This window comes from Oryctolagus cuniculus, chromosome 7, assembly GCF_051225735.1.
Source record: "Oryctolagus cuniculus isolate XC-2025 breed Fujian yellow rabbit chromosome 7, ASM5122573v1, whole genome shotgun sequence".
Lineage (NCBI taxonomy): Eukaryota > Metazoa > Chordata > Mammalia > Lagomorpha > Leporidae > Oryctolagus > Oryctolagus cuniculus.
In genome coordinates this window covers 163496259-163600423 of record NC_142873.1, presented here as the reverse complement: position 1 = coordinate 163600423, position 104165 = coordinate 163496259, and the positions used below count along the sequence as shown (strand labels likewise).

Sequence of the window (104165 nt, the reverse complement as noted above, 5' to 3'; positions counted from 1 at the left end):
CCTCCCCGTCCACCTCCAAGGACGCTCCCTGGGCGTGGCTCCAGCAGTGGTCATGTCTCGCGCTGGGTGACCAAGCTGCCCAGCAGGTGACAAGGTGGGGACCTCAGCCGAGACGCAGCTCTGGGCACGGGCGGCCAACCCCGTGCCTGGCGCTGTAGCGGCTCCCTTCCTGCGGGTGCTGGCTCCGGGCTCACGCCCGGGCACAGACACATCCCGGTGGGCTCCGGAGCAGGGCTCCCCTTGGCCAGTGGTTTGTGTGGACACAGGTGTGGTCCTCTCCCTTCGCCCTGTGCCTCCCAGGGGACCTCTGAGAACACAGCTGGGTGCCCTCCAGGGTGGCAGTGGCGCTGGGGCCCTCGCAGCTGTCCAGGAAGTACCACTGCTGGCGGGCTGGCTTCGCAGGGGGCTGGTCTTTCAGAGCCTTCCGACTGACTGGGGGGGGGGGCTTTGACTGTCCAGCTTCTGGGGTCCTCAGTGCCCTGAGGAACGTACACCTGCGCTCAGATGGGCTCGGGGCCTGCTGGGAGCTGGGCGTGGCCATTCCACCCTATGCCCTGCCCCCTGCATCCCCCCAGCCCTGCAGCGCGGAGGAGGAAGCTGAGCCCAGACAGGCCAAGTCCCAGGCTTCAGCCACTGCCGGGCTGGGGGTCTGGGCTGGACTGGGCACTTGGTGACGCCGCACACCGCAGCCTCGCGGTCCTGCCCCCAGCCCAGCCCGGGAGACCCGTCACGGCCCCCTGGGTCCAGCCCCAGCTAAGATGCCCCCGAGTCCCAGGGCCTCACTGTTGGCCCTGAGCCTGGGAAGGGCTGGCCCGGGAGGGAGGCTGTCACCAGGACCCGGCAAACGTTGGAGACGGACGTCCGGAGAATGTTCTGGGAGAGCTGCGGCGGTGCCCAGGCAGCACCTGCTCTGACACCCACGCCCCGACACCCGTCTGCTGGGCCCTCGTCTCCTGCCGATGGAGGACGCCTTGGGGGGAGGAAGGCGCGGCGTTGAGTAGAAACTTCTGGAATGAGCAGGGGCAGACTGCTGGGAGCTGCTGATCCGGAAAACACAGCAGTGAGGGCGGAGGGGAGCTGGCCGCTCGGGGGCCCAGGCCCGGAGCCCAGCCTCCCCCCAGGAGCGGCTGCAGGCAGCTCACGGTCGGGGGTGGGGCACGGTGCCACGGGCGGGGCCCCTTCCTGGAGGGCCTCGGCCCCCTGCCCGACGGAGCCCGTGCCCGCGGGCGACGCCAGCAGTGAGAACTCTGGGGGACGTGGTCTTGGGGGAACCCGCCTTTCTTAAGCTGTGTCTCGGTGGGAGTTTGCTTTTGTAACATAATAAACCACACGTCCTGACTTCGGGCTCTGGTGACTGTACCTGGGCCGCCCCCGGGGGGGGGGCACGGGGCCCCCAGCCATGGCCGCCAACGCACACGGGGCCTCCGTCTAGGCAGGGGCCGCACAGCCCGCCCCCACCCGCCCTGGCACCCCGGCCGAGTCTGTGCCGGCAGCGGGTGATGGGGCTGTGGGGTCTCGCCTCGCCCTGCCCCGTGGAGCACTCGTGGGCAAAGCAGGGGGCTGCCCGGACTGCCCGACCCACCCCTGGCCTCCAGAAACACAGGCCCACGACCTTCATCCACGCCCTAAGAGGCCAGCGTTCTCTGATTTTTGTTTAAAGGTTTACTGGGGCCGGTGCTGTGGCGTGGTGGGTAAAGCCGCCACCTGCAGCGCAGGCATCCCATACGGTGCCATTCATGTCCTCGCCCCTCTGCTCCCTGGTGGTGGCCTGGGAGGGGCAGCAGAGGACAGCACAGGTGTCTGGGGCCCTGCTCCTGCCTTCAGCCTGGCTCAGCTCTGGCCATTGTGGCCACGTGGGGAGTGGACCAGCAGATGGAAGACCTCTCTCTCCCGTTCCCCCCACCTCTCTGTTCTAATTATATAATTTGGAGAGAGAGAGAGGGAGAGAAAGAGGGAGGGAGAGAGAGAGAGAGGGAGAGACGGAGGGAGAGAGGGAGGGAGAGGGAGAGAGAGGGAGGGAGGGAGGGAGGGAGAGAGAGGGAGGGAGGGAGGGAGAGGGAGGGAGAGGGAGGGAGAGAGGGAGGGAGGGAGGGAGAGAGATTACATCGGCTCGTCTGTTCCCCAAATGCCTGCAGCAGCTGTGCTTCCCCAGGCCGAGGTGCAGAGCCGGGAACTCCAGCTGGGTCTCCCATGTGCGTGCAGGGGCCAAGTGCTCGGGCCTCATCGGCTGCCTCCCCGGGGCATTAGCAGGGAGCCAGCTCGCACCGCGCCGTGGGATTCCAGTGTGCAAGCACCGGCCCCGACACCATGCGAGCCTGACCCCAAGCCGCTCTGTCCCCGTGCGCCCTTGGCGGGAGCCCTGCTACCACCCGGATGCCCACGAAGACTGAAAGTGACTTTCTGTGTCTGAACTGTTCTGCCGAGGGCTAGGAAAGGGCGCCCCCTGTCGCAGGGCCCTGGGTCTGAGCGCCAGCTCCAGCTATGCTCCCTCGTGCCGGTCCTGCTGGTGCACCCTGGGAGGCACCGGGATGGCTCAGGTATTTGGGTCCCTGCCCCTCCAGGGGATCCAGGTGAGTTCTTGGCTCCAGACAGAGCTGGGCGGCATTTGGGGAGCCGGGGGTGGGAGCTCTCTGTCTCTCAAATACAAAAAATATTTAAAAAGAGAAAAGAACTCCATGTTCAGGACCGGGCCGGGCGATACCCCCAGGGGCTTCACCAGCAAGGAGGTGCCTCTTCCCATGAGGCCACGGTGCAGGGGGCTCCCCAGCCTTGCAGAGAACAAGAAACGCGTGGCTTAGTCGAAAACAGAGTGGCAGCTCCAATCCGACCACGTCAATGATTATGCTGAGTGTTAGCTGACTGAACGCCCCCACTCAGAGAGGACCGGAGTGGATCATCCTTGGAAAGCCAGACCCAGCCCGGCTCACACGAGGCACGTCGGACTTGAGTGCCAACACAGGGCAGGCGCCGAGGCGCCCTGGGACGCCTGCTCCCTACCGGTGCCTGACGAGTCCCAGCCACTCCACTTCCCATCCGGGTTCCTGCTGAGGCGCCCGACCACAGACCAAGAGCTTGGGCCCCTGCAGCCGCGTGGGAGACCCTGACGGAGCTCCAGGCTCCTGGCTTCCGTCTGGCCTAACCTGGCGGTTGCAGGCAATTAGGGAGAAAACCAGCAGATGGAAGATCTCAACTTCTCTCTCTCTCCCTCACTTTACCCTCCAAGTAGATGAAAATAAATAAACATTTAACAAAAAACAAGTAGAAAGACAAGCAGGTTGGAAAAGAACAGACAGGGAAAACAGCATGAAGTTGGAAGACCGCTCTCTCTCCCTCTCTCTCTGTCCCTCTCTCTCCTTCTCTCTCCCTCTCTCTCCCTCTCTTTCCCTCTCTCTCCCTCTCTTCCTCTCTCTCTCTCCCTCTCTTTCCCTCTCTCCCTCTCTCTCCCTCTCTGCCTCTCCCTCCCTCTCTCTCTCTGCCTCTCTCTTTGTGCCTCTCTCTCTCTCCCTCTCTCTCCCTCCCTCTTTCTCCCTCTCTCTCCCTCTCTGCCTCTCTCTCTCTCCCTCCCTCTCTCTCCCTCTCTTTCCCTCTCTCTCTCTCCCTCCCTCTCTCTCTCCCTCTCTCTCTCTGCCTCTCTCTCTCTCTCTGTGCCTCTCTCTCTCTCCCTCCCTCTCTCTCCCTCTCTCTCCCTCCCTCTCTCTCCCTCTCTCCCTCTCTCTCTCCCTCTCTCTCAGCAGCTGAGAGGAAAGAACCGTGGCTGGGCATCGGGCACAGTGGCCAGGAGACCACGTGGACGCCCGTGTCCACATCAGGGGGAGGGCTCACGCCCTGGCTCTGCTCCTGACTCCAGCTCCCTGCTGACCGCCCCCCCCCCGAGGCCAGGGATGGCTCAGGTACCTGGGTCCCTGCCTCCCACTTGGGAGACCCAAGATTGTGTTCTGGGCTCCTGGCTTTGGCCTGGCCCAGCCCTGGCTCTCGTGGGCACTTGGGGAGTGGACAGAGATGTCTGTCTGGCCCTCTGACCCTCAGCCTTCAAACACAGGTAAATAGAAAGGAGGAGGGGGCAGGTGGTGATGAAGATGATGATGATGATGAAGACTTCAAGCAGAAAACCGGCAGTCATGAGGAACGGGGCCGCGCGCCCGAGCGCCTTCACCGTGGTTATTACGAGACACTGAACCCAGCAGCTGGGGCAGGCGGGGCCTGGGGCAGGCCGGGCCTGGGGCTGCTGCCCCCTGGGCAGGAGTCACTGCACAGGGGACGGGGCAGCGGGGGTGGGGTCGGCGCAGCAGCCACCCAGAGCCGACGCGAAGGAGGTTGCGGCAGAACGGAACCGACGGCCCGGAAGCCCTCAGTCTGCGTCGGGGCTCGAGTTCTGTCCGTTTGCATTCCACGGTGCGCTTAGGCTGCCAACCCTGTGTTGCTTCCTTTCTGTACACACGGCCGGGCCACGGCCGCTCTGCGGGGGCGAACGGTGCCGGGAAAACCGCATCTTCCCACGCAGAGAGGAGCTCGGAGTGTGGGTGCGAAACCTGCGCCTCTCGGAAGAAAACGGAAAAGCTTCAGGGGAACGGGGCAGCGTGGTTTCTCGGATCTGACGCCAGGCAGAGGCGGCAACACCAGCGCCCTTTATTTCATCAAGAGTGTAACATGTGCTTCAAAGGGCACCATCATCAGTAAAAAGCAACCCACAAAAGGGGCAATATTTGCGAATCACGTGTCTGATGAGGGATTAATACCCAGAGCACACACAGGCTTCTAACGGGGCCGGCGCTGTGGCGTAGCAGGTAAAGCTGCTGCCTGTGATGTGGCCACTCCATGGGGCGCCGGTTCGAGACCCGGCTGCTCCACTTGGATCCACTTCCGATCCAGCTCTCTGCTGTGCCCTGGGAAAGCAGTAGAAGATGACCCAAGTCCTTGGGCCCCTGCACCCGCATGGGAGACCGGAAGAAGCTCCTGGCTCCTGGCTTTGGATCGGCTCAGCTCCTGCCGTTGCGGCCAACTGGGGAGTGAACCAGCGGATGGAAGACCTCTCTCTGCCTCTGCCTCTGTCTGTACTTCTGCCTCTCAAATAAATTTATTGTTTGAGAGAGAAAAAGAGGCAGAGGCAGAGGTCTTCCATCCGCTGGTTCACTCCCCAAATGACCTCAATAGCTGGGGCTGGGCCAGGCCAAACCAGGAACCTCGAACTCCGACCATGAGTGCAGGGGCACAGGGACTTGGCCATCTTCCACTGCTTTCCAAGGCCTAGCAGGGAACTGGATCGGAAGAGGAGCAGCTGGGACACAGGCCGTGTCTTAACCCACTGCCCCACAACACCAGCCCCCAGTCAGAGAAAGGGACGCTTCTGAGTGTGAGTTTCAATCAAGGACACTAAGATGTTTGTAGCAAAGCCGCCGACGCAGGTCAGATGGCGAGTAATGAGGAGTGTGGATGACAAAGGCGGGGGAAGAAGGGGACAGGAGGACGGGCAGGTGGCCTTGGCCGCTCCCCGCCCTGTGGCAGCTGCCGTTTTGGGGGACAGTCTCCTCGTCTTGCTCGCAGAAAGCGGAGAGGGGTGTGACCTGCCCGTTTCTGTGGCAACGTCTGTGATGCCACACCGACTCCCAGGATGCCCTGGAACGAGGGGCCTCTGCGGTCCGTGCAGTGTGCCACGCCGAGGAGAGGGCCCCAGGAGCGGCTGGAGCGTCTTGGTTCCGGCTGCCATTCCGCTCTTTGTCCCGCCTTCCTGATGTTACCTAGAAAAACCAGCTCGTCCAAGAGGCAGAGCTGGGAGTCCAAGCCGATGGTCAAGGGCCTGATGGCTCTCCAGACCATGGCCGGCCGGGACAGCCGGAACCTGGAGGAGAGACTGTGCCGAGCCCAGCGCCACCTCAGGCTGCCCGAGGTCGTCCCCAGCCACCCCTGGAAGATGGTGTGTGGGGGGTGCGGGCTGGCAGGGGCTCATAGGAGGGCGTGGTCAGTGACTGGCCCCTCCTGCTTGCAGGGCCCACGTGCACCTGTCACAGGCAGGTGTTTCCCAGGGTTCAGGCGGCCAAGGGTCTGCGTGCTGATGGGGGCCGTTCCCTGCCAGCCCTGGCTTCCTCCTCTTTCCCTGGGAGGCAGTTGCCTTGGACTGCTTCCCCCTGCACACTGAGGCTCCCTTGCCCTGGATGGCCAAGGCCGGGGTGCGTGCTCAGGCCCACGGTGCCCAGGAGGGCAGCGGAGGGGAGAGGGGAAAGAACCCAGAAGGGCCTGCGGGAGGGTTCACTGTCCCTGCCTGAGCCTAGGAGCCGAGCCGGCCGCCTGGGCTCCGTAGCATCTGAGATGGACTTTGGCTGACAGCAGCGGTGCCCGCCGGGCTGCCCGGGGGAGGGAGCGGGGAGGGCGGCTGTGCACCACGGCGGGGCCCTTGCAGCTGGGGCAGGCGGCGGCACCTGGGGCTCGTCTCTCCAGGACGGTCTCACGGCGCCCACTCTGCAGAGTAAACTGGACCTGGAGAGCCCCACCAGCCTCACGCCCGCCCCTGAGGAGCAGGGGATGGAGCTGAGCCTGCGGCCTGGCTGCCCGCAGTTCCACACCAGAGCCACGTCCACGTCCCAGCTCGGTGAGAGCCACGGCCCAGGGCCAGCGGTGCAAGCCGCCTGCCTCCTGGCTCGTGCCAGCCTGCGCGGGCCTCAGCCGCTGCCCCCAACACCTGCTCGGAGTGCGAGCTCAGGGGAGGGGACGCCAGCAAGACCACCTGGTGCGGGGGTGGTCACCGTCACCGCCGCCTCTTCTAGTCGGTGATTACTGGGGGAGGGGGGACGGGGCCTGCCCCGGGGCTGGGCTGGAGCCTCTGCAGGACTTCCGAGGGTGCGTGTACTGAGGAGAGCCCCACCCTGCAGGGGCTCAGGCACTCCAGGGGCTGCTCTGGGACCCCTGAGGCCTTGCTCTGATGCACCCGTTGTTCAAGTCCACGTGTGGTGGAGAAATCTGCCGTGGCTCCCGCCTGGTGTTTACAAACGATACGGCTGACAGCCTCGGGCCTGGAGACCTCGGGATGGGAGAGCCTGGCCGTCACCGCTTGTGCCTCTGCGCCTGCAGATTCTGCCACCATGCTGGCCCTCCCCAGGGAGGAGTGCATCGGCCCGGAGGCCCGGAGGACGGAGGACCCGCTCCTGGGAGGACGCGTCCTGGACATGAGTGTGGACGGTGAGGGAGGACCAGGGCCCATGGGGTCCTGGGCACCAGGCCTGCTCCCCTGGGGGCGCGTCTGCGGGGCGGGCCCTGCCTTCACTGAGTGGCTGCTGAGTTCCTCTCTCTGGCGAAAGCGCGGCGAGGATTTTGTCGCCCGCTCGGCCGCTGTGCCCCTCACAGTGGGGCCGGGGACGCCTCCCTGCAGACACAGGCAGCCACTGCACCCCCACTTCCACGAAGATGGACACACAGCTGGATGCCCCTCCTTTGCAAGGGGACCCAGAGCCTGGAGCCACCGGCTCCCCTGGGGCTCCGGAAGGTGGGGATTCGGCCTCAGTGGGGGGAGGGGGTGCTGAGGCCCGGGGGGGGGGGCGGGGCCCGGGTGCCGGGGGCAGCAGAGGACGGACCTGGGGCCGGCTTCCAGCCAGGTGCCTCCCTCCTGGGATTCGCCACACATGGCAGGACGCTGCCTCCACTTCTCTCTCTCTCCCTCTCTCTTTCTCTCTGAATTGTTTATTTATTTGAAAGGCAGAGTTACAGAGAGAGAGAGACAGAGATCTTCTATCCGATGGTTCACTCCCCAGATGGCCGCAATGGCCAGGGCTGGGCCAGGCTGAAGCCAGGAGCTGGGACGTGAAGGGGGTCCGTGCTGCCGGCGTCCTGTGGGGGAGCCTGGGGGAGTGAGCCTGGTCCAGGGCGACCAGGGCTGGGGGAACGTCCCGGCCAGGAGGAAGCTGGCCGCCCTGGTCCCCCGGGGCTTTGCAGGGTGCGTTAGGTGCCAGCACAGCTTGTAGCCGACACGCCCTTGGAGGGAAGACCCCCAGGGTGGGCTCGGCCCAGGTCGCTGGTCGTGACTTCCGTCCAACCCGCAGAGTGCGCCTTCGCCACTGGGGCTGGACGTTCGGGCGATAGTGAGGGTGGCGAGAATCGGGAGACAGACAGACACGAGTCGGGTGGGCAGACGGGGCTGCTGGGCAGTCCTGGGGGGGGGCGTCGCCGTGGGCACCCAGGGCGGATCCTGGCCGCAGCCCCCGTCTGCTTCCCCCCCAGGCCGCCCCCTGCCGTCCAGCAAGAGCCTCTGTGAGCTGAGTTACTTGTGGAGGTGCAAGGAATCCCAGACCCGGAGTCCCAGCAGCAGCAGCCTGCAGGCAGCCCAGAGCCCCCAGCCCAGGAGGGTGCCCTGGTACATCTCGGTCATCCTGGAGAAGGTGCCCGCCCCGCGCGCCCTCACTCCACGCCCCGCCCTGGAGGCTCTGGTTCAGTGTCGGATCAGCCGTGGCCCCAGACGCCCCACCCGCACAGCAGAGGCCCTCTGGACCCTCACACGTGGCCCACATGGCCCCCGTGGCGGCTGAAGCTGGCCGGAACACGCCGGCACGTGTGACCTCCCCTGACCCAGAAGCTCCCCCTGTGTTTGATCGGGGAGACCATCGGCTCCGAGCCCCGGGCCACACACGGGTCGATCCCCGGGCGCTCTTGCCAGGGAGTCTGGGCCGTGTTTCCCCTCTCGCATCCCTCGTCCGATTCTGGTGCTTGCGCCGCTCAGAAGGGCCGGCGTAACAGGAGGGCGCTCTTCTCCCTGGAACGCTGTTCCACTTCCTGTCCAGCTCCCTGCTAATGTGCCTGGGAAAGCAGAGGAGGACGGCTCAAGTGCCCGGGCCCCTGCACCCATGTGGGAGACCCGGAGGAAGCGCCTGGCTCCTGGCCTCAGTTTGGCTCAGCCCTGGCCATTGAGGCCATTTGGGGAGTGAATCAGTGGGTACAAGATTCTCTCTCTGCCTCTGCCTCTCTCTCTCTCCTTATTTTTTTTTAAGACATGTATTTTTATATGAGAAGCAGAGAGAGAGAGAGAGAGAGAGAGGGAATCTCCCACCTGCTGGTGCACTTCCCAAATGGCTGCTGCAGCGGTGGCTGGGCCAAGGCCAAAGCCAGCAGCCAGGAACCCCATCTGGTTCTCTCCTGTGGGTGCAGGGACCCAACTCCTGGGCCAACTTCTGCTCCCTCCCAGCTGCATTTGCAGAGAGCTGGACTGGAAGCAGAGCAGCCGGGACCCGAGCCGGTGCTCCGGTCTGGGACGCCAGCACGGCGTGTCAGTGTGGACCCCACAGTTGCCTCCCGCCACGTGACGCCACCTCTGAGGGTGACTTGAGACACAGTGGTCTGCAGGTGCCCGGGCGCTTCAGAGAGGCCGTGGAGAATGGAGTGAGCACACGCGTTCATGTCGGTGCTATTTTTAAAAATCCACGTGCAGCTTCTTCGTAGTATGTGTTCTCCATGAGCATTTTGAAGACCCCTTCTATGCATGGATTCCACATCGTTTTGCCCCCAAATCAACTTACCTTTTCATGCCATTTTCTGCAAACTTTTAGAAGCAGCCCCGCGTGTGTTAAAAGGATCGCAAGGTTGTCAGTAAGCCAAACAGCGGGGGAGGGGAGCCGCAGGGGGAGGGGCTGCCGGCGCGGCCGCCACCAGGAGCTCCGGGCGTCACTGGGGTCTCCGTTCTCTCCTCCGAGCCCCTGGGGATGCAGGCCGCTCTGGGCAGCTCGGCAGGAGACCCGCGGCTCCTTCCCGCCTCGCGGCCAGGCACTGAGATGTGATTCCTGTCACGGCTTCTCCCTGCGCCGCTGAGCCTCAGAGGTCGAGGACAGTGGTAGGAATGGCACACGCAGGGCCGCCGTGTGACGCAGGCGGTTACGCCACTGCCTGGGCTGGGAGCGCCCAGCCCAAGCCCTGCCACTCTGCTCTGACCAGCTCCCTCTAACACGCGTGGGAGGCCGCAGGTGACGGCCCAAGTGCTTGGGTCGCGGCCCCCAGGGGAGACCCCGGTGGAGCTCTGGCTGTGGCTTCAGCCTGGGCGGGGAGGGGGGGGGAGAGCCAGTGGCGGAGGCTGTCTCTCCCTTTCCCTGCGGCCGCTCGCTCCCCCCTTCGGGTTTCACCTGCTGTTCTTTCCCTGAATCCCTGCGATGGCCGAGGCCCGTGTCCCCCTCGTCATGGCAGTGGAGACTCCGCCTCTGTGTCGGGCTCCATTCTAACCTGCTCTCCGGGGCTGCACCGACGTGCCTGAGGCTGGGGCTAGGTAAAGAGGAAAGGTTCGGGGGCCGGCCCTGTGGCGTAGCGGGCAAAGCCGCCGCCTGCAGTGCCAGCATACCCTATGGGCACTGGTTCGAGTCCCGGCTGCTCCTCTTCTGATCCAGCTCTCTGCTGTGGCCTGGGAAAGCAGTAGAAAATGGCCCAAGTCCTTGGGCCCCTGCACCCACGTGGGAGACCTGGAGGAAGCTCCCAGCTCCCGGCTTCAGATCAGCCCAGCTCTGGCTGTTGTGGCCAATTGGGGAGTGAACCAGCGGATGGAAGACCTCTCTCTCTCTCTCTCTCTCTCTGCCTCTCCTTCTCCCTCTGTGTAACTCTTTCAAATAAATAAATAAATCTTTAAAAAAGAAGAAGAGGAGGAGAGGTTCATCAGGCTCCCGGCTTTGGAGCTGAGAGTCCACCCTGGGCAGCCCCTTCGATCGGTTTGGCCTCTGGCGGGGCCCTGGCTGTGTCACACAGCAGCCGGCCTGGGATGAGCAGGTGCCAGGGGGTGACGGCCAGGTCACGGGGTCACGACGGGAAGCCAGAGAGTGCAGGACATTGTTCCCGTGAGAAAAAAACCTCAGGGAACCCCATCAATCCCCGGAGACTGCACCACCTCTCACTAGCCCCTCCCCTTAAAGGGCCACACCGGGGACCACACTTGCAGCACATGGACCCCCCCCCGGGGAGGGGGACACACTGAGACCACACACACCCCCATGCAGGGCCCAGGGCAGCAGACCCGCCCCCCTGCTCTGGGGCGTGTCTGGAGGTGGTGTGGCCGTCCAGCCCACGGCTGCTCCGTTTCCTGCCAGGACCGCCGCCTGCGCCGGCTGGAAGCCGAGATCCAGCGCCTCTCCAGGCTGGAGACCCAGGTCCGGAAGAAGGAGGAGGAGCTCCTGGCGCTGCAGGAGGAGAAGGAGGCCCTGAGGAGGCAGCTGAAGGGGCTGCTCCGGAGCAGGGGCCCCGAGGCGGCCCCGTCCCCTCCCAGGAGGGTGAGCCGGCCCGGGCGGGCAGGGCTGCGGGCACCACTTCCACCGCGCCCCGGGCACGGCCCCAGGGCCACCCCACCCCGGGGCCTCGGGGTTTGGGTGACAGAGGTGGGCGGGAGCGTGAGGGGGGGCGGAGCCACGAGCTGGACGCCTGGGCATTTGCCGTCCCCCCTCCCCCGCTGCCCCACCAGGCAAGGCACGCGCTTCCCACCTTCGGCTCCTCCCTGGGACCTGGGGCCCTGCTCCCCTCAAAGTGTGGAGGACGGGAGGCTGGCGTGGGCCTCCTGGGCAGCGGGGCTCGGGTCACCCTGACCGGGCGGCCAGTCCCTCCCCCGACTCCCAGGCTTGGCCTCGGCATCCTGGTGGGGACACGGTCTGCCCCTGCCCTCTCCTGGTTCCTGGCCTGGGCTGCTCACCTGGTCTTCCCAGCATTCCCATCCTTGATTGGACACGGCCAAGCTCATGCCGGGGGCAGGTGGGGGAGGGTCAGAGCCAGGCTCGGGCTGTGCCGAACGCCTTGAGGGCGCCGGGGCGCGTGCTGGGCCAGGGCCGGCAACGACGCACAACGCGTGCCAGCCTGAACCCGGCCCTCGTCCTTCTGGATGGGCGTGCTCAGCCCGCAAGGCCCCTCCCCCACAGAGCTGCTCCACGACGCGGCACCCACTTCCGGTCACCCGCTTGGGCGTGGGGACGCCGCCTGCCCCCTTCCGGGGCGGGCGCTGTGTTCACGCCAGGGCCTTTGCAGGGGCGGCCCTCGGAAGCCACGCTGAAGCTGGGCAGGCTGAGCATCCTCAAGGCCCTGGACAGGGACGAGGAGGAGCCGCAGCCGCGCACTGAGGTCTGGCCCTGCCGGGGGCCCCCCAGGCCGCTGGCCGCGGATCCCCCAGGGCTGTCCCGGTTGGTGCGGATGCTACACGCAGCCCTGGCCGGGGCGGGCCCTCCGCCACACTCCAGGGCAGCAGCGGGGGGGGGGGGGTGCGGTGGAGGTGGGCTGGGAGGCCCCAGGTCCGTTCTAGTCTCCTCACCCAGGAGGCACAAGGCTGGGAGCCCCTGAAGCCTGGACCAGGCTGCCGGCAGGTGCACCCCTCTCCCTGTGCACCCATAGCAGCCCTGAACGAGGTCCCCACGCCCCCGTGCAAGAGCCCCACCGCCTGGGGCGCTCACCTCCCCCCCACCCCTTCTCCCAGACGCAGGAGGAGAGCTCAGCGCCGCCGGCCGCCCAGGAGCCGGGACTGGAGGGCGTCAAGGAGGAGGAAGTCCCGGAGCCGGGGCCTGAGCCGGCGGAGCTCAGGAGACACAGGGACCAGGCGGGCCAGCAGGGGGCTGCGCAGGAGAAGGCCCGCGAGGGAGAGGAGGAGGAGGAGGAGGAAGAGGGGGAGGAGGAGGAGGAGGTGGAGGAGGAGGAGAGGGAGCTGACGGAGGAGGAGGAGGACGTCTTCAGGTACCAGGCGTACTCCCTGACCGACACCTTCGAGGAGGAGCTCATGGCCCAGCTGGAGGAGTACGAGCTGGCTATCCTGGAGTTCCAGCGCGAGCTGGAGCTCACCAGGAGCAAGCACTCCCTGGCCACAGGTAGCGCCGTGCACGCGGCGGGCGGGCGGGCGGGCGGGGCTCTGCCCGCTCCGCGCGGCCCACGCCCCACCCCTCTGCGCACCAGGAGCCATCACGTGTCTGCAGCGCCAGATGGATTTCCAGGAGTCCCGGATGCGAAAGACGCACATGGAGAACGAGGCGCTGCAGAAGGAGCTCCGGGAACGACGCCAGCAGCTGCAAGCCATGTCCGCCAAGGTGGCTGCGCGCACACGAACCACCGGCCGCCGCGGCTCGGGGAGGCACCGCCCGAGGGACGCTCTGAGCTCGGGGTGCGAGGCGGCTGGCCCAGGGGCCCACCCGGCTGCCGGGAGGCTGAGCCCCACGAGCCCGGCCACAGCTCTGCACCGCCTCCTGCCAGAACGTTTGTCCCTGGGCGGCCCCTGGCCCCCTGCGTGCTCGGGGGGGGGGGGGCTGCTGACCCACGGCGCTGCTGACCCACGGCACTGCTAACCCACGGCGCCGCTGACCCACGGTGCTGCTGACCCACGGCGCCGCTAACCCACGGCGCCGCTGACCCACGGTGCTGCTGACCCACGGTGCCGCTGACCCACGGCGCTGCTGACCCACGGTGCTGCTGACCCACGGTGCTGCTGACCCACGGTGCTGCTAACTCACGGCGCTGCTGACCCACGGTGCTGCTAACCCACGGCGCCTGCTTGCTTTGTTCTGCTAAGCATCTGTAGTTGTTTCAAAGTCGCTTTCCTAATCGTCTGAAGAGTCGGATCCCCCCCAATGCCTGTCTATCGTGACCCCTCCCTTCCGCTGCTCCTCCCCCACGGCCACTGCTCTCAGTTCTTCTAGAAGGTTCTTCAGGGCTCTCTCTCCATATCCGGAAGTGGCGTGCTCAGAACACCATTCTAGATTTTTCCGCATCTTCCCTCTTCCCTCCCCTCCACGCCCCTCCCAGCGTTGCTGCATCGCATCCGCGGGATCGGTGCGCGTCTCGCTAGGACACGGAGCCACACGCCTGTAACTGAAGCCAACGCTCTGAGAAGCGACACTAACATTCGTTACACAGAGTTGTGGCTTTCCAAGATTTATTTATTTATTCTGAAGGCCAGAGTTACAGAGAGAGGGAGAGAGACAGAGCGAGATCTTGCATCTGCTGGCTCACTCCCCAGATGGCTGCAATGGCCAGGGCTGGGCCAGGCGGAAGCCAGGAGCCCCATCCAGGACCGGGCGGAACCAGCAGAGCACCCCAGTGCCGGCCCCTCTAGAGCCATAAGTTGAGGGCTTTCCTCTTGGTTTGATTGGATTCCCCGAAATCCAGGACACCGGCAGGATTTCCTGCCTGGGAGGTGACAGACACAGCGCTGGTATTGCAGGGGACAGATGCGGGCAGCAGGCCCGCTCTCCACGCTCAGCAGCCACATGTGGCCTCCTGGGCCTGGGGCCTCTGCAGGGTCTGCCAGGGTGGAGAGCGGGCAGGGACCCAGCGGCTCGAGGTCGGGCCGCCTCCCTCCCTCCTCAGCCTCCCCGTAGATGGGCTCCGGACAGCGTCTTCCGGGGGCCCACCCAGGTCCTGGTCCTGCAGCTCTGCCACGTCAGAGGCCACACGACCGTCTGCTCCCCCGCGCCGTGGGGAGGGCGGGGCGGGGCGGAGTCAGACGCCGCCCCATCTGTGCTGCGTCCAGGGCGGCCCGGGAGCTGACCGCTCGCTCCTGTCTCACAGTTCTCCAGCCTCCGCGAGGACAAGAAACACCTGGAGCTGATGGGGCTCACCGAGAGGGACAACCTCCTGCTCCGACAGGTGACCTCCGGGACAGTCCCGCCCTTGCCGCCAGCCCCGATGCCTCCATGGTGTGGGGCTGTGGGGGCGGCCGGGCCGCAGGAAGCCAGCGGGAGCTGCCTGGAGGTGGGCGGGACGAGATGGGCTCGCTCTGCCCTCCCTGGCACCCCCAGCAAGTGTCGGAGCTGGACAGCGAGCTCGCCCGGCGGGGCCTCCTCATCGCAGAGCTGGAGGCCAAGGTCGGCGAGCTGCAGGCGCAGGTGGACCTGGGCCAGAACCACCTGCACAGGCAGAAGCAGCTGTGGGAGGACCTGCAGGGCAGGAACGAGGTGACCCGGCAGGCGGAGCAGCAGGCCCGCGTGGCCCTCGAGAGCACCCAGGCCAGGGTAGGCCGAGCCCCCGCCCGCGGCCCCCGCATGGCGCCGGCCCAGGCAGCTGTGCGCACAGGGCACTGAGGCAGGAGGGCTCAGCAGGCCCCGGGACCCCAGACCGGCTCTGGGCCCCGCCGGCTCAACTCAGGCCCTGCTCAGCGCCACGGTGGACGGTGGACGTGAGGGCAGGCACGGGGCGGGGAGGAGCCACGCATCTGCCTCTGAGGGCCCTGGGCGCCCAAAGGGAAGGCGGCAGCGAGCTGGCCTGGACCTGGAACCCAAGCAGAAGCAGAGGCGGGGTGGGGTGGGGGGGAATCCCAGCACTGCCCCCGCCCGGGAGAGCCCGGGGTCGCCGCCCTCGGGCTGGCTCAGATGTCACCGCGACCCGGTTGTTCCTGCAGAGCTGGGCTTCAGTCGGGCACCCGTGCCAGCGACAGTGCCCGGCTGGCGGAGGCACAGCCTCAGCTTGTTCCCGGCTGAGGGTTCTGTGGTCCCAACGGCGGCGGTGGCTGTTTCTGCTCACCTCCGGGGGTGGCCTGGGCCCTGGCACCAAAACCCCCAAGACCCTAAAGGCCAGCTGCCTATGTCCCCAGCACACCGTGGTCCCTGGGAAGTGGAGGAAGGACCTGTGAACCCCCCGGGGGTGGGGGTGGGGCACGGGAGCTGCAGGGACCTCCCCCGGGGCCTGATCTGAGTGGGGAGGGGGCGGCCAGGGGTCACGAGGGGCTTTTGGACTGTGCGGGTTTTACTTCTCCAAAGTGCTAGGGGAGAGATTTGGGGTTCGGCGAAGGCCGCCTGGGTGTGGGTTCTGACCTGGTGCCCCCAGCTCAGCCCACCCCAGGTTCCTGCCCCTGAAGCCGGGCGCGGTGTGGCTGGTGCGGCTGGGCCTTTGGTGCCTGGTGCGGCGCAGCCGGCTCGCCAGGCCCTGCCCCTAAGCCGGGCGCTCTGTTCCCTCCGCTCGCAGCTCGAGAGGCTGAGGAATAAGATCCTCCAGGCCACCTTCAGCGTCACCGGGTTCAAGTCCCTGTCCACCGAGATCACCGACGGTGACATCCTGGAAGCCCTGCAGGTCCGTCTGGGGCTTCTGGGCCAGGGCCGGGACCTGCCGCGGGGGCAGAGGGAAGCCTGCTCAGCCTGGCTGTGCCGCCCACCCGCGCACAGCGACCCCAGGGACTGGGCCGGCAGACCCTCCCTCCCAGCCTCAGCCACCAGGCGCCCCAGGCACAGGCCGGGAGCAGCAGGGCCCCGGGGCAGAAAGTATGCACGGTTGGGGTTCTCGCAGGCACAGTCGGCACCCGGGGGGCTCCGCACTCCCCCAAGCCGCAGGTGTAACGGGGAGGGCAGGGGACCCAGCTTCTCGCAGGCCTGGCCTCCTGCAACAGGGCTGCCCTTTGACCCCAGCAGGTGCCTGGGACTTTGCAGCCTGGGGGCGGGGCAGAGATACTCAGGGGGCGGGGCCTGTGGCTTTGTTCCTGCTTTTTGGAGGAAGGGGGGCATGTAGGGGAGAAAAGAGGAGGGGAGTAGGGCGTGCTGTGGGGCGCGTGCTGTGCCGCCTGGGGAGAAGCTGGGGGGGGGCATGAGGGGCTGATCACGTGCCCCCCAGGGGCCCAGGCTGAGGGAGACACAGGGTCTCCTCTACATGCCTCCCTGTTGGCCTGGGCTTTGCTGGCAGAGCCTGAGTGCCACAGAGCCGGCTGCACGTGCCACCAGCACCCCACCCTTCCGCAGGCCTCTCCGGGGAGCGCGGGGAGGCAGCTGGGGCCCCCTCCACTGGGCCCCCTCCAGGCCGGGCTCCCTCCACTGGGCCCCCTCCAGGCTGGGGACCCCCTCCAGGCCAGGCCCCCTCCACTGGGCCCCCTCCAGGCCGGGCCCCCTCCAGGCTGGGGACCCCCCCTCCAGGCTGGGGACCCCCTCAGGCCGGGCCCCTCCAGGCTGGGGACCCCCTCAGGCTGGCCCCCTCCAGGCCGGACCCCTCCAGGCTGGGGACCCCCCCTCCAGGCCGGGGACCCCCTCCCGGCCGGGCCCCTCCAGGCTGCGTCTCGTCTAGAGGATCATCACGGAGAGGAGCGACTTCCACACGCAGCTCAAGCAGAAGGGCGTCAAGGTGCCGCCGCTGCAGCAGTCGGAGGCCGCGCTGCCCATCAAGTCCAGGAAGACCACGGCCAAGTAGAGGCCGCGCCCAGGCGGCCCCGGCCGGAGCCCCGCGCGCCGGAATTAAACCTGCTCTTGGCCGCAGCCTCCTGCTTCCTTCCTGGGACCCTCGGCTCCAGAACTCACTCCGCCGGCGGCCCCAGCTCCTTCCCCGGGAGACCCCACACTGAGCAGAGGCCCCCCCCCCACCGCCCCGGCCCCAGGAGGCCTCGGCCCAGCCCCACGCCGCCGCCTGCTCCCGGTGGCCGCGCCCCTTCAAGTCTGGGACCCCTCGACGGGACCCCGAGGCCGGCAGCGGGTGGGCAGGGGCCGTGGGCGGGTCATCGCTCCTCCGAGCGGACCGGACAGCCCGGGAGGGCAGAGACCACCGCGTCTCCTCCACCTCGCGCCGGCGCGGCGACGTGCGACCCTCGCGCAGACCCGGGCCGCCCGCCCCGGCCGCGTCGCGACCGCGGGCCTCTCCCCAGCGGTGCCCGCCCGGCTGCGGCGGCCCCGGGGACACGATGGGGAGGGCGGGCACGCCCGGCCGGCCGGAAGGGGACGGCGCCAAGGGCCTCCGGCAACCCCCTGTGAGTTTGGGCGGTCCCGCGGCGCTTTCAAGACTCGGGGACCCCGGCTCTTTGCAGACCCGAGCCCCAGCGCTTCCGACCCCGGCCTGCCCCGCCCCCGCGAGGCCCCGCCCCCAAGTCCCCGCCCCTGCCCCCGACTCGGTTCTGGCTCCGCCTCGCCCACCCCAGCTCCGTTCCCGCCTGCCTTAGGCCACGCCCTCCTCATTCCCGCTGCCACCCCTGCTCCAGGCCCCGCCCACCCGGACTCCCGCCCCGGCCCCGCCCCGCCCCCAGACCTGGAGACGCGTCTGCTCCGCGCGCAGCGGCCGGGCTCCGGGGCACAGGTGAGGAGTGGGACGGGGCCGCAGCTTCCCTGTGCGGCTGCAGGCAGAGGTGGGCAGAGCTGCTGGGCGTCCCCGGGGCCGTGGGGTGGTTGCCAGCCCGGATATGCCCGCTCAGCCCCCAGCGGCCGCCCGAGGACGCCCCTTGGGCCCTGCTCTTCCCGGCCCGGGCTGGGCCGTTCCTCTCCGTTTTCGTTCCGTTTCTCAAGGCTGGAAGCATCTGCCGCGCCTGAGACCCCGCTGGCCAGGCCCTGAGACCCCGCTGGCCAGGCCCTGACCTGCTCCGGAGGCGTCAGCGCCACCGGGACCCTCCCTGTAAGTGCGGGGTCCTCCAGGAGCTTTGGGGGGGGCGGAGCCGCTTGTGCCAGCACACCCAGGAGGCCAGGGCACCGGACAGGCCACTGCTGTGTCCAGCCAGGATGACCCGCGGGCCACTCGTTCCAGCCCAGTTAGCAGATCCCAGAATCCCGCTCTCCCAGGCCTGAGTGCCCCGCGGCCCCAGGCGTGGGCGGAAGTCGCCGTGGACATGGAGGCTCAGCCCTGTGGGGGCCGGGGTCCCACCAGCTCCAGTGGAGTCGAGGCAGTGAATGTCCTGCGAGAGCAGGAACCCTGGGACCGGGAGATGGAGGACCCCGAGTTCTCAGCGTGCCCCCGCCCCCCCGGCCCCCTGCCCCTGCCCCTGCCCCCCGCTGTCCCCCCCCCGCCCCCCAGCGTGACGGTGCCCTGGGGTGACGGCTGCACCTGTGCTCCTTCAGGAGTGGCCCTTGTGCCCGGGGAGGCGGTCAGTGGCCCTGTCGCTGTGCTTTGCTGCTGGGGCGCCCCCAGCGCCCCCCCCACCGTGCACCCCAGCCCGCTGCCTGCCACTGGGTGACATGAGAAAGCGGGATGTCCCCTGGGGCCAGTCTAGAGCAAGGCTGGGCTCCTGCCCACCGTGGGGAGGGGCGGGCCTTGGGCAGCCCCCTCCAGGGGTCTGGGGGAGCAGAAACGGCCCTCCAGGAGCGCCTGCCCCCTCCCCATCTGGCGTGGCTCTTGGGTCCTGCGCACAGGACCACCGGGAAGCCGGTCAGCATTTCCTGCTGCTGGGGGCCTGAGGCTGCCTGCCCAAGGACCCCCACAGCTGGGCAGGGGCATGGGGGGCCCACCTCGTCCCGTTCTACAGCCTGGGAGAGCTCTGGGAGTCTGGTGCCCCTGCCTTCTGTCAGCTCAGGAGGGTGGAGGGCTAAGGAGGTGCCGAGGTCCAGTGTCCAGCATGGACTGGGGGCAGCCGGCAGTGGCAAGGGCTGTCCCAAGCCACGCCCTGCCTGCAGTCAGGGTGCCAGGCACCACGCGGTCAGTGCTAGGAGAGATGGCCGGGACCCTCCTGCTCCTGGCACCCATCTGTCCCCCACCTCCTCACCTCTGCGCGGCCTGGACCTCCCAGCGCACTCAGAGGCGGTGTAGGGGCGGGGCTGCATGGGGGGCAGGCCAGGGCACAGCTGCTGCGGCTGCCCAGGACTGAGCAGCCCCCCCCCCCCCGGCCGTGCCAGCCACCGCCCTGCCCCATCCCTTCTCTCGCCAGCCTCTCGGGCCAGCAGCCGCCTGTCTGGCCGGGCTGTGGAGGAAGACGGTTATCAGGTGCACCCGTCCTCTCCCAGAGTGGCACGGGCTGTGCTGGCCGCCCCTGATAACCGTGTGTCTGGGGGCCCCGGGGGGCCGTTCTGAGGCTCGCACATTCCTGAGGTTGGGGCGCGGGCCTCTGGGCCCCCGGGGTTGGAATTCCCCTCCCAGTGTCACCCTTGCAAGCTCCTTAACCGCTCTGCGGCCCGGTCACCTGTCCAGTCCGGTGAGATGGTGCCGGGAGGGGAGCCGGCCCACTGAGTGTCCCGTCCCCTACGCCCAACCCAGACGGTGCCTCGGCCAGCACCCCGCATGGGGCAGTGCTGGACGGAGAAGTGAGCCTGGTCGCCTGCCCCGGCCCCGCAGCATGCAGCCCCAGGAGAGTGGCGTCCACTACAGCAGGTGGGAGGACAGCAGCCGGGACGAAGTCAGCATGGCGGCCACGTCCGGCACGGAGGAGGCCTCGTGTTGTGACAGGTGAGGGGCCCGGGCCCCCCTGACCGACTGGCCGTCTGCCCCGGGGGCCACCTGCTCCTTTCCCTTCCAGCGCCAGTCCCAGGCCCCACACGTCGGGGGGCCCTCCTGTGCTCCTGGCCTGGGGCTCACCGCCCGCTGCTTCTCGCCCTAGGACCTCCCGGAAGCTGTGCACGGGCAAGCTGGGGGTGGCCGTGAAGGTGCTGGGCGGAGTGGCCCTCTTCTGGGTCGTCTTCATCCTGGGCTACGTCACTGGCTACTACGTGCACAAGTGCAAATAAACACCGCCTGTCACCCACACTCAGGGCTGGCTGGGAGGTGGGCGCGGGGCGGAGCCCCCCGCTGCCCTCCACACACGACCGCCCACGCACAGAGCCCCGGGGCACAGGAGGACACCGCGTGAGACCCCCGTGAGGCCTGACGCACCCGTGCACTCCCACACAGCCTCTAGCACCTGTGGCGGAGCACCGGGCCTGCCCTGGCCCGAGCCCCAGCCACGCCGGGCGCTGGCCTCCAGCTGGGGCTACTCCAGATGGGGGGCTCCTAGGCAGACTCCCTGAGCGCCGCCCCCACCCCAGCCCCCAGGAGGGGTCCTCCCCACGGGCCCTCTGCAGAGCTGTGTGGCCCCCTCCCTGCCCCGGACTCGAAGATGCTTCCTGTGCAGGACGTGGAAGGGACCCCGACCCTCCTCCCAGCCTCCCTCCCACCCCCACCCTTCCCGGGCTGCCCTCCTCACGGGCGGGCCCAGCACTGGGCACCAGCAGGACCCCAGGGAGGAGCTGGCTCGTCCCTGCGTTCCCTGTGGGGGAGGGCCTGCACACGGAGCAATCATTAACCAAGTGCTGAGTGGACAGCGGGTGACGGCCTCCCGCTGCTCGGCCGGCCGCCCGTGGCGAGGGGACGGCTCCTCCCTGGCAGCCCCGCAGGACCCCCTGGTGGAGACACGGGCAGGCCTGAGATCTGGCCAGATGTGGCTGGACCTGCTCTGCCCTGGGGCCACGCCAGGCACCCGGGGCCGCTGTCCCACCTCCCTGGCCACCCACAGGACCCCTCTGCTGACTCAGTCTGCAGGGCCATGTGGCGAACACCCTCAGGAAAGAGGCCCCGCCCCAGGGCGGAGGGCAGGTGACACGGGGGCAGCGCTGCCCCAGGCGGGGAGCCCCGGTGCCCTGGACTGCAGCACGCACCGGGTCCAGCAGTCCAGTCAGCGCAGGGGCTCAGCCAGGCCAGGCAGGGAGCACAGGAAGCTGTAGTCTGCCTCCCAGAGGGCAGCGGGCCCACCCCGTCTGTCTGCTCACTCCTGGGCCCACCCCGTCTGCTCACTCCCAGGCCCACCCCTCTGTCTGCTCACTTCTGGGCCTAGGGCCTGCCCCATCTGCTCCCGGCCTGTCCTGGGGTGGTCTCCAGGCGGAGGTCCTGCTGCTGTCACCGCAGGAGGCCTGGGCCTCGGCACTGTCTGGCAGCCGGCTGGAGCCCCCGCCAGAGCCCGGGCACTGCAAAAGGGGGACTGTGGGGAGGGGCCGAGGCCACTGGGCCCGGCCCCCCACAGCCCCGCCTCAGCTCTGGCCAGCAGTCAGGCGAAGCCACAGGACACAGGGGGAAGTGGTGAAAGGAATGGACAGAGCCTGGCGCTGGCCCAGCGCACCTGGCCAAAGCCTTGCGTCCTCACCTCAGCCGCGGGGGGCAGGGGCGGCCTCTGGGGTCAGCATCGGTCTGACCCGGCCCTGTGTGCCTTAGATGGAGCCACAGTCCGCCCGGCCCGCCCCCTGCAGGAAAGGCTGCGGCAGAGCCGCGAGGGGCCCTTGAGCCACCTCCGTGAGTGACCCCCAGGCCTCAGGCCCGGAGCCAGGCTGCCCAGCGCCAGCACAGCAGGGAGGGCGGGTCCTCTGGGCCTGCGGCTTCCCCCAGGGCCCTGCCTGTGACGGCTGGCGGTGGCTGCGGGCCCAGAACGCACTGTCTTTTTCTAGTAGGAGTTCAAACTATTCAGATTTCTTAAGAAATCTCTTTTAAAGATTTATTGGAACAGCCGAGCGATAGAGATCTTCCACTTGCTGGCTCACCTGCCAAATGGCCACAAGGGCCAGCGCTGAGCCAGGCTGAGCCAGGAGCCCGGAGCGCGGCAGGGGCAGCTGCGCCAACACCCGCACGCGCGGGGAGGACAAACAGGGCCGGAGCTCGAGTTTTCGTCAGCGTTCCGCGGCAGCGCGGACGGCGGCACAGGCCTCGCCGAGCTGAGCCACACAATAACCTGGCACGGCTTCCAGAGGCCGGGCTCGGCGAGTCCCGGGAGGAAGCTCTGGCTGCACGGCAGGGCAGACCTCCGGCCAGCACCTGGGGTGCGGGGGGGGGCCGGGAACCCCACCCCAGGGAGAAACCAAACAGAAGGCAAAGCTGCCACACTGGGCCTCGGCCCCCCGTTCCCTGGGGCTGGGAAGGCCCAGTGGGGACGACTGGACCGGGTCCTGCGGCCCAGCCACGCCCCAAGCTCTAGAAAGCCCCTGCTTGGTTCTGGCGTCACCAGCAGAACCCTGGGCCTCTGGTTCTGAAGGTCGAGCCCTGGAGCCGCTCCGGGAATCTGCCATCTAGACAGCCGGTGTCGCCGCGTCATCGTGATGGAAGCTGCGGGCAGGCTCCTGCACTGGGCAGCGACGGCCCCTCCGGCTGGCCAGGTCTCCCGCCCCACGACTCCGGGGTTGGGGACGGGGGTGCTTGGCAGGCGCGCACACACACAGGCCGTGACCCGAGATCGGGAACCACACAGAGGTGGTGCGGGTGCCGGGGACCACGCACGAGGCCTTCTCCTGTCCCCGCCCGGCTGCTCAGAGCCGGGGCCACCGCGTGCTCCTGCAGCCACATGAGGACGCGCCGTGGCCACCAGCCAAGCCGCAGCCTCAGCACAGCTGCCCTGAGGCAGGGCCTCGGGCTGCTGGCCTGCGGCCCCAGTGGCTCCTGGCCCCAATCCCAGTACCAAGAGAAACCACCTCTAACTCCAAGGTCCCGTCAGAAACCTTCGCTGGACACAAACGGGCTCCACTGCTGCAGCCGGAAAGCGAGATGTCCCAGCCGTGGCACGGGAAACCGGTCACCCCTAGTGTCGCGTCAGCTTCCCGGGAACCGGGCACTCAGCCCAGCCAAGGCCCGGTCCCCTGTGAGCGCTCAGCCCCCGCGTGACCCAGAGCACCCGGGACGGCTCATGCGGGCAAAACGCGAAGGCCGTGTGGTGGAGGGCCACCGGCGTCGCCGTGGACGGCCACCGGACACCTGACCAGCGAATGCAACGTCCCAGAAGATGCAGAGGTTAAAAAGCACAAATAATTTAATAGCGCCACACAGGACCTCCACCAAACCGGCGGCACAGGGGACCCCGGCCCGCGGAGCCTCAGCGGATGACGGTGACGTGGGGCGGAGCGGCGGCCAGGTCGGTGGAGGCCGGGTACACGACCCTCAGGTTCCCCTCCAGGTCCACCACCCGCACCTGCTCCAGCACCAGCGGGGCCTGGCCGTCCCTGGCCGCGCTCGCGTCGGTCTTGGGGTCCGAGCGCTGGCCCGGGCTGCCGTCGGCCTCGGCGTCCGACAGCGAGCCTTCCTCCTCGGTCTCCAGTGTGTACTTGTTCAACTCCGCCATTTTCTGCAAGCGGAACGGGACTTCTCAGTCTGGGGCAGCGGCCCGGGGGCCGGGCGGCAGGCGCAGGCGCAGGCCCTCACTCACCAGGACCAGGGCGTCCATGACGTCTTTACAGATCTGCAGGCTGGTGGCACTGGTGACTTCCAGAAACAAATCAGACGTCGTCTTCTTAATCTGTGGAAACCCAAGGAACGTTTCTGAGGGGAGTGACGTCATCGCACGCGGACAGCAGCAGCTCCGCGCTGACTCAGAGGTAACCTGGAAAGCCATCTCCTCCCCAGGCAGGCTCGGCTGCTCCCGGCTCGGCCGTGGCCCCCGCACCTCGCGCGGACAGGACACGTGCGGGCTGTTCTCCAGGGAGAGGCGCAGGGGACGGGTGGGCCGACCCTACCTTTGTCTTCTCGCTGTTGGTGATCGGGGGGAAGGAGATGGTGTCCCCCGCGGCGTCCACCAGGCAGGGGTAGCTGTCTTTCCCATCCAGCAGGTGCAGGTACCTGTGCGGGGGCAGCGCCTGCCTGAGGGTCGGAGCGGACAAACCGCAACCTGCCTCGGACGGCGGGCCAGGGGCACGCGCTCCTCACGCTCCCGAGGCCTGCACCCAGCCCGCGTGTGTCCCTGAGCGGTGCCCGATCGGAGCAGGTCCGGGATCCGCACTGGCTGACGGCGCCCAGCGGCGCGGGGCCTGGATAAAGTGCGTGGGTTTGGCTGGCATCTTGTGCTCGGCTGCTATTGGCTGGAACAGCCCTGCCCCGTCCAGGGGCCACCCCGAAGAGGGCTGCACGCCCCCACACGTGCGGGGCCACCTAGGGCAGACGGGACCCCCGCCCCGCCCCGCCCCGCCGGGAGCCGCGGCTTTGCTCAGGGCACCTGTGCAGGCCGGAGACACCCTGCCGCTTGCGCTGCTTCCGCTGCTCGTCCGCCTCCAGCTGCAGCTGCCGCACCAGCTCCTTGGCCTTGGCCTCCCTCCGCCCCAAGGGGACGATCTGTCAGGTGGAAACGCGGGACGGCCGTCGTGGTCACAACCACACACGCCAGGGCTCGCTCCCCTCCCCTCCCTCACCGGCAGAGGGGGGACGGGGCGGTCCAGCCCAACGAGGGGCTCGGCCCCCGAGGGCCTCACCACAGGGCGCTGCCCAGGCACGGCACCAGGAGCTCACACCAGTCAACCCCAAACGACCTAGGTGCTGGCTAAGGGTAGCGAAGGCAGCGTCCGAGTCACGCGGCCTCCGCCGAGCACTGTGCCGGCTGCGCGGCCTCCTCGGAGGCAGCCCTGGGCGTGGTACCGGATCCCACCGCCCGGGCTCGGCCTCGCCGTCAGCACGGGGGCCTCTGGGAGCGACACTGGGGAAGCCCCGGGTGCGGGCAAAGCGAGCAAGGGTGGCGGACCTTGAAGTCCTCCGGCGGCCGGGCCGCGTAGAGCAGGGGCCCGCGGACGGCGTGGAGGTCGTGGGTGGCGATGGTGGCCGCCGTCCTCTTCTCGCACAGGTCTTCATGGAGCTTGGTCTGCGACAGGAGCACAGAGTAGCCGCTCGTGTCTGCCCAGGGCACGGCAACGGCTTCGCCCGCCCCCTCAGCCAGCTGCTCCCCGAGAGCCCCCTCTGCCGCCTTCCTCTCCTACGAGCCTTCTGCACACTGGGGGGCCATCAGCGGGGGCCCTGTCCTGCCTGTCTGCACGCTGGGGAGTCGTCAGCGGGGGCCCTGTCCTGCCTGCGCGCTGGGGGGCCTTCAGCGGGGGCCCTGTCCTGCCTGTGGGGGCCCTGTCCTGTCTGCACACTAGGGAGTTGTCAGCGGGGGCCCTATCCTGCCTGTGGGGGCTCTGTCCTGCCTGTCTGCACGCTGGGGACTCGTCAGCGGGGGCCCTGTCCTGCCTGCGCGCTGGGGGGCCTTAAGCGGGGGCCCTGTCCTGCCTATCTTTGCTGGGGGGCTGTCAGTGGGGGCCCTGTCCTGCCTGTGGGGGCCCTGTCCTGCCTGTCTGCACACTGGGGAGTCGTCAGCGGGGGCCCTGTCCTGCCTCTGGGGGCCCTGTCCTGCCTGTGGGGGCCCTGTCCTGCCTGTCTGTGCTGGGGGGTCGTCAGCAGGGGCCCTGTCCTGTCTGTGCTGGGGGGCTGTCAGCGGGGGCCCTGTCCTGTCTGCACGCTGGGGAGTCATCAGCGGGGGCCCTGTCCTGCCTGTGGGGGCCTGTCCTGCCTGTGGGGGCCCTGTCCTGCCTGTGGGGGCCCTGTCGTGCCGGGCAGGTGCCCTGTCCTGCCTGTGGGGACCCTGTCGTGCCGGGCAGGTGCCCTGCAGCTGGCCCCGGAAACACGCCCTTCTCCGAGCTCCGGCAGTGCCTCGGGGGAGTGACGGGGACCCCAGGCTCAGGGGCGCCAGTGGGTGCGTGTGGGAGGGCGAGGGGCCTCTGTGAGCGCCCACAGGGTCCTTCAGGGGTCAGCGTGACCGACAACCACACTCTGCATTGCGCATCAGCTCGGCCTCCTCCCCCAACTCTAGGACTCAGTACTGAGACCCCAGGAAACCCCCCTGCTGAATGCAAACGTCTGCTTCCCCCAGACAGGAGGGGGGCCTGCCTCACGGGGCACGCGTGGGGCCTCTCCCACACGCACAAAGGCACCTCGTATTGCCAAAGCTGGCCAGTCTTCAGAACACCCAGGGCAGCCGGTCCACCAAGCCCGTGCCGGGAGCAGCTGAGCGCCACGCAGGGCGCTGTGGACAGCCCGCCCACCAGATCCTGGGCACTCAGTGTTCCGTGGCAAACCGAGCAGAACACAGCGTGGCAGCCGCCCGTGGCAGAGCCAGGAGTGGCGAGGGGCCGGGCCGGCTGCAGCGGCTGGAGGGGGCGCTCTGGCGCGAGTAACACTCCCACCCCTCAGCGAGAGGCTGGACGCGGCCTCCCACCCCCAGGCGGGCCAGGATCGGCTCTGCCCCCACCCCACCCCACACCACCCCCCCCCCAGGCGGGCCAGGACAGGCTCTGCTCCCACCCCACCCCACCCCCAGGCGGGCCAGGACCGGCTCTGCCCCCACCCCACCCCACCCCCAGGCCGGCCAGGACCGGCTCTGCCCCCCAGGGGCCCGGGCACCCACCTGGGAGGTGAGAAAGCGCTTGAGCGCGTTTCCGGGCCGCAGATTCATGCCCCGCACGACGGCGCCCACGATGTAGGGCCGCACGTCCCTGACCTCCGGGCTCACCCTGACCGTCAGGGGCGCCGGGCTCTCGGACACGTGCAGGACGCGGAGCAGCAGCCTGCCCGCCTCGTCCACCTCGGCCTGGCCCTCGCCGCTCTCCGGCCTCGGCTTCCTCTCCCGCCTCTTCCTCCGGCCGTCCTCTCGCTCGCCGTCCGCCTTGGCCCGGCCCTTGCCGCGGCCGCCGGCGCGCAGGTACTCCAGGACGGACCTGGTCTGGCAGCCGCTGACCATCTTCTCCAGCCGCTTGTCCCGCAGCTTGTTCCCGCGCAGGTTGAGCTCCTTGAGCCGGGGGCAGTCGGCCAGCTCGGCGGGGATCTCGCTGAGCTGGTTGTTGGAGAGGTCCAGGGTCTGCGGAGAGAGGCCGAGGCCCTGCTGGGTGCCCGGGTCTGCAGGAGACCCCAGGGTCCTGCTTCACCTCTGCCACTACCCGTGACGCCCCTCGGGGACACCCTCCCCCAGCTCTGTCCCCTGAGGCCGCTGCTGGCCCAGGCGCCGTGGGGACAACGGCCATCTCTGCAGAACGGCTTCCTACGGAGGCCTCAGCTCGGCTTGGGTGCACCTGCGGCGACTACAGCACGGTCCCGGGCCACCCGACAGGCAGGGGACAGAGAGGCAGGGAGGCTGCCCCACCGGGGGGGGGGCTGCTAGCCTCGGAGCTCAGCAGGGCTTCTCAGGAGAACCACGCGCCCCAGAGCTGCCGCGTGCCCCCCCCCCCCCCGAAGCAGCGGAAGAGTGCGGGAGCTCCCACTCGCTGGTTCACTCCTCAAATGCTTGCCCCGGCCTGGGCTGAGCCAGGAACCCAATCTGGGTCTCCCGAGGGCAGCAGGCGGCCGACGACCTGGGGTGGACGCGGCAGGAGCTGGGACTCGACCCCGTGCCAGCGGGCCCTCTGGGAGAAACTTCTCTCCTCCTCCTCCAGGGCCACGGGCATGCCGGGGGCCCTGCTCCTTGCTCGGTGATGGGGGACTGCCCCTCGGAGGTGCCCCAGGGAGCGACACCGCTGCGCTGACCCACGCAGGCCCCTCAAGGCGCGCGTGTGAGCTCTGGAAGCAGAGATGGGGGGGGGGTCTCCCCTGAAGACGAGGAGGGGTGGCCTCACGCATCTGGCTGGGGCAGAGACAGTACAGGGGCTTTCTCAAGCCTCAAGCTGGGGAGGAAACTTCCGGAGCCCTCCGGCTTTCGGGGGAGGGGCCCTCGGGCTGAGCCTCCTGAGGAAGGCAGGAGCTGGGAGACGGAGGGCACGACCCCCCCCCCCCCCCCCCCCGGGAAGAGCGAGGTCAGGACAACGTGTGCCTGCCTGGGAGGTCCCGCCCATCCCAGCCCAGCCCCCAGCCTCTTCCCACTCTGACAGTCCCTCCCACCACGAGGAGGCGCCTGCGCCCCCTCCCCACCATGGGGCGGCCTCCTGGCAGCAACGGGAGCTGTGGGTTCTGAGCCCGGGTCTAGCGTCACACCCTCCCTCTGCAGAGCTGGGCCCCAGCCCTGGGACCAGCCTGGACCAGCCTGCAGCCTGGGCTAGCCTGGGAGCCCCCCGGCAGGGCGGGACTGAAGGTCGGGTGCAGGGGTCAGGCTGCTGCCCCCATCTGCCCACACGCAGGGGCCGGCCCGCAGCTAGGGTGCTCCCATGTACAGGGTACCCTGGGGCCCTGCGCGCCACATGCATTTTGGGTAAAAGCTCCCCGGGGGTGAACCCTTAATCCCCCCCCCCACACACACAAGCACTCTGAGGGCAGGACAGGACCTGCCGGAGGGAGAGAAGAGAGGCCGAGGGCGAGGCCGGCCGGTCCCGGGCGCAGTGCCAGACGCCAGCACCCTCCGCCTGGCCTCGGGCCTTCTGGGACGCCAGGGCTGCCGGGCCGGGCTGCCTGGGAGGCGTCCCAAACGCCTGCTCTGAGTGGCTGACCGCCGAGCCTCAAGGGCGATGTGGGCGGAGAGCATTTCCCAGTGGACCCCTGCGGCCGAGACTGGACACGAGGGGCCAGGCCAGGGGGCCCCCGGCCTCGGGCAGCCGCCGAGAAGACGGGGTCGGATCCCTTCTGCTGCAAACGGTTTCACGTTCAAGGCTGAATTTCCCGGGAGTTCAGCCGGGAGAAACCCCCACGGGGGTCTTGAGGAACCAGGGTGCTGTCTGACCCCTCCCTCCATCCAGCGGGCCCGAGGCGGGGACTGAAGCGCCCGCCGTCTCTGTCTCTCCCGGTGAGCCCGGGCCCTCTGCGTGCTCTTGCACGGATCAGCAGGCCGGCGCTGGGGCAGCTGAGGGCCACTGCTGGGCTTCCCTGGGCTCCTGCCACACGGCCGCCGTCGGCTGCAGCGCCGTGGAGCGCACCGGTGAGCCCCCCCACCCCGGTCCTCTCCTCTGGGAAGCGCCCCAGACATCGGTGTCCAAGGGCTCCGAGAACCAGGCCTCCGGGCAGCAAGAGGCCTGGGGGAAGCCAGCACCGACTGCCCAGGCTGTGCGGGAGGGGCGCCCCTCGGACTGGAAGGAGGCCTGGGGCTCACTACGGACCAGGCGTTCACCGTGGGAGCTGGACAGAGGCCCAGGAGGTGACAAAAAATCCCACAAAGCCCAGTACTGGCGAGGCACCTGCCAGGGCCCACAGACACCTGACGGAGCGCGCTCCTACATCAGCCTTCGGGAGGCAGAAGCCACGCTGGACAGTGCGGTCCACCCCATGGCACGCCCTGGCCGTCCAGGGACGCCAGCACGCACGGGTGGCCCTCCTGACCACACAGACACTCGCGTGCACACACACACGTGCACACACACACCTACACACAGGACACACACACAACCATCGCAGCATGTGGGCAACTCCCGGCCCCGCCCACAGCCTCTGCGCGGCCGGGGAGCCCACGCCGGAGCCGGCTCGGGAGGGCGCGCGCGGGACGCGGCCCCGGGCACGGGCCAGGCACTGGCACCCCAGATGGGCGAGGAAACCGGCCCTGGACCAGTCTGGGCTGCCCGCTCCGGCCCCGGCCACGCTGCCCGCTGCAGCCCCCGCCCCCGCCCCGGGCAGCCCCGCCCCCTCCAGGGCCCGCCCCGCCCCCGCAGCCCCGCCCCCTCCAGGGCCCCGCCCCGCCCGACAGCCACGCCCCTGTGCCACGCCCCCTCCAGGCCCCCGCCCCCATAGCCCCGCCTCTCCCGGCAGCCCCGCCTCCTCCAGGGTCCCGCCCCCGCCGAGCAGCCCCGCCCCTCCAGGGCCCCGCCCGCAGCCCCGCCCACCTTGAGCGAGGCCAGGTGCGCCACGTCCGGGCTGAGCTCCAGCAGGCGGTTGTCGGCGGCCGCCAGCTCGCTGAGCAGCGGCAGCGCGCCGGGGACGAAGAGCGCGGCGGGGAGGCGGTGCAGGAGGTTGCCGGCGAGGTTGAGGACCTGCAGGCGCGGCGCGCAGCGCGCCAGGTCGGCGGGCAGCTCGCGCAGCCGGTTCCCGCTGAGGTTGAGGCTCTGCAGCTGCGGGAGGCCCGGCGGCTCGGCGGGGCCCAGGCCCTGGCCCGGCGGCAGCGCCTCCAGCGCGTTGCCCGACAGGTCGAGCACCCGCAGGGCGGGCAGCGGCCCCAGCTCGGGGCTCAGGCCGGGCCCCAGCGCGTTGCGCCGCAGCACGAGGCTCTGCAGCCGCGGCAGGCCCTGCGCCAGGCCCGGGCCCGGCTCGCGCAGGCTCCCGCAGCCGCTCACCTCCAGGTAGTGCAGCAGCGGCAGCGTGAAGAGCCGCGGCGGCAGCCGCCCGCCCGCCGCGCGCACGCGCGCCTCCAGCCCGGGCCCCGTCAGCAGCAGCTCCCGCCGCCGCTCCCGCTCCGCCAGCTCCAGCTCGGGCCAGGCCTCGGGGACGGCCGCCGCCGCCGCCGCCATCGCGCCGCCGCCCGCCGCTTCCGGGCGGGAGCGTCACTTCCGGTCCGCGCCGGAAGTGGCCCTGGGGCGCCGGAAGTGGCCCTGGGCGCCGGCGCCTTCGGGGCGGGCTCCGGGGAGCGCGGCGCTGTCCGGTGGGTGTCCGGCGGGTGTCCGGCTAGAGGCTGACCCGCGTGTGCGGGCGCGGGCGGGTCCTGCTGCCCGCTGGGCTCTGCCCTGGGCCCGGCCCCGGTGCTGGCGCGAACGCAGAGGGGCGTCCCGTGCGGGCGCCGGTTCGAGTCCCCGCTGCTCCACTTCCCGTCCAGCCCCCTGCTGATGGCCTGGGCGGGCAGTGGAGGAGGGGAGACCCCGCCCGGCCCAGCCCCGGTGGTCGCGGCCATCTGGGGAGTGAAACACTGGAGGGAGGACCTTTGTCTCTCCCTCTGAAACTCTCTCAAGTCTTTTAAAAAAAGGAAAATCGGCAAGAGGCAACCGTGCAGCCCAGATGGAGGCTTGGGCGGGGGCGGCGGTTGTGCCGGAACCCGCTGGCCGCTGGCCGCCTGGTGGCCGGGTTGCCCCTGCACACGGCCCTTGTCTGCACCCCTCTCTCATGTTTTAAAGATTTGAGAGGGAGAGACAGACTTCCGTCTGCTGGTTCACTCCACAGATGGCTGCGGGTCAGAGCTGGGCCGGTGAACCTCGCCCGGGAGCGGAATCCCAATAAAAGCTTGTGAATGAACTCATTCATCTGGCTGGGAAGATTTTGTTAGGCGCCAGACACCTTGCAGGGCCCATCAGGAGCCAGGTGCTTCCTCCGTGTCTCCCACGTGGGTGCAGGACCCACGTGCTTGGGCCATCCTCCACTGCCCTCCCGGGCCACAGCAGAGAGCTGGATCGCAAGTGGAGCAGCCGGGACTCGGAACAGATGCCCTTATGGGATGCCGGCTTTACCTGCTACGCCGCAGCGCCGCCCGACTGGCACATTTTTAGAACTGAATTACGGGCAGGCGCCGCGGCTCACTAGGCTAATCCTCCGCCTTGCGGCGCCGGCACACCAGGTTCTAGTCCCGGTCGGGGCGCCGGATTCTGTCCCGGTTGCCCCTCTTCCAGGCCAGCTCTCTGCTGTGGCCCGGGAGGGCAGTGGAGGATGGCCCAGGTGCTTGGGCCCTGCACCCCATGGGAGACCAGGAGAAGCACCTGGCTCCTGCCATCGGATCAGCGCAGTGCGCCATTGGAGGGTGAACCAATGGAAGGAAGACCTTTCTCTCTGTCTCTCTCACTGTCCACTCTGCCTGTCAAAAAAAGAAAAAAGAAAAAAACTGAATTACGGCTGGTGGTCGGCAGATGGCCCCCAGGGTCGCCGAGCCAACCGCAAAACCGTCCCGGTGGAGGCGCGAGAGCTGCTCAGGGAGCTTGCGGTGAGCTCACAGACTGCTGCGCCGGCCGTCACCGGAGCCAGCCGTGGTCCCCGGAGACTGACCGAGCGGGCAGTGGGCTGGGCCCCGGACGTGACCAGCAGCTCTGCAGTGGGGCTCCAGACGGCATCCCGGCTCTGCTGATCCAGCCCCCTGCCAGGACGCGTGGGAGGGAGCAGACGGCCCAAGCCCTCGGTCTCTGCCACTCACGGGGGCCTGGACGGAGGTCCTGGCTCCGGGCTTTGGCCCGGCGCAGCTCCGGCTGCTGTGCCATTTGGGGAGAGAACCAGTAGGTAGAAGACCTCTCCCTCTCCCTCTCCCTCTGTAACTCTACCTCTCAAATAAAATGAAAATCTTCTTTAAAAATGTACTTGTTTGAGAGAGAGGAGACGGCTTCCTTCCCCTGGTTCATTCCCCAAGCCTGAACAGTCAGGACTGAGCCAGGCCAGGGCTGAAGCCGCGGGCCAGGAGCCCAGGGACCCCGTTACTTGAGCCTCCCGCTGCTGTCTCCCAGGGGGTGCACCAGCGGGAAGCAGGGTCAGGAGCTGGAGCCAGTTCTCAGGCCAAGGGCCCTGATGCGGGACGGGGCCGTTAGCCGGCGTCTGCCACACGCGCTGTGCGGATGTGGTTTATCTCTACCATTCACACTGCAGTGTTGGCTACACTTGATTTCTTTTTTAAAGCTTTATTTATTTATCTGAGAGAGAGAGAGTGAGCGAGCTGACAGCGGAGTCCGGGCCGGCCCACGTTCCCTCGCAGCAGGAGTGTCCAGGGAGGGAAGGAGCTGCCTGGGAGGGAGACCTGCACACACCCCTCCATCCCTGCGTGGCCTTAGGAACCAGCGTGGATGTCGGGGTCCGCATTCGCCTTTGGGGCGGGGTCCCCTGCTCTGGGAGGTGTCGGGGGCGCAGGCTGCAGCCGGGGCCTGGGAATCCGGGGCTTTAGGACGGGACTCTCGCCCCCGGCAGCCGTCGGGGCCTGGTGGGCAGCGTTCCCTTCAGAGCCAGCACGGAGGCCATGCTGCATCCACACCCAGGTCCCGCAGATGTGGGGAGGAGGTCAGGGTCAGGGCTGCAGGGGCGGGGCCAGGTGGGGTGCAGGCCGTTCCCGCCCGTCCTCCCACCCCCGCCCACCCTCTCCCGCCCACACCCCAACGCCCCAAACAGTGGTCCCTTGGGGCTCCTTGCCCCTGGTGGGGACAGTCCTGGACCCTGAGCTGGGGAGGGTGCCCACAGGCAGGACACCTGCTGGAGTCCCTGCAGCTGGCAGAGGGATGGCAGGAAGCTCTGCTGCGGGTCACGCAGCCATGAGGGTGGGTGTTCAGGTCCCTGGAACCAGGCGTCCTTCCCTGTGCGTGGACACTGCCAGAGGCTGACCTCATGCCCTTCTGCTTCAGGGGGACACGCGCTCCGCTCTCCTCTCCCCTCCCCGGCCTGCAAGGCTCCCGGGAGCCCGGGGTCCTGGTCCCTCCTGTGGCCCAGGCACAGGGGAGCCCAAGGGGGGAGTTCTGGGGCTGCCTGTCCCCTGCCCACTGCTGGCTCTGCGGGGCTCGCCCCGCCCTGGAGAAGGCGAGGGGCCCCTCCCCGGAGCACGCGAGGAAGCCGGGCAGGGCCCCGCTGCTGTCACATGGTCCCTGACAGAGCCTTTGGGACCAGAACCCCCTCCATGGGGCCCCGCGGTGCCCCAGGTCCCTCTGCACCACGGCCTTTCATCCAGGGGCCCTGCTGGGCACTGCCACCTGCTAGCGGTGTGGACGTGGGTGCCCGAGCCCAACCCTGGTCGCAGGCTCGCTGGGGGCTCCTGGTGAGCAGGCTCGCAGGGCTGTGTGGGCTGACTCGCTCCTGCCCCCGGACACGGCCCTGCGCCCTCAGCCGGGGCCTCGCCCGCGTTCCAGCTCGCTCTGCCCCCCTTCCAGGGGGCACACAGGCCAGCTCCCTCCTCTCTGCACACGCCAGCCTCCCTCCTCTGCACACACCAGTCTCTTACAGCAACCGTGTAACTCTGTGTCGTTTTAAGGTTGATGTTTGTATAAAGGAAGACAGAACTTCAAACTAGAAACAGTTACGAAATCACCATCAAAGTGGATACAAGCTGAAAAACCTCCCCCGGCTGCATTTGTACTTACTTTTTTTTTTTTTTTTGACAGGCAGAGTTAGTGAGAGAGACAGAGAGAAAGATCTTCCTTCCGTTGGTTCACCCTCCAATGGCCGCCGCGGCCGGCGCACCGCGCTCATCCGAAGCCAGGAGCCAGGTGCTTCTCCTGGTCTCCCATGGGGTGCAGGGCCCAAGCACCTGGGCCATCCTCCACTGCACTCCCTGGCCACAGCAGAGGGCTGGCCTGGAAGAGGGGCAACCGGGACAGAATCCGGCGCCCCGACCGGGACTAGAGCAGAACAGCTTTGGTGCCCAGGACAGATGCCCACTCTCGACGTGGGCAGACCCCAAGGCCGCTGGACGCAGCCGGCTCTGACCTCACCGCACAGGGTGCAACTGGTCAGTGTTGGACCCCAAAGGCAGCTCCGGCCGTCTGGCCCCTCCGGCAGTGACCCCAGGACAGTAGCTCCCCCGGGGGAGCCGGCCAGCTTCACCCGTCTGTGCCGAGCAACCTCCAAGGAGCCCAGGGCTGAGCCACACACACGCGCGTCGCCCGAAGTGGTGGCCTCAGGACAGCCGTGAAAGGAACCTGAGCGAACGGCGACCCTTTTGTCACATTAGGAAGTGCCAGGCGCTGCGTCCTGCCCTCGCACACACACTCGACTCGCACCCTGACAGTTCTGGCACCTGAAATGTGCGACACAGGAAACTATGTCAAACGGCAAGAAGCTGCAGATCTTCATTAAAAGTACTTACGTGGGTGTTCTAATGCCAAATGTATAGAAACAATTTTCTTCAGTTATTTAATAGCATATCTCAGAACGTGAAACAGAACTCAGTATAAATACCCGCAACACGTCCGTGAGTGCACTCAGTGCTTACGGGGGGGTTCCAGCCTCGGCACCGGCTCCCCCGAGCGCCTGCGCGGTTTCTGCCCGGCTACTCCTGAAGCTCGGTGCCGCCGCCGCTGGCCGCCCCTCGAGGAGGCGCGCGTCACGGGGCCGTCTGGCTCCCGCTCCCTGGAACGCACGCAGCCTCCTGGACATCCTCCCCACCACGGACGCACGACGTCACGACGTCACGCAGCGTTTCTAGCTTTGACCGGAGAGAAGGAGCCAGGCCCAGCTGGGTTTCTCGGTGCTGTTTTATTTGGTCAGCGTTCCGGGAGCCGCGGCCAGGGCAGCGAGGGGAGCGGGCGCCCGCCCGGGGGTCTCGCCAGTTTGCTGGGCGGCACTTGTCAAGGTTACTCTCTTGTTGGTGTTAGTAGCTGAGACGCCCACGCTGGAAGGTATGAGCTCACCCCGCCGGGGTCGCCGGCAGGTCCGGGACCCACACTGCTGCTGGTTCCTGCGCTTCGTGGGTTTCACCCGGTGGGGATCGAGACACAAGGGCCACCAAGCCCACACACCCCCGCGGGACGCTTGGGAAGGAAGTGTGAGTCCCAGCCAGGGGTGCAGCTGGCTGGGGGGACACGGCCAGTCCCTGTAGGCTGCACACAGGCCCTGCCCCGTCCCAGGGGACCAGGCGTCTGCCTGAAGTTCCCGGAAGTAGGACGACTGGTTGAGGCGGCTTCCTGAGGTTTGCTTTCAGCAGCGTCGGTCACGTGGAGTGAGCGCTGGGGGCTGTGGAAGGCACCAGGCGACCCCGGGCCCGGCGGGGCGCTGTCCGCTGAGGGTCGAGCAGATGTGGGCGCTCGCGTGCGGTCACTCCACGGCTGGCTCTTGGGAATCCACTAGGGCAGAGTTTGCAGCATCCTGAGCAGGGGCAGAACCTGGACCACCTGGCAGTGGACTCTGCTGGGCGGGGCAGGGCGTGTGGAGGCGGGGCTTGTGGAGGCGGGGCCAGCTCGCAGTAACCCTTGCTGCTTTTTTTTTTTTTTTTTTTAACAATTTCCTTTTTACCTTAATTTATGTTACAGGGGAAACCCAAGTTCCGTGGAGCTGAGCGAGCCCTGCTCCCCGTCGGCAGACAGACCTGCCGGGGAGAAGGCGGCGGGCGTCTGTCCTGGGCCGGCAGCCTGCTGAGCCAGGTCCCGCGCAGTCTGCAGCCTGTGTGGAGGCCGGCTGCGCGAGGCTTGCGGTGACTTTTTATGGAAACCACGCCACGTGGTCAGACAAGAGGACCCGGGCTGAGCCCGTCCTGTGCAGTGGTCCCTGGCTGGCCCCACGCAGAACGGCGCCTCCCTCTTGTCGTGGCGGCTGGCACGGCGGGGCCCTGAGGCTGCGCGGGGTTCTTTGGTCGGATCCACACACGTCACTGACGTGCAGCTGACGCTGTGCACGTGGGGCCCGGGCGGGGCTGAAGGCCAGGGGCAGTGCGGACAGAGCCTGGTTGCCAGGTCCATGGGAGTTTTTGGAGGACAGGGTTAGAATCAGGAAGCGACGGGACAGAGCGTGAGTTGGGTCACCGCTTTGCACGGGTCCTGGTGGAGCCCTTACTCAGGCCTCCCCTGGGGGTGGGGATCTTGCTTCCGGCCTTCAGTCCTGGGGCCCCGGCCTTGGCCACGGCTGGGCCTTTACCTGCAGTGGGGACACAGAAGACACAGGGGCTGCCTCAGGAGACGGCTCTCACGCATGGGCTGGAGCGAACCCCGGGGAGGGCAGCGTGACTGGCCGGGGGCAGCCAGACACAGGGCGAGCCTGAGCAGTCAGCACGGTGCACAGTGGTCCCTCGGCCCAGAGCTGGCCAGGCGGACCGTGGCCAATGTGAGCTGTGTTGGCTATGGGTGAAGGTGACAGGTGGTGCCCAGGGAGAGGACCCCGACACAGCACAGAGGCCCCAGGGGGGAGTTGTCCACCCTGGCACTGGCTGCACCCTCAGGCCCCACAGGTGCACGGGCCGGCTGCACGACCGTTCCCTCCTTCACGATGGAGGTGGGGGCAGACGACACCCTGTCCCCTCGTGCAGCACAGCCTGAGCCCCCAACACAGCATGTGGGCACTGCTGCTGACGCGGAGCTGTGCATGGGGCCGGCAGGGCGGGAACAACTGGCCGAGAGATGCTGGGCCTCCTCACTGGGCATCCTGCCTCCACCACGGAACGGCTGGAGCGGTGACCGCTAGGGCAGGGCTGGCAGGACCTCAGCTGCCCACTAGCGTCACGTGTCAGCGCTCCGAGAAAGCACCGAGGACCGGTCTGCATCCCGCGATGGCCCCGCGGGTCTGGCCGGTTACCCTGAGTTGACAGCACCGGGAACAGCAGCCATGGCGTGGCAACGTGGGGAGTCGTGGTCACACCACAGCTCATCCCAGGGAGCAGAGGAAGCCACACAGAGGGCCGGAGACCCTGGGAGCCGGCGCGGGCCCTCACCTGGCTGCAGCGCCTGGGCCTTGTGCAGGATGTGCGTCTTGCGCAGGTTCATGGTGCAGCCAGAAGGGCCCATGAGGTGAGCTTTCCACGCCTGCAACAGAACGGGGGCACGCGGCGTTAGGCGGCTGAGAGGGCCGGGGACCTGGGCTTACTGCCCACGATGACCACGGGAGGCGGCCACACCGCAGAGGTGCTGCGGAGCAGCCTGGGGGCCCGCGTGTGCCCCTTGGGTTGTTCGGGCCGTCAGACACCCTTGGGAGGCACCTGGCGGTCACCTCGCAAGCCCACAGCTCAGTCCCAACACACAGACTGGGCTGTGCTCGTGCGGCGTGGGGTCCTCGCCCAGGTGCCCGTGGACAGGCCGTTAAGGTGCACAGCTGGGGGCCGGCATGTGGCACGGGGGTTAAGCCGCCACCTGCCCTGCCAGTATGCCACAGACACCAGTTCCAGTCCTGGCTGCTCCACCTCTGACCAGGCTCCCTGTTAGATGGCCTGCGTGCTTTGGCCCCTGCCATCCTGTGGGAGAACCAGAGGGAGGTCCGGGCTCCTGGTTTCAGCCTGGCCCACTTGGGGAGTGACCCAGCGGGTGGAAGATCTGTCTCTCCCTCTCTCTAATCCCGTCTTTCAAACAAGTAAGTGCACATTGAAAGAAAAGGTGCATAGCGGGCCGCCTCGGGGGACGCCGCAGGCCCCGTGGGCTCCTCCTCCAGCACATTCCCCTCAGCTGCCCAGGGGTGCGCCCAGCCACACGGCCCTGGAGCCCACGCCGCCCACACAGGCCCGACTTTGACGCTGACACAGAGGAACGGGGGTGTCGATGTCCCTGTGCTGCCCTCCAGGGGATGGTCAGGGGACGGTTGGGGAGACAGCTGGAGGAGGGGGACGGTTGGGGGACAGTCAGGGGGACGGTCAGGGGGACGGCAGGGGAGACAGTCTGGGGACAGTGGGGGATGGCTGGGGAGACAGTCGGGGGACGGACACGGTCGGGGGACAGCTGGGCGATGGTCGGGGAGACGGTCGGGGGACGGGGACGATGGGGGATGGTCGGGGGCTGGTTGGGGAGACGGCTGCACTGGAGCGTGGCGCTCACCACCCTCCTGCTGTGCGTGCAGCCGCTCCTCCCAGCCCGCAGAGGCACTGGCACCGGCACCCTCTCTACTGGACCCGCCTCTCACGACCACTGTGCTGCCGCTTCCGGCTGTCCAGCCTGGTCCCCTCAAGCCTGCACTTGAGCAGGCTCCGTCAGGCCTGGCCCTGGGCTCTCCAGGTCTCGCCGGACAGCTTCAGGCTGCTGAAGCGAGCGGCCCTCTCGTGGCCCCGGGGCACCTGCTCACCCCTGCTGGTCACCATCTGCTGGCGCCGGGTGACGCTGGTGCTCTGGCCTGTGGGCGGCAGTGACGCCCTGCGAGAGGCAGGCGGAGAGGCACTCACACACCGGGTCTGTCTGCCACGACCACGGGATGCTGCACCCTGCTAGCCTGCTGGGGTCAGGGGTCAGGGGTCGGGCCAGGGGCGTGGGGAGCTGGCTGAGGGGCCTCAGCGGCCTCCAAGGCCATCCCAGACCCGTGGACACGTATGAGCCCACCAAGGCCAGCAGAGCCACCGGCCAGCTGGGCAGCCAGGGGTCCCGTGGGCGCTGTGCTCGCGTGGGTGCCGGCTGGGCACGCGGCACGGAGAACTCCACATGGGGAGAGCAGACGCGCGATGCTGTGAGCGTGCCGACCGCCTCGGAGCTGCCTGTTTGTCTCAGAGTGACACAGGAGGAGACGCAGACAGACAGAGACCGCCCGTCCAGAGCCAGGTGGATTCTGGGCAGAGAGGAAGGGCTGAGGGGCAGAACGGCCGCCTTCCCTGTTCTGACTGCTGGTGAGGACGCTGCAGAGGCCTGCCGGGCTGGGCACCTGCTGTGGCACAGCCCACGGGGCTGGGCCAAGGACAGTGGAGCCGCAGGACACAGCAGTGGACTGTGGAGGGCAGCAGCCAGGGAAGCGGCTGGGCCAGACAAAGGCCTCCACAGCTGGGCCCTGGGGCTTGGCATTTGCTGCCTGGCACAGAGGGCAGCACCAGCCATGTCAGAGCCGTGGACGTCCCCGCCCCCCCTGCCTGCAGCGCCCCAAGGGCAGAGCACGTGGGCACGGAGAGGCGGGCAGGGAGAGCTGAGCTCACGTGTGGCCGCGGGGCAGCAGTGGCCACGCAGGAGGCAGAGATGTTGGACCGGGCTGGGCCCAGACGTCCCGGAGCGCCTCACCGGGAAGTGGGAGCAGCGGCCAGGCAAGGTGGAGCTCAGATTCAGGCGCCTCCACCCCGACCACGGCCCGCGGACCTGCGGCTGGCTGACGGCGGCGGCGCTGCCAGCCCGAGGTGTGTCGGCTACGTCCTCGGGGCTCCCTGTCCCGACAGCCCCTCACCTCCTCTCCAGGCGTGAAATTCTCATGGCACAGAGGACACCGGTTTGCCAGCTTCTCTGACTTGGCGGCTGAAATGAGTCCAGCAGAACACGAGTTAGGGGCCCCGTGGACCTGGCCGGGGGCGAGGACCCCCCCAGGGGACGGGCGGGGAGCGGGCACTCACGGTTGCAGTCCTTTGCCTCGATGTGTCTGGGCAGCTCCTCCTTAGAGACGGCCTCGCGGCAGCGGCAGCACTTGCCAAAATCGTCCTTCCTGTCACACTCGGTCAGCAGGTGCTCCGTCAGGCTGCACACCTCCACCACCTTGACTCCCAACACAGAACAAAGCCCACCGCTCAGGACGCCCGTGCAGGGGTCAGGATGGCCATGGAGAGTGATCTGTGCCCTGTTCCCTGTCCTGCAGGGGTCAGCACGCCATGGAGAGTGATCTGTGCCCTGCTCCCTGTCCTGCAGGGGTCAGCACGGCCACGGAGAGTGATCTGTGCCCTGCTCCCTGTCCTGCAGGGGTCAGCACGCCATGGAGAGTGATCTGTGCCCTGCTCCCTGTCCTGCAGGGGTCAGCACGCCATGGAGAGTGATCTGTGCCCTGCTCCCTGTCCTGCAGGGGTCAGCACGGCCACGGAGAGAGATCTGTGCCCTGCTCCCTGTCCTGCAGGGGTCAGCACGGCCACGGAGAGAGATCTGTGCCCCTGCTCCCTGTCCTGCAGGGGTCAGGATGGCCATGGAGAGAGATCTGTGCCCTGCTCCCTGTCCTGCAGGGGTCAGCACGGCCACGGAGAGTGATCTGTGCCCTGCTCCCTGTCCTGCAGGGGTCGGCACGGCCACAGAGAGAGATCTGTGCCCTGCTCCCTGTCCTGCAGGGGTCGGCACGGCCACGGAGAGTGATCTGTGCCCTGCTCCCTGTCCTGCAGGGGTCGGCACGGCCACGGAGAGTGATCCGTGCCCTGCTCCCTGTCCTGCAGGGGTCGGCACGGCCACGGAGAGTGATCCGTGCCCTGCTCCCTGTCCTGCAGGGGTCGGCACGGCCACGGAGAGTGATCTGTGCCCTGCTCCCTGTCCTGCAGGGGTCGGCACGGCCACGGAGAGTGATCCGTGCCCTGCTCCCTGTCCTGCAGGGGTCAGCACGGCCACGGAGAGTGATCTGTGCCCTGCTCCCTGTCCTGCAGGGGTCGGCACGGCCACAGAGAGAGATCTGTGCCCTGCTCCCTGTCCTGCAGGGGTCAGCACGGCCACAGAGAGTGATCCGTGCCCTGCTCCCTGTCCTGCAGGGGTCAGCACGGCCACAGAGAGTGATCCGTGCCCTGCTCCCTGTCCTGCAGGGGTCAGCACGCCATGGAGAGTGATCTGTGCCCTGCTCCCTGTCCTGCAGGGGTCAGCACGGCCTCTCTGGGCCACGGGCACCGGGGTGAGGAACATCCCGGGTGCGCGCCCGCAGACAAGGCGCTGACCCTGCTTTCTTCTCCGCGTGTTACTCTAGCATCACACAGAGGTCACTGCCACGGTGGGGCAGGGGGCTGCAGCCGACTCCGGTGTGATACCTGCATCGGCAGAGTAGCTCAGTGGTGCAGTGCATGGCCCTGGGTTCAAGTCCCTGCCCACTCCTACTGCTGAGGATGCGTGCTGAGATTCTCTTCCCGCGCTGTCTGCCCTGACACCGAGTGCCTGAGGCCTCGCCCCTGGGGCTCCGTCGTCCTGCTCAGAGGGAGGGCGTGAGAGAGGCCCCGGTGAGGCACACAGGTCCACGCTCCTTCCTGCTGCTTCTCAAGGAAGGCCACTGCCCGGGGCAGGAGACTAAGTTCTCAAACCAGACGCAAAAAGCTGGAGCCACAGGCGAGACGGGCGGGGTGGAAGCCCGAAGACCCCTGAGGGCAAGGGCCCAGCAAGACACAGCATGGCAGGGGCCCGTCCGAGGGAGAAAGGGCACCCCACAAGTCAGCACAAGAGGGGGACAGCGCCACACAGGCGGGCAAGAGACCCGAAGGGGTCTTCCCGAGGGGGCGGGGTGGACACGCCCTAGTCAGGAGGGGCTGGGATGAAGGCAGCTCCCACCGCCCTGAACCAGCGTCCATGCCACAGCCAGACGTGCCCCGTGGGTGCCCGGAACTGAGCAGCAGTGAGACTGCACCAGGGCCCCGAGCAGATGGCGGAGCGATGCTGGCCTGAGGGGCATGGTGATTCCGCGCCGCGTGAGCCCATCTGTACACGGCCCCAAAGCAGGGCACGTGGACGGGCGGCGTGGGAAGTCAGGGAGTGGGCACTTCCTGCAGGCAGCGGCGGCGCGGCATGGCTGTCCCTGCGCGGGCGGCCCCCCCGGCTGTCCCTGCGTGGGCGGCCCCCCCTGGCTGTCCCTGCGCGGGCGCCCCCCCAGCCCCCAGCGGCGGCCCCCCGGCTGTCCCTGCGTGGGTGGCCACCCCCCCCCGGCTGTCCCTGTGTGGGTGGCTCCCCCTGGCTGTCCCTGTGTGGGCGGCCCCCCCGGCTGTCCCTGCGCGGGCACCCCCCCCCAGCCCCCAGCGGCGGCCCCCTGGCTGTCCCTGCGTGGGTGGCCACCCCCCCCGGCTGTCCCTGTGTGGGTGGCTCCCCCTGGCTGTCCCTGCGCGGGCGCCCCCCCCCAGCCCCCAGTGGTGGCCCCCCCGGCTGTCCCTGCGCGGGCGCCCCCCCCAGCCCAGCGGCGGCCGACCTGTCTGCAGTGGTCACATCGCGTGAGCATCAGGCAGTGTTTCCAGTAGTGCAGGTCCAGGCCCTCCTCCGTGAACGCGTCGCTGCGCTCCCCACAGAAGATGCACAGGCTGGAAGGACAGGCTCGCGTCCGCTCTCGGTCACGAGGAAGTCCTCGGCTTCCCCGCCTCCCAGCCGCCTCGGCAGGGTCGGTCACCCCAGGAGAGCGGCCGCCAGCTGACGACCCCTCGGGACACGTGGCGTCAGGAGAGGCGAGAGCAGGACGTCTCCCTGTCCTTGCCTCTGCACCGGGACGCGCGGGGCACTCTGCCCTAACGGCGGTGCCACCAGGCAGGCGGGGGGCGGCGGGGGGGGGGCGGCTATCCTGACTCCGAGGCAATTCTCCCAGCTTTGAAAATTCCAGAGAAGAGCCAGGTAGCTTACACGCCCCTAGCGAACCCGGGAGGACCAGGTTCTCTCCAGTGTTCCCGTGTGGCCAGTCCCTCGGAGCAGCGCCCCGCGCACGGGTTCCTTGTCTGAGCCGTGGTCCCCTGGGCACCACACCTACAACTCACTTGTCCAAGTAGTGTCCCTCTGCAGCTTCCGGAGCAGCCGGCGGAGCCGCCCTCCTCTCCTGGGTGTCTGAAGGGAAGAGAGAAACAGGCTGGGGCCGGCGCTGCGGGTTACGATGCTGCCTGCGACGCCAGCACCCTGGCTGCTCCACTCTCTGTCCAGCTCCCTGCGAATGTGCCTGGGGAAGCCGCGGAAGATGCCCCAAGTGCCTGGGGCCCTGCCACCCCAGGTGGAAGACCCGCTGGAGCTCCGGGCTCGGGGCTCCGGCGTGGCCGGCTTGGCCCTGTCCCAGCCGTGCAGGCATTTGGGGAGTGAACTAGCGACGGAAGAGCCGTCACCCTGCTTTTCAAATAAACACTCTTTAAAAGCAGGAGTGAGCACCCCTTGCAGAAGCAGCTATGAGGCTGGGCAGCCGCCTGACGTGACCCACGCTTTAACTGCCGCGCGGCTGGAGGGACTGGTGAAGGCGGGCGGGCGGTGCCGTCTGGGCTTTCGGGACAGGCACTTACGCACCCTGTGGCCGTGGCTTCTCCGTGACGGCAGCGGTGCCCTCTTTCTCCTAAGACACAGAAACAGAGAGGGTCAGGGACAGCAGGCTGCAGCATGAGCCGGGGCCTCCAGGACACGCGGGCCTCTGAGGTGTGCTCCAGAGTGTTTTAGGGTTTCTGTTATCCACACTGAGGCTCCGCGGCTGTGGCGCCTGTCCAAGCTGCTGACCTCCACAGGTGACCGGCCTGCAGCACAGGCATCCACAGGACGCAGCCCGCGCTGGCCCAGGGCCAGGGTCGCGTCAGGAGTCGCGACAGCGTGCTCCGCGCCACGGCGGGAGGGCGGCCGGCACTCGGGGTCAGGGCTTCACGGAGAACGAGCTCAGGCCCCTGAGCGAGACCCTTCATCTGCCCCGTCAGTGTCTCCGTTCGTGTACTACTGGGAGCCACACAGGGCTCAAAGGCTGTGGCGGAACCGCCGCACGCGAGGGTGACCAGCTGGGGTCCGCTGCACGGGAGGGTGACAGCCAGGGTCCACAGCACGTGAAGGTGACAAGCCGGGGTCCACAGCACGTGAGGGTGACAGCCAGGGTCCACAGCACGTGAGGGTGACAGGGTCTGCTGCACGGGAGGGTGACAAGCCAGGGTCCACCGCACGTGAGGGTGACAGGCTGGGGTCCACTGCACGTGAGGGTGACAGGCTGGGGTCCACTGCACGTGAGGGTGACAGCCAGGGTCCGGTGCACGTGAGGGTGACAGCCAGGGTCTGCTGTGCGCCCGGCCGCTCCTCCGCCCGCCCGGCCGTTCCTCCGCCCGCCTGGCCGCTGCTCTCTGCCCTCCCGCGTGGTCGGTGCGCCCGCAGCAGAGGAAACGTCCCCGTGACGTCTGCCTCGGGAAGTTCTCATCCATTCGGCTTTCTCCTCATTCTTACCCATTTCTTGTTTTAAAAACTGGCACTGAGAAGGCTTCCCACGAGCTCCGCCTCCCCGGGGCTCTGTGCACCGCGGGCCCTGGGGGCCCAGCACCGCAAGGTGCACACCGCAGACTCAACGGCAACGTCTTTCCCTGCTTTTCCTTCTTTTGACCACTTTTTGTCAACGTAAGGAACTTAACCACGAAGCTGGTGCTGCGAAACCCTCTCAGTCCCAGAAGCAGGGCCCTAGAAGGGGCATGTCCTGTTCTGGCACGCACCTGCACCGCGGGGACCTCCCACAGGCCTCGGCGGTGGGGCGGGGCGGGGCGGGCCGCTTCCAGTATTCGCCCAAGGCCCTCGTAAGGCGTGGAACCAGGCCCGCACTCCAGGCCCAGGGCCACTGGGGCGCTCCGGAGGGAACTCTGCCCCTCTCCCCCCCCCCCCCCGCCCCACCAGCCCCCAGGCCTCCTGGCTCAGCTCAGCCTGCAGAGGAGAGCGCAGGGTCACTCAGCACCTAGGGCCAACCATCCCGGGGGCGCTCTTTCAGTTCCGCAAACTGATGAAGACCACAGGATGAATGAGGCCACCCCGTCGGGCGATCCCAGGAGGGAACCACAGCCCGGGCAGCCCTGGGCCGGCGTGAGCGCCAGCCAGCACCGCGTGAGCAGCTGCTCCCACCTGCACTTCTGCCTGGATTCCCTTCAGGGCCGCCAGCTGCCCTTGCAGAGCCTTGATCTCCTCTTGCTTCCGTCTTTCTGCGGCTTCTGTAGCTGCCTTTCTCTGTGCCTGGTAGGACAACCATTTTCCTGTGAGGACAGCCTGTTAGGGAAGCCTTAGAGGTCATGACAAAGCCTGGCCTGGCCACTGCTTCTTGAATGGGACAACGTCCGCCGGCACTGGAGGCTGGCTGGGGCTGACTCATCTAAGGCACGTCTGGTGGGGACGCTGCAAGGTGCCCGTGGCTGTTACTACTCCTCTTCCCAGAGGGGCAAGTCCACGTCTCACAGGCAAGCGAGGAGGAGCAGGGACTGACCCCAGGGAGCCAGCGCTCCTGCCGTGCACCCGTGCTGCCTGCACACGCGGCTCCCAGGAAGCCCGCCGCTCGCGCACCGAGCACCCTGCGGACAGCAGCTCACCTGCACTTCAGCCCCCGTGGGCCTGCCGTCGATTCTGGCGAAGCCCTCAAACAGGGTCCTGTACAGGACGTTCCTGCGCGCGCTGCTGTCCTCGGCGGGGAGGTGCTCCAGGACAGAGGCCGGGTGCTGCCGGTACAGGTCCAGGACGACCCTCACCGCCGCCTCACGGACCTCGTACACCCTGTGCTGCAGGGCGCTCACGGAGAACTGGGCAGAGAGGGCAGGGCCTCGTGTCACAGCGGCAGCGCCCATGCTCCTCCAGCGCGAGAGCAGCGCGGGTCCACAGCGGAGGTCGAAAGAAAGAAGGAGTCGGCGCGGGGCCTGGGTCACTCAGAACTTCCCTGAGCTGGCCGGCGCCATGGCTCACTAGGCTAATCCTCCACCTGCGGCGCCGGCACACCGGGTTCTAGTCCCGGTCGGGGCGCCGGATTCTGTCCCGGTTGCCCCTCTTCCAGTCCAGCTCTCTGCTGTGGCCAGGGAGTGCAGTGGAGGATGGCCCAGGTGCTTGGGCCCTGCACCCCATGGGAGACCAGGAGAAGCACCTGGCTCCTGGCTTCGGATCGGCACAGCATGCCAGCCATAGTGACCATTTGGGAGGTGAACCAACGGCAAAGGAAGACCTTTCTCTCTCTGTCTCTCTCTCTCACTGTCTACTCTGCCTGTCAAAAAAATTAAAAAAAAAACACACACACAAAAACAACCAAACTTCCCTGAGCTGACCTGACCTCAAACGCATGTTGGCGATGTAAATGAAAACTATCAACTTCATTTCCCAACATAAGTTCGGTCAACAAGGCATTCGGGGCGGGTGTCGTGTGCAGAGCCACCTCCCAAATCCGAGTGCCTGGCCCGAGGCCCTGCTGCTGCCCACTTCCAGTGCAGCTTCAGGCCAGTGGGCCCCTGGGAGGGGATGATCACCCCGTGGGTTCTCCACCCACACGGAGACCCAGATGGAACTCCTGGCTCCTGAGCTCGGCCTGGCCCAGCCCTGGCTGCTGCAGGCGTCTGGGGAATTAACCAGCAGGTGGACATCCCTCTCTCTGTCACTTGGCTTTCAAGGAAATGAATAAATCTCTAAAAAATTAAGATAATTTGCTAAGTGACGGGACCTGCTCTGACCCAGGGCCAGCCCTTCTGGGCACACTGAGCCCAACGCCTGAGCTGTTCAAAGACTCAGAGCCTATTCCTCCCCACCCTCGTCTCCTGGTCATCGACTCCCCACCCTCGTCTCCTGGTCATCGACTCCCCCACCCTCGTCTCCTGGTCATCGACTCCCCCACCCTCGTCTCCTGGTCATCGACTCCCCCACCCTCATCTCCTGGTCATCGACTCCGCACCCTCGTCTCCTGGTCATCGACTCCCCACCCTCATCTCCTGGTCATCGACTCCGCACCCTCGTCTCCTGGCCATCGACTCCCCCACCCTCGTCTCCTGGTCTTTGACTCCCCCACCCTCGTCTCCTGGTCATCGACTCCCCCACCCTCGTCTCCTGGTCATCGACTCCCCACCCTCGTCTCCTGGTCATCGACTCCCCACCCTCGTCTCCTGGTCATCGACTCCCCCACCCTCGTCTCCTGGTCTTTGACTCCCCCACCCTCGTCTCCTGGTCATCGACTCCCCCACCCTCGTCTCCTGGTCATCGACTCCCCCACCCTCGTCTCCTGGTCATCGACTCCGCACCCTCGTCTCCTGGTCATCGACTCCCCACCCTCGTCTCCTGGTCATCGACTCCGCACCCTCGTCTCCTGGCCATCGACTCCCCCACCCTCGTCTCCTGGTCTTTGACTCCCCCACCCTCGTCTCCTGGTCATCGACTCCCCCACCCTCGTCTCCTGGTCATCGACTCCCCACCCTCGTCTCCTGGTCATCGACTCCACACCCTCGTCTCCTGGCCATCGACTCCCCCACCCTCGTCTCCTGGTCTTTGACTCCCCCACCCTCGTCTCCTGGTCATCGACTCCACACCCTCGTCTCCTGGTCATCGACTCCCCACCCTTTTGCTTTCCCCTCTGCCTGCCTCATTCCTCCCAGCACTCAGATGCACAGAACACGGCCAGGCAGTCTCCACACCGTGGGCACCACTGTGGCAGTGCGGGGCCGCGGCAGTGTGTCCCGGGCCTGCTCACCTTCATCACGCCATCCACCGTGAAGCCCGAGCCCTCGGTGCCCAGGTCTCGCAGCAGCCGGCCCAGCAGGTCCATCTGACTCATGGCCAGGTGAGTCGAGGAGTTGGCTTTCAGCGGTTGCACCAAGTAAGACGGAATAATTTGGAGAGATTTAACCTCCTTGAACAAGGCCATTTCCTATAAAGAATCAACATAACCTGTTAATTTTTATGGGAAGTGCTAGAGGCAATTTAGCAAAACCTTCAAACTAAGGCATCGAAGGGAAACAAGGGGAATAAAGCCACGCGAGGAGCAGGGCCGGGGTGCCGGCGGTTCAGCTGCCCTTGCAACACCACAGCCCGTGCCCGAGCGCCCGGCTGAATCCTGGCTGCTCTGCGCCCCGCTCCTGCTCCCTGGCTGCTCTGCGCCCCGCTCCTGCTCCCTGGCTGCTGTGCGCCCCACTCCTGCTCCCTGGCTGCTGTGCGCCCCACTCCTGCTCCCTGGCTGCTGTGCGCCCCACTCCTGCTCCCTGCTCCTGTGCCCCGCTCCTGCTCCCTGGCTGCTGTGCGCCCCGCTCCTGCTCCCTGGCTGCTGTGCGCCCCATTCCTGCTCCCTGGCTGCTGTGCGCCCTGCTCCTGCTCCCTGGCTGCTCTGCGCCCCGCTCCTGCTCCCTGGCTGCTCTGCGCCCCGCTCCTGCTCCCTGGCTGCTCTGCGCCCCGCTCCTGCTCCCTGGCTGCTCTGCGCCCCGCTCCTGCTCCCTGGCTGCTCTGCACCCCATTCCTGCTCCCTGGCTGCTGTGCGCCCCGCTCCTGCTCCCTGGCTGCTGTGCGCCCCATTCCTGCTCCCTGGCTGCTCTGCGCCCCACTCCTGCTCCCTGGCTGCTCTGCGCCCCGCTCCTGCTCCCTGGCTGCTCTGCACCCCATTCCTGCTCCCTGGCTGCTGTGCGCCCCGCTCCTGCTCCCTGCTCCTGTGCCTGGGAGGCAGCAGATCACGGCCACAGTGCTCGGGCCCCAGTACCCACATCGGGACCAGACAACTCCCGGCTCCTGGCTTTGTCTGGCCCAGCCCTGGTTAGTGGGGGTATTTGGGGAGCGAACCAGTGGGTGGAAGATCTCTCTCTGTCCCTCCCTCTCTCTGCACTCTGCCTTTTAAATAAATATCTTTTTAAGAAAACAATAGGAACAAACTGCAGTAAAATCATCAATCTTTAAACTCCTATATCTTTCTCTTTTAAAAAACGAAGCCTTTCTTTTATCTTTCTGTTTCTCTGAAAGGCAGAGAGATACATGCAGAAGGACTGCTGACTCACGCCCCACGAGTTACAGCTCAGCCAGGAGCCAGGAGCTCCCCGTGGGCCTCCCACGTGGGCAGCGGGGACGCGTCCTGCGCCATCACTGCTGCCCCCCAGGTGCACGGCAGCAGGACGCTGGGTCAGGGGTGAACCTGGGCATTCCCTCCTGTTCAGGACGGGGAGGATTCGGGCGGCAACTTAACCGCGGCACCAACGCACGCCTGGAGCTCAGGCCGCTGGGAGCTCAGTGAGACACTGGCCACACCACCTGAAGCACGGGGGCCCAACCACCGCCACCGAGAGCCGCGGAAGCCTCAGAGTGCCGGCAGGCGCGTGCACGCGTCCGCTCTCTGCAGGCCTCAGCAAGCTCAGGCCTCCTAGTGCCTGAAATTCTAAATGAAATGACAGTGCCACGGCTCGGATCATCATTTCAGTATTTACTCAATGCCGGCAAGTGTGTGCCAATGTGTTCTCAATAGGGCTACCAGCGGGCTAAGACGAAAACCGTAGACACCATGACCTCAGTGTGTCTGCACCACCAGGTCTGTCTCTAGTTGAGGGAGACACCGTTAATCAGCCAGATGCAGAGCAAGAGGGAAACCTGAGCAACGAAACACTGGAGCTTTCCCGTCACAATCGAGCAAGGAATGTCCTTGCCAAGTCCTCGGTCCTGGCACAGGGCCGGGTTACATCTGGCCTGCGAGTGGTCTGTGCAGACACGAAAGCTAAGGGGGGACGAGAGACTTTTCTGAGAAGAGGACAGTGAACCCTTAACCGGCTCCAGACGTGGCAAATGCACGCGTTCTCACAGTCAGCCGACAGGCGCTCTGGGGTAAAACACGGACACGGTGCTAAGGTCACACACGGCCACGCCACTCAGAGATTCACTCGGTCTAAAAGTAACTCCAGGAGGGAATGCTCCCGGCTCCTGGGAGACGGCATCTACCCAAAACTCACTTCCACCAGCGAGCACGTTGCAGCGCTTCACTTAGCTTCATTTCTCGACTTCCTGATGAGTATCATTAACTTTCCCTAGTCACTTTCCCTGAAAATTAGTTTATTAAATGAAGCCAGATCTGCCGTTTGTCACATCTTAGAGGAATGATTCCTGTGAAGACGCACGCAGCTTTGGGTTCCTTCCCAAGGAGGGGACTGGCAGCCAGCCGGCCCAGACTTCCAGGACCTCACAGGCTGTCCGGGCCAGTACTGCGGCACAGCAGGCCAAGCCACCACCTGCGATGCCTGCGTCCCAGAGCCGCTGCTCCACTTCCGATGCAGCTCCCTGCTGTGGCCTGGGAAAGCAGCAGAAGATGGCCCGAGTCCTTGGGCCCCTGCACCCACGTGGGAGACCCGGAAGCAGCTCTGGGGAGGGAGAGGGAGGGAGGAGAGGGAGTGGGAGAAGGCGAGAGGGAGAGGGAGGGAGGGAGGGAGAGGGAGGAGAGGGAGAGGGAGACGTGAGCCCTCTTCTACTTTTCCAGGTGCATTAGCAGGGAGCTGGATTGAAAGTGGAGCAGTGCTCACCTGGGACGCTGGTATCATCGGCAGTGGCTTAACCGGCTGTGCCACAAAGCTGGCCCCTGTACTTTTATTTATTTACAAAACAGCTTATGTGGGACAAGAGGAATAATGGAAAGACCAAACTGTACACTTTCATCAAGTTTATGTCGAAGCCCAAATTCATCTTGCAGGGCCTAAGCGAAGCGCAGCAGCGGGTCCCCAGGCCCTCGGGCAACGCTGCTGCCCCGACGGCCGCGGGCGCTCAGAGGGGCAGCTCCGCAGGGGTCTTCGTGCTGCTGCGGTCCCTGATCCCACCGAGGAGTGCAGACCTGAATGAAGTTGGCAGCGAGGATTCGGAGGCGGGCAGAGGAATCGCCGGTTCTGGCAAGCAGGACAGGGACCGTCCTCTCGACGCAGTGCGTGGTCTCCGGTTTGCCCAGCCTGTGTTTAGGAACGTAGTGCGTGATGATCATCTTCAGCAGCTTCAGGGAAGCCTGAAAGACCTAAGGAAGAGGCGACGGCACAGGTGAGCCACTCCGAAACCCCCCAGACTGAACAGGAAGCGAGCCGTGAGCAACCACAGGGTGCCTGAAGGGCGGCGGCAGACTGAAGGCCTGCGCTTACGTCACCGGGTCGCCAAGGGCTGCCTTGCCGAGCGGACAAACTCCTGTGTTAGCGCGGACACCGGTGACGAGGGGACGCGCAGGGCCCACGGGAATGACCATTCGCAGTAATTCCCAGGCGCCTCAGGTTTCACGAAACCCAAGACCTAAGCTGGACATCTGTTGGGGTGTGCAGGGCCTCTGCCACCAGCTGTCTGAGGGCCGTGGAGAAGCTGATGCCGCGTAACCCGGGCTGGCCAGAGCTCAGAGGCCGCCATTCGCCATCGCCCGCACGATGCACTTTGCACGAGTGCACCGCGGGGCTCTGCTGACGGCTGTGTCAGCGGCCGGGCTCTCTCTCCTGCTGCCCTGGCCTCTCGTGGTGGGTCACGGGACCTCAGCCCTGGACGCCAGAGCCAGGGGCAGCCGAGGGACTCACGGAGGTCACGATGTCCTTTATGGCTCTTCGGATGAGAAAGACGGCCGCCCTCAGCGTGCTCTTCACGTCTTCCTTTGGGGTCCCGGCCGGCATCTCCGTCATCTTTCTGTAGAGAGCAAGCAGTGCGTCTTCTCGGTAGGACCACGTCTTGGAGTAGGCCCCGGCCACCTGCCGCAGAGCGGGGGTCTCGCTTCAGCTGAGTCAGCATCAGCGTGACAGCACCCAGACTTAGAGAGCGAGAGGGAGGGAGGGAGGGAGGGAGGGGGCTTCCATGCTCTGGTCACTCCCCAAATGGCCACAACAGCCAGAGCTGGGCCAGGCTGAAGTCGGAGCCAGGAGCTTCTTCCAGGTCTCCCGTGGGCCCCAAGCACTGGGCCGTCTTCCTCCGCTGCCTTTCCAAGAGCATTAGCAGGGAGCGGGATCAGAAGTGGAGCAGCCGGGACTCGAACCGGTGCCCACATGGGATGCTGGCCCTGCAGGTCGTGGCTTAAACCACTGCGCCCCCGAAGGCTGTCTTTAAACTAAGATGAATCCTAGAGTAATGAGATCTCTCTAGAGAATAAACGTGTATCAGAAGTAACTTCTCTGATGTGGAAAGTGTTACACATCTCACTAAGAGAAACATTTTCAAGTTGAGAACCCGGAGAGTCACTGTTTTGTTTTGTTTTTTCCCTGAGAGGAGGAGAGAGAGGGAAGAGGACAGAGGGCACTCACCTGCTTGTTCAGTCCCCAGGCGCCCACAACGCTGGGCTGGGCTGGGCTGGGCAGGCACTGAGGCCGAGAACAGCCCAGTCTCGTGGGCGGGGGGCGGGTGGCGGGAACGCCGTCCCTGGAGCAGCGACTGCTGCCTCCCGCTGTGGAGCTGGAGCTGGGAGCCGAGCCCGGGCCCTGCTCTGTGGGACGGGGGCCTGAGCTCCAGGCTAGTGGCCGGCTCCCAGGCGGGGCTCGTGTCTGTAACGGGTGCTGCCCTCTTCTGCCCGCCACGGCTAACAGGGGTGAGCCAGTGTTCAGAGGGGCTCATGAATCCCGGGGACATTTTATCTTAACAACTCATCCATAAAATCTGAAATCTTGGCTCATGCTTTTGCTGCTTCATGTAACTCCTAGTCACCCAGAACCCCCAGACAAGCGAGAAGCACCCAGGCCATCAGTAGCATCCCAGACACACCCCGGCGCTTCCTTCACAGCTGACGGCGCTCGTGCTCACCAAGGTGTCTCCCAGCACGTCGATGGCAGCGCCGGCTTCCCGCAAGGCCTTCTCCGTCAAGGGCTCCGGCTCCCCGGGAACGCCCGCCCTCCGAGCGTCTTCGCTGCCGTCGGCGTCACTCGTCTCTGGCTGCACCAGTGCGTCCCCCTGCTGCCTGCGCGCGGCGGGCAGCGGCCGCTCATCGTAGGGCAGGGCCTCCGCCTGCAGGTGAGGAGGGGGAGAGAGGAGGGCCCTGGGGCTGCTGGCGCGGATCTCCCTCCTCCCCTCCCTTCCTAGCTGTCCAGTGGCCTGACAGATGCCACTTTGCTAAGCCCCGGCACCCTAAGATTAGAATAATTCATGGAACAGGTGTCGTTGGAAAGTGAGAAAGGGGTTTTCTGTGCCTTCCTGAACTGGTCGCAGACAGAACAGAAAAGCAACGTGGCCCCGCCTCAGCTCAGTCAGCTCTGGCTGAAGGGAATGGAGATCAGGAAGGCAAAGGTTATTTTTTTATTTATTTATTTTTTATTTTTTTTTCTGGCGAGATTCCCGCCAGCGTTCTGTTTAGGAATAAGCCCCTCCCCAGGCTCATCATCAGGCGGACCCTCCCCCCAGGCCTTCCCGGCCTGAGGGCTGCAGCCTGCCAGGCCCTGCCCCACCATCCCCCGCCTGCGGTGAGCTGTGCCCAGCAGAGAAGGGGGCGGGGGGGGGGGTGCTTCAGTCCTCCCGGGGCTTGCAGCGTCCTGGGGGACAACGGCCCATGGCCACCCAGTTACGTGAGGGCAGGGGAGCTCCCAGGCGGGGTCACTGTGACACTGCACACAGGAGGGCAGCTTCCCTCCTCCGCTGACAGACGCATTAGCCGAGTGTGGGCCAGGCATGGGAACACGTTCCTCACATTCTACACGTCACTCGCGGCTGTGAAATACTTTCAGGTGACAAAGGACATTACAGAGGCTACGAAGCTGACGCAGTCAGTCCAGAGGAGCTACGTAGGCGGCTGCTACAGTGACAACCTGGGGACGGACACGTGAGCGGAGGGAGCCCCAGCAGACTCGGGTCAGGGCAGCTGGCCTTCGGCCTCCGCCCCCGTGTGCTCCCCTGGCCACTCCCCCACAGCTAGCGGAAGCTCTGGGCGGGCCCTGGCAGCTGCTCAGCACGTGCCCCCCGTAGGCTCGTGGCTGCAGAGGCCAGCGTGTGACCAAGGCTGAGCTACCAGGGTAAACCTGAGGACCCCTGCCCCCAGTGAAGCTGACCCCAAAAGCCACTTAACCCTGTAGCTCCCCAGTTCCAGCAGCCAATAAAACCCCCAGTTTGAGTCTGGCTTTCTGTTGCCTATGCCCACATGGGATGTTCTCACGGGTGTAGTAACGGCACACTACACAGATGTTCTCACGGGTGTAGTAACGGCACGTTATATGGATGTTCTCATGGGAATAGTAACGCCACGTTACACGGATGTTCTCAGTGTGTAGTGCCCACTGCTGACACTCATGGCCTTGCCTCTCTCCTGCAAGGCAGGCAGGAGAGGTTTGGCTGTGTGAAGCACTCGTGTATCCCGTGCACCTGACCCGTACCTGGCCCACACAGCCCCTCAGCAGGCACCTGCTGCCGGAAGTGCAGGCCCGCGTGAAGCGGGTCACTTACAACGCTCTTGGCAGGAGGCCCCGTGGCTGGCAGGAACTGGCCCATGGCAGAACGCCGTGGAGAAACGGATGGAGAGTACGCGGGCTTCTCCTGGAGGATAGGCTCTGCAGACTGGTTTTCCGTCACCCCCTCCTCTGGCTGGGGCAGCGAGGGCACCGGCTTTTGGTGGCGTGGACTCCCAGAACGAATGAGGGGCTGGACAGGCAAATCCAAAGGTCTTCGCATCTAGAGCAAAAAGAGGGACGTTTGGTTTCAAACTCCACAGCCACATGGGACCTGCCTGCCTCACGCCCCAGACGACAGATGACGCGCATCAGGAAGGCTGTGCCGGGGGGGGGGGGGGGGTGGACACCAGCGCAAGGAAAGGTTCAAAACAAAAGGAAAAGCTGCACGGAGCAGGACGTCGAGTCCCGTGTGGTCACACTGCCGCCCTCAGCCATCTCGCCAGGGCCTGTGTGCCCTAATACCAGTGTAAGCGTGAGCCTTCGGGTGGGGCTCACCACTGGGCGTGCCAACATGCTCACTCCCAAGTGCCCATGGACGGGCAGGGCAGTGGTGGATGCGAACAGCCTCGTGGGTAAAACCTGGCACCGCGAGTCACTGTCTGCAGGACCAAGTGACCTGTGGAACCTCGACGGCAATCGTGATGAGCCGGCCTGGCACCGACGCCCGTACCCCACGCTGCCCTCCATGCTCACCGCTTTGTCTAGTGGGAGAATGGAGGCACAGGGCTGATAAGAGCCGCCTGAGCTGACGCCGCGACGGCGGGTGTGGCCTGGGCAGCCCAGCTCCAGGCCTCTGCCTTCCACCGCTGTCCTGTGGCCCAGGGCCTCAGCTTCCCCATCTGTTGAGTGGGTGGCTGCCAGCTGCCTGCAGGGGTTCTGAAGATCGGGGCTGAGCCCCTCGTCTCCGCAGCACGACCGGGGCGGGTGGGGCAGTGACTACACTCGGCAGAGCTGGGCCGGCGGTGGGCTAGGGACTCACGGCAGAGGTGCTGGAGCCTCTGCCTTCCTCCCCCTTCCCTACTGCACGTCCCCTGAGGGAGACCCCCCCCAGACACGGGGACACAAGACACAAGAGCCGGGCTACCCCTGCGACTGCCACCCGCGCATCGCATTTGCAGGACACAGGGAAGCACTCCTCCCCACCGCGGGACCCGCCCGGGCCTGCCCCAGGCCGCGTGCGCACCTGCTCGGCGTCCAGCAGGCTGTGGACACGGGGAAGCGCTCCTCCCCACCGCGGGACCCGCCCGGGCCTGCCCCAGGCCGCGTGCGCACCTGCTCGGCGTCCAGCAGGCTGTGGACACGGGGAAGCGCTCCTCCCCACCGCGGGACCCGCCCGGGCCTGCCCCAGGCCGCGTGCGCACCTGCTCGGCGTCCAGCAGGCTGTGCAGCTGCAGCTGCTGGTACACCTCGGCGCGGTACTGCTGCATCTGGCGCTTCTTCTCCTTGGCCAGGTCGTAGTCCTCCTTCTCCACGGCGCAGCGTTTCTCCACCTCGTACCTCCCGAGACGCTCGCCAACCTGAAGCACAAGACGCCTGCTTTAGGCTTCCCATCTGGGGCAGCTGACGCCAAGTGCAGTGATGTTCAGAGTGACGCTCCAAGGACAGCGGCTGTGGCGGAGCGCAGTCCCGAGAAGGGAACAGGCGCAGGGCAGCGGGAGGAACGGCCCGGCCCACGCGCCGTGCGAAGGCCCCCGAAGGCCGTGCTGCGTGTGGCTGCACCAGCATCTAACGAGCCTTTGAGGTCGCTCATCCCGACCATTCCCCGCTGCAGTCGGGGTTCACGGCTGAGGCCGCCGCCGCCGGACACTGCGTCTGGGCCGAGCTCGCTCGCCGCCCGCACTTGAAGCTGCTGGGGCCTCGGAGCTCACACTGACGCCACGGCCCCCAGGAAGCCGTGCTCAGCTTCCACACGCGGTTGTGAAAATCGTCCTGAAACCCCGCCGCAGGCACCACGCAGGGCGGCTTTCCCGGCGCGGTACCTTCTGCAGGTCGGCGATGGCCTGCTTCAGCTTCTTGGCGCAGTCATAGCGCTCCTTCCGGACGGCCTCCCGTTTCCTCTCATCTAACTTGCGGATAATCTGCGCGACTTCTGGGTCCTGGTACATGTCGAAGGCCAGGTCATCCAGTGGAGAAATGTAGTCCGATCTCCTGAGGGAAAGAGTGCACGTTTCAGAGCTAACGTGACCCAAGGGACGACAGCAGGGAGCCCGGGACAGAGCCGCGACAGCTCCAGGTTCTTCCGACCCGTCTGACCTGCACCTGGCGCCTGTGACCAGTGTGCACATCTCGGGATAGGGCAGTGAGCGCCAACCAGGCACAGGTAGGGCGGTGAGCGCCAACCAGGCACAGGTAGGGCGGTGAGCGCCAACCAGGCACAGGTAGGGCGGTGAGCGCCAACCAGGCACAGAATCGCGCGGGGAGGGGCACAAGGGTGACCGGCTCTGCTCCACGCCACACCCCCACGCTGTTTCTGATGAGCAGCAAAGGCTAGGAGCTGCCGCCGCGCTGGGTTTTCCCTCCAAGGGCTAAGCTGTGGGCTAGTAAAGATTGCGCCCTCAGAAAAATTCTTTTAGGGAAAAATACTTTTCAAAGACCTATATAACTTATTTCTTTAAGAAAAGCTTAAATTTATTTTCATTTATTTGAAAGGCAGAGTGAGCAAGAGAGGGCTGTATCTCTCAGCTGCTGGTTCATTCCCCAAACGCCGGCAACAGCTGGGACTAGGACAGGCCGAAGCTAGGAACCTGGAGCTCCATTTGCGTCTCTCGCCCTGGGCCATCCACCACCTGCGGCCTCGCAGGGTGTGCGTCAGCAGGAAGCCGGATTGGAAGCCGACGCAGGACCCAACCCCAGCACTCCAATGAGGGTGAGGGTGTCCGGGGGCAGCTGAACTTGGCCACCACGCCCCTCTGACCAGCTCTGTGCTGACGGAGCGTCACTTCTGTTCTACCGTTCCAGTTGCAGAATGGGGCAACAGGCGGCTTCCTGCTACCAGCTGGAACAGCACGGTTGGTCTAACCACTCACGGAAGCTCTGAGAGGACAAGTTTCAAATTGCCAAGTGCACACAGTGGGACTTGTTAGCTGGGACTTCGATTTCCCTACAGATGGGTCAATTTTAACTAAAACGTCATCATACAAATCTACTTGGCCCATCTGTATAAATTCAAATGGGGCATGGACTTTCTACAGACACCCAGCTCTGGGCTCCAACGCCCCTGCCCCACGCTCACGCCACCTCGCTCACAGCCACAGCGCCAGGCAAGGTGACGCGGGGTTCCGGCAGCTTCCGCAGCGCCGTGCTTCGCCCAGAGCACGTGGGCCGCCTGTGAGCTCACACGCACCTCTGAAGCCGCAGAGGCGAGCTCTGGCAGCCGGTCGTCCGGGCAAGCCACACCTTTGGTTCTGCCCTGGGCTGCTCTGAGGTGCGCCTCTGGAGGCGTCAGGAGTGGCGGAGCCCACAGAAATGAGGGGCGCAGGGAAGGGGTCCTCCTGGGCAGCTAAGCCCTCGGCACTCGTCCCCTCCACGCCGCTCGGCACTCGCCCCCTCCACGCCGCTCGGCACTCGTCCCTCCACGCCGCTCGGCACTTGTCCCTCCACGCCGCTCGGCACTCGTCCCTCCACGCCGCTCGGCACTCGTCCCCTCCACGCCCCTCGGCACTCGTCCCTCCATGCCCCTCGGCACTCGTCCCCTCCACGCCGCTCGGCACTCGTCCCTCCACGCCGCTCGGCACTCGTCCCCTCCACGCTGCGTACAAGGCCCTCAAGGCCAGAACCCCCTGGAACTGCCCGCCCCGGTGATGCCGGGAGCAGGACTCTTACCCGGCGTAGGTTCCTTCGAGGGCTGGGTCCTCTGTGTTGTGCCCGAGATAATGGTCGATGAGCTTCTCCCTAGAGGTCTTGGAGAGCAAGCGCCGGCTTAGTGTCTCAGAAAACCAGGAACAACCCCCGCACTAAGGAGCCACAGTCTTGGAGGGGCAGCTGCCACTCTCACGGCTGCTGCGAGTGGCCCGGCGCTTTTCCACTGCTCAGCTCGATACAGATTTCTTTTTTTTCTTTTCTTTTTTTTTTTTTTTTTTTTTTAACAGGCAGAGTGGACAGTGAGAGAGAGAGAGAGACAGAGAGAAAGGTCTTCCTTTTGCCGTTGGTTCACCCTCCAATGGCCGCTGCGGCCAGCGCGCTGCGGCCGGCGCACCGCGCTGATCCGATGGCAGGAGCCAGGAGCCAGGTGCTTTTCCTGGTTTCCCATGGGGTGCAGGGCCCAAGCACCTGGGCCATCCTCCACTGCACTCCCTGGCCACAGCAGAGGGCTGGCCTGGAAGAGGGGCAACCGGGACAGAATCCAGCGCCCCGACTGGGACTAGAACCCGGTGTGCCGGCGCCGCTAGGCGGAGGATTAGCCTAGTGAGCCGCGGTGCCGGCCAGATACAGATTTCTAAAACGACCCTGTTTGTCATGAAAATAGCCAGTGCCCTCTTGCTAGACACACTCCTCCCTCAGGAATCACACTTGCCACACTCACAACGTTCCTCTCGTCGCCGAAGTCCGCAGGGTCCCCAATGATGTTCACTGCGACCAAAGCCACCTGAGGGAGGGAAAGCGGCAGAGGATGAGACGCTGCGAGAACCTGGCTCCTCTGCACCGGCTCGGGTCTGCGCTGTCGGAAGCGGGCTGACCCTGGCGAGGAATTGTTACTGACTTCCCCAGCTGAGGTGGGGCATCCTTCCTCACAAGGAAACCTTGCCGCTGGTGAGCCCACAGAGGGCGGCGCGGAGCCGGGAAGGCGCGGGCCTCACCTGGTTGTACACATTGTATTTGTTGACGTGGTTCTGGTGGAAAATCAGCTTGAGAAATCGCCCCACCGCGTCCACGTGCACGGACTTCAGCTCCCGGGCTTTGCACCCCGTCTTCTCGTTGTCGCAGAGGGAGACGTAGCTGGAAGCCAGACAGGATGTACGGTGTGGAAATGCATCCGCCCTGCGCCCCCTGGACCGCACCCGCCCTGCGCCCCCTGGACCGCACCCGCCCTGCGCCCCCTGGACTGCACCCGCCCTGGACCGCACCCGCCCTGCGCCCCCTGGACCGCACCCGCCCTGCGCCCCCTGGACTGCACCCACCCTGGACCGCACCCGCCCTGCGCCCCCTGGACCGCACCCGCCCTGCACCCCCTGGACCGCACCCGCCCTGCGCTCCCTGGACCACCCTGGTGGGGTTTCAGTAAAAGCCAAGTCCAGGAGGACCCCCCTGAGCCGCAGCCTGGCTCCCAGAGCCCAGGGGCACAGGGCCCCGGCTCCGTCAGGGCATTCGGCACCAGGGGTAAGAAACGGCGTCCGCTTCAACCAGGAGAGGTATCACAGGGACCAGAGCAAGGCCAGCTCAGTAATTCTAGTTCTGAGGCAGAGTTAAGCTAACAGTTGGTCATGAATTTAGATTTCACTCTCACCCAAGTCTCCGAAAGCGCTCGGCTGGATACGGCACGAGATACTCCGGCAGGCTTTCACTGATGTAGAACTCGATCTTGCTGGAGATCATGTACTGGTGAGCCAGCAGCTGCAGCTTCCGTATGCGACACCTCTCCACCATCTGAAGAACGATCTCTTGTGGAAACTGGCAGAACCTGAAAGCACACAGCGCTGTGCACCTGCGGTTCCCGGGGGGCGCCGGTGCCCGCAGCCAGGCCGCCGGGCCCCACGCGTCAGGCGACAGCTGCGGGGAGCTGGCTGGGGTGCAGCTCCGCACACACACGGGGCACGGCCACACTTCCCGGTCTCCCCGCTCGCCACGTTACTGGGATTTGAGTGACTCTCCTGGGGCGTGTGACGGCTTTCGGTGCTGGCAAGTGGCTGGTAGTGGAACTGAAACTTAGCGTGAGAGAAACCAGCCCGACAGCAGCAGGCGGAGGGCCGGCGTGAGGCGAGGAGTCAGGTGCTGCTCGTGACGCCGGCACCCAGCTTTTAGCTAACGCGACCAAGGAGGCAGTGGACAATGACCCAAGTGCTTCGGCCCCTGACACCGTGTGAGGGACCAGGACTGAGGGCCTCGTTCCTGGCTCCCGCCTGGCTCAGACCCGGCTGCGGCAGCCATCGGGGAGTGAACCGGTAGAGGTAGGGTCTCTCTGTCTCCCTCTTCCTGTCGCTCTGCCTTCCAAATACATAAATCTCTTTTTTAAAAAAGTTTGTATAACAGGCAAGAGAGGCAAAGAATCTTCTATAGCAACGAAAACGCTCCAGGAAAACCAGGATTCCAGGCCCTTCAGCTAAGCTCTCGAGGTGTCCCCCAGGGTGCTCGGGACGGGGGGGGCAGCACTGGGGCTCGCAGGGGAGCTCCTCGTTTTCTGACTTAGCAAATAAAACACGAAGCAGTCAGGAGTCAGCAAAGGCCTCACCCCGCAACACAGGACCAGACCGAGGTGGCAGCACGGCTTCTGCGTAACGGGGCGGGGGAGGGGCTCGGGAAAGGCTCCTCACTGCCTGGGCCTGGCGGGCGCGTGCGGTCCCGCCTGCTGGCCACGCCTGCTGGCCACGCCCACCTGCCTCCCCCTCCGCCGAGCCTCAGCGCTGCCCACACTTCCCGGAGGACACAGACCCGAGACAGGCCTGGTGCCACTGGAGCGGGACGCACCCGAGGCGGGCTGGACCCATGGCCTCCTGGGGGTGGCCCCCGTCACTCCCTCCTCACACAAACTCCAGAAAGCCCCACTGTCACAGCACCACGCCGCGACCCTGCCTCTCCCTCCAGGTGCCTGGTGCTCCTCAGAAAACGCCACGAATCCCTTGTCTGTGTCCACAGCACCATTTCCTGGGCCCCTTCTCCCCACACGACTCCCACAGGGCTCTGTTCCAGCTGCCCCGGGTCACCCTTGTGACCACCTCGGATCTCCAAGACACCAAGTGCACGCTCCCTTCCTGGTCCCAACCTTGTCCAGGTCACAGAACTGTCCATGCTCCTCCAGACACAATAGTGACTCGCACGTGGACTTGGACACATCACAGAGGCAGGCAGTGGGCAGGGCAGGCGCCGCGCAGGGAGCAGAGCACCCCGGCAGGACTCCCGCGTTTCAGAGAGAACACAGCTCTCAGAAGCGAGCGGTTTTATAAGGGGTACGGGCATTTGGGGGATCTGGGAGGGATTTTTTGGTTACAGCTGGTGTCACATGTGAGCAGCCAGGCACAGAACCTTCTGCCACTGTGGCCCAACCACACAACCAAACCCTCTGGGACACAATTTCTTATGTCAGTGTGCGTTCACGTTACAAGGAAAAAAAGGTCAACAAATTTCCTTAAGAACACAAAGAAAACCCACCACTGTATCAGAACGAGCGCCACGGCGCCGAAGCCCAGCCGCGGCCTCGTGGTTCTGCTGCCCGAGCCGCGGTGAAACCAGGACTTGGCACGGAGGAGCCTGCGCACTGCTCAGGACTCTGCCTGCCTCCCGGCCCGTGCCCGCCCTGCCCAGCCGTACCTGGGGGACCGCCACCCGCTGACAGTGGGTGCGTGGATCATGAGCTCCCGGGCACTGAAGCCGTCTTCATGTCCAGACGAGCTGACGACCACAAATCCGATCTTGTGGGGCATTCTGCAGGCGCCGCGGTTCATGGAGCGCAGGCCAGGTCCCTTCAAGTGAAGGAGTCGTGGAAAGAGCAGCTGGAACGCAGCTCGCACCGGGCCGCCGTGCGGGGCACTCGCGCCGAGCCGGCTCCCTCCGCACTGTGGCAGACGCCTCAGACCGCACTTCGACAGAGCTGCCCTGCTCTCACCAGATGTTTGCCCAAAGCTTAACCAGCGTTGTGGATCCAACCGTGTCCCCACAACACAGGCTGGAGTCCCACCTGCGAAGCTGCTGTGATTTGCAAACAGAGCCTTTGCAGGTGGAATCCAGCTAAAACGAGATCCTTGGGGGGGGGGGGTTCAACGCAAGGCTGAGTGCGGGAGAGGCGTCCTGCGTCCTGCACTGGAGGGCCTGTGCGAGTCCCGGCTCCGCTTCAACGCCAGCCCCTGCTAATGCGCACCTGGCAGGTGACAGGTGACGGCTCCAGAGCTGGGTCCCTGCCACCCAGTGGGAGACCCCGATTGAGTTTCAGACTCTGGGCTTTGGCCTGGCTCCGCCTTGGCTGCTGGAAGATTTTGGGGGGTGAACCAGCAGGCGGAAGATGTGTCTGTCTCTCTCTGACTCTCAAATAAGCAAATACATGGCTGAAAAAATGCAGTAAATTGTTATTAAACATTCTGGTCACTTCTTTTCACGAAGTTCACCGTGCGATGTCACAGTTTATTAGAGGAAGACAAAACTGTGCTAACCCAGTAAACAAAGGCAGCTCAAAAACCTGGCAGAGTGATCCAGCCACCGTCCACCCAGCTCCACCTGCATTCCAGACACGCATGGCCTGCAGCTCCTCCCACTTCCTGGGGACTGTCCACTTCTGGGTCACCCAGGCCAAGGGGTACTGTTCCCCTGGCCACCGCTCCGCCCTTACCAGTCGCTGGGCAGAGGGGCGGCGTCTCCCAAGGGGGCACGCGCCTGCGTGAGTCCTGCCTCCCCGCGCCCTCTTTTCCAGACGGCGACAGCGTCTGCTCTCCCACCTGCGGCACCCGGTTGGTGTCCGTGTGCCCAGCGCTCCTGCCGAACGCTGCTCAGCCCTGCTCCGCTCCACCCCACCCCACTCTTGAGAACCCTGGGACGAGCTCCCTCTCGAGGGCTTACAGGGCTGTCTCGGCCCCGCCTGCCTTTCCAACCCCCATTTCTTCTTTTATTTCTTCTTTTTAAAATGTATTTATTTTTATTTTCTTCGGAAGGCAGAGAGAGACAGAGCTTCCCTCTGCTGCTTCACTCACAAACGCTGGCAGCAGCCGGTGCTGGGCCAGGCCGAAGCCGGGAGCCCAGACCTGATCCAGGGCTCCCACGTGGGGGCTGAGGCTTCCTCTGCTGCCTCCCAGGGTACACGTTAGCAGGACGCTGGACTGGAAGTGGAGCAGCTGGGACTCAAACCCAGGCTCTCGACATGGGTTGAGGGCGGCCCTTGTAGTGTCCCAACTGCTGTGCCAAGTGCTTGCCCCATCCTCTCTCCTGGTCTGGGGAAGCCCAGCCCAACTCGGCCAGACCCACAGCTACCACCCCTTCATGCCGAGCGCCCCCAGCCCCCCGACCATCTCTAAGGGCGGGGCCTTCCCCCCCTTGGCCACCGCAGCTGGGCTCCGGTCTCTGACCTCAGCCAGCGCTGCTGCAGTGTTGGGCCTGAAACACAGGCCTTCACATTCAAGCAGCAGGTGTTTGCTCTAAACCACGGGGCCAAGTCCAGAGCAAAGTACAGCTGGGCTTCCAGACGCAGGCTCCACCCCATTTCACACTGAACACGTTTGGAAAAAATCGCACTGGCACCGACCTGCAGGCTGTAACTTTGTCGTTATTCCTGGAACAGCCCAACCACTGACACAGCACCTACATTGTGCTAGGGATGCTACGCACTCCGGAAATGATTTAACCTGCAGGACAGCACCCCAAAAGGCACACAGGAAACAGAATTGAGATGTTGACTTTGGTGCAGAAATTTTGAAATCCATGCATTTTTTTCATAACATGCATTTTACATGAAATTTAAAAAAATCATGTTGTGCATGATTTAATTTTTAAAAAGACTTATTTATTTATTTGAAAGTCAGAATTACAGAGAGACAGAGAGAGTCCTCCACCTGCTTGCCCATTCCCCAGGTGGCCACACGACCAGGGCTGGGCCAGGCTGAAGCCAGGAGCCAGGAGCTTCTTCCAGGTCTCTCACGCAGGTGCAGCGGCCCAAGGACTTGGGCCATCTTCTTCTGCTTTCCCAGGCCATAGCAGAGAGCTGGATGGGAAGTGGAGCAGCCTAGGCCAGGGCCGTGGCTCACTAGGCTAATCCTCCACCTGCGGCGCTGGCACACCGGGTTCTAGTCACAGTTGGGGCGCCGGATTCTGTCCCGGTTGCTCCTCTTCCAGGCCAGCTCTCTGCTGTGGCCCGGGAGTGCAGTGGAGAATGGCCCAGGTCCTTGGGCCCTGCACCTGCATGGGAGACCAGGAGGAAGCACCTGGCTCCTGGCTTCGGATCGGCACAGCACCAGCCGTGGCAGCCATTTGGGGAGTGAAGACCTTTCTCTCTGTCTCTCTCTCACTGTCCACTCTGTCAAAAAAAAAAAAAAAAAAAAAAAAAAAAAAAAAAAAAAAAAAAAAAGTGGAGCAGCTGGGACTCGAACCGGCGCCCACATGGATGACTTTCACCTTCCATGCCACAGCCCCACAAGAGGGGGGAGAACCTTGCACGCATGGATTTTTTTTTTTTTTGCCACAAAGAATAAGCATCTTTTAACTCCGTTTCCACGACCTTTCTGACGCTCCACCGCACAGGAGATGACGCCCGGGGTTTGCGCGCTCAGAGCTCCACAGCTCGAGCTGGAGTGTGTGGGCGTGGCTGCCGCCAGGCTCCCTGACACGGAGACCTCGTGGGTGCGGGCGCGGTGAGAGAAGCATGGACCCCCGGGTGCGGCAGGGAAGCCTGGGGGCCCTGTGTCAAGATGCGTGCACCCCGGGACAGAGCCAGGCTCCGCTGCCTCGGGGTCTCCTCACCCGCGGGCGGGACCCCAGCCCCGCACTCCAGCCCCGCACTCCAGCCCCGCACCCCAGTCCCACACTCCAGCCGCCCGCACCCCAGCCCCGCACTCCAGCCGTCCAGACCCCAGCCCCGCGCGCCCCAGCCCGCGCCCCAGCCGCCCGGACCCCCGCACTTCAGCCCCGCGCCCCAGCCGCCCGGACCCCCGCACTTCAGCCCCGCGCCCCAACCCCGCACTCCAGCCGCCCGGACCCCAGCCCGCGCCCCCCAGCCCCGCCCCCCAGCCCCGCGCCCCAGCCGCCCGGACCCCAGCCCGCGCCCCCCAGCCCCGCACTCCAGCCCCGCGCCCCGGCTCGCGCCCCAGCCCCGCGCCCCAGCCCCGCGCCCCAGCCCCGCGCCCCGCGCCCCAGCCCCGCACTCCAGCCCCGCGCCCCAGCCGCCCGGACCCCAGCCCCGCGCCCCAGCCCCGCACTCCAGCCGCCCGGACCCCAGCCCGCGCCCCAGCCTTGCGCCCCGCACTCCAGCCCCGCACTCCAGCCCGCACCCCAGCCGCCCGGGCCCGAGGCCACTCGCTCCGAGCCAACCCGCGCCCGCGGCGCCCCCAGCGCTAGGACAGAAACTGCGCTTCCAGCCCTGCTTGGAGGAGACTACAGCGTCCCCCGGCCAGCGCCGTCAGGCGGGGAAGCCGTCAAGCGCCTCCGAGAATTCCGCAGAGACCTCGGAAAGAAAGAACGGAGGGGCCGGCAGCGGCCGGGGCAGCGCCCGGCCAGCCGCGGGATGACACCGGCCAAGCCGCAGGGACCCGGCGCCCCCGATCGCGCCCACAGCCGCCGGCCGCCCGGAGGTACCTGTTCCGAACGCCGGGGCCGGCGACAGCGGGCGGCGGGCGGCGGGCGGCGGGCGGGGCCCGCTGAGGCCCCGGAGCCTAGGCCTCGCTCCGGGGCCCGCGCGCCGGCGGGCACCGGCCCTCGGCTGGCCGCCGGGACAGCCGCGGCTCCGCGCGCTCCCAGGCCGCTGAGGCGGTGGCACCTGAGGCGCAGCCCGGGCCGCCTCCGCCCATCGCCCGGGGCGCGGACGCCGCTCTCATGACAACCAGGTCCTGCCCCGGGGCCGCGGGCCTCTGCGCCTGCGCGACCCCGCCTTGACCCGGGCGCGCCTGCGCACAAGCAGCGGCCTCGGCGACCTGGCCTTCCGGGGACCGGGGGCGGGTGTGCGCCTGCGCACCAGCGCCGTGGCGCCTGCCCGGGCCCGGGACCCCTGCTCCGGCGGCGCGCGCCATGCTCCGGACGCCCAAGCGCGTGCGGCTGCGCGCCCTGCACGGCGCGGGCAAGTTCGGGGTGGCGGGCAGGAGCCTCGCGGAGCTGCTGCGCAAGGGCTGCCTGCGCTTCCAGGTGGGCGCGGGCCGGGGGCGGCGGCCGCGGGGGTCCGCGGCGCCCCCGCGCGCTCGGGCTCACCCGCGCCTGGTCCCCGCAGCTGCCGGAGGCCGGCGCCCGGCTGTGCCGGTACGAGGACGGCACCGAGGTGACCGCCGGCTACCTGCCCGGCCTCCCGGACGACGCGGAGCTCGTGCTGCTCGCCGAGGGCCAGAGCTGGCGGGGCTGTGAGTGGCGGAGCCCGGCGTGGCGTGGCGTGGCGTGGGGTCCCGCGGGCGGGCGGGCCGGGGCGGGGGCGCCGCCGCGTGCCCGCAGGGGCCAGCGCCCCTTCTCCTTCGGGTCTCGCGGTCCCAGGAGCGATCGCCGTGATGCCCCGGGGATGGGCGCTGGGCGCCCCGACAGGTTCGCGTCTCCCCGTCTTGGCTGCGCAGGTCGCCCCCCCCCCCCCGGACTGATTGCCCCCTCCCCACTGGACCACCCGTAGACTGTTTTTCTTCTTAAATAATTGTTGGCCTGGATGTCCGTGCATCCCCAGGAGGCCGCACAGGTGGGAGGGGTGCCCCTCCCCGTGCCCTCCCGGGTCTGTCCGACGTGGTGCACCGGGTTCGGGCCGCCCTCCCGTCCATTAGCACACGGTTCTCTCGCTGGCCCCCAGGCCCCCGTCCACCCCCGCAGGGCGGCACTGCCCAAGCCATGCCTGCCTTTGGCCGTGGCCCCTGGGCTGTCGCGGGCACGGCCAGGTTCCCTGGCTGTTAGGCTGAAGAGCAGGCTGCAGGCCGGCTGACCGTTCCCCTGCGGAGGGGCATGTTGGGGGCTGCAGCTGCGTGGCCAGTCACGCCCGAGGTTGGTGGGGTTGGAGTTGTCATCTCTCTGGGGAAGGTGCGCGGAGCGCCAGGCCCGGCCGCGGGTCTGTGTGCCTTCAGTTTGTGGAAAAGACGAGGATGGCCGCGGGGCTGGAGGCTTGAGCCAGGACGGCCGGGCGAGGAGAGTAAAGAGGCGTTCGCGGTGGGACGGGAAGAGTTAAACCACCTCTGCGGCCAGCGTGGCCTGGTACACGGAGCAGCCTCCAACCCTCGGAGAACACCCGCTGCGACGGCCGGCGCGGGAGGTGAGGGTCGCGTTCCAGACCAGTTGTATTTCTGAAAATGAACACAAGGAAGTGCAGGCCGGCGCCGCGGCTCACTAGGCTAATCCTCCGCCTGCGGCGCCGGCACACCGGGTTCTAGTCCTGGTGAGGGCACCGGATTCTGTCCCGGGTGCCCCTCTTCCAGGCCAGCTCTCTGCTGTGGCCCGGGAGTGCAGTGGAGGATGGCCCAAGTGCTTGGGCCCTGCACCCCATGGGAGACCAGGAGAAGGACCTGGCTCCTGCCATCGGATCAGCATAGTGAGCCGGCTCCCTGCTAATGGCCTGGGACAAGCAGTGGAAGACGGCCCAGGTGTCCGGGCCCTGCCACCTGCCTGGGAGACCCAGAAAAAGCTCCTAGGTCGTGGCTTTAGCCGGGCTCAGCCTTGGCCGTTACAGCCGCCTGTGTTCCGGGCGCACGGACTCGCTTTACCCACTGCGCCACAGCGCCGGCCCCTCAGTCAGTCTGTTGAAAAAAGAAGCTGGCCAGCTTCTGGGAGGCTGTGTGTCCACCTCTGCCCCGGCGAGGTGCGCAGCGTCGTTTCTCCGGGGCCCGCCACCACCCCGGCACCCGGCACCCTGCTGGTGTGCGGCCTTGTTTCGCTGTGGCCTGGACATGAGCTTCCCTCACCACTGAGTTTTTTTTTTGGAGATTGAAAGGCAGAGAGCGAGAGAGAGCGAGAGCGAGTGAGCTTCCATCCACTGGCTCGCTCTCCAAACGCCTGCGGCAGCCGGGGCTGGGCCAGCCTGGAGCCTGGAGCCTGGAGCTTGTCTGTGTCTCCCACGTCGTCCTGGGCGTGCGTTCAGGAAGCTGGATGGGGAGTGGACGGGAGGGCCGGAGCCGCTCGCCCCTCGCCCCCGCGCCCCCGTGAACTCCTGCGCCGGCCGCGGTTCTCCTTGCCGAGGTTTCTTCACGTCCTCTGTCCGTCTTCCGTTCGAGTTTTTCTCCCGTGTGCTGTGCACGTGCTCTGTCCGCCGCGCGGTGTGAATATTCCCCCCGTTCTCTGGCTCACCTCGCTCCTCCCCTGAAGGCCCGCTTGGCTGATTTCCGGTCCTGTGCTCTGGGGGACGAGTCTGAGGGTCGCCCAGCCCGCTGCCCGAGGCTCCGCCGTGTTTGCCACTTTGGTAGGGTGGTGGGACTCTGCTTCCTCCGTCCCCCCCGCGCCGTGGGCTTCCGAACATCGCCCCAGCCTTGCACCCACACGTAGCCGGGCTGCCCCCTTATCTGTGAGGGAACATTGCGAGACCCCCAGTGGACGCCTGGGCACATTCTGAGACCCCCAGTGGACGCCTGGGCACATTCCGAGACCCCCAGTGGGCGCCTGGGCACATTGCGAGACCCCCAGTGGACGCCTGGGCACATTGCGAGACCCCCAGTGGGCGCCTGGGCACATTCCGAGACCCCCAGTGGATGTCGGCACATTGCGAGACCCCCAGTGGACGCCTGCGCACATTGCGAGACCCCCAGTGGACACACTGGCCCTGTGCATCCCCCTGTTTTCCCCACACAAACCTGCTGTGGGGACATTCAGCTTACACATCAGCCACAGTGAGGGACCGTGGTGGCCACGGCTAGCGGGACCACGACGGGGCCCCTCCCTCCGTCTGGGGAGGCTGCAGGGGAGACAGCGGGCGATGGAGAGGGGAGGGAGTGTCAGGGAAGCTCCCAGGATAGGGCGGCTGAATAGGCCGGAGTCCCAGCGGGAGGACCGCGGGGGCGGGGACAGGGGGCTTCACTTCCTAAAGCGCGCCCTCCCCCCTTGCGTCTGCATTAGCCCTGGTGGAGGGCGGGCAGACCTCATCTTGGGATCAGGAGCAGAAACCGCAGGCGAGGGACAGGTGTGGGGTCCCACGGCTGGCGGTGTCAGGGCCAGGACCAGGGCCGGCCGTCTGAGCTCTGGTGGCGCCGGGGCCCTGAGGTCCTAGAGGTGGCGGGAGCCTCCCGGGGCCGAGCGTCCTGCACTGCACTGTGTGTGTCTTTGTCCCCTGCTGGTGGCAGACGTGAGCGACATCAGCCGCTTCCTCAACGCCTTCCACGAGCCGCACGCGGAGCTCATCCGGGCCGCGCGGCAGCTGCTGGCCGACGAGCAGGCCCCGCTGAGGCGGAAGCTCCTGGCCGACCTGCTGCACAGCGCCAGCCAGAACATCGCGGCCGAGGCCCGGGCCGAGGACCCGCCCTGGTTTGAAGGTGCGTGCGGGCTGGGCTTGGGGTGCTGGCGAGCGGGGGCCGGCAGCTCCTGGGTTCTGATTCAGGTCCCGCCGCTCCCCAGGGAAGAGCTGGCCTGGGACCCGGGGCACTGCTGGGGAGGGTCTGAGTCGGGTAGCCCAGGTGGGCGTCTCGCTGTCACTGTGACGGTTGTGGTTAAAGAGTGACATGTTAGGGCCCGGCGCCGGCATCCCATATGGGCACTGGGTTCTGTCCCGGTTGCCCCTCTTCAGGCCAGCTCTCTGCTGTGGCCAGGGAGTGCAGTGGAGGATGGCCCAGGTCCTTGGGTTCTGCACCCCATGGGAGACCAGGAGGAAGCTCCTGGCTTCGGATCAGCGCAGCGCCGGCTGTAGCGGCCATTTGGGGGGTGAACCAACGGAAGGAAGACCTTTCTCTCTGTTTGACTCTACCTGTCAAATAAACAAAAAATCTTAAAAAAAAAAAAAAAAAAAAGGACGCGCAGCCGTGCTTGTGCTGTTCGGAGGCCTTAATGCCTTCACGCTAGGTACAGCCAGCGCTGCTCTCCCTCTGTCCCCACCGAAGTGCGTTGGCGCCTGCCTCCTCCAGCCCCAGCCCCTCCCTCTGCTCTGCCTGAGTTTACTCCTCTCGGGGCGCCTGCCTGGGACCACACGGTGCAGCTTGTCCCTTCGAAACCGGCTTGTTCACGTGTCACAGCGTCCTCACAGTACATCCGTGTTGTAGCGAAGGTCCGCGTGTTTATTTACTTTCTAAAGATTGATTGATTTCAAAGGCAGAGTTAGAGAGCGAGCGTCCATCTCCCACGCGGGTGGCAGGGCCGAGGTTTTGGGCCATCTGCTGCTGCTTTCCCAGGTGCGTCAGCAGGGAGCTGGATCAGAAGTGGAGCAGCCGGCACTCAAACCACGTGGGATGCCAGCGTTACAGGTCGTGGCTTAGCCCACTGCGCCAGAATGCCACGATGCCAGCCCTGTCTGTCTATCTAGCTGCCTGTCTGTCTATGAGAGAGGGAGAGAGAGAATTCTCTCATCTGCTGGTTCACTCCCCAGATGTCCACGTGGCCAGAGCCAGGAGCTGGGCACCCAGTCCCAGTCCACGTGGGTGGCAGGAGCTCAGCTGCCTGAGCCGTCACCGCGGCCCCCACATGTGCACTAGCGAGAAGCAGGAGTCGGAGTGGAGCCAGGGCTGCCGCCCGGGACTCTGGTACAGGGTGCGGGCGTGCTGACCCTAGGCCGGATGCCCACCCCGGGGGCCTCCTTCCCTTTCAGGCTGCAGCCTCCCCCCCCCCAGCTGCCCTGGAAACAAAGGCCGGACGCCCCGCACTCGCTGGGCAGTGTTCCCCAGAGGAGGCGCTGTGGCTGTCACCTCTCCTGCCTGGCCCTGGGCCGCGTGGGCGCAGGACGTGAGGCCGCTTCCTGTCTCTCGCAGGCCTGGAGTCCCGATTCAGGAGCAAGTCTAGCTACCTGAGGTTCAGCTGCGAGAGCCGGATCCGGAGTTACCTGAGAGAGGTGAGCCCAGTGCCGGCGTCGGAACAGGGTTTGGCCCTGAACGCCGTAAGCCCCAGGGTCTCCTGCTGCCGGTGCTGAGGTGGGAGCTGTCCAGCTGTGGGCCTGGTGGGCGGTCTTCAGGCCCCGGGGTGGGGGTGGGGGTGTGCTCTGGAAGGTAGCTCTCAGGAGAGGGAGAGGGTCGTTGTCAAAGCCGTGTGCCCTGCTCCCTGGCTCGCCACATGGTCCTCGCTCTGCCTCCGCTCTGCCATCGCCGGTGCCGCCCTCACGGAGGCCAGACCAGGGCGGCCCTGCCATCTTGGACTTGAACCTGGAAAGTGAGTTAAATCAACCCGTTCTCATCATCAGGGTTGTAGTGTTTGGTTGCAGTGGGGGACTGCTGACGGACACGCCTGTGTTGAGGCCAGGGCCGTGTGGACTCGAGGTTCTGGTCCCTGGGCAGTGGGCAGTGGGCAGTGGGCAGGACTGCCCCTGTGCTTGTGGGAGGCCGGTCAGGCCCTCTGGATGAGCTAGGCCAGCAAGGGACCAGAGGGACGGCTGTCTCCTGTCACCCACGGCGGTTTTGCCTCCCGTGGTGGGACCTGGGACCTTCCCCGGGCCGGCCTGCCTTCGGCCGGGATTGCCACCCTCCCTCCATCTTGCCTGCCTTTCTCCGCGCTGCCTGCGAACGGGGCCAAACTCTGGCTGTCTCACTGGGCAGTTCAGTTTTGACATGAGGCCCCCCGGTCTGCACTGTGACGCAGCTTCGGGGGCCGGGAGCGGCCCCTCTGCCCAGCGTGTCGGTTCCTCTTCCCTCCTGGTTGGGGGCGGCCGCGTGCCTGGGGGGAGTGGGCTGTGCGGGCGGGGTGGGGGGCCCTTCCCTCAGGCTGCTGCAGCCCGGAGGCCTGACCCAGCCCGTGGAGGGCTCAGCCAGGCCTGCTGCCCTGATGGGAGGGAGCCCTGTTAGTTTTGTTTCTGCGTGGACGCCGGGAGGTACAGAGCCAGCAGCACCCCCACCCAGGGGAGCTGTGCTTGGGGCCCTGCGCCCTCCCGGTGCCTGGGCTCCCTGCGGCTCCTTCAGGTCTCGCAGGTGGGACAGGCGCAGGGGCCAGACCTGGGGGAGCTGCTCCGTGGCCTCTCCCTGCCTGCGGCGCTGCCTGCTCCTGCTCCCTGACTTCCACCCACCTTGGAGCCTCCGGCTGCCTCCTGTGTGTGCTGGGGAGGTGGGCGCCGTGTGCCCCTGGGAGCCCCAGGCTGACCCAGCCCCACCTCGGTCGCACCTCTGACCTCCCTGCCTGCCTGGCTGCGGGCTGCTCCTGCCGGGGTGTCCCCACCCTGGTTTCTCCAGGATTTCATACATATCACGCTCCGTGTACCTGTGCCCAGTGCCCTGTCCCCTGTCCCTGTGCCCTGTCCCCCTGTCCCTGTGCCCAGTGCCCTGTCCCCTGTCCCTGTGCCCAGTGCCCTGTCCCTGTGCCCAGTGCCCTGTCCCCTGTCCCCGTGCCCTGTCCCCCTGTCCCTGTGCCCAGTGCCCTGTCCCCTGTCCCCGTGCCCTGTCCCCTGTCCCTGTGCCCAGTGCCCTGTCCCTGTGCCCAGTGCCCTGTCCCCTGTCCCCGTGCCCTGTCCCCCTGTCCCTGTGCCCAGTGCTCTGTCCTCTGTCCCTGTGCCCAGTGCTCTGTCCCCTGTCCCTGTGTCCAGTGCACTGTCCTCCTGTCCCTGTGCCCGGTGCTCTGTCCTCTGTCCCTGTGCCCAGTGCTCTGTCCCCTGTCCCTGTGTCCAGTGCTCTGTCCTCCTGTCCCTGTGTCCAGTGCTCTGTCCCCCGTCCCTGTGTCCAGTGCACTGTCCTCCTGTCCCTGTGTCCAGTGCTCTGTCCCCCGTCCCTGTGTCCAGTGCTCTGTCCCCTGTCCCTGTGTCCAGTGCTCTGTCCTGTCCCTGTGTCCAGTGCTCTGTCCCCTGTCCCTGTGTCCAGTGCACTGTCCTCCTGTCCCTGTGTCCAGTGCTCTGTCCCCCGTCCCTGTGTCCGGTGCTCTGTCCCCTGTCCCTGTGTCCAGTGCTCTGTCCTGTCCCTGTGCCCAGTGCTCTGTCCCCTGTCCCTGTGCCCAGTGCTCTGTCCCTTGTCCCTGTGCCCAGTGCACTGTCCTGTCCCTGTGTCCAGTGCTCTGTCCAGTCCCTGTGTCCAGTGCTCTGTCCCCCGTCCCTGTGTCCAGTGTTGTCCCCTCCTGATGCATGGCCACATGTCAGGAAGCCCCTGGTGTCTCGCCACAGCATGAAGCACTGTGAGTGTGCACCGTAACCTGCCCAGAAACGCCACGCCACGCCACGCCACGCCACGCCACGCCACGCCACACGTTAGTCCGTGGAGATCTCTGCAGAGGCCCCCTCGAGGGGCTGTGTCCTGTGTGGACGCTGTCCTGTGTGGATGCTGTCCTGGGATGTCCTGTGTCCTGTGTGGACACTGTCCTGTGCTGTCCTGTGTCCTGTGTGGACGCTGTCCTGAGATGTCCTGTGTCCTGTGTGGACGCTGTCCTGTGTGGATGCTGTCCTGTGCTGTCCTGTGTCCTGTGTGGACGCTGTCCTGTGTGGACGCTGTCCTGTGTGGACGCTGTCCTGTGTGGACACTGTCCTGTGCTGTCCTGTGTGGATGCTGTCCTGTGCTGTCCTGTGTCCTGTGTGGACGCTGTCCTGTGTGGATGCTGTCCTGTGCTGTCCTGTGTCCTGTGTGGACGCTGTCCTGTGCTGTCCTGTGTCCTGTGTGGACGCTGTCCTGTGTGGACACTGTCCTGTGCTGTCCTGTGTCCTGTGTGGACGCTGTCCTGTGTGGACGCTGTCCTGTGCTGTCCTGTGTCCTGTGTGGACTCTGTCCTGTGCTGTCCTGTGTGGACGCTGTCCTGTGTGGACGCTGTCCTGTGTCCTGTGCTGTCCTGTGTGGACGCTGTCCTGTGCTGTCCTGTGTCCTGTGTGGACGCTGTCCTGTGTGGACTCTGTCCTGTGCTGTCCTGTGTCCTGTGTGGACGCTGTCCTGTGTGGACGCTGTCCTGTTCTGCCTCTACATGAGCTCTGGGTTCCTGTTCCTGAATCAGTGCTCTCTCTGCACCGACAGCTGCTGCTTCCCCCTCCAAGGACAGTAGGCGGGGCCTCCCAGCCGCCCAGCCCTGCCCCCAGCCCTACTCCCTGCAAGGACAATGGAGGGGGCCTCCCCAGCCCTGCCCCCAGCCCTACCCCAGCCCTACTCCCTCCAAGGACAATGGACGGGGCCTCCCCAGCCCTGCCCCCAGCCCTACTCCCTGCAAGGACAATGGAGGGGGCCTCCCAGCCGCCCAGCCCTGCCCCCAGCCCTACTCCCTGCAAGGACAATGGAGGGGGCCTCCCCAGCCCTACCCCAGCCCTACTCCCTCCAAGGACAATGGACGGGGCCTCCCGGCCGCCCCAGCCCTACCCCAACCCCCACATCTCAACGTGCTGTCTGCTGCCGCTGACTAAGTGGCCGCCCGTGTTGTTTGTCTCAGCGCAGCCCAGAGCCCTGCCTTGGGTGGGACCTGGGCAGGGACCTGGGCAGGGGCCGGTGGCCTGTGAAGGTCCCTGTGAAGGCCGTGTGAGCACAGGCCGGAGCCGGGGCGGGGGATGGGGGGGCAGGCCGGTGCGGTGTCAGGTGTGTGCGTCAGCTTGGCCTGTTCCCGGTCTCCCAGGTGAGCTCTTACGTCACCATGGTGGGCTCGGAGGCCCGGGAGGAGTACCTGCGGGTCCTGGGCGCCATGGAACAGAAGCTCAAGTCTGTGCGGTACAACGGCAGCTACTTTGACCGAGGAGCGGAGGCCGGCAGCCGCCTCTGCACGCCCGAGGGCTGGTTCTCCTGCCAGGTGAGCCGCGCGGCCCTGGGTCCTGGGCCTGCGAGTGTCGCCGTCCCGGGGCCTGCGGGACAGCCTCGCGAGGAGGTGCGCCGCAGGCTTCGGGCGGCCCTGCCCGCTGAAGGGCTCCCTGCTGCGTTGCTGGGCAGTGAGTGGCTCTGGTCATGGCAGCCTGCTCCGTCCAGGCCTGGCGTTCAGGTTCGGGCGAGCTCACCGAAGCCCTCACCAGGCACCGCGTACCCAGACGCACACGGAACAGACGCGGTGGGCAGTGGGGGGGAGGCAGCTTTGGGCCACGAGGACGCAAGGCGGGGGGCGAGGCAGGGCCTTGAGGATACAAAGGCTCGAGGGGGGGCTCAGCCCGTGTCCCAGGGCGGGGTGGGACACCTCAGAGCTGGGTGAGATGATGTTTGGGGTCGGGAGTGAGTCCCTGTGGGGAAGGAGAGGTCTTTGGCATGAGAGAGGGCACAGGTGACAGTGGAGCCGTCATGTGTGCCACACGTCTGGGGGCTGAGACTGGTGAGTCAGCAAGGCAGCCCGGTGTGGTGTTGGGACCACAGGGAGCTATGGGAGGCTGGGGATGGAGAGGGAGCGTCATGGTGGGTGTTCCTGGGCCACCCTGTGCTGGCCGTGGCCCGACTGGGCCGGGGACTGCACAGCCGAGGGCTGGAGCCTCGGGCCTGTCGCAGCCTGCAGATGCCGAGGCACTGGCAGGAGCCACGGTGACAACACCGCTCGTCCCCTGTGGGAACTCAGAGCACAGCGTTGGGGCAGCGAGGGGGAAGGGGTGCACCCGGGCTCCCCTGCCTGCGGGTGGAGAGCCCTGGACGTCACTTCTCGCCTGCCCTTGCTCCCTCTCGGCCCCAGGGTCCTTTTGACCAGGACGGCTGCTTGTCCAGACACTCCATCAACCCCTACAGCAACAGGGAGAGCAGGGTCCTGTTCAGCACCTGGAACCTGGATCACATGTGAGTGCCGGGGCGGGGACAGCCGAGGTCGCGCACACGCCCTCGCCAGGGCCGCCTGGCCCCTTGGCGGCTGTCGGCTGCACCTGTGGGGTCCGGGCCAGGGGAGGGACCCTCGGAGTGTGGGCGTTGGGCAGGGGCCGGGCCCTGGGGTGGCGCCGCCCTGTGGGGCTGGCACTCGGTGTTCTGTGTCTGGCAGCCGGGGCCCCTCCTCCGGCCTTGCTCTGCGTGGCGGGGAGCGGGTGTCCGCGCCGGCTCAGTCCCCGCCCCTGCGCTGCTGCCACGGCAGCCCGCGTCCGTGCCAGGGTGCCGCGGAGCTGCCTGGGGTGAGACCAGCTGCACCCAGCAGCGCTGTGCCTTTTCAGAACACGTTGGAACGTCCTGGGGTTCTGGGCAGTGTTTGTGGAAAACGGAATTAAAGGGCAAATTTATTCTGGTGCAAAGTTATTTTGAAATTCATGCATGTGAAGTGTCTTCATAAAGTTCGTGGAAAATGCAACTTGAATTTGGTTTTTTTTGCACCAAAATAAACTTGCTGCTTCATTTCCTTTTTCCAGGCGTTTCTGTAGAACTCTGGGTAAGACTGGGGCTGGAAAGATAGACCCAGTCGCTGCCCCGAGGGGCGAGGTTGAGGCGCCAAAGGGCAGCCTTGGGTTTTCCTTGTCAGTTTCCCACGTGCGGCAGCGGACAGCCAGTGTGGCGGGGTTCTGAGGGACTACGTGGGGCTCTGGTCAGCGCCCTTCAGCGTTAGGAACGGGGCTCACAAAGCGAATTTTAAAAATTGGGACGAGCAGCAAAGCTCGCGTGAGGCCTGCAGGTGGGGCCGTGTGGCAGCGGTGGGGCTGTGCCCTCGGGTCCTGCTGGGGGGTGTGCGGGTGTGCGACCGCCCCGGTCTCCCTGGGCGGCGGCCGTGGCCCCAGCGACAGCCCGTGCGTGCCCCCTGCCCGCAGAATAGAGAAGAAGCGCACCATCGTGCCCACGCTGGCCGAGGCGGTCGGGGCGCAGAATGGCCGGGAGGTGGACTGGGAGTATTTCTACGGCCTGCTCTTCACCACCCAGAACCTGAAGCTGGTGCACGTCGTCTGCCACAAGAAGACCACCCACAAGCTCAGCTGTGACCCCGGCAGGGTCTACAGGGCCCCGGCGAAGCGGCGGGCGAGAGCTGCTCGGAAGCGCCGGTGACCGCGCGCCGCGGCTCGCCCGGGCCTGGTGGCTGTGGCCCTGCCGTGGGGGCGCCGGGCAGCGGGAGGAGGCCGCGTCCGCCTCAGGAGTCCTGCCCGTCTGTCTCACCAGTGTCGGGTGCCCGGTGTGGTCTCCGCGCTCGATGCCGTCACGCTGAACTTGGCCGCTGGCTTGCAGGACAAGCTTTTGTCTGTCTCGGCTCTTGGCCGGCCCCGTGTCCACCGCAAACGGCAGCTCCAGCCTCTGGACTCTTGTGGACGCTGTTGGGAAAAGACCTGATGTCCGCCGTGGACCTGCTGCCGGGGACAAGGCGTGGGGACCGGCAGGTGCTGGGGGGCCGGCTACTGGAAACTTCTGTAGGGCTAGAGCCGCCGCGTGTCGGTGACGGCGTGGCTTGGCCCCTCCCGTCCGTCAGAGGCCGTGAGCTGAGCGGTGCAGGGAGGCGGGGGCGCTGCTGCGGGCTCGGGCCTGGCTGTGCGGACGGGGAGGAAGCAGCACGGGGCGTGCGTCCTGGGGCTGCGCTGGGCCGTGCTGGGCCGTCCTGGGGCCGTCCTGGGGCCGTGCTGGGGCCGTGCTGGGCCGGGCTGGGCCAGGCAGGACCAGAGACATCGTCCTCGGAGTCCTGTGTCTTCAGTACTTGAAGTTTTTAAAGTGGGCATTTATTTTCATAGCATTTTTAATGAATTTTTAAAGCCATACGTTTTGTAATTTTTTTACATTTATTTTGTGATCAAAGATCAAAGAAACAAGAGATTCTTCAGAAGCAGAGACATCCACGTGTGCGCTCACTCAGGGTGAGGGTCTTCTGTTGGCCCAGGGGCTCTGTGCATGGGAGGTGCAGGAGCCCTGACCACTGTCCATGGGGTTAACTGGTCCCGGCCAGGCACTGGGTTCCTCTCCCGGACCCCCCTTGCATGGACCACAGAACCTTCTGGAACTCAGCGGATGGCACCAGTGCCCTCAGGAGCTGGACCCTGCGTGCTGCCCCGTGTTGTCACGCACGCGCAGTGTTCGGTCAGTCACGGGGTCCTCCGGGAGGCCATTTCTCCTTGAACGGCTCAGCTCTGACGGCGCCACCTTGCCTGGACACAGCACGGGCTCCGTGGTGCCGCTCCCGCTGCCCGGCACACGGCTGTGTTCCTGCACGCCCGTCCCTTGACCCTGACACCATTTTTTGGTGGCGCTTTTGTGCTGGCTTTTGGGCCAAGCTGGGTGAGGGGCCGGGTCGCTGTTCTGAGAGGAGGCGTCACCCAGCCCCTGCAGACCGTGTGTGGGCAGCAGAGCGCACCAAATTCCACGAGGCGGGCTTCACCCCACGTCACCCCCAAAAGGCAGCCGCCCTGGTCTGTCCCTCGGGCAGGCTCCGGGACACCTGCTCAGGCCTCCTCTCCCGGGGTGCCCTCCCCAGCACACCCTGCCATCTTTCCGGGGCGGTCCACGCGAGAAGGGGAGCACTGGGGTGGTCCAGCGCACGGGAGAAAGTGGTCCTGCCGTGGGCCACGGTCCGTCCATTCTCAGGAAAGCTGCTGGGGGCCGGCATTGGGGCACGGCAGGTCAAGCCGCTGCCTGAGATGCCGGCGTCCCACACCAGTGCCTGTTCAAGCCCCGGCTGCTCCACTTCCAGTCCGGCTCCCTGCCAATGCACCTGGGAAAGCAGCAGAGGACGGCCGGGTCCGTGGGCTCTGCTACCCACATAGGAGGCCAAGGTGGGAGTTTCTGGCTCCTGGCTTCGGCCTGGTCCAGCCCTGGCCATTGTGGCCACTTGAGGAGTGGACCAGCAGATGGAACAGAAGCTGTGTCTGCCCCTCTCTGTAACTCTGCCTTTTAAATACATTACTTATTTTATTTATCTGCCTGCAGGGGGCTGAGCGCCGTCCATTGCCATTGGGTGGGGAGAGGGCTGTGTGCTGCCGGCCAGTCCTGGTGCCACCGTGTGCTGTGGTGGGGAGAGCCAGTGCAGGAGGCTACAGAGCCTCCACCTGCCCCGCCGGCTCTGTGCACACAGCAGGGCTGCGCAGTCACCCAGGAGAGCCCAGGGGGAGTCGCGCCAGGCAGTGAGACAGGGACCCCGCGAGTGGTTGAGCTGACGCTGGAGCCGGCTGCTCGGAGCGCTGGGGGCCAGAGGGGGCCTGTGGGTCTTGGGAAAAGGCCACCGTGGCTGATGGGCAGTGAGTGGGGGGCTCAGAAGCAGACCACAGGGCGAACCAAGACCACAGGGCAAACCAAGACCAGCCTAGCGGTGGGTTTTAGTTCCCAACACGAGGGGAGCAGGGAAGGACTGGGGGGGGGCTTGTTAGACCAGGCCCATCTCCAGTGTGGACAACACTGCCGAGCCCTCAGTCCAGCGGAGGCCCTGGGCCCTGCAGGGAGGGAGCGGGGGCAGAGGTGCATCCTGGTGTGGGTGCCCCGTGCCCACGTCACCGACCCCCAGGACCACTCAGGACGCAGCTGAGGATCCCTGGCTGGCGCCAGGCTTGTGCCCGCCTCCCGCTTGCTGATGGCGGCCTGGGCCCTGTTTCCAGGCCTGCGAGGTGTCCCTGAGTGGGGGAGGCAGGAGTCACATGGGGTGGGGGCGGGGGACAGCGCTTGCTGAGCACGCGTCTCCCGAAGCGGAGCGTTGGCCCCACCAGGGCTGTTTAATGCCGCTCAGGCGCTCGGACGTCATTTCGCAAACACGGCCCTCAGACGGTTTCTGAACACTCGGGTTTGTGACAGCCGGGCCACAGCCGACGGGGCAGGCTCACTCGGATGTGCTTTCTGAGGTCTCCCTCCGTTCTGTGTTGCCGGCCCCAAAGCCACGCCGACTCGGGCCGCGGTGTCTGTGGTGCGACTTGGCAGGTGGGAGCCCCCGTCAGGCCCTCTGCCCGAGTCCCTCTACTCCTGCCCTGCAGGCCGCCGCCGTCTGCGGGTCTTCTTCCAAGGGGTGCCTCTTTTCTGACGGTCACGGTTCCCTTGTGGCATCTGCCGCCTTCTCGGCACCAGGGGATCCACACGGGGCTTCTGTCCTTCCGAAAGTCTCCAAACAGCCACGCGAAGACGTGTCTGCTCTGTGCAGCAGCCGTGGGCGGGGCAGGCATCCCCGCTGCACCCAAGTTCCACGGCCGTTAGGATGGGGCGGGTGGCTGGTACCTCCTGGGGTGGGTGGGCGGGTGGTAGGCCTGGTACCTCCTGGGGAAGGCAGGTGGCCTGGTACCTCCTGGGGAAGGCAGGTGGCCTGGTACCTCCTGCTGCGGGTGGGCGGGCGGGCGGCCTGGTACCTCCCGGGGTGGGTGAGCGGGTGGTAGACCTGGTACCTCCTGGGGCGGCCTGGTACCTCCTGGGGTGGGCAGGCGGTAGGCCTGGTACTTCCTGGGGCGGGCGGGCAGCCTGGTGCCTCCCGGGACTGCTCCTCCAGTCGCCCACTGGCAGGGGTGGGGGAACCGCTTCCTCACCAAGGGCCGTCTGGACATGGATGACATCATTCCCAGGCCACACACAAGTGCCAGCTTAAACAGGAGTCTGCCGCCGACTACACCGAACTTCAAGTCCCACCTGTGGCCGCCTGGGCGGGGCCAGAGCAGTGACCCGTGGGCCCCCAGAGCCGGCAGGCTGGGCTGAGGCAGCCGGGACCTCTGCGGGTGCGGCCATCCGGTCACCCACGCAGCGACCAGTCCCCCGGCTACCGGGACGCCGCCGCAGCCACATCTTCAACTTGAGTCTGATCATCAGTCACGGGCGCAGCCGGGAACGTTCCCTGGAGGAGGAGCTGTGGGGAGACGGCGGGGAAGTTCCGGACGTGACGCACCGCTGTGTCTCAGGAATGACGGAGAGGGGTGGGTCATCGGCTGGGTCACTCTCCAATGCCCGGGACCGGGCTGAAGCCAGGACCGGCACTCCGTCTGGGTCTCCGCACTCGAGCCGGCACTGCCGCCGCCCGGGGTGCACCTGAGTGGGGGGTGGGATCAGACGCAGGCTGGCACTGGATGTGGGGGGAGGGGTCCCAGGCGGGACCTCGCCCCGCCCCGCAGGACGTTCTAACGGGGTTGGAGCCACTGCAGTGGACCTGACCCGGACACAAGCAGCAGCTCCCACACAGCCACTCTCTCCACTCATGAGGGCCCACGTGGTCTCCCCGGGGCAGGCAGGCAGGAGGGGCACCAGGCTCGCTGCACGGAGCTGGCGGGAGGAAGGGGTGTGGAGAAGGCCCCGCCTGGCTCCCTGACGCCCGCCCGGGGGCTGGGGGACAAGGTCCCTGCACAGCCCGAAGGAGGGAGGCGGCCTTGCACCCGGCACGGGGAAGCGCAGTGTGGCACAGTGGAGGGGACGCCGCACAGGACAGGAGGGGCGGCCGTGAACCAGGCGCCGGCCGTGTCCCAAGTGCCGGCTGTGAACCAGGCGCCGGCCGTGTCCCAGGCGCCGGCCGCGTCCTCTGACAGCCAGGGCCGGGGTCACTGCCACCCTGGGTCCTTCTTTTACAAAGGAATCCAGCTTTCGGGACAGAGAGTTTTTGAAAAATATTTTCAAAATACATTTTATTTCTTCCCCATGTGTGCTCTGCACATTTCCAATGTAAACATTAGCTTCATATACAGAAATAAAAGTGAGTTCTTTAATAATGGCGTGGAATTAATTAGAAGAACGATCAAATTCTGATAGAGAAAAATAAATCTGCAGGTTATAAAACTCATGGGCTTCGTGGAACAGTTTCTTCATGAAGTCCTCGGCCTCGGAGCCGGCTCAGGCCAGGCGGCGGGCAGCTCCGGGGCAGGAGGGCCTCGCGGCCCGCGACGGCTCCACCCACTGCGCGGCCTCGGCGGACGCCCCCGCACGTCCTCACACCTCCGTGCCGTCCTCCTCCTCGTCGTCTTTGGCTCTGAAGTGCATCTTCCTGAACTCTCGCCTGCTCATCGAAGGGCAGGAGGAAGACGCCGGCGGCAGGTCCTTCGAGGGAGGAAACGGACGTCACCCCGGGCAACACGCCTGGCCCTGCACCGTGGCCAGGGCTGCCTCCCTCCCGGGCGGGCGAGAACCGGGGCCGCAGCCCTGTCTCGGGCAGGGTTCCTCGCGGCTGGGCCGGCCAAGCACAGAGACGGAGACGCTGCGCTCAGGGCAGGGGCGGCAGCGAGCGAGGCAGCCAGCGCCGACCGCCGGGGGCCCTGCGGCGTGGGGGCCAGACCCCTCGAGGGCCGCGCGGCCTCCCCGCGGGCTCCGACTCAGCCTGGGGGTGGGGGGCGCCCCTCAGCCAACGCCGCCCCCTCCAGACCCCCTCGAGGGCCGCGCGGCCTCCCCGCGGGCTCTGACTCAGCCTGGGGGTGGGGGGCGCCCCTCAGCCAACGCCGCCCCCTCCCGGCGTGGAGCCTGCGCCCGCCCTCACCTGCATGAGCTCCACGTTTCCGAAGAACCTGCTCACGGGCATCGGCTGGTTGCTGTCCTCGTCCAGGAGGGCGCTGCTGTCCATCTGCAGCACGGGCGCCCGCCCCGCCTCTGTCTCCGGCGCCGGCTCAGCCTGCGCGGCTGACCAGCCCTGCGCGTCTTCGCTCCTGGGAGCAGCGCCGTGCGGCGGCCGGCGCAGGGCGTCCGCAGTCTGTGTGGGGCAGGCCTCCCTCCCCGCGCCGCAGCCCTCGTGGGCGGCAGCATCGGCCGCGGAGCCTGCGGGCAGTGCACTGTCCCCAGCGAGAGCGCTGTCGGGCGGCGCCCCGGGCGCTGCCGGCACAGAAGCCCCGTCACTTTTGGGGGCCGGTTTCTGTAATTCGGACTTCACAACGTGGCCCTTGTCACACTTGAACTTCTTGGAAGTTCGCCTGTCTGCGGCCTTGTGCGATGAGGGAGTCTGTCAAGGAGAGAAACGTGAGAACCACGCACGCTGGGCGGACCCGAGGCGAGCACGCCTGGGCCCGAGACGAGGGAAGTGCTAGAGCCACAACCCAGGCAGAGGAAGCCGTCACCTGCCCCCGGGGACGGACTCCGGGCTGGGCTGCGTGGTCACCTGCCCCCGGGGACGGAATCCGGGCTGGGCTGCGTGGTCACCTGCCCCCGGGGACGGACTCCGGGCTGGGCTGCGTGGTCACCTGCCCCCGGGGACGGAATCCCGGCTGGGCTGCGTGGTCACCTGCCCCCGGGGACGGACTCCGGGCTGGGCTGCGTGGTCACCTGCCCCCGGGGACGGAATCCCGGCTGGGCTGCGTGGTCACCTGCCCCCGGGGACGGACTCCGGGCTGGGCTGCGTGGTCACCTGCCCCCGAGCTGGGAATGGCCCTAACGACCTCCGGCACACGCGGTTCCTCGAGTGTGGGATCCCAGCCGAGGTGGGAAGCGTGTGTTCACGTGCTGTAGGTGGTCACGGGGTGGGCGTGTGGCTCAGGGTGCCTGACCCCGTGCTGCAGCCCCTGGTCTGAGTCCTGGCTCCACTTCCGACCCAGATCCCGGCCCAGGCATCATGACAGGGTCCCTGCACTGTCTCGGAGACCCACGTGGGCTTCAGGCTCCTGACCTGTGTGGGCATCTGGGAACAAACCAGCGTGGAACACCTCTACCTGTCTCATCTGTCAAGTAAGTCAATGCAAATTACTAAGAGTCCAGTTTTCACTCACTCCCATCGGAACGCAGCTCTGCAGAGGAGGCGGGGCCTGGCGCCCAGCAGGCGCTCCACAGACCCTGGTTAAACTCACTTCAACAAAGCCTTGCCAGGCCCTCACCGTCCCCAGGCCCTGGCCACGGGCTCCCTGGAACACACCTGCCTCACGGGAACGCAGGCTCCGAGCCGCCAGCCGCGGGTGCCAACCGGAGCAGATCCCTCGGCCCAGGACCCTCCCTCCTTCCCGTGACCTCTCTGGGGGCAAGGTGGCCACTGTCACTGCTTGGTGCCTCCAGCGTGCACTGCAAGCCGAGGCGTCTCAGGGCCTGGGCCTCTGAGACCCACACCCGTCGGCAAACGGGAGCCCGGCCACCCCTGGGCTGGACAGCGCGTCCTCCAAGAGCACGCGGCGGTGGCACCGATCCCGACACCGCCCCTCGTGGACACAGAGGCAACGTCCGCGCTTCTCCGAGGGCCCGGCTGTCCGGGGCGCGCCTCACCGGGCATGCTGTCCTGGCCGACGTGGAGCCCGCGGCGTCCTGGGCGGAGGCCGAGCTGGGGGCCGAGTAACTCCGGGCTCGGAGGCGCGCTGACGACCGCACTGCACCTGTGAGCTGGAGCGCAGGGAGCGGTGAGGCGGCAGCCTGTGGGAGCCGAGCGCGCGGGCGGGGAGGCAGCCTCCGGGAGCCGAGCGCGTGGGCGGGGACTCCCCGCCGCAGAGGGCCAGGCCAGGCCGGGCCGCCGCCCGCTGCGCTCTCCCCACCTTCACGCACGACACCTGCGACCTGCACGGGGTGTTTAAGACGCGGGGTCTGCTCTGCGGCCCCCGGAGGTTGGGACGCCTGTCCCATCCGTACGCGGAGGAACCACTGTTCCCAAAGCCTGCAGAGCAGCCCCGCCCCGCCGACCGCGAGGACACACAGCCACGCCCTGGTCGCCTCCCCGAGCCGCAGTCCCGGTTCTGTGGTCTGAAGCAGTCGCTCGCTCGCCACACACTGGTCCACCTCTACTGATCCGGGACGCGAAGTCAAGTCTTCGAGCCAAAAAGGGTTAATTAAAGGCACAAGACGCGAAGTCGCTCAGGAGTAACTTCAGGCTTAGCAGAAACGAGAGTCCGCGTGTCCTGCCCCGCGCCCACGCCGCTCACCGAGCCCGGCGCGGCCGTCCTGTCCGCACTAAGAAGCCGGCACCGGCACTGCGCTGTCAGCTGACGCTCGGATTTCGTGTCACCAGTTCTGCCACAACTCCCTGCCTCTGCGCCAGAACCCGACGCAGGACACCAGAGTGGACCCGGCACGCGGCGCACTCCAAGCTCACCGCAGCACCTAGCACGCCCGGGCGAGCACGGACCCCAAGTGGGTGGCGAGGAGCCCCGGGAGCTGCGGTCACCACAGCCTGCTGGGACACGCGACGGGCACTCGGCGCACCAGCACGGGGACACCACGGGGGGCCGCGAGGGCACTGGGCGCACCGGCACGGGGACACCACGGGGGGCCGCGAGGGCACTGGGCGCACCGGCACGGGGACACCACGGGGGGCCGCGAGGGCACTGGGCGCGCCGGCACGGGGACACCACGGGGGCCGCGAGGGCACTGGGCGCACCAGCACGGGGACACCACGGGGGCCGCGAGGGCACTGGGCGCACCAGCACGGGGACACCACGGGGGCCGCGAGGGCACTGGGCGCGCCGGCACGGGGACACCACGGGGGGCCGCGAGGGCACTGGGCGCGCCGGCAAGGGGACACCACGGGGGGCCGCGAGGGCACTGGGCGCACCGGCACGGGGACACCACGGGGGCCGCGAGGGCACTGGGCGCACCGGCACGGGGACACCACGGGGGACACACGAGGGCACCAGGTGCACCAGCACGGGGACACCACGGGGGACACACGAGGGCACTGGGCGCACCAGCACGGGGACACCACATGGGCTGTGAGGGCACTGGGCGCACCGGCACGGGGACACCACGGGGGACACACGAGGGCACTGGGCGCACCGGCACGGGGACACCACGGGGGCCGCGAGGGCACTGGGCGCACCAGCACGGGGACACCACGGGGGCCGCGAGGGCACTGGGCGCACCGGCACGGGGACACCACGGGGGCCGCGAGGGCACTGGGCGCACCGGCACGGGGACACCACGGGGGCCGCGAGGGCACTGGGCGCACCGGCACGGGGACACCACGGGGGCCGCGAGGGCACTGGGCGCACCGGCACGGGGACACCACGGGGGACACACGAGGGCACTGGGCGCACCGGCACGGGGACACCACGGGGGCCGCGAGGGCACTGGGCGCACCGGCACGGGGACACCACGGGGGGCCGCGAGGGCACTGGGCGCACCGGCTCGGGGACACCACGGGGGGCCGCGAGGGCACTGGGCGCACCGGCTCGGGGACACCACGGGGGCCGCGAGGGCACTGGGGCGCACCGGCTCGGGGACACCACGGGGGCCGCGAGGGCACTGGGCGCACCGGCACGGGGACACCACGGGGGCCGCGCGAGCCTGCAGCGCTGCTGTCGTCCACCCTCAGCAGCCCCGGCCCCGCCCCGACGGGGAAAAGGAAGTGCCGTCCACAGAATGGACGCGGCAGGCTAAGCCTCTGCCTGCGGTGCCGGCGGCTCCTCCTCTGACCCGGCTCCCTGCTATGGGCCTGGGAAGCAGCGCGGCCTGGCACAACGCTCGGGCCTCTGAACCCACACAAGACCCGGAGGAAGCGCCTGGCTTTGGGTCGGCCCAGCTCCGGCTGTTGCGGCCACGTGGGGAGGTGAACCAGAGGATGGAAGACTTCCCTGTCTCTCCCTCTCTAATGCAAAAAAAGAAAAAAAGAAAAAAAAAAAAGAAAAAGCTGCAACATGCATGGACCAGGCTCCCGTGTGGCTCCGTGTGGGGCTCCCGTGTGGCTCCGTGTGGCTCCGTGTGGCGCCCGTGTGGGGCTCCCGTGTGGCTCCGTGTGGCTCCGTGTGGCGCCCGTGTGGGGCTCCCGTGTGGCACCCGTGTGGGGCTCCCATGTGGCGCCCATGTGGCGCCCGTGTGGGGCTCCCGTGTGGCTCCGTGTGGCACCCGTGTGGGGCTCCCGTGTGGCGCCCGTGTGGCTCCTGTGTGGCTCCGTGTGGCACCCGTGTGGGGCTCCCGTGTGGCCGTGTGCAGCGCAGACGGGGGCGCGCGCAGGCCAGTGCAGCACCTGCTGTGGGGTGCACCTGGGGCTGGCCCTCCTGCCACCGTCTCACAGAGCAGCGCTGGCTGACACGCCCCGCGGCAGCGACACGAGGGCTCCGATCCAGAGCTGCCAGGAACATCTGCCTAAGCACCCCGCTGCAGGGCGGGGCCGCCTCTCCTCCCTCCGTGACGGCAGCTGCAGGCACCGGGCCCGGGGCTGGAGCCGCCCTGAGAGCAGCAGCAGCCGCGCGGTGACCTGGTGTCCACCACCAGACCACACACCCGAGCCCGGCACACGGGGAGGAGGGGCCAGGGCCGCGGTGAGCAGGCTGTGCTGTGATGCTGCCCCCCCCACTCAGGCTCCGTCCTGGGGGCGGGAGGGGGCGCCCACGTCCTGCTTGTGGAATGGAGTGTTCTCGGCTTGGGGCAGGGCGCCGGGAAGACTGGGCCACGACTCTGAGCTGCGAGAGGTGAGCGACGGGCTCTCGGGCTGCGGCCGGCCCAGCTGCCATCTCGCTCTAGAGCGGGGGTCGGGGAGGAGCTGCGGCGGCCTGGGGGACAGACGGTGTCCTCCCGTTCGCAGGGAGCGTGGGGAAGCTGTCTAAGGGGCTCCCGAAGGCGGGGGCGGGAGGACAGCCAGCTGGCAGGAGGCACAGGCCGAGTGCGGACAGCTGGGTGCAGCCGGGAAGCCCTCCTGGGTCCAAGCAAAGGAGCCCGAAACACGGAGCTGGGAAGCTTCCCTGCTACTGTGCAGGCCGCTTCACGCCGTGTGCAGCTGGGACACAGGAGGGCCCCCCCAGCAGTCACCAACCCCCACCCCCACCGCAGCGCGAGAGCCCCAGTGCCGGCGACGGCTCCAGGACGGGTTCCCGCCACCCACGAGGGGACCTGGACGGGGCTCCTGCCCCGGCTCCAGCCCCTGCCCGTCTGAGAGTGAACCCGTGGGCCGAGCTCACTCTGCTCACAGACACACACGAGGGAAGAAACGGCCTCCTGCGGTCGGAGGTGCCGTGGATGCTCCCATGATGTCACCCACGACATCCAGTCACACACACACGGTGTCACCATGACATCCAGTCACACACACACACGGCATCACCATGACATCCAGTCACACACACACACACAGCGTCACCATGACATTCAGTCACACACACAGTGTCACCCACGACATCCAGTCACACACACACACACAGCGTCACCATGACATTCAGTCACACACACAGTGTCACCCACGACATCCAGTCACACACACACACGGCGTCACGATGACATCCAGTCACACACACACGGTGTCACCACGACATCCAGTCACACACACACACGGCGTCACCATGACATTCACACACACAGTGTCACCCACGACATCCAGTCACAAACTCACGGTGTCACCCACAACATCCAGTCACACACACACATGGCGTCACCATGACATCCAGTCACACACACACACACAGTGTCACCATGACATTCAGTCACACACACAGTGTCACCCACGACATCCAGTCACACACACACAGTGTCACCACGACATCCAGTCACACACACACACGGCGTCACCATGACATCCAGTCACATACACACACGGCGTCACCATGACATCTAGTCACACATACACACAGTGTCACCATGACATCTAGTCACACATACACACGGTGTCACCATGACATCCAGTCACACACACACACAGCGTCACCATGACATTCAGTCACACACACAGTGTCACCCACGACATCCAGTCACAAACTCACGGTGTCGCCCACAATATCCAGTCACACTCACACACACACACACACACACGGTGTCACCTGCAACATAGTCACATACACACAAACTGACGGTGTCACCCATGACATCCAACACACACGGAATGAAACCGGCGAGCACTGCCCAGAGCTGACCCCAGGGTTCAGCTCGGGAGCAGCTGAAGCGTCTATGAACTGACACACGCCCAGGAGCCTGAGACCAGGGAGGAGCGAGCATGCGACAGCCGCGCCCAAGCGAGAAACTCACAGAACCGCAGCGACCCAGGTGCATCAGCACGAGAGCTCCCAGGGACGGACCCCCAGGGACAGCCCCCAGGGACAGACTCCCAGGGACAGACTCCCAGGGACAGGCTCCCAGGGACAGGGCCCCAGGGACAGACTCCCAGGGACAGACCCCCAGGGACAGCCCCCAGGGACAGACTCCCAGGGACAGACCCCCAGGGACAGGCCCCAGGGACAGACTCCCAGGGACAGACTCCCAGGGACAGACTCCCAGGGACAGACTCCGAGGGACAGGGATCCCCAGGGACAGACCTCCTGAGGGACAGGCTCCCAGGGACAGGCTCGCAGGGACAGACTCCCAGGGACAGGCCCCAGGGACAGGCCCCCAGAGACAGACCCGCAGGGACAGACCCCCCCAGGGACGTGTGTGAGCTCCCCAGGGCTGTCCCTGGGGGTCTGTGTGTGGCGAGACTGCTGCAAAGCGAGCAGACGGAGCAGCCCAGCAGACGAGGCCTGAAAGCCGCGACGTTCCCGGAGGCCTAACCGGGTCTGCCCGCCGGGGCTGAGTCGGGCAGCGGACAGATCCCCGACGCCATTTTAGATTCTGCAGGCAAAGACAACGGAGGCCGCGAGGCACGGAGAACGCTCGGACCTCGGGGGAGGAACACCCGCCAGCCAGGAATCCTGGACCGACAAAGCTCCCGGCAGAGCGGAAGACAGGGCCGCGCAGCGCCGGCACCCACGTGGCGCCAGTTCTAGTCCCGGCTGCTCCTCTTCCCACCCAGCTCCCTGCCGCGGCCTGGGAAGGCGGCCAGAGACGGCCCAGGTGCTTGGGCCTGGGCGGCCATTTTGGGAGTGAACCAGCGGACCGAAGCAGGAAACTGCTCTCCCTCCCTCTCCCTCCCTCTCCCCCTCCCTCTTTCCTCCTCTCTCTCCCCCCCTCCCTCTCCCTCCCCTTCTTTCTCCCTCCCCCTCCCTCCTCTTCTCCCTCCCCCTCTCTCCCTCTCCCCCCTCTCTCCCACCCTCCCTCCCCCTCTCCCCTCCCTCTCCCTCCCCCTCTCTCTCCCTCCCTCTCCTTCTCACTCTCCCTCCCTCTCCCTCTCTCTCCCTCCCCCTCCCTCCCTCTCTATCCCCCTCTCTCCCTCCCTCCCTCTCCCCCTCTCTCTCCCTCCCCCTCTCTCCCTCTCCGTCTCCCCCTCTCCCTCCCTCTCCCTCTCTCCCCCTCCCTCTCCCTCCCTCTCTCTCCCCCTCCCTCTCTCTCCCCCTCTCCCTCTCTCTCCCCCTCCCTCTCTCTGCCCCTCTCCCTCCCTCTCTCTCTCTCCCTCCCCCTCCCTCCCTCCCTCTCCCCCTCTCCTCCCCCTCTCTCCCTCCCTCCCTCCCTCCCTCTCCCCCCCTCCCTCCCCCTCTCTAACTCTGCCTCTCAGAGAAGTAAATAAAACCTTAAACATAAAAGTGAGGACAACGCACACACACACTTGCAGGCAAGCAGAGCTCACAGAGGGGCCGGCAGGTTCACCCCACAAGCAGTATAAGGGAAGAACTTAGCCGGCGGCCCGACGCAACCTACACCCACAGTGTTCACACGGCACATACACACCCACACAGTGTTCACACACGCACACACATGCACGCACACAGTGTTCACACACGTACACAGTGTTCACACATGGCACACACCCAGTGTTCACACACGGCACACACACACAGTGTTCACACACGCACACACACGGTGTCCACACACACATGCAGTGTACACACATGGGACACACACACAGTGTTCACACACGGCACCCACACACAGTGTTCACACACACACACACGGTGTCCCCATACACATGCAGTGTTCACACACGGCACACACACACAGTGTACACACACGAAGTGTTCACACCCCCACAGCATTCACAGACGCACATACACACGCATACACACGCAGTGTTCACACACGGCACACACAGTGTTCACACACACGGTGTCCCCATACACATGCAGTGTTCACACACAGCACACACACACAGTGTACACACATGAAGTGTTCACACATGCACAGTGTTCACACCCCCACAGCATTCACAGACGCACATACACACACATACACAGTGTACACACGCAGTGTTCACACACGTACACACACAGCATACACACACGGCGCCCACACACGCACAGTGTACACACACGCACACATGGCGCCCACACACGCACACAGTGTACACACACGAACAGTGTTCACACACGCACATACACACGCAGTGTACACACACGAACAGTGTTCTCACACACCCACAGTGTTCACACACAGCACCCCCCCACCGCGGCCTCCACACGGGCTTTCACCGCCTCCTGAGCCGCACAGGGCGGTGTCCGTGGTGACAGGGCGGGGTCCACAGGCCGACATCCCCCCAGACTGACACCCCCCCCAGACCCGAGGGCCCGCGGGGTCCACAGGCCAACACCCCCTCCCCCCCCAGACTCGAGGGCGCAGCGGGGTCCACAGGCTGACACCCCCCTAGACCGGAGGGCCAGCGGGGTCCACAGGCCGACACCCCCCAGACCGGAGGGCCCGCGGGGTCCACAGGCCGACACCCCCACAGACCCAGACCGGAGGGCCCGCGGGGTCCACAGGCGCAGAGCCGCAGCGGGGGCGGGCTCCGGGTCCGAACCCCACGGGGAGGGGACGGCAAACAGGCGGGAGGGGGCTCGGCCGCCACCCCCTCCGTCAGGGCCGCAGCCGAGGGACAGGGACAGGGGCCCAGGCTCCGCGCACTGGGCAGCGAGGACAGTGGAGGCCGGGTCAGGGGCGAGCCCCTCCCTCCAGCTCCGGTCCAGAGACCACAACCAGGAGGCGGGGCCAGAGCCCCTCCCCGCAGGGCCCAGGAGGTGGGGCCAGAGCCCCTCCCCACAGGGTCCAGGAGGTGGGGCCAGAGCCCCCTCCCCCGCAGGGTCCAGCAGGCAGGGCCAGAGCCCCTCCCCGCAGGGTCCAGGGCCCTGGGGGGGCGTGACCAGAGCCCCCTCCCCGCAGGGCCCAGGAGGCGGGGCCAGAGCCCCCTCCCCCGCAGGGTCCAGCAGGCGGGACCAGAGCCCCCTCCCCACAGGGTCCAGCAGGCGGGGCCAGAGCCCCTCCCCGCAGGGTCCAGGAGGCGTGACCAGAGCCCCTCCCCGCAGGGTCCAGGAGGCGTGACCAGAGCCCCCTCCCCGCAGGGTCCAGGAGGCGTGACCAGAGCCCCTCCCCGCAGGGTCCAGGGCCCTGGGGGGGGCGTGACCAGAAGCACCTGCCCCAAACAGGGTCCAGGAGGCGTGACCAGAGCCCCCTCCCCGCAGGGTCCAGCAGGCGGGGCCAGAGCCCCTCCCACGCAAGGACCAGGAGGCGTGACCAGAGCCCCTCCCTGCAGGGTCCAGGAGGCGGGGCCAGAGACCCCTCCCCGCAGGGTCCAGGAGGCGGGACCAGAGCCCCTCCCCGCAGGGTCCAGGGCCCTGGGGGGGGCGTGACCAGAAGCACCTGCCCCAAACAGGGTCCAGGAGGCGTGACCAGAGCCCCCTCCCCGCAGGGTCCAGCAGGCGGGGCCAGAGCCCCTCCCACGCAAGGACCAGGAGGCGTGACCAGAGCCCCTCCCCACAGGGTCCAGGAGGCGGGGCCAGAGACCCCTCCCCGCAGGGTCCAGGGCCCTCGGGGGGGCGTGACCAGAGCCCCTCCCCGCAGAGTCCAGGAGGCGGGACCAGAGCCCCTCCCCGCAGGGTCCAGGAGGCGGGACCAGAGCCCCTCCCCGCAGGGTCCAGGGCCCTCGGGGGGGCGTGACCAGAAGCACCTGTCCCAAATAGGGTCCAGATCCCTCTCCAGGGGGCGCGGCCAGAAACCCCCCTCCCGCGAGGGCCCACACCCCTCCTCCAGGGGGCGTGGCTCGAAGCCCCTCGCCCTGGGCGTGCAGGACCCCCGCGGGGGCGTGGCCCGGAACTCCCGCCCGGGGGCCTCAGCCAGGCCAGGCCGCGGCTGCCCCTCAGCCCGGCCTCCCGCGGCCCCAGCTCGGCCCTCGGCGCGCCCGGCGCAGCCCCTGCCGGCCTCCGCCCCTCACCTTCCGCCTCCTCATGGGTGTGAGCGGCGCCCCGCGCCCGGCCTACCGCTCCGCAGTGGCGCGGCGGCTCGCGGCGCTCACACATGCCGCCGGCGTCTGACGTCACGACGGCCGGCCAATCGCAGGCCGGCGTTCCCAGGCACGTGACCCGGCCCTGCGTGGGTCACTCAGCTCGCGGGCGCTGCTCGGGTGACTCGGTCGCCGGTTTCGGGAGGGGCAGTGGGCTGCTTTTCTCGGCGCGACTGCGGCTTCCGTGTTCGACAGGGGCGGCTGCCTTCTTTGAGGGCCGCCTCTTGGCGCGTCAGCTACCGGCGTGGTGGAGCGCGGTGGCGGCCATGTCCGAGACGGGCATTTCCGCTGACGCGCCCGTGGCCGCCATGTCTGAGAAGGGCGACGGCCATGTTTGAAAAGGGCGCTTACCCCTGGCGCGTCTGGGGCCGCCATGTCTGAGAAGGGCAGCGGCCAAGTCTGGGAAGGGCGCTTCCTCCTGACGCGTCCGAGGTCGCCTTGGCTGAGGGTCGCCTGGCTGCGCCTGCGCAGAAGGGCGGGACAAGAGGGGGGCGGGGGTCAGGACCGCTTTTCTAGTTTTCAAGTTTTCTAAATAAAAGTAGAAAACCCAGCCTTGCCCCCTGAGCGGCCCCCGACCCCTTGGGTTCAGTGAGCGGAGCTGCAGCAGGTGCAGGTGCGCCCGCACCGACAGACACGCACGGACGGGGACAGCACACGGCCCTGGGTCCCTCCCCGCAGATGCGCTGGGAGCGGGAGCCCTAGCCGCTCCCCACGGCGCCCACGCCTCGCCCGGCCTGCCGCTGCCCGGGGTGGTGCCCACGGATGCGGAGCCCCCGACGCGCGTGGCCTGCCGCGCCCGTGCGCCAGGCCCCACGCCGGCCCGGTCTCCCTCCTGCCTGTGGAATCCCATCAGCTGCTCTGTCCTCTGCGGAGCCCCCGGCCGCGCCCCCTTCTCTGGCCGGCGCTGCCCGCAGCAGCTGGGCCCCGTCCAGGTCCGACTGGAGGAGCTGCGGGGGCCGGCTCAGCTGCTGTCACCCGGCCCGAGGCGGGGCGTGGGCCCCCGGGGGGCCGGCGAGCATGTCCTCCTCGGACAGGTGTGTCCCGCGGAACGGCGGCTGGGCCGGGCCCCGAGAGACCGCAGACGGGGGAGCTCGTGGCCCAGGCCCCCCGCATTCTCTGCGCAAACATCTGTGTGTGCGCGGCGGAACACGCGAACGCCGGCGGGAACTGCCCACTGGTTAGCTGGCAGAGGCTCGTCAGCGGAGGCCGCCCTGGTGGAGCGTCTCGTTACTGTCCAGGCTGCTGACCTCTGCGAGGGACGCGGTCAGGCCTTTGTATTTCAAAGGAGAGAAGGAAGGAGCTCAGAGTTTGCCCCCCCCCCCCCATGGCGCCCGCGGACCGGGTCTCCGCACAGCTGCCGGGGTTTCTGTCGGGCGGGGACGCGCCCCCCACGGGGCAATGGCTTTGGAAGGAAGCAGCCTGGGGCCTGCAGGGCCTGGGCGGGGCCCGAGTTCCCAGCTCCGTGTCGTGGGCACCTTGGGGCAGGCGCTGAGACGCCGCCTCCCTTCAGCAGGGCTGTGGGGGTGCCGGGGCCACGGAAGTGCACGGAGGTCAGCCCCTCGCCGCCCGTCACCCCTGCCTCCCACCCGTGGGGGCTCCCGCGGCCCCTCACCCTCCTGGCTGCTCTGGTGAGGCGTCATTGTCGTGACACACTGGGGATAGTTTGCCCCCACACGTGCTGACCCTCAGCTGCTGGGGGCTCCCCTCCGAGGCCACGTGCTGACAGCTCCTCGGACAGCCGCCTGGGTCCCGGGCCTCACCGCGTCTGTGCCCTGGCCACCGCCGAGGACGGCAGGGGGACCTCTGCCCGCTCCTGCTGGGGCTGCGTTTTAGACGGACATAGATGGAGGTTTTTTTTTTTTAAAGATTTATTTATGTATTTGAAAGTCACAGAGTTAGACAGAGAGAGGGGAGGCAGAGAGAGAGAGAGGTCTTCCATTTCCCGGTTCACTCCCCAATTGGTTGCAATGGCTGGAACTGTGCCAATCCAAAGCCGAGAGCCAGGAGCGTCTTCTGGGTCTCCCACGTGGGTGCAGGAGCCAAAGCACTTGGGCCATCTTCCACTGCTTTCCCAGGCCACAGCAGAGAGCTGGATCGGAAGTGGAGCAGCTGGGACTTGAACCAGCGCCCATATGGGATGCCGGCACTGCAGGCGGCGGCTTTACCCGGTGCACCACAGTGCTGGCCCCGGGGATGGAGTTTTTGGGCGGAGTTAGGAGGGGCCCAGAGACCTCAGGCTCAGGTCTGTTGCCCCGAGGGGCCCTCCCTGAGCTGACTTCATCAGGCTGCAGACCAGGGAGGGCACCCGTGGGCTACGGAGACAGATAGGGTGCCCCGACCCTGCCCTGTCCGTCCAAGAAGGACAGGGGCCTATAAGGGGTGGCAGAGGCTCTCGGACGTGGCAGCGTCCACCCTGGAGGGCGGGATGGTGCACGAGGTGGCCCCCTTCCCTGTGCCTTCCAGCCGCCCACTCCCCCCACTCCCCCTACCCCCTGCTCTTCACGTGAGCTGCCCCTCTCCCCACCCCTCTGGCAGCAGGAGGAAGGGAGGCATGTGGTGGGGGATGGTGGGGGATGGTCAGAGCGGGAGATCTGCAGGCCAGGGAGGGGAAGGTGGCCAGGAGCTGGTGTTGGTCAGGCTGGGTCAGCCCTGCTCCAGGGACAGCCTGCGGTCAGCCGTGTTCTCTGTGGCTGGCTCCCCTGCATGGCGGTCCCCCCCCCCCCACACACCGTGCCTTGGAGGGCGTGGCCTGTGCTGGGCACCACCTCAGTGGCTGTGATGCGGTCTCCCAGGTGTGCAGAGCAGGGTCAGGTCAGCCCGGCTCTAGGCGGCACACGCGGACGTGAGTGGCCCAGGCAGGGTTACCGGCCACTCACGCCCAGCAGCTAACGGGCGTGAACTGATGTCGCAGACATAACCTTGCTCCTCGGCCGGCGGCTCTGCCAAGGCTGGCGCGCTCCCGGCTTCACCTGTCCTCTGTGAGTGGCAGCTCAGCCCTGCCTTGCTCCCGCCTCCTTCTGAGTCTCCTGCTGCGTTAGCGGGCTCCACGCGTGCCTCTGGGTCCGCGGGGTGTCGGCTCGGCACAAGGAACAGGTCCCGATGCTGTGCCGGCTTCGGCGTCGGGGTGGCGCCGTCGGGAACTCGTGGGCGTCCTGCGGCTTCGGCGGTTGGCCTGAATCCAGAGCTGGGAAGGTGGGGGAGGCGTCAGTTGCAGGGCTGTGATGCGTCCCGGTGTCCGGAAGGCGGGGCTCCGCCGGCTCGGGGGTCAGGGAAGGGGGGGGTGGGGTGTCAGTGTCTCTGCATCTCTCTCTCTGTCTCTGTCTGTCTCTCTCTGTCTCTGTCTCTCTCTCTGTCTCTGTCTGTCTCTCTCTGTCTCTGTCTCTGTCTCTCTGTCTCTGTCTCTGTCTCTCTCTCTCTCTCTCTCTCTCACACACACACACCCTAGCCAGGGTTCACAGTTGAAGACACAGCCACAGGAGACTGCGCTCGGCGTCCCCGTCACACGTCCGGGGGCCTCCCGAGCCCACCCCCACCCTGCCCACCCCCACCCTTTGCTGGAAGCCTCACAGAGCTCCCTGGAAGCTGATTTGTCCCTGGCAGTGGCTCCTTACAGGGACAGGGTGCAGGGAGCGGACACGGGACCGCACCCGAAGCAGAGCCGCTGTGGTCCCCTCCTGTGGGGTGGGGACGCGTCTCTTTCCTGGCCTTGAGTGGTGAGTGTGACCTGAGCCTCAGGGCCCCGGGCTTTCTTTTAAAAAGTGTTAAGATTTATTTCATTTATTTGAAAGGCAGAGTTACAGAGAGAGAGAGAGAGAGAGAGAGATCTTCAGTCCACTGGTTCATTCCCCAAATGGCCGCAGTGGCTGGGGCTGGGCCAGGCTAAACCCAGGAACCTGGAACTCCATCCATCCACGTCTCCCACGTGGGTGCAGGGCCCAAGCACTCGGCCATCTCCCACTGCTTTCCCAGGCGCATTACCAGGGAGCTGGACGGGAGGAGCAGCCAGGACTCGAACCGGCGCCCTGTGGGATGCCGGCATCAATGGTGGCGGCTGAAGCTGCTGTACCACAGCGCCAGCCCCCAGAATTCTTGAGGGGAGCTCCGTCCCGTCGGCATAATTGATCAGCTAATTGATCGATTGATTGATTGCCAGTGTGGTCAGTCGGAGACTCCCTGGGTCATCTGGTTGGTCTTTCTGGCCCGGGCAACCCCACCTGCTTCGTGTGGCTGCGACCAACCCAGATCGCATCCGGGGCCACCCAGGGAGACCCGAGGCCCTGGCAAGTGTGGCGGCTCTGCAGTCAGCCAGGACATTGTAGAGGTCACTTCCTGGAGACCGAGGTGGGAGGTGAGGCCTCCGGGGCCACACAGGGGTGCGTGGGGGGAGCCAGGCCCCCGAAGGCTGCCTGGTGGGCGCAGCTCCCCCTGCAGCTGTCGCTCGTCCTCATCTGCCCCTCCCTGATTTCTGCTGGAATCCCCGGCTGACGCTGGCTGCGTGCACCGGGTCAGAGACGCGGGCTTCACAGAGCACTTCTCCCTCGGAGGAAGAGAGGCTCCCTGCCTCTTCTCGGTGAGAGGGAGGTGTTCTTCTGAATGTGTTTCCTAACTGGCTCAAAAATTCTGATTCTCTTGCTGAGGGGCTACAAGCGTCCTGCCGAGACGCACACCGACAGACAGCGCCGGGGCCGCGGCTGTGCTGCTGGTCATTGGCGTGTGGGCTTTGCAGGGCGAGTCTGCGGCCTCTTCCCTCCCCAAGTCCACGGGAACCCCAGGGAGTCTCCACCCAGGCCCCGCCCACCGTGTCTGGAAGAGGCCAGCCCTGCCTGTTCGGTGAAATGCGCATCGCGGGGCTGGCGCTGTGGCATGGCAGGTTAAGCCTCCACTGCTGTGTCTCACGCAGACATTGGTTCGAGTCCCGGCTGCTCCTCTTCCCATCCAGCTCTGCTGTGGCCTGGGAAAGCACATGGCCCAGGTGCTTGGGCCCCTGCACCGGCGTGGGAGACCCACAGGAAGCTCCTGGCTTCTGGCTTCGGATTGGCCCAGCTCTGGCCATTTCGGCCACCTGAGGAGTGAACCAGCGGATGGAAGACCCTCTCTCTCTGCCTCTCCCTCTTTGTAACTCTGCCTTTCAAATAAATAAATAAACCCTTAAAAAAAAGAAAAGAAAAGAAAAAAAGCACGCGCAGTCCTTGCCTTGGAGGTGCTGTCCTGGCCCTGGTGTTGCCCAGGTGGGAGGCCAGGCAGAGTCCTCAGCACCCGACGGCTCCCAGCCACCCACAGGGCAGGGTCCCGCCTCCGGAGGGCCACGTTGTTGGGTGGAGGTTCCCAGGGGGTTCTCCTCCCCCCTCCCTCTCCCCCCTCCCCTCCCTCCCCTCCCCCTTCCCCTCCCCTTTCCCTCTCTCTCTCCCTCTCTCCTCCCCCTCTCCCTCTCTCCCTCTCCCTCTCTCCTTTCCCCTCTCCCTCTCCCTCCCCCTCCTCTCTCTCCTTCCCCCTCTCCCTCTCCCTCTCCCTCTCTCCCTCTCTCCCTCTCCCTCTCCCTCTCTCCTTTCCCCTCTCCCTCTCCCTCTCCCTCCCCCTCCTCTCTCTCCTTCCCCCTCTCCCTCTCCCTCTCTCCTTCCCCCTCTCCCTCTCCCTCTCCCTCTCCCTCCCAGCGGCTTCTCCTAGCAATGAGGGGGGCTTCTCCCAGCAGTGGCTCTTGGAACTGTGCCACCAGGACACTCAGCATCAGGGACACCTGGCGTTCCCCGAGTAGCCGGTGCCGTGGCCCAGGTCCGGGTTTCCAGTCGCCCCCCGAGCGTCCGGCTTGGGCCTCTGTGCTGAGCCATGGGGCAGGGGCTCAGCACTGTGCCTGTGGGCGGTGCCAGGGGGAAGCCAGGAGGCCAGGCTGCCGGGGACTGTCCCGAGGAGGCAGGATGGGCAGGACGGGCGGGACGGGCTGGCTTCAGAGGTGGCTGCTGCCCCCACCCCTGCTTTCCTGCAGCACTGCTGTCCCTGCTCAGGGAACAGGGTGTCCACCTGCAGCCATGCTGGCACCTGGCGGGGTGCTCTGGGCCGGGGGAGCCACTGAATGCCACATCACGTATGGTGTCATGGCCATCGGGTGGCCTGGCCCTCACGCGGCTGCCACACCCGGAGCGTCTTCTGTGGATCCCGTCCCGTGAGTGACTCCCGCCCTTGAGACCTGGGGAGTTCGCATGCACAGGCGTGTAACTCGCCTGGGATCACGCAGCAGGGAGCTGGACCGGACAGCCCCACCTCCACCGTGCAGGCTCCGCGGTGCCACACCGTTCCCAGGGGGAGGGGCCTGGAGCTGAGCCAGCAGTGAGTGGAGCGCGGCCGGGCCGGCCCCAGGCCTTCTACGACAGGGCCTGTTGGTGTCCGGTGCCCGACAGCAGGGGGCAGGAGGAGACCGGAGGACAGGCGGCCCCTGTCTCCCAGATACCGGCTTAGCCGGGACTTGGATCTCAGGATGGTTCCTGGGGAGGGGCGTGGGGGGAGAAGAGGGCCAGGCAGGGGCTCCTGTCCTGGTGAGCTGGGGGTGGGAGTGAGCAGCGGCCGCGTGTGTTTTCTTTCGGCTTCTCCCGGCGCTCGGCAGGCACCAGGGAGCGAGATCAACACATTAGTGGTGGATTAAAAGAGGCAGCAGCTGCTGCCAGCAGACTTCTCACGTCCTGCTCTCAGAGGGCGGGAGCTCCCTGCCAGGCCGGCACCGCCCGGGAGCCCCTCCCCACTCCCTGCCAGGCCGGCACGGCCCGGGAGCCCCTCCCCCCTCCCTGCCAGGCCGGCACGGCCCGCCCGGGAGCCCCCGCTCTCTGCTCTGGAACCTGTTCATCTGTCATCATCGGGGTGATGGCCGCGCCCTCCCGGGACCCCCTCCCCCCCTGCCCTGGGGTCTCCTGGACACCCGCGTGGCCGCTGCTCGGCCGCACTCACCTCCGGGCTGAGTCCTTAACTTCTCTGCAGGGGCCCGAGCCTGTCCCCTCCCGAGCGGTGACCGCTGCGGCTCCCCACGCCCACGCGGGCCTCTGCCGTGGAGACCCACGGGGCTCACCTTGCTTCCCCTTCTGCCACACTGATCCTGCCGGGGGCCCCTTGTGCACAGCCCAGGAGCCCGAGGCCAGAGCCGTGGCACCCACGCAGCGAGATCCCTCTCCTGCCGCGCCCACCGCGCCCATTCCCCCACCCGCCCTCCCCAGCACTTCCTCCCCCTCCTTGTGTCTCAAGCCGCCTCCTCCTCTCTGCTCCTCGGCCTGTGCTCACAGGAATCCCCGTGTCTGCGGGAGCAGAGTCCACAGCCCGGCTTTGGGGGCTTCTGAGGCTGTGCGCTTCAGAGCCCTGCCCAGGCCGGTGTCTAACGAGGCGGCCCCCACGAGCCCCTGGCTGCGGAGTTTCCAGCCGTCCTGCAGGGGCATGCCCTCGTGCCTTTACACCCAGCGCAGAGAGTCAGCGTAGGACTGAAGCTTGTGCTGAGTTGGTGGATCTGTCCAGCAGGTGTGGACATAGCCCTGCGTGGCCAGCACTCTGTGGGTGCTGGCGGGGGTGAGTCTGAGCTGCTGGCTGTGTTGTGGAGAACAGGCTGCACCCCGAGGGTTCAGGAGAAGCTGGGGACCTGGCCAGAGCAAAGACTTGAAGAGCCGTCCCCGGCTCTGCTGTGCCCAGGGCTTGCTGCCAGCCACACGGTCAGGGCTGCCCACTGGGGACCGGCTGCCGACACAGCGCAGATGTGGACGTGGGTGGCGCGAGCCCAGAGCAGCGGCTGCTGGGGCTCCTGGAGCCCAGCCCGCGGGAGTAGAGACACAGCTTAGAGATCTGTCAGGCCCGGGCCGCCCTGGGGTGGGCCGAGGGCACCCTCAGCCAGGCCGCCTACGGCAGCCTCGTCTGCCCTGGACAAAGCAGAGCTCTCGTCTGTCCTGGCTGGAACCGGCCGTGGCCGTCGCTGGGCACAGCCTGTCTGGGGCCCCGGGAAGGCAGTGCCACGACACTGAGCAGCTCCACGTGCCGGCCACGGTGTCGCCACCTGTGGAGCCGCTGCTCTGCGCTGCACTTGGGGAGAATTTCTCTCCCGACCCCAGTCCCCGCCCTTGAACCCCTGGGCCCCCAGCAGGCCTGGAGCGCTGGCAGCTGGACCCTACCTCTGTCTGGGCCTCCACTGACCCTGCTGGGCCCTTCTCCGGGGGAGGCAGTGGGGGCCAGTGTGGCAGGACCTCCGGGCTGGCCCCGACGGTGCTCACGGGGACTGGCCGCTGGCCTTGAGCTCCAAGGCCCTTTGCCGCGGTGGCTCTGTCCCCAGGAACTCTGCCATACCTGGTCCCAGCAGACCACCGTCCTTGTCCTGGCCACCCCCGGGGGTGCTCAGAGCCTCCCCCAAAGCCGTCCGGCCTGTGCCCTGCCCTTGGCTCCCCGACGCCCTGCTCAGAAACGCCTGTGAGAGGGGAACATGTGAGCCTCACCCGCTCCGGCCAGGCTGCTCCTTCCTCGCACGCTGGCCAGGGCCCTGCCCACGTCCCCAGCCTGTCCCCTCTCGCCCCAGCCGGGACACCAGGGTGCCTCCTGTCCACTCATGGACTGCACCTCCGAGGCTGGGAGCCGTGTCCCCAGAACCTGCCTCCCCAGGCCGGTGGGGCTTGCTGGTGAGGCCGGCGTGTGCCGCGTCCATGGGGCGGAAGTGAACGGAGCTGCGGCAGCTCTGACCTCGTCGTTGCTGTGGGCGGGGCCGGTGCCGTGGAGCAGGCGGTAAAGCCACTGCCTGCAGCGCCGGCGGCGTCTCATTTGGGCTCCGGTTTGAGTGCCGGCTGCCCCGCTTCTGGTCCATCTCCCCGCGAATCTGCCAGGGAAAGCAGCAGAAGGTGGCCCGAGTGCTTGGGCCCCTGCACCCAACATGGAAGCCCTGGATGGAGCCCCTGGCTCCTGGCTTTGGCCTGGCCCAGCCCTGGCCATTGTGGCCATCTGGGGAGAGGACCAGTGGATGGAAGACCTCTCTGTGTCTCTGTCTGCCTCTTCCTCTCTCTAAAACTCTGCCTTTAGAATAAATAAATCTTAAAAATCAGCACGAGCTCCCGGTGGCCGGCTGTACCACGTCAGAGGTGTGGCTTTCTCGAGTGGCTGCCGTGTCCACTCTGGCCGTGGTGTCGCTCCCGGTGGACGCGTGCGGTCTTGGCCCGAGGACCCCCCACCCGCCCCGCCCCAGCCCTCACAGCTGCCGCCTCCCTCCCGCCTGCCGGCCTCAGGGGGATTTGTTCTGGGTGGGGTCCTGCAGATCCGAGGGGCGGTGACTCTGCTACCTCAACCCCCTGCAGACCTCCCCTCCCCCAGCCGACCTCCCCTCCCCCTGCAGACCTCCCCTCCCCCAGCCGACCTCCCCTCCCCCTGCAGACCTCCCCTCCCCCAGCCGACCTCCCCTCCCCCAGCCGACCTCCCCTCCCCCTGCAGACCTCCCCTCCCCCAGCCGACCTCCCCTCTCCCTGCAGACCTCCCCTCCCCCAGCCGACCTCCCCTCCCCCAGCCGACCTCCCCTCCCCCTGCAGACCTCCCCTCCCCCAGCCGACCTCCCCTCCCCCTGCAGACCTCCCCTCCCCCAGCCGACCTCCCCTCCCCCTGCAGACCTCCCCTCCCCCTGCAGACCTCCCCTCCCCCAGCCGACCTCCCCTCCCCCTGCAGACCTCCCCTCCCCCAGCCGACCTCCCCTCCCCCAGCCGACCTCCCCTCCCCCAGCCGACCTCCCCAATGGACCCCAGGCCTGCAATTTGTTGAGGGGGCCGGTTTCTGGGAAGGGCTGGGTCTGCAGGTGTGGCTGCTCACCGGGAGACGGCCCAGGCCCGGCTCCTGTTTCCCGGCAGGCCGGCGTCTCCTGGCAGCCTCGTCTCCTCACTGTGCTCTTCCACCATGGGGCAGAGCCGTTCTCCCGAGCTGACACCTGACGCCCGGAGCCAAGGTGGCCAGCACTGTCGGGGGGCCTCTGCTGCCACCCCGCTGTCGTCTTCCAGGTCACAGGGGTCCTTGGTGAAGCCCTGGCCTCGCTCCGGGCAGTGGCGTGGACGTCTGCGTGGGTAGGGGACAGCCCTGGGTCCAGCTTTGCCCACCGGGTCAGAGAAAACACCCAGATCCTGAGCTGAAGGGAGGGTCCTGGGCTGGGTTGGGTGGGCGCGTGTGGCTGGATGAAGGCGAGATCTGGGGCCGTGTGGCCCGGGGACACCCGGCTCAAGCCCCCGGCTCCCCGTGGTAGAGTGCGGGTGAAAGACTCTCCATGGATGTTTCCAGAAGCAAGCGAGCGAGGGAGTTCGTGAGCGAGCAGCGGCTGTGCAGAGGCCGTCACCAGGCCGTGCTTTCCCTTCCCACGACTCTGCCCACGCGGTTCCTCCTGGCTCAGCTGCCACACCCCAGTCACAGCCACCGCAGGGCCAGCTGAGGAGGGGGTGGGGTTCGGGCTGAGGCTGGACGCCTTCTAGAAAGCACCAGTGTCCAGCCTGGAGGCATCAGAAGCTGGGAACAGACCCTTCCTCCTCACAAGGGCCATCTTTGAAGAGATGCCCCGTCCCGTGGCTCCTCCCAGGACTCACACGTGGTGCCGTGGAGACCGCAGGTGTCGGCGCCCTCCCGGGGCGGGGGTGGCTCTGACACGAGAATGTTTACGTCCTGTTCTTTTCGCTCTGTTTTCCGTTTTCTGTGCCTATAATGAGGGAGAGAGGACAGAAAACTCTCCAAACAGTTTTGTTTTTTAAAAAAAGCTTTATTTTCTTTATTTGAAAAGTAGAGTGAGAGAGAGAGAGAGAGGGAGCCACACACACACACACACACACACACACACAGAGAGAGAGAGAGAGAGAGAGAGAGAGAGAGATCTTCCATCCACTGGCTTACTCCCCAGTTGGCCGCGATGGCCAGAGCTCCGATCCGAAGCCAGGAGCCAGGAGCTCCATCTGGTCTCCCACGTGGGTGCAGGGGCCCAAGCACTGGGCCATCCTCCCCTGCTTTCCCAGGCACATTAGCAGGGAGCTGGATGGGAAGTGGAGCAGCCGGGACTTGCATGGGCGCCCCTATGGGATGCTGGCACTGCTTAACCCGTTACACCACAACAGAGCAGGCCCCCAAAAACAGTTTCTCAAAGAATTGTCAGTCACAGTCGCAGGTGACAAGAGATCACCGTGTTGAGGTTTCCTTGGCCACATTTGTATCCTTCCTCGTGGCCCATCAA

At 66.7% G+C, this 104165-nt stretch overlaps 6 protein-coding genes and 1 long non-coding RNA gene across 17 annotated transcripts; 4 read left to right on the top strand and 3 right to left on the bottom strand.

Annotated features, from left to right (window-relative positions):
- The first annotated feature begins 5782 nt into the window (after nucleotides 1-5782).
- On the top strand, nucleotides 5783-17144 carry CCDC27 (coiled-coil domain containing 27). The gene is made up of 13 exons (XM_089299406.1): nucleotides 5783-5911; nucleotides 6460-6583; nucleotides 7063-7170; nucleotides 7361-7491; nucleotides 8028-8363; nucleotides 11070-11219; nucleotides 11962-12054; nucleotides 12404-12788; nucleotides 12874-13004; nucleotides 14482-14559; nucleotides 14712-14924; nucleotides 15874-15978; nucleotides 16957-17144. Exons 1-13 carry the CDS (start codon nucleotides 5783-5785, stop codon nucleotides 17077-17079), a joined length of 2106 nt encoding a protein of 701 aa, XP_089155532.1. The 3' UTR covers nucleotides 17080-17144.
- A 656-nt stretch (nucleotides 17145-17800) lies between these two features.
- SMIM1 (small integral membrane protein 1 (Vel blood group)) lies at nucleotides 17801-20319 on the top strand. 2 transcript variants are annotated; one of them, XM_051828338.2, is made up of 4 exons: nucleotides 17801-17952; nucleotides 18159-18264; nucleotides 19912-20022; nucleotides 20174-20319. In XM_051828338.2, exons 3-4 carry the CDS (start codon nucleotides 19913-19915, stop codon nucleotides 20298-20300), a joined length of 237 nt encoding a protein of 78 aa, XP_051684298.1. In that variant the 5' UTR covers nucleotides 17801-17952; nucleotides 18159-18264; nucleotide 19912; the 3' UTR covers nucleotides 20301-20319. The 2 variants fall into 2 exon arrangements, with proteins under 2 accessions (XP_051684298.1, XP_051684297.1); XM_051828337.2 differs by having other exon boundaries at nucleotides 17802-17952; nucleotides 19834-20022.
- Nucleotides 20320-23317: 2998 nt separating this feature from the next.
- On the bottom strand, nucleotides 23318-30706 carry LRRC47 (leucine rich repeat containing 47). The gene is made up of 7 exons (XM_051828335.3): nucleotides 30051-30706; nucleotides 26726-27175; nucleotides 25031-25147; nucleotides 24512-24627; nucleotides 24036-24138; nucleotides 23729-23818; nucleotides 23318-23647 (listed from the first exon to the last, which is right to left on the bottom strand). Exons 1-7 carry the CDS (start codon nucleotides 30669-30671, stop codon nucleotides 23399-23401), a joined length of 1746 nt encoding a protein of 581 aa, XP_051684295.3. The 5' UTR covers nucleotides 30672-30706; the 3' UTR covers nucleotides 23318-23398.
- LOC149125859 (uncharacterized) lies at nucleotides 30669-34932 on the top strand. Its single transcript, XR_016210277.1, has 2 exons — nucleotides 30669-30802; nucleotides 34209-34932. It is a non-coding gene; the product is annotated as an uncharacterized LOC149125859 (long non-coding RNA).
- A 13-nt stretch (nucleotides 34933-34945) lies between these two features.
- CEP104 (centrosomal protein 104) lies at nucleotides 34946-66078 on the bottom strand. 5 transcript variants are annotated; one of them, XM_089299335.1, is made up of 23 exons: nucleotides 65831-66078; nucleotides 63789-63888; nucleotides 61871-62022; nucleotides 59853-60026; nucleotides 59206-59344; nucleotides 58932-58994; nucleotides 58232-58308; nucleotides 56389-56557; nucleotides 55771-55926; nucleotides 54405-54629; nucleotides 52779-52979; nucleotides 51572-51739; nucleotides 50860-51033; nucleotides 47764-47940; nucleotides 45638-45844; nucleotides 45180-45320; nucleotides 43614-43659; nucleotides 43103-43169; nucleotides 42550-42658; nucleotides 40037-40175; nucleotides 39874-39941; nucleotides 37466-37556; nucleotides 34946-36675 (listed from the first exon to the last, which is right to left on the bottom strand). In XM_089299335.1, the coding sequence occupies exons 3-23, from the start codon at nucleotides 62002-62004 to the stop codon at nucleotides 36560-36562; spliced, it is 2841 nt and encodes a 946-aa protein (XP_089155461.1). In that variant the 5' UTR covers nucleotides 62005-62022; nucleotides 63789-63888; nucleotides 65831-66078; the 3' UTR covers nucleotides 34946-36559. The 5 variants fall into 5 exon arrangements, with proteins under 5 accessions (XP_089155461.1, XP_089155463.1, XP_089155462.1 ...); XM_089299337.1 differs by lacking the exon at nucleotides 63789-63888; XM_089299336.1 differs by lacking the exon at nucleotides 63789-63888 and having other exon boundaries at nucleotides 45180-45287.
- A 102-nt stretch (nucleotides 66079-66180) lies between these two features.
- On the top strand, nucleotides 66181-77905 carry DFFB (DNA fragmentation factor subunit beta). Of its 6 annotated transcripts, XM_070077062.2 has the most exons (7): nucleotides 66181-66373; nucleotides 66456-66582; nucleotides 69478-69666; nucleotides 71089-71168; nucleotides 74831-75001; nucleotides 75857-75957; nucleotides 76905-77905. In XM_070077062.2, exons 1-7 carry the CDS (start codon nucleotides 66260-66262, stop codon nucleotides 77134-77136), a joined length of 1014 nt encoding a protein of 337 aa, XP_069933163.2. In that variant the 5' UTR covers nucleotides 66181-66259; the 3' UTR covers nucleotides 77137-77905. The 6 variants fall into 6 exon arrangements, with proteins under 6 accessions (XP_069933163.2, XP_089155469.1, XP_089155471.1 ...); XM_089299343.1 differs by lacking the exons at nucleotides 66181-66373; nucleotides 66456-66582 and adding an exon at nucleotides 66837-67463; XM_089299345.1 differs by lacking the exons at nucleotides 66181-66373; nucleotides 66456-66582; nucleotides 75857-75957; nucleotides 76905-77905 and adding exons at nucleotides 66837-67463; nucleotides 71444-71482 and having other exon boundaries at nucleotides 74831-74853.
- A 3714-nt stretch (nucleotides 77906-81619) lies between these two features.
- On the bottom strand, nucleotides 81620-93420 carry C7H1orf174 (chromosome 7 C1orf174 homolog). The gene is made up of 4 exons (XM_070077060.2): nucleotides 92906-93420; nucleotides 84190-84303; nucleotides 82490-82945; nucleotides 81620-82056 (listed from the first exon to the last, which is right to left on the bottom strand). Exons 1-4 carry the CDS (start codon nucleotides 92918-92920, stop codon nucleotides 81949-81951), a joined length of 693 nt encoding a protein of 230 aa, XP_069933161.2. The 5' UTR covers nucleotides 92921-93420; the 3' UTR covers nucleotides 81620-81948.
- Between the last annotated feature and the right edge of the window lie 10745 nt (nucleotides 93421-104165).

What these genes read in the sequence shown, in the direction of transcription:
- SMIM1 (XM_051828338.2), top strand. Translation starts at nt 19,913, where the DNA reads ATGCAGCCCCAGGAGAGTGGCGTCCACTACAGCAGGTGGGAGGACAGC. An exon ending in GAGGCCTCGTGTTGTGACAG is followed by an intron (nt 20,023 to 20,173) that starts GTGAGGGGCCCG and finishes TTCTCGCCCTAG; the next exon opens with GACCTCCCGGAAGCTGTGCA.
- CCDC27 (XM_089299406.1), top strand. Translation starts at nt 5,783, where the DNA reads ATGGTCAAGGGCCTGATGGCTCTCCAGACCATGGCCGGCCGGGACAGC. An exon ending in CACGTCCACGTCCCAGCTCG is followed by an intron (nt 6,584 to 7,062) that starts GTGAGAGCCACG and finishes CTGCGCCTGCAG; the next exon opens with ATTCTGCCACCATGCTGGCC. An exon ending in ACAACCTCCTGCTCCGACAG is followed by an intron (nt 14,560 to 14,711) that starts GTGACCTCCGGG and finishes TGGCACCCCCAG; the next exon opens with CAAGTGTCGGAGCTGGACAG.
- CEP104 (XM_089299335.1), bottom strand. Translation starts at nt 62,004, where the DNA reads ATGAACCGCGGCGCCTGCAGAATGCCCCACAAGATCGGATTTGTGGTC. An exon ending in TCGGCGACGAGAGGAACGTT is followed by an intron (nt 58,309 to 58,931) that starts GTGAGTGTGGCA and finishes TTGCTCTCCAAG; the next exon opens with ACCTCTAGGGAGAAGCTCAT. An exon ending in CGAGGCAAAGGACTGCAACC is followed by an intron (nt 39,942 to 40,036) that starts GTGAGTGCCCGC and finishes GACTCATTTCAG; the next exon opens with CCGCCAAGTCAGAGAAGCTG.
- DFFB (XM_089299342.1), top strand. Translation starts at nt 73,786, where the DNA reads ATGCTGTCCTGTGCTGTCCTGTGTCCTGTGTGGACGCTGTCCTGTGTG. An exon ending in AAGGTCCCTGTGAAGGCCGT is followed by an intron (nt 74,737 to 74,830) that starts GTGAGCACAGGC and finishes CCGGTCTCCCAG; the next exon opens with GTGAGCTCTTACGTCACCAT. An exon ending in AGGGCTGGTTCTCCTGCCAG is followed by an intron (nt 75,002 to 75,856) that starts GTGAGCCGCGCG and finishes TCTCGGCCCCAG; the next exon opens with GGTCCTTTTGACCAGGACGG.
- LRRC47 (XM_051828335.3), bottom strand. Translation starts at nt 30,671, where the DNA reads ATGGCGGCGGCGGCGGCGGCCGTCCCCGAGGCCTGGCCCGAGCTGGAG. An exon ending in GGTGTCTCCGGCCTGCACAG is followed by an intron (nt 24,139 to 24,511) that starts GTGCCCTGAGCA and finishes GCCCCCGCACAG; the next exon opens with GTACCTGCACCTGCTGGATG. An exon ending in CCAACAGCGAGAAGACAAAG is followed by an intron (nt 23,819 to 24,035) that starts GTAGGGTCGGCC and finishes GGGTTTCCACAG; the next exon opens with ATTAAGAAGACGACGTCTGA.
- C7H1orf174 (XM_070077060.2), bottom strand. An exon ending in CGGCCAGGACAGCATGCCCG is followed by an intron (nt 82,946 to 84,189) that starts GTGAGGCGCGCC and finishes TCTCCTTGACAG; the next exon opens with ACTCCCTCATCGCACAAGGC. An exon ending in GAAACGTGGAGCTCATGCAG is followed by an intron (nt 82,057 to 82,489) that starts GTGAGGGCGGGC and finishes CCTCCCTCGAAG; the next exon opens with GACCTGCCGCCGGCGTCTTC.